General features: G+C 42.5%; 3 protein-coding genes across 3 annotated transcripts in view; 1 reads left to right on the top strand and 2 right to left on the bottom strand.

Moving 5' to 3' along the window:
- LOC109869941 (ubiquitin carboxyl-terminal hydrolase 31-like) overlaps positions 1 to 61,215 on the bottom strand; it is a 69,509-nt gene extending 8,294 nt beyond the window's left edge. The window contains exons 1-15 of the mRNA XM_031804568.1: positions 60,688 to 61,215; positions 25,886 to 26,023; positions 25,170 to 25,255; positions 24,869 to 24,961; positions 24,483 to 24,618; positions 23,386 to 23,486; positions 22,440 to 22,459; positions 21,651 to 21,812; positions 21,389 to 21,489; positions 19,629 to 19,723; positions 19,275 to 19,352; positions 17,770 to 17,899; positions 17,575 to 17,694; positions 5,187 to 5,412; positions 3,698 to 3,856 (exon numbers count right to left, since the gene is read on the bottom strand). Coding sequence (XP_031660428.1) covers positions 3,698 to 3,856; positions 5,187 to 5,412; positions 17,575 to 17,694; positions 17,770 to 17,899; positions 19,275 to 19,352; positions 19,629 to 19,723; positions 21,389 to 21,489; positions 21,651 to 21,812; positions 22,440 to 22,459; positions 23,386 to 23,486; positions 24,483 to 24,618; positions 24,869 to 24,961; positions 25,170 to 25,255; positions 25,886 to 26,023; positions 60,688 to 61,215 — 2,173 coding nt within the window. The remainder of the gene's footprint in view (positions 1 to 3,697; positions 3,857 to 5,186; positions 5,413 to 17,574; positions 17,695 to 17,769; positions 17,900 to 19,274; positions 19,353 to 19,628; positions 19,724 to 21,388; positions 21,490 to 21,650; positions 21,813 to 22,439; positions 22,460 to 23,385; positions 23,487 to 24,482; positions 24,619 to 24,868; positions 24,962 to 25,169; positions 25,256 to 25,885; positions 26,024 to 60,687) is intronic.
- A 7,150-nt stretch (positions 61,216 to 68,365) lies between these two features.
- LOC109876133 (conserved oligomeric Golgi complex subunit 7-like) lies at positions 68,366 to 102,857 on the bottom strand. Its single transcript, XM_031805101.1, has 20 exons — positions 102,522 to 102,857; positions 102,181 to 102,402; positions 96,598 to 96,746; positions 94,541 to 94,657; positions 93,288 to 93,456; positions 92,963 to 93,045; positions 91,962 to 92,084; positions 91,161 to 91,359; positions 90,478 to 90,605; positions 88,071 to 88,225; positions 84,540 to 84,656; positions 84,258 to 84,323; positions 83,878 to 83,947; positions 82,870 to 82,986; positions 82,498 to 82,638; positions 75,793 to 75,876; positions 73,719 to 73,833; positions 71,286 to 71,429; positions 68,935 to 69,122; positions 68,366 to 68,620 (listed from the first exon to the last, which is right to left on the bottom strand). Exons 2-19 carry the CDS (start codon positions 102,341 to 102,343, stop codon positions 68,956 to 68,958), a joined length of 2,307 nt encoding a protein of 768 aa, XP_031660961.1. The 5' UTR covers positions 102,344 to 102,402; positions 102,522 to 102,857; the 3' UTR covers positions 68,366 to 68,620; positions 68,935 to 68,955.
- Positions 102,858 to 115,538: 12,681 nt separating this feature from the next.
- On the top strand, positions 115,539 to 136,316 carry LOC109876131 (V-type proton ATPase 16 kDa proteolipid subunit). The gene is made up of 3 exons (XM_020468597.2): positions 115,539 to 115,893; positions 134,669 to 134,852; positions 135,149 to 136,316. Exons 1-3 carry the CDS (start codon positions 115,821 to 115,823, stop codon positions 135,351 to 135,353), a joined length of 462 nt encoding a protein of 153 aa, XP_020324186.1. The 5' UTR covers positions 115,539 to 115,820; the 3' UTR covers positions 135,354 to 136,316.
- The last annotated feature ends 7,863 nt before the right edge of the window (positions 136,317 to 144,179 follow it).

Below are 144,179 nucleotides of genomic sequence, written 5' to 3'. Positions count from 1 at the left end.
TATTGAAATTCTCAATTATGGTGGATTTATCAGTGGTGACAGTGTTTCCTATCTTCAGTACAGTGGGCAGCTGGGAGGAGGTGTTCTTATTCTCCATGGACTTTACAGTGTCCCAGAACTTTTTTGAGTTAGTGTTGCAGGAAGCAAATTTCTGCTTGAAAAAGCTAGCCTTGGCCTTTTTAACTGCCTGTGTATAATGGTTTCTAGCTTCCCTGAACAGCTGCATATCACGGGGGCTGTTCGATGCTAATGCAGAACGCCATAGGATGATTTTGTGTTGGTTAAGGGCAGTCAGGTCTGGGGAGAACCAAGGGCTATATCTGTTCCTGGTTCTAAATTTCTTAAATGGGGCATGTTTATTTAAGATGGTTAGGAAGGCATTTAAAAAAAATATCCAGGCATCCTCTACTGACGGGATGAGATCAATATCCTTCCACGATACCCCGGCCAGGTCGATTAGAAAGGCCTGCTCGCAGAAGTGTTTCAGGGAGCGTTTTACAGTGATGAGTGGAGGTCGTTTGACCGCTGACCCATTACGGATGCAGGCAATGAGGCAGTGATCGCTGGTTGAAGACAGCAGAGGTGTATTTAGAGGGCAAGTTGGTTAGGATGATATCTATGAGGGTGCCCGTGTTTAAGGCTTTGGGGAGGTACCTGGTAGGTTCATTGATAATTTGTGTGAGATTGAGGGCATCAAGTTTAGATTGTAGGATGGCTGGGGTGTTAAGCATGTTCCAGTTTAGGTCGCCTAGCAGCACGAACTCTGAAGATAGATGGGGGGCAATCAGTTCACATATGGTGTCCAGAGCACAGCTGGGGGCAGAGGGTGGTCTATAGCAGGCGGCAACGGTGAGAGACTTGTTTTTAGAGAGGTGGATTTTTAAAAGTAGAAGTTCAAATTGTTTGGGTACAGACCTGGATAGTAGGACAGAACTCTGCAGGCTATCTTTGCAGTAGATTGCAACACCGCCCCCTTTGGCAGTTCTATCTTGTCTGAAAATGTTGTAGTTTGGAATTAAAATGTCTGAATTTTTGGTGGTCTTCCTAAGCCAGGATTCAGACACAGCTAGAACATCCGGGTTAGCAGAGTGTGCTAAAGCAGTGAATGGAACAAACTTAGGGAGGAGGCTTCTAATGTTAACATGCATGAAACCAAGGCTATTACGGTTACAGAAGTCGTCAAAAGAGAGCGCCTGGGGAATAGGAGTGGAGCTAGGCACTGCAGGGCCTGGATTCACCTCTACATCGCCAGAGGAACATAGGAGGAGTAGAATAAGGGTACGGCTATGAGAATTTGTCGTCTAGAACGTCTGGAACATAGAGTAAAAGGAGGTTTCTGGGGGCGATAAAATAGCATCAAGGTATAATGTACAGACAAATGTATGGTAGGTTGTGAATACAGTGGAGGTAAACCTAGGTATTGAGTGATGAAGAGAGAGATATTGTCTCTAGAAACATCGTTGAAACCAGGAGATGTCACTGCATGTGTGGGTGGTGGAACTAATAGGTTGGATAAGGTATAGTGAGCAGGACTTGAGGCTCTACAGTGAAATAAGCCAATAAACACTAACCAGAACAGCAATGGACAAGACATATTGACATTAAGGAGAGGCATGCTTAGTCGAGTGATCAAAAGGGTCCGGTGAGTGGAGAGGTTGGTTGGTGATTTAGACAGCTAGCCAGGGCATCGGTAGCAAGCTAGCATAGGATGGAGGTCTGTTGTTAGCCACCTCTTGCGTTCCGTCAGTAGATTAGTGGGGTTCCGTGTGGTAGAGGGGATTAATCCAAATCACACAACAACAACAAAAATAAAAACATTCTACAGCGAGATTGGATGTTGGACGAAAACCAAATGAGACAGATATTCTACTACAGGGCTCCAGACTGCGACCATTTAGTCTCATTTTACGACACTGACTTGGCTGTGCGCGTTTTTCAGTAGTGTATTACACTTCTTAATAAAGCACTGTGAATTACCATATGTGAATCGTTTCAGGAAACTAGGTGCATGTCACACATCACTACTTCACAGGAGAGGCATTGGAACGTAAACATGTATTTTGTATCAAAAAGTGTTTTTGGCAGAAACGCTTACTGGAATGGAACATGTGAATTTCATGTTCCTTAATAACAAAAGTGTATTCCATCCATAAATGTGAAAAAAATGTTAAATTATGAGCCTAGTTGGTCTAGCCACGGAAAAAGTCAGCAACCTTCCCACTAGCCATGATTGGCTGAGATAATGGATGGGCTGGACATGCCGGGAGATGAGTTCGGATTGGTCTGCCACGTAGCATGCTTCTGTCTATAATGTGAGCTGTTCAGTATGTGTGGATAGTCCTTTCTACAGTGCCGTTTTTGAAAGATATAACGTTAGCCAGAACTACAAAAGTTTTGCAACTTTTCTCAACAACATTGATGCCCTGAATTTAGCAGTTGTAAAAAGTGATGGGCTACTTTCGGCATACGCCACGGTCAGTGTGAACCGGAGTGACTTGACACAATGCTGTCCAAACAAGATGTAGCTAAAAACAAAATGGAGTTAAATGGTTCCAGTCTGCCGTGAAGCATTCATCCAAGTATACGGGTAAGAGTCTAGCTACATTTTGAGATATAAGTCTCTAATTTGGTCAGAAAGTCATTTTTATTGCAAGTTAAAGCATACTGTTAGTTAGCTAGCGAATGTTAGCTTGCGGGCTCGCTAGCTAACGTCTGTGTAGTAATATTATTCGAATCAGAAATCCATTTGCACTGCTAGCTAACATTGAACCTAGTTTGTTAGCTTTAGCTTCCTGCAGATTCATACTACAGCTGACAATGTTTGTATTGGTAGTAGTATGAGTTGTGATTATGCCAGTTCATTGTTTAACTAGCTAGCTAAATGTCTAAACAATAGACTCCACTTTGACAGATGATTACATGAACGTGTGTACATGTCTCAACAATAGAGACGCATCCACTTTGCTAGATGTGGCTGGTGGGTGGTTATAGCATTTCCTTCACATGACCCATGAATTTAGACAAGTGTGTCTGGTAAGCATCTAATAATTATAAAATATTTAAACAATATTTTTATTTGGACACTTTCTGTTTTTGATATTGCTACTATACAAGCAACCATGTCAGTGTACCGTTAACACCTTCTGTATCCTGTGCATGTGACAAATAAACGTAGATATAATTTGATATAGCGTGTGTTTAGCACATGGCCTCACATGTGAATCCTTAAAGAGATGGGAGGGGCTAAGCCTTAAGAGGGTGTGAACGATCCTGAATGGTTGTAGAGAAAGAAAAGCTCTCCGGTAGGTGTACCAAAACATTCAAGGGCCATTTTCTCAAAAGTGAGGTTACAAGTTTATCAATTTTCAAAGCAGAATTTACTCTCCCATTGTTCCTCAACTGCAGTGTCTGATTTACCATTTTCTAGCTCGAAGTCTTTACTTTTATCCAATGTAAAACAAAAACAAATGCAAAGCTTGCTACATGAGACTGAATTGAGGATGCTTACAAATGTTTTCTATTGCGTGACGCCATATTTTTGGGAGGGTTCGACCATATCATGGGCTGTTGCCACCAGGGAAAAAGTTAGTCTGGGGCCATGTACAATCTATGACAATGTTGCATCTTGTTGTTTGTAAAACTTTGCAATCAATAGAATTGTGAATTCAATTGTTTTTTAACAAATGCATATTCTTACCTGCAACAGAGCTGTTAGCAGACCATGAAGGGATGGTGGCCCGTCTTTGATAAAACAGTATGTAGGCGTTCTGCTTGCAGACGTCATCGTCAGATATGGCTTGGACATCGCTGTCGTCAAAGCAGTACCACATTCCATCGATGGAGTTTTTACAGTGAGCTGCAGAATAAGGATGGGATAAAGAGGTCATTGATCATGTCACCTAGATAATTCAGTGGATTTGAATTATTTGAGTTTCTAAAAGGAGCAGGGGATATGGATTCCAATCACCTCCCTAATGCGTTTTTTTTTTTTATAGAAAAAGCACACGCATTGCTTCCATTTTTTTATGTATGGTGGACTGTATATTTAGCAATATGTGGAGAAAGTGACTTCCTCAAGGGCACAACAGCATTGTAACTAGGGCTAGGAATTGACATGGACCACACGGTATGATATTATCAGGATACTTAGGTGCCGATACGATATGTATTGTGATTCTCACAATTCTAAATGTATTGCGAATCAATACATTTAGAATTGCAATTTGATGTTCCAAACGCTCACTATAGGCCTGCTGCAGAGAGAGATGAGAGAGCAGGAGAAAATTACTTTTGATCAGTCACGGAAAGAAAAGTGCTAAAAACATGTCGGCTCACTATTTTTAAAAAGAAATTGGAGAACAAGCTATAGGATGATTACAGATCGATATAACTGTATTGTGTTATTGACTGTACGTTTGTTTATCCCATGTGTAGCTCTGTGTTGTTTTTGTCGCACTGCTTTGCTTTATCTTGGCCAGGTCGCAGTTGTAAATGAGAACTTGTTCTCAACCGGCCTACCTGGTTAAATAAAGGTGAATTTTTTATTTCATTTTAAATAACATTGTCAAACATTATATTGCGATGTGTAACTGTATACATTTTCTTCCCCATCAATGTTTTTATTTTACAAGGTAAGTTGACTGAGAACACATTCTCATTTACAGCAACAACCTAGGGAATAGATACAGGGGATATGAATGAGCCAACTGGAAGCTGGGGATGATTCGGTGGCCGTGATGGTATGATGGAATTTAGCCAGAACACCAGAGTTAACACCAGGGTTAACACTATGCTGACAATAAGTGCCATGGGATCTTTAGCGACCCCAGAGAGTCAGGACACCCATTTAACATCCCATCCGAAAGACAGTGCCATACACAGGGAAATGTCCCCAATCACTGCCCTGTGGAATTGGGATATCATTATTTTTGGGGGGGGACCAGAGAAGACTGCCTCCAACTGACCCTCCAATACCACTGCCAGCAGCATCTGGTCTCCCATCCAGGGACCAACCAGGACCAACCCTGCTTAGTTTCAGAGGCAAGCCAGTAGTGGGATGCAGGGTGGTATGCTGCTGGCTCACCTAATCCCATTGGGATTTGAGTCAGCAACCCTGTGAACTGCTATCCCTACTGCTGCCGGAACATATTAGAGTGTGTGTGCATATGTGAGTGTTGTTAGCTAACCTGTGTAATGACCTCCCGCCATTGTCCCGTGGTGGTTACACACAGCATACAGGTCATACAGGTAGTCCTCTGGGTCGCGGCCCATCCCGTAAGGTCGTCTCCATGGCGACCAGTGCGAGGGCAGGCTCCAGCTGCTCTGGCTCCGCTTGACCATATGGGGCGCCATGTCCATCCCGATCACAGGGAACTTCACCATGTTCTGCATCTTCATCCTCCGCTCCCCATCCTGAGAGGACGCCATACACACACAACAAATTGGATTATATTGGTTGAGTGTGGAATGGTAACTATGCTAATGCAGATTGGTTGAGTTTGCAATGCTGACTGATCTTGTAAGAATTAACAAAATTAGTGTTGACATACACTAGTAATAGGATTTATACAAGTGTACTTTGAATTAAAAACAGTTTTTACTTGACTCCTAAGGGAATATAATGCTAACTGCACTTATACTATACACTTTGATTAGGGCAGATTGACATTTACTAGGGGGTAGGAGCTGGTCCAACTCAAGGTGCCCCCCTCCACAAAGTTACAAATATTTACACATGACCCTCCCCTTGTTCTGTAAAAAATAAATTGAACACCCTCCCCCCTCATAGAATGAACTCAAAATAATGTTTATGACAACAAGTAACAATAGCTGTAGCAACCCTATGTTTATAAATGTGGATATTGACTTTGCCACTTGGCTTTTGGGCCAGATAGGGCTATGGGCCAGAAGGTTGAGGGTTCACAGACAAGCTCACTCCCTCTGCCTGTTTCATTATACAACGATCAGAGCCGGCTGCAGACAATGATCAGCTAGTGGGAAATCTGATTTTCAACATTTTGATGCCATATTTATGATTTCTGTGTCAGGTTTCTGTGTCAATGCACCACAAAACCAATCAAAAAAGCATACCGACTTCGGGCACTTCAATATCATGGTTTGCGTTTTCAACACCACAATAAATAGAAAATACATCCCTCCCTACCTTGTAGGCTTACCCAGTAACGAAGGCAATCTCTGAACGTCATTAAACTTTTTTGTAACATATCTCTTTCCATTCATCAATTGGCCGCTGCACAGTTTGGATAGATTGATTGATTTTCAGTTTAAAAAATAACATGTATATTACACAAGAATGTTGGTTAAGTGGTGGGGTTGCACACTATAGTCAAGGACTTATTTCCATTGTTGTCCCTATTTTTTTGTTTTTACACAATTACATAGATACATTACAGAGAGATAATGTTCTCAACCTCCAGATACCTATGAGGAGAGAGTTTAAGTACAATTCTTACCAATTTGGCTGGTAGTTTATTCTTTAGATGTTTGGGGCTGATGGTGAACCATGATGTGCAGCATAATCAAAGTGACACTGGACTAGCGCACTTGCCAGAGTCTTTAGGGTGTCTATAGCTAGGTTTCCATCCAATTGGCGACAGATTTTCATGTGAAAATTCTAAAATGTTCATGAAAACATTAAGCCATTTCACCAGACAAAATGACAGGGAAGATTATAATTTTAAAAGGTTTTTAGAGTTAGGTGTCCACCGTATTTTAATAAATATGCATTACCAGTCAAAAGTTTTAGAACACCTACTCATTCAAGGGTTTAGTTATTTTACTATTTTCTACATTGTACTGAAGAATAAAAGTGAAGACATCACAACTATGGAATTATGTAGTAACCAAAAAAATAAATGTTATATTTGAGATTCTTCAAATAGCCACTCTTTGCCTTGATGACAGCTTTGCACACTCTTGGCATTCTCTCAACCAGCTTCATGAGATAGTCACCTGGAATGCATTTCAATTAACAGGTATGCCTTCTTAAAAGTACATTTGTGGAATTTCTTTCCTTCTTAAAACCTCTTACGGCTATAGAGACGCTAGCGTCTCTCCTGGCCAATAACCTGCGGAAATGCGTAGCGCCAAATTCAAATAGTACGAGATAAAACTCAAACTTTCATTAAATCACACATACAGGGTACTCAATTAAAGCTGCACTCGTTGTGAATTGAGCCAACATGTCAGATTTTAAAAATGCTTTTCGGCGAAAGCATGAGAAGCTATTATCTGATAGCATGCACCCCCCCGAAATACCTGAACGAGACAAACAAAATAATTAGCGTAGCCGTTGCTACACAAAACGCAGAAATAAAATATAAAACATGCATTACCTTTGACGAGCTTCTTTGTTGGCACTCCAACATGTCCCATAAACATCACAATTGGTTCTTTTTTTCGATTAATTCCATCCATGTATACCCAAAATGTCCATTTATAAAGCCCGTCTGATCCTGAAAAAAACTGCTTTCCAAAACGCAACGTCATTTTTTTTTATTAAAAAAGTTGCCTATAAACTTTGCCAAAATACTTCAAACTACTTTTGTAATCCAACTTTAGGTATTTGTAAACGTTAATAATCGATCAAATTGATGACGGGGCGATCTGTATTCAATAGCAGCAAGTCAAGAAATCATGGACGATTTTCTCTCTTTCATAACTTTCCACCGTGTACCCTCTGACAGGAAGTGCCTATTCTTCATTTCACCAAAGATTAACTTCAACCCAATTCCCAAGACCGGCGACATCGTGTGGAAGCTGTAGGAACTGTAAACTGGGCGCTATATATATATATATATCGGAGGGATATATATATTTTTTTTTTTCACATACTAATCATATGCATATACTATATTGAATATTAAGTTGAAAAAAATGACCCTAACCTCTAAGAGGTTGTAATTAATGCATTTGAGCAAATCAGTTGTGTTGTGAGAAGGTAGGGGTGATATACAGAAGATAGCCCTATTTGGTAAAATACCAAGTTCATATTATGGCTCAAATAAGCAATGAGAAACCACAGTCCATCACTCCTTTAAGACATGAAGGTCAGTCTATATGGAACATTTCAAGAAGTGCAGTCGCAAAAACCATCAAGCTCTATGATGAAACTGGCTCTCATGAGGACCGTCAACAGGAAAGGAAGACCCAGAGTTACCTCTGCTGCAGAGGATACGTTCATTAGAGAGTTACCAGCCTCAGAAATTGCAGCCCAAATAAATGCTTCACAGACTTCACGTAACAGACACATCTCAGCATCAACTGTTCAGAGGAGACTGTGAATCTGGCCTTCATGGTCATATTGCTGCAAAGAAACCACTACAAAAGGAGACCAATAAAAAGAAGAGACTTGCTTTGGCCAAGAAATACGAACAATGGACCGGTGGAAATTTGTCCTTTGGTCTGGCGTCCAAATTGAGATTTTTGTCTTTGTGAGACACAGCGTGGGTGAACAGATGATCTCCACATGTGTGGTTCCCACTGTAGAGTATGGAGGAGGAAGTGTGATGGTGCTTTGCTGGTGACACTGTCTGGGATTTATTTAGAATTCAAGGCACACTTAACCAGCATTCTGCAGCAATACACCATCCCATCTGGTTTGGGCTTAGTGGGACTATTATTTGTTTTTCAACAGGGCAATGACCCAACACCCCTCCAGGCTGTGTAAGGGCTATTTGACCAAGAAGGAGAGTGATGGAGTGCTGCATCAGATGACCTGGCCACCACAATCCCCGACCTAAACCCAATTGAGATGGTTTGGGATGAGTCGGACTGCAGCTGGATTTTTCAGCAACTAGCTATCTAGCTAAACCGCAACCCCGGATTACTCCTGGCTAGCGTTTCCACCCACTTAGCTTGAAGCTAGCCCGGCCGTAGCACCTGTGTTACCACCGTAGCATACTCCTGAGCTACAATACCCGGGCCCACGACCGGTCTATCGATGTCATCGCATGAAGAGGAATAAACAGACTCACCCCATCGCGACGTCCCCCAAAGGCTAACTCTCTAGCCCTCACTATCTCCCTGCTTGCTAATTCGGCCTGCTAACTGCTAGCTTGTCCAGCTCCGGTCCGCTAACTGCTACCTGGTCTAGCCCGGGCCTACAAACTGTTAGCTTGTTAGCACCCGCCTGAATCGCCGCGTCCCAAACGCTCACCGGACCCATATTTACTTTCTATCTCTTTTGACTTTTAATTTGTTTATACCTTCCGGAAACCTGCCTCACCCAATGTGATACGGAATCGCTATTATTTTTTTTATTTTTAGAACACACTCAAGAACCTCCAGAAGCTAACCAGCTAACTAGCTACAAGCTATTTAGTCATTGTTCGTTTTTTTTAACCTGGATAACACTCGCCAGTCCAGCTTCCCTGCCCCATCCACCGCTGCCCCCTGGACACTGATCTCTTGGCTACATAGCTGATGCACGCTGGACTGTCCATTAATCACGGTACTCCTTTCTGCTTGTTTGTTTTATCTGTTGGCCCCGTTGCCTAGTCTACGCCATTTTACCTGCTGTTGTTGTGCTAGCTGATTAGCTGTTGTCTCACCTACTGTTTTAGCTAGCTTTCCCAATTCAACACCTGTGATTACTGTATGCCTCGCTGTATGTCTCTCTCAAATGTCAATATGCCTTGTATACTGTTGTTCAGGTTAGTTATCATTGTTTTAGTTCACAATGGAGCCCCTAGTTCCACTCTTCATGCCCCTGATAACTCCTTTGTCCCACCTCCCACACATGCGGTGACCTCACCCATTACTACCAGCATGTCCAGAGATACAACCTCTCTCATCATCACCCATTGCCTGGGCTTACCTCCGCTGTACCCGCACCCCACCATACCCGTCTGCGCATTATGCCCTGAATATATTCTACCATGCCCAGAAACCTGCTCCTCTTATTCTCTGTCCCCAACGCTCTAGGCGACCAGTTTTGATAGCCTTTAGCCGCACCCTCATACTACTCCTTCTCTGTTCCGCGGGTGATGTGGAGGTAAACCTAGGCCCTGCATGTCCCCAGGCACCCTCATTTGTTGACTTCTGTGATCGAAAAAGCCTTGGTTTCATGCATGTCAACATCAGAAGCCTCCTCCCTAAGTTTGTTTTACTCACTGCTTTAGCACACTCTGCTAACCCTGATGTCCTTGCTGTGTCTGAATCCTGGCTCAGGAAGGCCACCAAAAATTCAGAGATTTCCATACCCAACTATAACTTCTTCCGTCAAGATAGAACTGCCAAAGGGGGAGGAGTTAGCCTGCAAAGTAATGTCATACTTTCCAGGTCCATACCCAAACAGTTCGAACTACTAATTTTGAAAATTACTCTCTCCAGAAATAAGTCTCTCACGGTTGCCGCCTGCTACCGACCCCCCTCAGCTCCCAGCTGTGCCCTGGACACCATTTGTGAATTGATCGCCCCCCATCTAGCTTCAGAGTTTGTTCTGTTAGGTGACCTAAACTGGGATATGCTTAACACCCCGCCAGTCCTACAATCTAAGCTAGATGCCCTCAATCTCACACAAATCATCAAGGAACCCACCAGGTACAACCCTAACTCTGTAAACAAGGGCACCCTCATAGACGTCATCCTGACCAACTGGCCCTCCAAATACACCTCCGCTGTCTTCAACCAGGATCTCAGCGATCACTGCCTCATTGCCTGTATCCGCTACGGAGCCGCAGTCAAACGACCACCCCTCATCACTGTCAAACGCTCCCTAAAACACTTCTGTGAGCAGGCCTTTCTAATCGACCTGGCCCGGGTATCCTGGAAGGACATTGACCTCATCCCGTCAGTTGAGGATGCCTGGTCATTCTTTAAAAAGTAACTTCCTCACCATTTTAGATAAGCATGCTCCGTTCAAAAAATGCAGAACTAAGAACAGATACAGCCCTTGGTTCACCCCAGACCTGACTGCCCTCGACCAGCACAAAAACATCCTGTGGCGGACTGCAATAGCATCGAATAGTCCCCGTGATATGCAACTGTTCAGGGAAGTCCGGAACCAATACACGCAGTCAGTCAGGAAAGCTAAGGCCAGCTTCTTCAGGCAGAAGTTTGCATCCTGTAGCTCCAACTCCAAAAAGTTCTGGGACACCGTGAAGTCCATGGAGAACAAGAGCACCTCCTCCCAGCTGCCCACTGCACTGAGGCTAGGTAACACGGTCACCACTGATAAATCCATGATTATCGAAAACTTCAATAAGCATTTCTCAACGGCTGGCCATGCCTTCCGCCTGGCTACTTCAACCTCGGCCAACAGCTCCGCCCCCCCCGCAGCTCCTCGCCCAAGCCTCTCCAGGTTCTCCTTTAACCAAATCCAGATAGCAGATGTTCTGAAAGAGCTGCAAAACCTGGACCCGTACAAATCAGCTGGGCTTGACAATCTGGACCCTCTATTTCTGAAACTATCTGCCACCATTGTCGCAACCCCTATTACCAGCCTGTTCAACCTCTCTTTCATATCGTCTGAGATCCCCAAGGATTGGAAAGCTGCCGCAGTCATCCCCCTCTTCAAAGGGGGAGACACCCTGGACCCAAACTGTTACAGACCTATATCCATCCTGCCCTGCCTATCTAAGGTCTTCGAAAGCCAAGTCAACAAACAGGTCACTGACCATCTCGAATCCCACTGTACCTTCTCCGCTGTGCAATCTGGTTTCCGAGCCGGTCATGGGTGCACCTCAGCCACACTCAAGGTACTCAACGATATCATATCGTCTTTGGACACTGTGCTACCTCCAAACAAGCTTCAATGCCATACAACACTCCTTCCGTGGCCTCCAACTGCTCTTAAAACGCTAGTAAAACCAAATGCATGCTTTTCAACCGGTCGCTGCCTGCACCCGCATGCCCGACTAGCATCACCACCCTGGATGGTTCCGACCTAGAATATGTGGACGTCTATAAGTACCTAGGTCTCTGGCTAGACTGCAAACTCTCCTTCCAGACTCATATCAAACATCTCCAATCGAAAATGAAATCAAGAGTCGGCTTTCTATTCTATTCCACAACAAAGCCTCCTTCACTCACGCCGCCAAGCTTACCCTAGTAAAACTGACTATCCTACCGATCCTCGACTTCGGCGATGTCATCTACAAAATGGCTTCCAACACTCTACTCAGCAAACTGGATGCAGTTTATCACAGTGCCATCCGTTTTGTCACTAAAGCACCTTATACCACCCACCACTGCGACTTGTATGCTCTAGTCGGCTGGCCCTCGCTACATATTCGTCGCCAGACCCACTGGCTCCAGGTCATCTACAAGTCCATGCTAGGTAAAGCTGCGCCTTATCTCAGCTCACTGGTCACGATGGCAACACCCATCCGTAGCACGCGCTCCAGCAGGTGTATCTCACTGATCATCCCTAAAGCCAACACCTCATTTGGCCGCCTTTCGTTCCAGTACTCTGCTGCCTGTGACTGGAACGAATTGCAAAAATCACTGAAGTTGGAGACTTTTATCTCCCTCACCAACTTCAAACATCAGCTATCTGAGCAGCTAACCGATCGCTGCAGCTGTACATAGTCTATTGGTAAATAGCCCACCTTTTTTCACCTACCTCATCCCCATACTGTTTTTATTTATTTACTTTTCTGCTCTTTTGCACACCAATATCTCTACCTGTACATGACCATCTGATCATTCATCACTCCAGTGTTAATCTGCAAAATTGTAATTATTTGCCTACCTCCTCATGCCTTTTGCACACATTGTATATAGACTCCCCCTTTGTTTTCTACTGTGTTATTGACTTGTTAATTGTTTACTCCATGTGTAACTCTTTGTTGTCTGCTCACACTGCTATGCTTTATCTTGGCCAGGTCGCAGTTGCAAATGAGAACTTGTTCTCAACTGGCCTACCTGGTTAAATAAAGGTGTTCTCAACTAGCCTACCTGGTTAAATAAAGGTGTTCTCAACTAGCCTACCTGGTTAAATAAAGGTGTTCTCAACTAGCCTACCTGGTTAAATAAAGGTGTTCTCAACTAGCCTACCTGGTTAAATAAAGGTGTTCTCAACTAGCCTACCTGGTTAAATAAAGGTGTTCTCAACTAGCCTACCTGGTTAAATAAAGGTGAAATAAAAATAAATTTAAAAAAGAGCGAAGGAAAAGCAGCAAACAAGAGCTCAGCCTATGTCAAATCAAAATCAAATCAAATTTTAGTTGTCACATGCGCCTTACCGTGAAATGCTTACATACTTAACCAACAGTGTAGTTCAAGAAGTTTTGAAAATATTTACCAAATAAACTAAAGTAAAAAATATAAAAAATAGCACAATAAAATAACAATAACGAGGCTATATATAGGAGGTACCGGTACCGAATGTGCAGGGGTACAGGCTAGTGAAGGTCATTTCTACATGTAGGTAAGGGTGAAGTGTGACCATGCATAGATAGTAAACAACGAGTAGCAACAGTGTACAAAACAAATGGGGGGGGGGGGCTCATTGTAAATAGTATCCATTTGAATAATTGTTCAGCAGTCTTATGGCTTGGGGGTAGAAGCTGTTAAGGAGCCTTTTGGTCCTAGTCTTGGCGCTCTGGTACCGCTTGCCGTGTGGTAGCAGAGAGAACAGTCTATGACTTGGGTGACTGGAGTGTCTGACCATTTTTGGACCTTCCCTCTGACACCGCCTGGTATTGAGGTCCTGGATGGCAGAAAGCTTGGCCCCAGTGATGTACTGGGCCGTTCTCACTACCCTCTGTAGTGCCTTGCGCTCAGATGCCGAGCAGTTGCCATACCAGGCGGTGATGCAACTAGTCAGGATGCTCTCGATGCTGCAGCTGTAGAACTTTTTGAGGATCTGGGGACCCATGTTAAATCTTTTCAGTCTCCTGAGGGTGGAAAGGTGTTGTCGTGTCCTCTTCACAGCTGTCTTGGTGAGTTTGGACCATGATAATTCATTGGTGGTGGACACATGTCAATTTGAAACTCTCAACCCGCTCCACTACAGCAGTGTCGATGTTCGGCCTGCCTTTTCCTGTAGTCCACGCTCAGCTCCTTTGTCTTGCTCACATTGAGGGAGAGGTTGTTGTCCTGGACCCACACTGCCAGGTCTCTGACCTCCTCCCTGTAGGCTCCTCCCTGTAAGTTGTGTCATTAGGAAACTTAATGACGGTGTTGGAGTCGTGTTTCGCCATGCAGTCGTGGGTGAACAGGGAGTACAGTAGGTGACTAAGTACACACCCCTGAGGGGCCCCAGCGTTGAGGATGAGCGTGGCAGACATGTTGTTACCTACCCTTACCACCTGGGGGTGGCCCTTCAGGAAGTCCAGGATCCAGTTTCAGAGGGAGGTGTTTAATCCCAGGGTCCTTAGCTTAGTGATGAACTTGGTGAGCACTATGGTGTTGAACGCTGAGCTGTAGTCAATGAATAGCATTCTCACATAAGTGTTCCTTTTGTCCAGGTGGGAAAGGGCAGTTTGGAGTGCGATTGAGATTGCATCATCTGTGGATCTGTTGGGACAGTATGCAAATTGGAGTGGGTCTAGGATATCCGGGAGGATGCTGTTGATGTGAGCCATGACCAGCCTTTCAAAGCACTTCATGGCTACCGACGTGAGTGCTACGGGGCGGTAATAATTCTAGGCAGGTTACCTTCGCTTCCTTGGGCACAGGGACTATGGTGGTCTGCTTGAAACATGTAGGTATTACAGGTCAGTGAGAGGTTGAAAATGTCAGTGTAGACACTTGTCATTTGGTACGCGCATGCCTTGAGTGCACGTCATGGTAAGCCGTCTGGCCCTGCAGCTTTGTGAATGTTGACCTGTTTAAAGGTCTTGCTCACATCGGCTACCAAGAGCGTTATCACAAAGTCGTCCAGAACAACTGGTAGTCTCGTGCATGCTTCAGTGTTGCTTGCCTCGAAGCGAGCATTAAAAGGCATTTAGCTTGTCTGGTAGACTCACGTCACTGGGCAGCTCGAATCTGGGATGTGTGTGGAGTAAAGGTGGTCTAGAGTTTTTTCCCTCTGGTTGCACATGTGACATGCTGGTAAAAATTGGGTAAAACTGAATTTAAGTTTGCCTACATTAAGTCCCCGGCCACTAGGAGCGCCGCTTCTGGATGAGCATTTTCTTCTTTGCTTTTGGCCTTATAGAGTTGGTTGAGTGAGCTCTTAGTGCCAGCATCGGTCTGTGGTGGTAAATAGATGGCTACGAACAATATAGATGAGAACTCTCTTGGTAGGTAGTGTGGTCTATAGCTTATCATAAAGTAGAATACCTCAGGTGAGCAATACCTTGAGACTTCTTTAATATTAGACATTGTGCACCAGCTGATATTGACAAATACACACACACCCCCACCCCTCATCTTACCAGACGTAGCTTCTCTGTTCTGCCAGTGCATGGAAAATCCCACCAGCTCTGTATTTTCTGTGTCGTTGTTTAGCCATGACTCGGTGAAACATAAGATATATTACAGTTTTTAATGTCCTGTTGGTAGAATAATCTTGTTTTCCAATGATTGCACGTTAGCCAATAGAACGGATGGCAGTGGAAGCCTACGAATTCTCAGAAGGCAGCCCGACCTCCACCCCCTTTTTCTACATATTTTCATCACGCAAATGACGGGGATTTGGGCAGTATATCCTTCCCGTTAGACTCGTTAAAAAAATATTTATCTTCCAGGTCGAGCTAAGTAATCGCTGTTCTGATGTCCAGAAGTTACTTTCGGTCATAAGAGACGGTAGATGCAACATTATGTACAAAATAAGTTTAAAAAGTAGGTTACAAACAACGCAAAAGAATGAACAAAATAGCAGTTGGTTAGGAGCAAGTAAAACGTCAGCCATCCCCTCCGGCGCCATTATACGAAAAGCCTCCTTCAAGACGATTGGAAAAGCATTCCAGGTGAAGCCTGTTGAGAGAATGCAAAGCTGTCATCAGCTGTCATCAAGGCAAAGGGTGGCTATTTGTAGAATATAAAATATATTTGGATTTGTTTAACACTTTTTTGGTTACTATTTCATAGTTTTGATGTCTTCACTATTATTCAAAAATGTAGAAAATAGTAAAAATAAAGAAAAACCCTTGAATGAGTAGGTGTTCTAAAACTTTTGACCGGTAATGTATATGTATAAAGGAAGAGAAGCTTATGCCTAACCTCAGAGAGATATGATGGTGGCATGCTACGACACCAACATGCATTTCCTTGTTAGAGATCTACTGCGTCTGCTACAGAGGTTTATACAACGGGTGAGTCTAATCCTGAATGATAATTGGTTTAAACTGCATTCCAGCAGTGTCTATTCCACAAGTTACCACCAGCTAAATCTATGATGTTAAAATGCCTATTTACTCTGTTCCATCTGACTGCGCAATCCCCTGTCTCATCAGCTCAGCCAGGCAATTTATAAACTTGATCTCCACTATAAAAAGTGTCTCGACATTATCGCATATTTCTATTAGACTAACATTTTATTTTATTTTCAGCGGAGATTGTATAAACCTTGCTGTCTATTTCGCCGACATTTGCAACATTGTTTCAATATTCAAATTCGATCTCCAGATGTCCAATAGTAATGAATGTCTTGGGGCTTTTCCCAGCCAGTCGAAATCATGAATCAGCATAATTTGTATGGATATATACAAAGAACTATCAATAGAAAACAGGTCAAACGAAACAAAGTGCAGCTAGTTTGCAGTCTTTCCAGCTTCAATTTAAAGTGATTGGGTAAGCTGTGTTGTTGGCTAGTTCCTCTGAAACAGTGTCCTGACGAGAGAGCACATTTTCTACGCCAGACCAAATCGCTCATCATTAGCTCATTGTTATGGGTGTATTCAAATAAATGTCCCTAGAAAACAACTTAAACAAATGCAAACGCAGCTGCACTGTTTGACGTGACTGTAAGTTAGCCATAGTTGGCTAGGTAGCAAGCAAGGGATAAGAACGTTGCCAGCCAGTACGGCAATGGAACCTTTAGAACGAACGACTGGGTCGTGTTCATAGATACAGAACAAAAAGACTGAACCTCTGGCAACTCAACCAATAGAACGAATTACCATTTTGTGGAAGGATGAATTATGAATGAATTGAATTCATCAAAATAAAGTTTTAAATGAAAATATGTAAATCAATATTTGAATATTTTGGTAACCCGTTGTATAAAAGCAATAATGCCCTCGAAGCCGGTGTTTGGAGGATATATTGGCACAGTTTGACAACACCAATATATCTTCCAAACACCAGCTTCTCTGGCATTATCACATAATTAGACGTACAAAAGTAGGGTTATTCGTACATTTTCAACAAATATTTTGAATAAAGAGAAGCATTATATTGTTAGACTACAGGAATAACTCTGGTAGGCCTGAAACATTCTTCCATTCTAAAGTTCAACTGTCGGTGTCAGTTGGAGAGCCGTGGATCACTGCCTTCAAATCATAGGCCTGCAGTAGCTAAAGCTTAATAACGGTCATACCATACCAAACGTTTCTAAACCTAATTAGTGTACTATCCAAAGTAAGTCAAGCCATTGTTTATAGGGAAAATACGAGCAGTAGTTGTATGAATGATGTTGATGTATAGTGCAGTGCCCTGTACCTGTCTGAAGCGTTTGAGGTGGAGTATGAGGATGTCAGGCAGGGTCAAGAGGCTCAACTTGATGCTGCCCTGCTGTAGCTGCTTGCAGTGTGGACAGCGCCAGGCATCATCTGGAGCTAGCTGAAACACACAGAGCAGAGCTCTCAAACACACACACATAAATTAATGTGCACACGCGTGCACACACACACACACCTGTTCCTCTCTGGTGTAGAGCTGAAAGCACTGGGCGAGGGAGCATGACTGAGGCTGCAGGTGTCCGTCTTTCTGTTGGCGTACACTCTCAGCATCTGGGATGTACTCATCCTCAGTGCGCTTGAACAGACTGTAGTCAGACACAGCAAATAAACAGCACAAGTCAACACAGAGGTCACACAACAAGCTTCAAAGGAAAACCATGAAAGTCATATTAAATTGTATTGACAAACAGAAACAAGGAAAACTTCAGAGACCTGAGTCACAACAATGGCTTTGAATTTACATTCTCGTCAAACAGAAAAATATTTTTTCTTTAAGTATGAATGTCTGCTAGTCATTGCTGAATGTGTGCACTGTATCAAGGTGAAAGAGGTGAGCATCTTTCCCTCCCAGCATAGTGGGTTTTGCCCAGGGGTTGGAACCGGTTCAGGGAAGAGAACTGAGAACCGAAAAATGTACATTTTTGGAAGAACATAAACAGAACCTGGAACGAAAGTGATCTATACTGTTCAGAGCAGAGAAGAATGGATTAACTTTTCCAATGCTCGTTACAGATACTAAGTATCACATTTCACATTGGATTTATTAACTACAAAAAGGTAAGAAGTATTTTAAATGTTTTGTATTTTACCCCCTTTTTCTCCCCAATTTCGAACTTGCCTCATCGCTGCAACTCCCCAACAGGCTCGGGAGGCGAAGGTCGAGTCATGCGTCTTCCGAAACATGACCCGCCAAACCACGCTTCTTAATACCGCCTGCTTAACCCGGAAGGCAGCCGCACCAATGTGTTGGAGGAAACACCGTTCACCTGACGACCGAGGTCAGCCTGCAGGCGCCTGGCCCGCCATAAGGAGTCGCAAGAGCGCAATGAGCCAAGTAAAGCCCCCCCCGGCCCAACCCTCCCCTAACCCAGACGATGCTGGGCCAATTGTGCGCTGCCCAATGGGCCTCCCGATCACAGCCGGTTGTGATACAGCCCGGGATCGAACCATGGACTGTAGTGATGCCTCTAGCACTGCAATGCAATGCCTTTGACCGCTGTGGCACCCGGGAGGCCCTGGTACGCTGTATTTTTAATTCTGGTGCAGCACAAACATTCATAGTTCCTCCATAGAAGCCACTCCTCCGTAGGGAGCGTATAATTCAGATAATGCATGTCATAAGACGCACTGCGCTTCAAGCCAACTGTCCTCCGGCACCCTCTCTCGCACTCTCCCCACCCGCAAAATGTCTGTCACGTCTCTCGCCCTAGCTACACTTGTCTATCCATCGCACAAGTAAACTATTAGCCCTCTGCATAGCAAGCTGCTCTATTCGCACTGACTGGTGTAGTCATTAACTGAGCTAAATGTAAAAAATAAATACAAATGCTTTCACAGGTAAAAAAAAAACGAACTTTATTTTGATGTTTTTGTTGGGGGGGGGGGGGGGGGGGTCTGTTCAGAACAAAACGAGCGGGAAATTATTTTGGTTCCAACCTGTTTTTTCCCCATTACACTTACTAGTCTTTTGTCTCTTTGTCCCACTCAACCACAATCTTGACATGTGGGGGGCCTCCCGGACCACAAGATTTGTACGCTCTGCAGACAAACAGTGGATCAATAGGAAGTCAATGCAACATTACCTTTGAGCCCTATGACAGCTCAATGTGGAAAACAGGGCATGCCACGTATTGAACAACAACCCAGAAGGTTTAGAACATTTCAAAAATCATGGAAGGTTTGAACAAAAGGATAAACACACTGAAAGATTGAACACGTCATTGAATGTTTGACCACAAGGCTAACGGTAACATTTGCTAATAGTCCTCTATCTGTGAGAGACAAGGTCCCTCTGGTGGCAGTGGGTGACATTACCTCTCCACATAGGGGTGGCATAGTGGTTGCTCCTCTTGAGGTAAGAGATAAGTTATTCCAACCACCCCCACTACACGCAAGCTGAAGGGCCCAACCTGAAGGATGGCAATAAGTTTAGTTACACCTTTACATGTGTGTGTTGTGTTATGTCTGTGTGGATAGCCTGCACATACAGTGAGGGAAAAAATTATTTGATCCTCTGCTGATTTTGTACATTTGCCCACTGACGACAAAATGATCAGTCTATATTTTTAATGTTAGGTTTATTTGAACAGAGAGAGAGAATAACAACAAAAATCCAGAAAAACGCATGTCAAAAATGTTATAAATTGATTTGCATTTTAATGAGGGAAATAAGTATTTGACCCCCTGCAAATCATGACTTGGAAAAACCGTTGTTGGCAATCACAGTGGTCAGACGTTTCTTGTAGTTGGCCACCAGGTTTGCACACATCTCAGGAGGGATTTTGTCCCACTCCTCTTTGCAGATCTTCTCCAAGTCATTGAGGTTGAGGCTGACGTTTGGCAACTCGAACCCTCAGCTCCCTGCACAGATTTTCTATGGGGTTAAGGTCTGGAGACTGGCTAGGCCACTCCAGGACCTTAATGTGCTTCTTCTTGAGTCACTCCTTTGTTGCCTTGGCCGTGTGTTTTGGGTCATTGTCATGCTGGAATACCCATCCACGACCCATTTTCAATGCCCTGGCTGAAGGAAGGAGGTTCTCACCCAAGATTTGACGGTACATGGCCCCATCCATCGTCCCTTTTATGCGGTGAAGTTGTCCTGTCCCCTTAGCAGAAAAACACCCCCAAAGCATAATGTTTCCACCTCCATGTTTGACGGTGGGGATGGTGCTCTTGGGGTCATAGGCAGCATTCCTCCTCCTCCAAACACGGCGAGTTGATGCCAAAAAGCTCCATTTTGGTCTCATCTGACCACAACACCTTCACCCAGTTGTCCTCTGAATCATTCAGATGTTCATTGGCAAACATCAGACGGGCATGTATATGTGCTTTCTTGAGCAGGGGGACCTTGGGGGCGCTGCAGGATTTCAGTCCTTCACGGCGTAGTGTGTTACCAATTGTTTTCTTGGTGACTATGGTCCCAGCTGCCTTGAGATCATTGACAAGATCCTCCCGTGTAGTTCTGGGCTGATTCCTCACCGTTCTCATGATTATTGCAACTCCACGAGGTGAGATCTTGCATGGAGCCCCAGGCCGAGGGAGATTGACAGTTCTTTTGTGTTTCTTCCATTTGCGAATAATCGCACCAACTGTTGTCACCTTCTCACGAAGCTGCTTGGCGATGGTCTTGTAGCCCATTCCAGCCTTGTGTAGGTCTACAATATTGTCCCTGACATCCTAGGAGAGCTCTTGTGTCTTGGCCATGGTGGAGAGTTTGGAATCTGATTGATTGATTGCTTCTGTGGACAGGTGTCTTTTATACAGGTAACAAACTGAGATTAGGAGAACTCCCTTTAAGAGTGTGCTCCTAATCTCAGCTCGTTTCCTGTATAAAAGACACCTGGGAGCCAGAAATCTTTCTGATTGAGAGGGGGTCAAATACTTATTTCCCTCATTAAAATGCAAATCAATTTATAACATTTTTGACATGCGTTTTTCTGAATTTTGTTGTTGTTATTCTGTTTCTCACTGTTCAAATAAACCTGCCATTAAAATTATAGACTGATCATTTCTTTGTCAGTGGGCAAACGTACAGAATCAACAGGGGATCAAATACATTTTTCCCCTCACTGTACCTGGACAAAGACCTCAGGATGCAAAAGGTGGAGCATCTTCTCCAGGATCTCCTTCTGCAGAACGTCCCAGGTGACCGTCCTCTCTAGATACAGCACAAAGGTTGACCAAACCTGGAATCGTCATAGACAAGGTAAAGAACATGATTTTCCACATCTAACATAACTATATCAAATTAGTTTTAATCTACACTATATGAACATGCTCCGGAGATCTTATCATCCTGGTGCTATTTTTGAATGTTGAATTTTGAAATCTTGAGTTGTTTCGTGTACCTGCGTCCCTGCTGTCCAGCGCAAGCTCTATTACACACAAGCAAAATAATCTTGTCATCCCCGCTGTTCTTATTGGGGCTCGGAGGGGGAATCCTGTTGTTGTCTGTCCCATACTTTATGTTGTTCTGGTTCAGATTAGCATGGGGACTTCCTGAAACACATTACAGTATATAAATGTATACACAGCACTAGATGAACAAACTTTGAGTTCTATATCGAACATATCTAAGCCTGGGTTAAAGTAATTGAAAAGATACAAATTTGCTGTTAATCATTTGCAATATGTCTGATTCTGGAATACGGACGCATATCCATATACCCATTTTTTATTGATCTCATTGAACATTTTCCAAAAGACACTGCATACGAATCAGTGAGGGTGAACATTATATTTACAAAAGTATGTGGACACCCCTTCAAATGAGTGCATTTGGCTATTTCAGCCACAGCCGTTGCTGACAGGTGTATAGAATAGAGCACACAGCCATGCAATCTCCATAGACAAACATTGGCAGTAGAATGGCCTTACTGAAGAGCTCAGTGACTTTCAACGTGTCACCATCATAGGAGGCCACCTTTCCAACAAGTCAGTTCTTCAAATTTCTGCCCTGCTAGAGCTGCCCCAGTCAACTGTAAGTGCTGTTGTTGTGAAATGGAAAAGTATCGGAGCAACAACGTCTCAGCCGCGAAGTGATAGGCCACACAAGCTCACAGAACGGGACCGCAGAGTGCTGAAATGCATAGAACGTAAAAATCTGTCCTCGGTTTCAACCCTTACTACAGAGTTCCAAACTGCCTCTGGAAGCAACGTCCGCACAAGAACGGTTAGTCGGGAGCTTCATGAAATGGGTTTCTATGGCCGAGCAGCCACTCACAAGCCTAAGATCACCATGCGCAATGCCAATCATCGGTTCGAGTGGTGTAAAGCTTGCCGTCATTGGACTCTGGAGCAGTGGAAAAGCGTTCTCTGGAGTGATGAATCACACTTCACCATCTGGCAGTCCGACAGAAGAATCTGGCTTTGGCAGACGCCAAGAGAAAGCTATCTGCCCGAATGCATAGTGCCAACTGTAAAGTTTGGTGGAGGAATGATCCGGTGATGTTTTTCATGGTTTGGGCTAGGCCCCTTAGTTTCAGTGAAGGGAAATCTTAATGCTACAGCATACAAATGACATTCTGGATGATTCTGTGCTTCCAACTTTGTGGCAACAATTTGGGGAAGGCCCTTTCCTGTTTCAGCATGAACGTGCACAAAGCGAGGTCCATACAGAAATGGTTTGTCGAGATCTGTGTGGAAGAACATGACTGGCCTGCACAGAGCCCTGACCTCAACCCCATCAAACACCTTTGGGATGAATTGTAATGCTGACTGCGAGCCAGGCCTAATTGCCCAACATCAGTGCCCTACCTCAATAATGCTCTTGTGGCTGAATGGAAGCAAGACCCCGCAGGTTCCAACATCTAGTGGAAAGCCTTCCCAGAAGAGTGGAGGCTGTTATAGCAGCAAAGGGGAACCAACTCCATATTAATGCCCATGATTTTGGAATTAGATGATTTAGATTTTTGGTCATGTAGTATAGGTAATGACATCCGGATTAGACATGATTTCCAATGAAATCCTATGTTAATCTATTTGTAATCTAATCTACACTCTTAATACGGCCTGGAGCTAATACAACATACAGCTAAACTGATTTACGTGGAATCAAAACCTGAAGTCATACCTCGCAAATATGGAGTCACTCGCTTGAATGATCTCAAGGTCGTCATCGTCATCACAAAAGGAGTGGTGAAAGCCATCTGAGTACATTTCAGTAAGGACAATCTGCACACACATATGGATCATTAACAGGGATCTTATTCAATTCTACAAATACTTGGGCCTCTCGTAACTAAGTGAATAAATGTTTCGTTTGTTTTCTGTATTTTGCACACATGGCAGCTAAAACTGAATTGTGTATACAAAAGCACAGCAAACTACAACATATACAAAACAGCAACATTTTAACACAGTACGGAAGTTAGGGAATGGAAAGATGCATGATGGATCAAGGATAGAAGCAGTTATGAAGGCACTGAAAGCGGAGGAACTTCAGGCATAGATGGTCACAGAGCAGGGAGCCAATCAGAGTCAGACAGTCAGGTCAGAGGCCTCAGCAGCGCACCTCACTGTCCCCAACGTCTGTGCTCCGGACTTTTTTAACATGAGGTGTGTGTGGATGACGCATATTAAATTCATACGCATTGAAAAGTAAAAAGGTTATTACACAGTAACTCAGGATCTGTACACAGTAGTGGACCATATAAAATAGGATGAGCAAACAACATCACATGATCTGAGCCTCCCATGACACTGGAGGACACCTCAAACACAAACAGGGAATTGTTTAAAACTGAGACAATCGATTTCTCTGTAATGACAAGGGCCTTTAGTCCCATCATTGGCTGAACTTGCTTCAAACACAAACACACATCCGACTTCAATAACACATGAAACATGACTACAACTTCAATAACACATGAAACATGACTACAACTTCAATTGCTCAAGTTTGGAATTGAATAGTTTTGACATTTTATGTTTCAGTCTGAATAGGGGTGAAGGTTGCTTTTTAGAAGGGTGGGCATTTTCATTCATTGCAGACTTGTTTCCGATCAGTTAATCTGTATACAAAACAGTTTGAGCCTCAATTTCGAGGATATTGGACTTGGTACCTGCTCAGAGGGTATTTTGGTCTCCTGGGCCACAGCCTTTCTCAGTCTAGACACAGTGCTGGAGAGAGGCACCGCCACACCCACTGTCATACATTGGACTTGGTACCTGTTCAGAGGGTATTTTGGTCTCCTGGGCCACAGCCTTTCTCAGTCTAGACACAGTACTGGAGAGAGGCACCGCCACACCCACTGTCATACAGTGGGAACACTTCCCCTGGTACACTACCGTAACATACAGGGGCCTGGGAGGGACACACAGAACAATTGAGTGGTCTTCCTCAGGCTTTGAGGAACAACCATCTCATCCTGCATCTACATTTTTTAGCGGTTTGTCTGCGGCATCCTTCTGTCTATCACTGCCATGTTTGACACTCTTGTAAGTTGAGGTGAAATACAGCAGAACAAGATCCGGTCTTTCTCCAATTTGTATTGGGGTATACCGCTCTCTGTGTATAAGACATGGCCTTACCAAGATATTAGATATCTTCTTACCGAGTGGTTGGTACAGGGATGGGCAGTGAGATGCAGCGGAAAGGGTCAAAGGTGTTGCTCTGTTTCTGGCAGTGAGGGTAAGTCAGCGAGGATCTGTTTGTGTGGAGACTTGTCACTTAACTTCAAACCGCATTGTCTCAATGTAAAAGCTATATCAACAACAAGTCCAACGTTAGTGGTCAAATTAGCATTAGAAAATTGTCTAGCTCACTTGCAGTCTACTGTACGGGTCTATCTATAGTAACTGTATTCTGTAAGAGTGCAGTGGGGTGTCAATCAGAAGATAATTTTGGAGAGTCACCTGTATTGAGCCTGAAATAGCTCTTGTACGAAGGAGCCAGCAACTGGTAATGAGGATCCTTCGGGGACATTTTCATCCTCCAGAGGCTACAGAGACAGCAAGTCGACAGATGACACAGTCAGGAGAGACACAACATACATTAACACCGAAGTTAGTCAAGAGATAAATACCTAAGAGGCCACATTAACACCCAAACAGAGTAACTGGGGTGTAAACAATACAACAAAGTAAACACAATCAGGTAATTGACAGTTAAGGGAGATACAGCCCAGACAACACAGCTGTCTGTTCAGAACAAACAGGTACCAATCCACAGTCCACACTCTTGGTAAAAAAAAGGGGTCATCTAAAACCTAAAATGGGTCTTCTGTCCCCATAGGAGAACCCTTGAAGAATCTTTTTTGGATCTAGGTAGAACCCTTTTGGTTCCAAGTATAATTATTTTGGGTTCCACGAAGGACCCTTTCCACAGAGGGTTCTACCTGGAACAAAAAGAGTTATCCTATGGTGACAGATGAAGAAATCCTTTTGGAACCCTTTTTTCAAAGAGTAGAAGCTTCATAACCAAAACAGTCAGGACATGAAGGACAATAGGCAGCGATGCTACCAGACATGGCAATAGGCTATATCTAATATCATTCAACTGTCTGAGATCAAATCCTCAGCTTGTAACTGATGGAATGAACAAAAGTGTGCCCCAACGAAATTTGAGTTACCTTCCTGGGTGGTCTGCTGCCGGGCAGGACGATGTTGTTGAGGTCCTCGTGAACTCTGTCCAGCAGCCACAGGAGGAACTCCTGTGCATCGTGCTGGGCGTTGCCCCGGACCTGCAGGGCCCTCTTCGACACGACATTCTGGAGCACAAAAATTAAATGGTAAGAGTTAAGGGTTATAAGTTAATATCAGACTTTAAAAAAAAATAGCCATCTAAAATGATTTTAAGTCTTCAAATTTATAAATTTATTTTATTTAACTAGGCAAGTCAGTTAAGAACAAATTCTTATTTACAATGACGGCCTACCAAAAGGCCTCCTGCGGGGACGTGGGCTGGGTTAAAAATAAAAAGCACAATATAAATATAGGACAAAACACATCACAACAAGAGAGACAACACAACACTACATAAATAGAGACCTAAGACAACAACATAGCAAGGCAGCAACACATGACAACACAGCATGGTAGCAACACCACATGGTAGAAGCACAAAACAAGATAAACATTATTGGACACAGACAACAGCACAAAGGGCAAGAAGGTAGAGACAACAATACATCACACAAAGCAGCCACAACTGTCACTAAGAGTTTCCATGATTGAGTCTTTGAATGAAGACATGGAGGTCAAACGGACCAGTTTGAGTGTTTGTTGTAGCTCGTTCCAGTCGCTGGCTGCAACGAACTGAAAAGAGGAGCGACCCAGGGATGTGTGTGCTTTGGGGACCTTTAACAGAATGTGACTGGCAGAACGGGTGTTGTATGTGGAGGATGAGGGCTGCAGTAGATATCTCAGATGGGGAGGAGTGAGGAGTGAGCATCAACCAGTGAGTCGTGCGATGGGTATACAGAGATGACCAGTTCACAGAGGAGTATAGAGTTCAGTGATGTGTCCTTATAAGGAGCATTGGTGGCAAATCTGATGGCCGAATGGTAAAGAGGCACCCTTGGCACCCTTACCTGCCGATCTATAAATGATGTCTCCGTAATCTAGCATGGGTAGGATGGTCATCTGAATCAGGGTTAGTTTGGCAGCTGGGGTGAAAGCGGAGCGATTACAATAGAGGAAACCACTAGATTTAACTTTAGCCTGCAGCTTTGATATGTGCTGAGAGAAGTACAGTGCACTGTCGAGCCATACTCCCAAGTACTGGTATGAGGTGACTACCTCAAGCTCTAAACCCTCAGAGGTAGTAATAAACACATGTGGGGGAGAGGGGCTTTCTTCTTACTTCCGCATTACTTTTGTTTTGGAGGTGTTCAGAACAAGGTTATGGGTAGAGAAAGCTTGTTGGACAGTAAGAAATCTTTGTTGTAGAGCATTTAACACAAAATCAGGGGAGGGGCCAGCTTAGTATAAGACTGTATCATCTGCATATCGATGAGAGGGCTTCCTACTGCCTGAGCTATGTTGTTGATATAAATTGAGAAGAGCGTGGGGCCTGGGATCGAGCTTTGGTGTACTCCCTTTGTGGCAGGCAGTGGCGGAGATAGCAGATGTTCGGATACACTGTACTCTTTGATAGAAATAGTTAGCAAACCAGCCCAAAGACCCCTCAGAGACACCAATACTGCCTATCCGGCCCACAACAATGGAATGGTCTACCGTATCAAAAGCTTTGGCCATGTCAATAAAAATAGCTGTACAATATTGCTTAAAATCAAGGGCAATGGTGAGATCATTGAAGACCTTTAAGGTTGCAGTGAACACATCCTTAACCTGAGCGAAAACCATATTGCATACCCAAGAGAACACTATAGACATCAAGAAAGCCAGTCAGTTGATTATTTACAAGTTATTCCATGACTTTTGATAAACAGGGCAAAATAGAAATAGGCCTATAACAGTTAGGATCAGCTTGATCTCCCCCTTTAAATAAAGGGTGAACCGTGGCTGTCTTCCAAGCAATGGGAACCTCCTCAGAGAGTAGAGACAGGTTGAAAAGGTCAGAGATAGGCTTGGCGATGATAGGGGCAGCAAACTTAAAGAAGAAAGGATCTGAACCATCTGACCCAGATGTTTTTTTGGGGTCAAGTTTAAGGAGCTCCTTTAGCACCTCAGACTCAGTGACCGCCTGCAGGGAGAAACTTTATAGCGGTGCAGGGGGAAAAGAAGGAGAAGCATCGGGGATAGTCGCATTAGAAGGGGTTGTAGATTAGGAAATGTTGGATGGGCAAGGAGCCATGGCTGAGTCAAATAGGAATCCTGACTTAATGAAGTGGTGATTAAAGAGCTCAGCCATGTGCTTCTTGTCAGTAACAACCATATCATCAACTTTAAGGGACATCGGCAGCTGTGAGGAGGAGGGTTTATTCTCCAGGTCTTTAACCATTTTCCAGAACTTCTTGGGGTTAGACCCACATAGAGAACTGCTCCTTAAAGTAACTACCTTTGGCCTTCCGGATAGCCTGAGTGCACTTATTTCTCATTTGCCTGAACGAGAGCCAGTCTGCGTGTGCCGAGCCTTTAACCAAATGCAATTGAGTTTGAGTTTATTTTAATTTTTACAGGGACAGTGCACATTAATCAACATTTCAGTAAAAGTGCCGGTTTTAGCCAACCGGCTAATTTTCAACCGCAGTCCCTGGGCAGGTTATTAAAAACAATTACAATATAGACAATAGCAACATAGAACAAGCAAGACATAGCATACAGACAGAGCAACATAGGACAAGCAAGACGTAGCATACAGACAGAGCAGCATAAAACAAATTGCAGCAAGACAAAATTCATAAAAGCAACAAAGTGTTTCCACACCTCACAAGCTACAGACAACATGGAGTGGCAACACACAGCTAGGGACCATGTTCACAAATCTGATTGACCTTTAGCCATGTCTTCAAGCATTTTGTGAAAGTGTGATATGTGGTGCAGTTATGTGTGTCTGATGGCACCTCAATTCTTGAGGTGGAGTAACTCTGCAAGATCACGGTCAAACCAGGGGCTGAACCGGTTTTTAATTCTCACTTTCTTGATTGTTTATTAACAATACCACTGAAAATATTTAAAAAATAAAGTCCAAACGTCTTCGACAGAGGGGATCAAGCTGATTCTATACCATTTTACAGAGGCCAGTTCAAGTTTTTTTTGCAAGCGTCCTTGACAAATCAGGACAGGTCGTTTCACTGAGCAGCCATTATGAACACAGGCTGTAAAACAGTGATCACTAAGGTCATTACAGAAAACACCAGACTGATACCTATCAGGATATCAGTCTTTTCTAGGTGTTTGGAGTCAACCCTTGTGGGATTGGTAATAATCTGAGAAAGATTTAGGGAGTCCCATTGCATGTCCCTGTTTAGATCACCTAGCAGGACAAATTCAGATTTAGTGTAAGGGTCCAGGAGAGAGCTGAGGACAGGTAGGGTACAGGCCGGTGCTGATGGAGGACGATAACACCCAGCAACAGTCAACAAAGAGCTATTTGAAAGTTTAATGCTTAAAACCAGCAAAGAATTGGGGCTAGCAACAGTAGGCGGGCCAGGGTGTACATGCACATTTCCAGATATCATTAGCAGTAATACAATCAGGGCACAGCATAGGACAGTGCTGTGCTGATTTATGACATCTGAATGTGCATCAGATGGCAACAAGATCATATTGTACAGCAATTTCATCAGGTAACATGAATACAAAGCCGGCAAGAGGTGGTTAGAATAGGATGGGAGGCCAAAAGTCTGTGTAACCAATAGAGAGTCAGGAGTGTGGGAACAAACATAACCTGTCCCACGGTTGGGTAAAGAATGCTTGTAGTCAACAAAATATGCAGGAGTCATGAGGCAAATAGCAAAATGCACAAGAACAAATGTAACATATAATGACTTGGGGCTCGCCATTGTAAGTTCAGAGTCACTAGCATCAACAGTGCATGTGTGCTGGAGGCGGGCGAATGCTCGGGAAAGCAGGGGATGTGGGGGGGGTACCTGTACCAGACAGGGGGAGACAGACCAGAGTAGACGGTGAACAGATCGCCAGGTAGAATCCAAGCAGCAGTGCAGCAGACAGGGGGAGACAGACCAGAGTAGATGGTGAACAGATCGCCAGGTGGAATCCAAGCAGCAGTGCAGCAGACAGGGGGAGTAGGCGTCACACCCACTTGGGAGAAGCCTTTATTTCTGGAGGCAGATTTCCTGTAGAAAATGCCAGTGGATGGTCTTTGAACAGCTGGAGGGGGCTTCAAAGACTCCTGCCACATTACTCTACACCTTAGTGCTAATTGAATTTGTATCTGGTCTGTTCTTGCAAGCCTGGGAGCCTTAACTAAGCATTCAGTCCCCATAAAATAAATCATTGTAATGTACTTTATTTTAATTTTTGTATTTTTTTTCTTGGCTTTCAAAATAGCATCAGATCAAACACTACTCACTCAGTTCCAGGTTGGGATGGTGTCCTCAGGTCTCTGCTGTTTGTTTGCTAGAGCGCCCTCTGTATAGCTTGGAACAATAAAACCTTGGAAGTAGTAATCTCTCCAGTTAATTTTGATCAAAATTGCTGTAGAGTTGAAGCAAACCAAAATGCTGGTTGGAAAAGGCAGTATCGCAACATTGTGACGAGAGAAAAAAAGAACTCTGAAAAGACATTCAGAAAATGACACTTTAATAGCTGGGTGAGTGACAGGTTTAGTCATTGGAGGACACCCCAGTGCATAGTGACAAAGCCATCATTCCAGGCCAATCAAATGTGACACAAGGTCAATGATGCAACCAGAAGACTGAGCACTGTTCCTCCCAGTAAATCCCAGGGGGAAACTCTTCTCATGTTCAAACCATGAGCACTGTTCCTCCCAGTAAATCCCAGGGGGAAACTCTTCTCATGTTCAAACCATTAGCACTGTTCCTCCCAGTAAATCCCAGGGGGAAACTCTTCTCATGGTCAAACCATGAGCACTGTTCCTCCCAATAAATCCCAGAGGGAAACTCTTCTCATGTTCAAACCATGAGCACTGTTCCTCCCAGTAAATCCCAGAGGGAAACTCTTCATGGTCAAACCATGAGCACTGGAGCCCCCAGCAGTGAAATGCAATAAAAGAGCAAGCAGTCAACCCAAAGCCTCTGTGTTCATATTAAAGGGGAAATGTACAGTAGGTCTAAGATGTGCACTGTATCATTGTATGCCACAGTAAATATTTATTCAGAAAAATAACTTTAGTAAAATGGAGGTTGAGTGCTATTGAGTTCTGGTAAGCTTGTTTAACACATCTGCATAATCTGCCTATGGTATTTAAGTGTAGTGCAGTATATACAGTGTTGTCTATCCTTGACCAGCAGATGGTGGTGTCATGGTGTTGGAGCCACGGGAGGCCGAGGATTACTTTGTGTACAGGTGCCTGGATGATGAGGAAGGGAAGGCTTTCTTGGTGCTGTGATGTGTGTGTGATTGTCCCAGATCCCAGTTGTCGGTTGTCCAGCGCTTGAACCAGAAATGGAGAGGAGAGCGGGTATGATGTTCAGGGAGGCGGCAAGGCCCTGGGGTCAATAGAATTCCCCACTGCACCGGAGTCCACTAGAGTTATAGATATACCAAGGGACAGCCAGCAAGTGAAATCGGTTCTTAAAAAGGGTTTGGTGTAGAGTGATGGAATACTCACACATAATCCAGGAGACGGATGATCATATTGCCTTCCCTCTGCTCTAGTGGCTCCTGGGTTGGGACATAGTGGACACCGCTGGATGCTGCCACTGTACGGAAGGTGAGGGTGTATTCAGCAGCGGTCTGGTCCTCCTGCCTTAGTTGAAGTAGGCGCTCAACCCCCTCTCTGCCCTCCGGTGGATGATCGAAGACTCCTCTGAACAGAGCCATGAACCTACCATAGGAACCCAGCTCCTCCCCTCTCCCAGATGGCCGTTGCCCATTCCAACGCCAACCTGGTCAGCAGGGAAATAACTGTGGCAACTTTGGACCTGTTGGTGGTGGGGGCTCCCATCTGATGAGTAAAATAGAGGAAGCACTGGAGGAGGAAGCTACGGCATTTCTCTGAGAGGGGAAAATGGGCATCGCTGACCTGGGTGGACTGCTGAATGGGCTGTGGTGCTAGCTCGCTGGGTTGACTCATGGTAGAGGATTCTCCGCTCATTGGCGGTGACGCTCCTTGAAGAAGATCTAGACATTGAAACACCTCATCCATCGCCATCCCCAGTTGCACCAACTGGTCGTGGCGTTGGCCAAGTAGGTCTCTCTGTTCGTAGTCCATCTGGAAGATGTCTCGGTTGGCCGCTGCTTCCATTTCATGAATAGGTAGTATTCTGTAACGGCGACGCAGGGAGTCAGGAAGCAGGTGTAGTCGGTGAGTTTAACAGGAGTAAAAACAAAAACAGGAGTAGCATCTAAACATGAAAACAGGAAACAATACTATCTAATGGGTGATACAATGGAGTGCTAGATAAAGGGGAAGTAATCAGGGAGCGATGAAGTCCAGGTGTGCCTCATGATGGGGCGCAGGTGTGTTGAATGATGGGTTGCCAGGATTGGTGGTTAAGTAGACCAGCAACGTCAGGCGCTGGTGCGGGGGAGCGGGAGTCGATGTGACAGATCCAGTAATCGCTGTAATGGAAAATAGATAGGGTTATCCCCTTGTGTATCTACTGTATTGTTAATGTCTCGTTAATGAGTTGTGAGTGATATCAAGTTTGGTTCTCAGGGGCGTGGCCTCAGACAGTAACTATATCCTGTCTGCCTCATATTCAACATAGCTGTGATAAGAAAAGGGTGTATACTCTATACCTTCTTCTGTCAATGGTGGGAACTCAAGTTAGCTCCAATACAATATGGCTATTGACTATCAGGCAATTTGATGATGCAACCTGGGAAAAGCATGAAGAAAATAGGTTTAAGAGTAGCCTAAACACGATATATTTTACATTTTAGCCCAGCTCAGAGATATTGTGACAAGGCCAACCGTCACCTTGTGCACTTACAGGCTTAAAAGGTACACTGAGAATACAACTGTAAATTTATTGTGCGAAATAAGTAAGAATCCAATTTTTCACTTTAAAGTGGATGCCAAACCAAAAACTTTGATTTCAGAGTCTAACAAACCAAAAAAACTCTATGCACAATGACTACTTTTAACAATTTACACAGAACATGTAGCAAAAACACATTTACTGGAAGAACTGCGCAGATACAAAGTTGGGTAAAAGAATTTTGGTAAAATCTCCCTGGTTTTTGTGTGACTACATTTTCCAAAAACTCTTAAATACCTGCTCCAAATTTAAACTCAAAGATATCTGCAGAAAGACTGGGGTGTCATCTATGATTTAAAATGGTTCTTGAACTCTAGTAAGTGAAGTGGATTTACAACCAGTAACAGATTTACAGTAATGTAATTACATCACAAGCTAAAACACTCGTCTCCCTCTACATCGGTCAGCTACATTGGTAACCAGGGTGGGATCCTTTCGATTTCCCTATGGGGCCTGGTCACACGAATGGTCATATAGAGAAGGGTGAATACTGAAGCATGCATTGATACCAGTTCTACAGTCTCTATCAGAGGACCAGGCTTTTGGCATATATACTAAAGCTCTCATTTCTGGACTGCAACATGGTAAGATTGTGCCCTCCTGGCACTTGATATACATTGATTGGTAGGTTACACTATATTTAGATACCTAAAATCAGGACAAAATAGGGTTTTTCTTTATATTTTACAATTTTCTATATTGTAGAATAATAGTGAAGACATAAAAACTATGAAATAACATATGGAATCATGTGGTAACCAAAAAAGTGTAAAATAAATTCTTCAAAGTAGCCACCCTTTGCCTTGATGACAGCTTTGCACAGGAGATTAGCTTAAATGGTTGACTTTGGGCACAAAAATGGTCGAACTGTTCCTCTTTCTCAATTTTAAACAGAAATGGGTTGTGTCTTTAGTGGTTCATCTGTGTGTCATTCTGGTCATGCACGCTGCAACCGACAAAGCTAGTTGTTAGCTAAGCTAGTTACTGTAACTAGCCAGTATGTGTTGACGTCATTTTTGGAATGAAGCTGTAGAGATCGGTAAGAAACTTCTGTAGCCAAATATCTTATTCATCCATTTTCTTTTGTTTTTAAGCATTACAGTGCGTTCGGAAAGTATTCAGACCCCTTGACTTTTCCACATTGTGTTACGTAACAACAATATTCAAAAATGTATTAAATTCATATTTTTCCTCATCAATCTACACACACAATGACACCCATAATGACAAAGTGAAAACAGGTATTTAGAAATGTTTGCAAATGTATTACAAATAAAAAAGAAATATATTTACATAAGTATTCAGACCCTTTTCTATGAGACTCGAATTTTAGATCACGTGCATCCTGTTTCCATTGATCATCCTTGAGATGTTTCTACAACTTGATTGGAGTCCACCCGTGGTAAATTCAACTGATTGGACATGATTTGGAAAGGTTCACACCTGTCTGTATAAGGTCCCACAGTTGACAGTGTATGTCAGAGCAAAAACCAAGCCATGGAGGTAGAAGGAATTGTCTGTAGAGCTCCGAGACAGGATTGTGTCGAGGCACAGATCTGGGGAAGGGTACCAAAAATGTTATGCAGCATTGAAGGTCCCCATCATTTTCAAATGGAAGAAGTTTGGAACCAACAATACTCTTCCTAGAGCTGGCTGCCCAGCCAAACAGAGAAATCAGTGGAGAAGGGTCTTGGTCAGGGAGGTGAGCTGAGCAGCAACACTTCCCATCCAACCTGACAGAGCTAGTGAGGATCTGCAAAGAATGGGAGAACCTCACCAAACACAGGTGTGCTAAACTTGTGTCATACCCAAGAGGACTTGAGGCTGTATTCACTGCCAAAGGTGCTTATACAAAGTACTGAGTAAAGGGTCTGAATACTTGTGTTATTTCATGTTTAATTTTTTGCAACAAAAAAAATAAAGAACAGTTTTAGCTTTGTCATTGTGGGTAATTGTGTGTAGATTGATGGGGGGCGGAAACAATTGAAACCATTTTAGAATAAGGATGTAATGTAACAACATGTGGAAAGAGTCAAGGGGTCTGAAAACTTTCCAAATGCACTGTAAATGACCTGGTAGGGTGATGAATTGATCAGTTATATTGTTTAAAGCTGTTATTGACCAAAGTCGACCTTTATAGTAACTGTCCAGTGTTTCCAGATATTTATGAAAAATTTATGAAAAATTACCAAAAATGATTTACAATGTGAGTGAAATTGTTTCATCTCCCAAAAAAACGTAATTAAGTACAGCACCAGTCAAAGGTTTGGACACACCTACTCATTCCAGGGTTTTTCTTTATTTTTACTATTTTCTACATTGTAGAGTAATAGTGAAGACATAAAATATGAAATAACAAATACTTGCCTAGTAAAATAAAGGTAAAATAAAAAAATATATTAAAAAAATACCTAACCTTAACCTTTTGAGTTGTTTCTGTTTTCACCCTGTAACCACACAGAATTAACACCTCTAACCATGCAGAATGAATGTGTCAAAAATCTACATTCATCCATAATAAGGGAAATTCTGAAGTGTAACTGAGATCAGGTTGGTAGGTGTACCACAACAACAATTTTTTAAGTGTTTTTTCTCCAATTTATGCTTTGGCAACAAATATAAGTATAGGATGATTCAACAACATGATTTGGGTACATAGTATGTGAGCGGAGATGAAGTGGAGAATGCCGAATTTGACTGGAGCGAGATTCCCAAAGGCTGGAGTGTCTGCCTTCTTGTCCGCTCCAATATAACTCCAGTAGTGTTCCAGTAGAGCTCACTTCACGAGCTCAGGGCATGCTCAGGCCAGCATGCATTTATAGTCTACTTGTGTGCTGCTATAGCCCCTTGCTTTAGCTACTGTGAGGGAGTTTGCAAAATATTTTCACAGGTGCTAAATCAAGGTGACTTACAAAGATGAGGCACAAGAGAGGGAGTGTGGTGAATCAAGTGTGGAGAGGATGTCCTTCGCTGCTGGATGGCTCACCATCGCTGGAGTCTGAAGCCAGAAGAGCCCAACTCATGTTTCTAAAAACAAATTCTAATAATGAATTCAAAAGCACTAAGTCATTTTTCATTTAATTTGGATTTAATTCTAAGTAAGTCACAGTCTTTATGCGCAATTTATAGACTATAATGATTTCATACAACAAAATGTTGTTTAAATGCTGAGAGCTTTATGTCCCTACCAGCCTATTGTGTTGTACTCGCAAATGCTTCACAATGTATTTCTTTGTAGGCTATAGCCTTGAAATAATTTAAATACTATAGCCTAAAAAATGTATTTTTGTTAGGCTCCCTTGTCTGTCTTCTGACCTATTTAGAGTGTCTTTATGCTGTTTAATTTGACATTTGTTTGCTTCTTACATTCACCTTTTCATGTTTATTCAAATAGTTTTCATTAATCTTCTACATGGTTTGGTTTTAATACTTAAAAAACAATTGATAGGTCCAGGTAGTCACAACAATAGATGTGTTGGTTAAATTGTGATTTTAATGAATGGAGCGAACAAGGAGCGCCGGAGAGGTGAGAGAGATTAAAGTAGATGTGACGTGTCAAAATTTTGATTGATGACCCTATGTGAACCTATGTGAACTCTATGTGAACCCTATGTAGTGATGACGTGTGCATGTCTTCTGGTCAGGCAAGCCTGGTTAGGTGGGGGCTATGGGGTGAGTAAGGGTCCATTTGACAGGCCGTTAATGATTGATGACCCAAGCCTGATTTATGACCCTATGTAATGATTTATGACCCTATGTCATGTAGAAGGGTGCATGCCCAGGGGGGGTTGGTGGGGTTGAGTAAGTGACCATGTGTCAGGTCAACCTGTTACTGTTTCTCACGGTTTGGGGTGGTTAATGCCCCTTATAAAGCGCCTGAACAATACCTGTTTAAGACTGTACATGATAACCCCCCTGAATATTAAACAAAAATGACACCTATGCCAATTTTAGGGATGTTATGCTCGGCTTGTCATGAACCCAGTGACCAAAGCCTTGAAGAAGTTCTGTGTGAAGCTCCAGAATGTTTTAAAGGATTTTTGGGTACGAGTGAGGGCCACATGTCTTACATATTCCACCCGGAGGATTCTACGGTAAAGATATTCACAGACCGTGGACCCAAACCCCTTTATCCTGCAAAACCTGGGAGTTTTCCCCCGGCTCTGGGGATGAGAGAATGGCTAAACATCAGGCTGGCTCTTTGTAAAATTGAACAGGTCCTAAGTGTTACAAATGTGCCAGGATATGAGTTGGAAGAACAGGTCTGCGGCCGCAGTGATCTCAAGGCTCTAAGAATTGCTTCAATGGACTATAGCCCTGACAACAAAGTGACAATTTTAGCCTGTGACCTTTATGATAAGTATAATGCTACAAAGTCTGTCAATTCTCCTGTAGCTTCCAGAGCACGCAAACATGTAAACTTTTTTATTCCTGTGTTTAGTTTTAAATGGGTGGATTATCCAATTTTCATAACACTTATGAATAAGCTGGACATTCTCTTCCAAAATGGGGAACAGTTAAAGCGCTGGGCGAGGCTTTCCTTGAGACAGAGTCAAGACCAAAAGGCCCGACGGAGGATCTACCCCTGGAGTGAAAACTTACCAAGTGTTGATGGACCTAGCAAGAGAGCCTTGCCTTTTGAGGGTGAACTCGACACGGACAATGGCGGTTGGTTGCATAAGCTCCCAGGATCTGTAAGAAAGGCATCGTAAAATACCTTAAGAATGTAAGGATATAAAATGTATGTACTAAATATTTGAATGAAATAAATGGTTTTAAAATCAGAATCTCACCACGTTATGAACTCTCGCGTTTGTTCACTCTTAGCGCAGTCTGTCCCTGAGAAAAAACTTGCGGAAAAAGCCATGTGCGCGCGTATGTGCGTGAGGGAGTTTTCTGTAGTGGCTGTGTGTGTGTGTGTTTCAAAAACAGAAAAAGGGGGGGCGGGTTGTTTGTTAAAAAAAAATACCCTTGCATCTGCGCTCAAGGCGCTCTCTCTCTCTCTCTCTCTCTCTCTCTCTCTCTCTCTCTCTCTCTCTCTCTCTCTCTCTCTCTCTCTCTCTCTCTCTCTCTCTCTCTCTCTCTCTCTCTCTCTCTCTCTCTCTCTCTCTCTCTCTCTCTCTCTCTCTCTCTCTCTCTCTCTCTCTCTCTCTCTCTCTCTCTCTCTCTCTCTCTCTCTCTCTCTCTCTCTCTCTCTCTCTCTCTCTCTCTCTCTCTCTCTCTCTCTCTCTCTCTCTCTCTCTCTCTCTCTCTCTCTCTCTCTCTCTCTCTCTCTCTCTCTCTCTCTCTCTCTCTCTCTCTCTCTCTCTCTCTCTCTCTCTCTCTCTCTCTCTCTCTCTCTCTCTCTCTCTCTCTCTCTCTCTCTCTCTCTCTCTCTCTCTCTCTCTCTCTCTCTCTCTCTCTCTCTCTCTCTCTCTCTCTCTCTCTCTCTCTCTCTCTCTCTCTCTCTCTCTCTCTCTCTCTCTCTCTCTCTCTCTCTCTCTCTCTCTCTCTCTCTCTCTCTCTCTCTCTCTCTGCCTGGTGGGTCGTTTGAAACCAAGGTTTACACTAGCCTGCAAAACAGATGCCTACCCCCCAACAATAATATTGTGTCTTACGACTCCTAATCTTAAAGGCCTTTCATAAAACTATTTTTTAGGTGGGCTAAAAAGTCATTCATCCCAGCGATGTCGAGACCAACCCACCCCCTGCATCTAGGTGCTAGCACCCCGGAGATTTTAGAAGATCCAAAAGGATCCTAATGTTTAGACACACCCAATACCATGTGTTTGAAATGTGTCAAATATACCATGGGCGGGGGTATAGCCCGAAAAAAACGACAAACCCCAAATGCTATGTAAAAATCATTCAGGGGTTTTTCTCTAGGTCGTAGGGTACAAAAGCGCTAGAAACCAGGGGCAATGTTAGCAGCGTTTTAGTTCCGATGCAAACAGCACCTCCAGAAACTCCAAGAATCGTTATCGGACTGAAGCGTTAAAAAAGATAATCGGGGAAAACAGTCTAATGGATCTATCGCAAGGTGAGTTCTTGAAATAAATCTTTATTAGATTTGGTTGTTGTGGGGAATTGTTTGAAAAGCGTGGGATGTTATAGAAATATTAAACAATCATTAGGATCAGTATGCTTACCGTATAACAAGGCAATATTAGCTAAAGTGATTATAGCTTTAATATTGTCGAATGTTTTATAGATTCTGAAGCATTCACGCAGATACTCCGAGGTATAACTGAGCTCGAACCATCCAATGGGGCTCCGGAACAAAGTGCAGACAAACAAACGCCTACCCTGAATTGTAAACGTAAGTAAGCTCCAAGAATTCCATACATAAAAATATTTATACCTTAAAAACAAAAAGTGTGGGCATCTTATATTAAAAGTTATTTTATATGTTTACAGAGGACCTAAAGCCTAGAAGGTTAAACGAGGCCCTATGGAGCCTGAACGGTTTCTGCGAAGCATATGACTACGAGACAATTCTGCCCTACTCCCAGGATGTATTTACACAAAAGCAGCGAACAGAGACTTTAAACGGCAGGTCAACTCCCCTTGGCCAGGACAACGTTGTCCCCCATATTTCTAAACACCAAAGGATAATTAGTGCTCAGATCCACAGTTCCGCTTCACCCGAACAATTCTACTTGGCCGATATTCACGAGACGTCGTTCCAAGGACAAGGTATGAATCAATTATATATTATTATTTATATATATTATTATTTTAATATTTATATATATATATATTTTTTTTTATGCCGGAATATGTTAAAACAAGGCCTAATGCTGTTTTTTTTTTTTTTTATTTTTTTTTTCAGGCTCACCATCTACCGAACCTGCAGATGCTGTAATACAGGTTGAACAAAGACATCAGCCCCTGGTTTCAGAGCTTCTTCAGAACAGCCCTCGTCAAAAAAGCCGAGGTATTTAATTAATGTATTGTTAATATATAGGCTTATATCTGAAATGTATTTGGCATTTTTAACATATTTTAGGGTTAATAACCTATTTTTGTATGTATTATTTTTATTTCAGACTCCTCACCGGCTTATAAAGACAACGCACAAACATCGGAGGATGCCCAGACAAGCATCCCCGAGGAGGCTCCAAAGACACCAGTCAAGAAAACAGCGAAACCTGATGATTTCAAAGATTTAAATGACATTTCTGAGGTAGACGATTTGATGTTCTGTGAAGCTGCCAACCTTCTTGAATCGGCCCAATTCTGTGGGGGAAACAGCAGATTCTGAAATAGACCAAGAACGTTTTTTCAAAGCGTTTACCCTGGGTTTAAAATCACGAAAGGCTCTACTCCAGAGGCGCATGTGTATTCTACTCGAGCATCAATACAATCAGGATGTGTCATTCTGGCGTAGCGAGCTACCCCGTATGTTAAAAAACATTAGGGCTAAAACAAGCAAATACCGCCGTTAAAAAACACACATGTAAACACACACACACACACATCCTTAATTAGACAGATGGCGCCCCCTATAGACCAAAGTGAGACAATTGAAACCCTCTTAGCCATGATCCCTACAGAGCTCCAAGATATAGTTAACCATATGAATGATTCGGGGGTAATTGACATAATGACAATAGATGAAAATCTATTATCACAGATTCCCTCCGAACTCATAGACATTATTACACGTATGAATGAGTCAGGGCCTTCCGAGGAAAACATGTTAACACAGATTCCCGAAACCATCATATCTCTAATTACCCAGCTTAACGCGAGCCCTAGGTTTAATTCGGCCCCACAGACACCTCTAAGACAGCCTTTAACAACATTGTCCGAAGAGTCTGAAAGTCAATATGATGTTTTTGAACAGTTGGACAAATGTCTAGCAAATCTGGAGGGGGGCGGTCTTGAGATCAGTGTACAGAACGAGAGCGCTAGGTTTAATACGGCACCCCAGACACCTATAAATCAGCCTTTAACACCAATGTCCGAAGAGTCTGAAACCCAATACGATGTTTTTGAACAGTTGGACAATTGCCTAGCAAATCTGGAGGGGGGAGGTCTTGATCGAAGTGTACATGTTTTGCGTCGAAATAAATTCAGCAATATTGAGGTTCGCCAGTTTTTCAATTTCGCATGGGGGGGTCAGATTCGGGAATATGCTGTGTTTTACGTAATGCTTATGGACACTTTGAATGAACTGTTAGCTAGGATTAGAGATTATAGCGAACCTAGGGATCTCTTACAGTTGGAAATTTGTGGAGACAGTCTACAGAGCAAGGTATCGCTTATTTTACAGAATGGTGAAGCAGAGCTTGAACAATTTGTTAAACTGCTAGAACGCCTTGTTCAGTCAAATTTAAACGTGCTAGCAGATAGGACCCTCGAACTTGTAGTACAATTAGTACGACAACCACAAGGGGGCGGGGGTCAGAGACGAAAGCTCGAGAGTTTAATGCAGTCCGAAATCATAAGCAATAAAAGGGCCTATCTCATAAACGTTCCCAATCCAGGTAATAAGCTATGTTTTGCCATAGGTTTGGCCCACTTACTCAGCCCAGGATGTACTGATCAAGCCGCGTTACAAAAAGCTCGAGAGCTACAAACTGCGGTGGGTCTCGGTATACAGGATGCTGTGGCTTTCTCAGACATAGTCAAATTTGAAAACTTTCTGAACATCAAGATTGTGGTTTTGTACCACAGTAGGGCTAATGACGCTCTCCTCAAGTTCCAAAATATACCCGAACCACATCCTAAGACTATGTACTTTTATGTGCAAAATGAGCATTACTATGCCGTAACTAACATCACAGCCTTTTTAGGCGCTCCATATGTCTGTCCAGCCTGTCATACCGGCTACACACGCATGGGGGGGCACTCGTGCCGTTACAACTGTTCAGTATGTCTGGATAAACATTGCCCTATGCAGCCGCTAAACTTGACCCCCTGTGCGGATTGTCACCGCACATGTCGTTCGGCCTACTGTTACGAAAAACACAAAACTGAAACATGGCATCCCAAGGCATGTAAATCTGTAAGCAGTTGTGACATTAACAAGAAATGTCCAAAATGTCATTGCAATTACAACCTTAAAATAGATAGCCCTAAACCTCATGTTTGTGGAATTATACACTGCCCAATCTGTAAAGGTCCTTTGAAAAGCAGAGACGCGGAAGCGGTTCAAGAAGTAACACATGAGTGTTACATTCAGCCCTTGGCTGAAGATGAACATACAGAGAAATATGTGTTTTATGATTTTGAGACAAATCAGCAATCAGGGGTTCATTTGCCTATTTTTGTGTCAACCATGACTTTCAAGGGTGAAAAATGGTCGGCCGAGGGACCCAATTGTGCCCGGCTCTTTCTAAAACATTTTAGAAAAGCCCAGTACAGAAACTTCACGTTTATAGCTCACAATGCTAGGGCCTATGACGCCTATCTGCTTCTGAACCCTTTGATACAGCAAGGCGTGGCCCCCAGTGTCATAGCTCAAGGGAGTAAAATATTATGCTTTGTTGACCCCGCCTTCAAACAGAGATACATTGACAGCTTAAGCTTCTTACCCATGAGATTGGCTCAAATGCCAGAGGCCTTGGGTTTTGAAAACTCTGTCAAAGGCTATTTCCCTCATTTCTTCACATCTGAGGAGAATCTACATTATATAGGATCTTATCCAGCCCCCGAAATGTACGGGTGTGATCAAATGTCTCCCAAAGAGCGTGAGAGATTCATGACATGGTACGAGACCGTAAGACATGGCACTTTTGATTTCCATAAAGAGATGGAATCATACTGTGACAATGACGTTGTTATACTTCGTGAAGGATGCCTCAGATTCAGAGAAGAGGTAATCAAAGATGCGGGCATTGACCCCTGGAGCTGTACAACTATTGCATCAGCGTGCATGAAAACCTATCGTACACACTATCTAACTCCTGAATCTATAGCTATCCCATCGCCAGACAACTACCGACGCCAATTCAAGGCCTACTCTAGTGGTTCCATTCAATGGTTGGAGTACTTGGCCCAGGATAAAGATATTTTTATCCAACATGCTTTGAATCGGGGGGAGAAGGCTTTTGGGCCTTACCATGTAGATGGATACACACAGATTGACGGGGTTGAGACAGTGTATGAGTACAACGGTTGTTTCTTCCACGGTTGTAAATTATGCTTTGTCCCCCAGGCCTTGTGTGTCCTAACCCAAAAGACTTTTGGGGAAATGTACCAAGAGTTTCAAGACAAACTGAATTCTTTAAAGGCTACTTACGGGTTAAAAGTTGTGGTTTTGTGGGAGCACGAATGGACAGCCCTCAAAAAGGCAGATCCTAGTGTTAAGGCCTTCCTTACCCATTATGACCCTCCAGAGCCCCTGGAACCGCGACAGGCCTTGTTTGGAGGCCGGACCAATGCTTTGACATTGCGTTATGTAGCTCAACCCGACGAGACAATAGGCTATGTAGATTTTACATCCCTATATCCTCATGTAATGAGTTCCTCATTCTATCCTATAGGGCATCCTGAAATTATTCACAGCGACTTTGACGAACCCCAAAATTATTTTGGTTTAATCAAAGCGACTGTCTACCCTCCTAGGGGGCTGTTTATACCTGTGTTGCCTTACAAGGGTCCTAAAGGAAAACTTTTCTTTCCCCTTTGTCGCACATGCTGTGAAAACCACAACCAGGAAAACCCCTGTGATCACACAGATCAAGAAAGAGCCCTGACCGGTGTATGGGTCACTGTAGAATTCTCTAAGGCTTTAGAGAAGGGGTATCGTGTGGCCAAAATCTTTGAAGTGTGGAACTTTTCCAGGAAATCAGACACACTTTTTAAAGAGTACATCAAAACCTTCTTGAGATGCAAGCAGATGGCTTCAGGCTATCCTGCATCGGTCACAGATCAAGAAAGTAAAGACCAGTACATTCAAGACTACCATGACAGAGAAGGCATACTTCTTGACCCTGACAGAATAGAGGTCAACAAAACCAAAAGAAATGTGTCGAAATTGTACTTGAACTCCCTTTGGGGGAAATTAGCGCAGAGATGCAATATGCTAACAACTTCGATCATTAAAGACCCCGAAGAATTTTTGGAATTTGTTTTTTCGGACCAATACGAAATTTCACATTTTTCCTTCTTGAGTCAAGACATTGCCTTGGTGCAATGGAGGCGCCACCAAAAGTGGGTTCTACCCCCGGGTAATGTAAATGTGTTTCTTGCAGCATTTACCACAGCCTATGGCCGCCTTGAACTGTACACCCTCATGGAACAGCTTCAGAGGCGGGTTCTTTACCACGACACAGACTCTGTGGTCTATGTAAGCAAACCGGGGGATTGGACCCCCCCACTTAGCAACTATCTTGGGGGTTTAACGAGTGAACTCGAAGAGGGTGACCATATTACAGAATGGTCCTCATGTGGTCCAAAAAGCTATGCTTTTAGGACTAAAGCCAATCACGTGGTGTTGAAAGCCAAAGGCGTGACTCAAAACTATGAAAATGCACCGCGTGTAAACTTGGAATCAATCACGCGCTTGGTCGAGGGGTTCGTAAAGGACAAGAATAGTGACTTGGAGATTTTGAGCTCCTACAACAAAATAGTGAGGGATAAAAAGGGGTTCCATCTAAGAAACGCACCACTCACTAAAAGATTCAGGGTAGTCTATGACAAGAGACAGCTATTGCCTGACGGTACCACATTGCCCTTTGGCTACTGACTTATGCTACAAGCCCCAGTGTGTCTTAAAGCTTAAGATATTATGACTGCTGTCGAGGGTTTTGACCCCCGTCTACAATTGCCTTTTTCAGCATTAATTGCAGGCCCTTCAAACAGTGGTAAAACTTTTTTTGTAAAAAGTATTTTAGAGAATTCTGAACATGTGTTATCTCAAAAGCCTGACAATATTGTATGGTGTTATACATGTTACCAACCTCTGTATGATGAATTATTGAAGACAATAAAAATCAAGTTTGTTGAAGGAATACCCGATTCTCTGTCTGATGATGAACTTCTCCCCCCACATGTAAATAATCTGCTGGTTTTGGACGATATGCTATTTGCTGGTAGCGAACACCCTGAAATTGCACGAGCTTTTACCCAATATACTCATCATAGAAACCTGTCCGTGCTTTACTTGGTCCAGAATGTGTTTCACCAAGGTAAAAATAGTCGGACCATTAGCTTGAATGCCAACTACATGGTATTGTTTAAAAATCCTAGAGACAAACTGCAAATTAGCACTCTAGCTCAGCAGATGTACCCTGGACGGAAATCATACTTTATGGAGAGCTATGAGGACGCTACCAAAGAGCCATTTTCTTATTTAATCGTGGATTTAAAAGCAAATACTCCAGAACACCTTAGGCTACGTACAGGGCTGTTTCCGGGGGAGAGGCCTGCTGCATACCTTCCTAAAAAGTAAACGCTATGTCTCTGCGTTTAAAAAGAAACCTCCCCCTCTTGAGAAGGCTAGTGGGTTCTACAGCTAAAGAACGGAAGGCCATCTTGGGTCGCTGTTCTTCAGATCTCATATTAGCCCTATGTGAGATTGCTTTGAATCTTCTCAAAGGACGCATTCCACTCACCCTGAACCAATTGAAAAAATTAAGGAGACAAAAGACAGCGATCAAACTCTTTGCCAATAAAAGGGCCAGTCTTCAAAAGAAAAGACATAGTATACAACAGTCTGGGGGTTTTCTTCTACCTTTACTCAGTATAGCCGTGCCCTTCATCACCAGCCTTATTGCGGCCAGACGTGGGGGTTGAACACGTGGTGTGATGGCCACTAAAATGTACTTGGTGCCTCAACAAGAGTTGGATAGACTTAAAAAACAAATGCAGGGTCCTGAAGATATCAGACAAACAGCGGAAAATCATTTGGATACGGCCATGAAGGATGTTTTGAACCGAAAAGGATTGAACCCCTATGATAAGATTCAAAAATACACAAACCTAATGCAAAGGTATTTGACTCGGGTAAAGCAAGGGGAGAGAGAGACTAACCATTTAACCCTTTCCCTACCGGACCCTTTAACAGATGTCGAACCTAACGATAGCCATGCCCCTGTAAGGCCTGTACCGTCGATCTTACCTAGTGGAGATAATATGTCGGGTGAAGCTCAAATGCCATTTGAAGATAAAGTTATGCATGACCTACTGACACATGTGCCTTTACGTAACAGGAAGAATGTTAAATACATTATGAACAAGATAAAAGACTCAAAGGGGATAGCTGCTTGGAACGACTCTGGAGAGTTTATCCTTCAGGGCTCTGTGGTTAGGGGGTCCCATATGCAGGACTTGCTTAAAAGTACCACGGCTGCCCACAAGGTTGCTGATGACCGAAGGCCTCCCGGCTGGCGTCAGTTTCTTGAGGCCCTGGCAATCCTCAACATCCCCCTCTCCGGTGTACCCAACCATAAGCTTCGTCAACAGATTCAAGCTTTAAAACAAAAGCCTTCAACGAGATACAGCACCCCTAAAGATGCCCCAACGACACCGTCCCCCTATGAAAGCGATGATGCTAACTCATTTACTCCCATGAACGTCTCAGGACCTTTTCCTAAACCCGATCTCTCGGCGTGGTTAGACTTTTGAAAATGACTTTTGAATGACTATGATTAAATTCAATAAATTTTTTATTTGAAAAATAAGCAAGTTAACATTTGTGGCATTCTTGAAACATATGACGTGAGCATACGCCTTGATTACGCGTTCTTAAAGGACACACATTTGAACACTTTTGATATTTTCTAATAAAACAAGATACAAGGTTATCATTACTTCTTAAATCATCCTTATAAAGAGACATAACATCTTCAAAAGAAACTCCCCGGGCTCTTTGGCACAGGTAAAATACACAGTGGTGACCGCATGTAGTGGAAAGGTTATCTTGCACTTGTTTGATGTTGTAGTAGATCTTTGTACCGTTTAGGGTCAAAAAATCTTTAATAGATTTAGGGAAATGTGAAAAACCGGGGGGAAAGCCATAGGAATCAAAAAAGTTGAGATTTTTCGTCCACCTTCCTGTTCTAATGTCATAGCTAGCCAATGTTCACCAGGCATGTGTTTAGGATGGGTATTGACAATAAACATTGCAGGCCTCTCAGGCCATATCTCAATAGGTAATTCATCACAAGCCAACACTCCACAAAATTGTTTTCCAATCAAGCGGCTCATGAGCCCGTCCAACTCTTGGGTATTCATGTCTTTGTTCAAAGGTCCTTAATAATAATCCACTAAGACCTGTCTTCGGGCATTCACTTCCAAGATTGAATCAGAGCATGCGTAAACAATCATGCTAACTGTACAGGCTAAAGGTGTACGGAAACGCATTTCCAGCCTGAGGTTACCTTGGGACACCACAGACAGATTTCCTGAGGTGTCATCATCAGGTGATAAATTGAAAGCATACAATGTGTAACCCTCTGCAAAATCATTTCTGTCAATAGGTAAAGAGAGATCTTTTAGATGTCGCCCTGTAGCCAGGAATAGATTGTAAAATTCTCGCACAGATATGTTGTTATTAAATTGTGGTTGGAAAGCCTTCGCCGGAACCTGACGTCCGTCCTGACAGAGCGCTACATACTCTGCATTGAAGTGCTGAAAATTAAAGGGGTTTTTATCTAAACTGCCCGTATTAGAGGCGTGATCAACCAGACCTATAACCACATATCTAGGTAAAGGGCCTAGAAATAGGTTTTCTTGACTGCAGATTCTACTGCCCACAGGTATGCTAAAGGTTTTCATGGTAATTCTTTGGAGAGGGTAAAGGGCATTTCCTTTCATCAAAGCATGTGAGTGACCCAGGCGCACGGCCGGAGATACAGATACTTTTTTAATAAAAAGGGTTGCCTCCAACACTTTCAAACTAAAATCCCCGTCTTGGGGAGACATCAGGCAAAAATCATCCTTGGCCCTGGTTAATTTTAATCTTAAATCAACCGAATTTAAGAGTAACCGTTCTTGAAAGAAAATGTCAGAGTGTATAGGGCCTAGCAAATGAAACTCTCGAGATTCGGCGCAGTAGCGAGCTCGTGCCGCTAGTCCTTTGTTTGCACCGGTGGAAGGGTCTGTCGATTCCATAGAGGCTCCTGCAGTATCCTTGCTAAACAGCCCGGCGCTAAATTGGGTTTTGAGAGTGTCTTCGGAGTAGTTTAGTAAACACTCCATGATGGCTCTATAAGGGTATGTAGCGCTGCTTTGACTGATTAGGCGTTCACCCAAAGTCACATCAACTTGGGAGAAAATGGTGGCCAAGGGGTAATTAATGAGACTCACTTGGGCATCGTCTGCAATATTAGACCCATCTCTTTTGGTCACTTTTAGACGTAAATGCACCAAGGTGTTGTTGAGGTCCAGATAGTTGTCACCATGGCCTGGTATGAAAAATTCGATAGGCCCGTTATCGGTAATAGCAGAGAGAGGGGCTATCTCCACATAACTGGATCTATCTATTGAATGCTGCGTTAACGGTGCCGTGAAAAGATCAAGTTCTGTCTTTATAGCTTCAGAGGACATTCGATGTAAAAGAGCCATGTCACTTATTCTTTTAGAAAATACTTCCTAGTATTCTTTTAGCCTGTTTTGGTACAGACCTCCTCACTTTACCCCGTCTTTGACTTACTGAGGTTCTTTTAACAGTTAACCGCCGCTTTTTAGGTGCCGGCCTACGCCTTAAACCAGGGGGTCTCTTTTTTGGCCTTCGAGACAATATCATAAGCCCCGAGCCTTCTTGATGCTCCACCTCTGGTGACGCCCTTCGGGTCATAGCATTGGCTACAACCTCACTTACTATATTTTTAGCCGCTGATTTTAAATGTGGTTTGGCTATGCTGAAGCCTCTCTTCATAAACGGTAAAACCATCCTGAAGAGGTTACGGAATATACCTCCTATCCCCGAACCATACATTGTCGGCGCTCCATGATATCCTGGTAGTCCATTACCCACTTGATCCACATAGTATGAAACATAACGGTTAGGGTCGAGCTGATGGTGCTCCATAACACTTTTATTTGTATTATGTTTATAAATATAATACAGCTATTATATATGTAGAGAGGTTTTGGTGGGTCTAAAGTGGAGTTTTACAATCGTTTTACCATAAGTAAATTCTATGTTTTCGTTCTGATCCGTTTTAAGCTCAACCAGAATGTTTTCAATATAGTTCTTGCTGACATGTACGTAGTGCGGCTTGTCATAATTGACAGTGACGATGTCCCCATCCTTGCCGTCTATATGAACTGTTCGCAGGAGGGGCACACAGCTGTCTCCGACCCTTTGATAGGTTATGATGTCGGTATAGACAAATATGTTGTAAAAGCCTGCATGTATATCCGCAGGGAATGGGAATAATTTATCGTTCACATACGTCCATTTATTGGGACCCATCCCCAACATGTAGGATAAATTACCGCTGGTCTTTATACCTCCGTTAGCAGGCCCTGAGATTTGTATCCTTTTATGGATTGGATTGTAGAATAGGAATATTTCCATCTTGTTCAGGGTTAGGTGTTCATTCAACTCTGAGACGATCCTGTCGACGGTTCTATAGAAACCTTTTTTAAGCTTAATAAGTTTCGCAGGTTCCGAGAACCTTTTGCAATAAAAATCACGGTCCTTAGCTTTGATATTATACCAACTATGGGGGTATGTAATCTCGCTGAGACCTACTTCCCAAGCCTCTGATAACTCTATAGGCTTTGGAAAATTGGTTGTATACTTCGAACTCTGATTATTACGATATATCTGTGCCGACGCATTACTGGGGAGAGTCAGGTAGAAGCCGCTGTGTTCCATGATGCCCAACTGTGTACACGCGAATGATGCGCTAGTTATCATGACTAGGGGTTTAAATTAAGCCCCGTTGCCTCCACCACATCCTGCTCCAATACCCAACTGTTGAACTTTTGAGGCCAGTTTTTCCAGCGGACCAGTAACCATTTTTTACCCTTTTCTCTCTTCTGATCTAGAATCTCCTCCACGTGAAAGACTTTGTCTTTACCCAACTGGACCTTCTGTAATTCCTTCTCATAAAAAGATCCCTCTATAAGATCCCCGTCATAATCTTTTAATTTGTAGACCGGCGGAATGCGTGGCAGACATTCGGTAACGGTAAACAACTCCGAGCTAAAGCCTTGTTCGTATTTTTTGTCGAAAACACCCCTCAACTTTGATATACGCACCAAGTCACCCACTACGGCGAAGTGGGAACAAACCATACATATTTTTAAAGACTTGAAAAGAGTTTTCCGAAGAGACCTCCGAGGGCTTCATACGTATAGTCTTATGGTAGCTGTGGTTGTACCCGTTTACTAAATCCTGAACTATGTCTGTATATCGGTTGGTGTTGTGAGCTGTAAAATAGCGCCACATCCGCTCTTTCAAAGTCCTATTAAAGCGTTCCACAACCGAAGCTTTCAAATCAGAGCCTGTAGCAAAATGTACTATATTATACTTATTCATTAGCTTCTGAAATGTTTTATTAAAAAATTATTTTCCGCCATCCGTCTGCACTTTCTTGGGTGCGCCTCCTGCCTTCAAGATCGATTCAAAGGCCCTGGTCACCTCTGCCCCGCTCTTATTTTTTAACACCCTTACATAGGCTAATTTAGAGAAAATATCTATAACCGTTAGCATGTAGCGATTTCCATCATTTTTATCGGCAAGGGACTGCATGTCACATAGATCCGCCTGAAATTGGGATAATGGATGCGTAGAAAAAACTATATTTCTTGGAAAATGTTTTCTTACAGGTTTATGTAGAGTGTAGGCATCTTGCTCTGATAACCATTCATTCACTTTAGCATCGCTTAACAGACTACCTGTTTCTTCGACTATAGCTCTCTGTAAACGCTCTTTACCCCCATAAGACCCGGGGTTAGAGGGATTATAATATATGTTTTTCAACAGCTGCTCAGCCATCCTTCTTGCCTCTCTGAGGTACAATAACTGTAATGAGCCACTTTCATATAACGACAACATTTCAGTTTGTGAATTTTTATTTTAAGAATGCAACAATTATTACGTATACAGACAATTCAGGATTTGTTGCAAGATACAAGTCCCCGTTTTCTCAACAATCACAGCATGCAACACCCTGTATATATTGTTTAGATTTACAGGTTTGTTTCGCTGAATTTTTAAAACACACACGTCTGATATATAAGTATATAAACAACAAATATGATACACATTCACATTAAAGGGTGGTTCAAACAAATAATGTAAAATCTTAGCCAAAGTTATTTCTAGTTCTTCAGAATCCTCAACAAGCCTTGATACCATATGTGACCATTGTAAACTCTCGCCCGTATGTCGGACATGTTTCATGATTTGCTCCATTTTTAACACACGCTCTACAATAACCCCTGTATTGTGGGTTGTGTAGAACTTTACATTGTTCACTTTATTTTCAATAATCTGATGCATAACATTTGTAAGGTCTCTCAAAAGAAAAAATGTATTTATTCGCTCAAACATCGTAGACACATAGTTACCCATAGCTCTAAATAAACAAAATGTCACTCGGTCTCTTGGGATTTATTGAGCCAGAAAAGCATCACATCAGCCACCACAGCTTCCCTGTATTTGTTGTCGTCCACCAGGGTGTGTCGGATTTCTTTGAGTTTCTCATGGATGAAGATGGCCTCCTTCAGTTCATGTAGGAAGGCTTCGGTTACCCCGTAAACTCTAGGGATAGACGGCACAATACCCATAGACTCCAGGGCGATGACCAGCGCTGGTATAAAACGGCAGGACCACAGTCTTTTCACCAGCTCCTCAAAATGATTGAAAAAGTAGTATCTAGGAGGGTCGTAGAGGCAAGGATGACGACGCTGGCTGGGATGATTGATCTCACAGCCGATGCATTTTTCTCGTATATATTCGCCAATCACCACGTTTAAAAGTGTAGCTACAGAGGCCTTGATTGTATCCACAAAAATAGTACTGGCCACCCCATCAAACACATCCTCAGGCTGGGTAAATGTCGGGGGTGTCCCGGGTCTTGCCAGGGGTGCGTAGAGTGTAGGGCTTCGTGGCATAGAGTCTTTAGTGTCGGGCCCCCATGACGTAGTGGCTTCCTCGTAGATGGTCTGGAGATCCATGGTGTATGCTGAAATGAAGAACTGGCTGCTTTTTTCTTTTTATTGTAGAACAAGGCCATTGGGTATCTGGGGGGGCGGGGTTAAAGCATCCGCTTACTTAGTTTTCTTCTGACGCTGTATCTTCTTGAGGCTCTTTTGCATCGTAATCTTTACGATTCGTATATATTATGCACTTCTTTAAATGAACAAGGCTCTGACGCTGTTGGCTCTGTACAAAGAGAGCATCCAACGGTTGCAACATTTTCAATTCCAGTACATCCCAACTCTTAAAAGGAATAAGCAGACGCAGTCGGGTATCCCCAGTCAGGCCACCACCCCTAAGGTTGTGGTTTCGGATTGCCTCGGTGCCGATATAGAACTCCACGCTGCCGCACGGTCGGCCATTCTGTCTTTGTATTTTCACCCTGTGAAATATTTGTCCTGAGGAGTCAGGGGTACCTTCCCAACGGGTCTCGTGGCCCGTGAACACACTATACCCCTTGGTGATAAGGCTCAGTTCAGGACACACAACCTTGCGAAAAACCGACCAGTCTTCAACACCATATTCCAAGCCTACAGTCTGGTCTGTATATTCTTCTCCTTCATCTACCGTATAGAGGGTCACTCTACAGGCCAGGTAATCAAACCGATACCCCAACTGCTGGCCATTAGACATCAACACTTGATCTGTCAGAGCATTTGCTGGCGGTATTTGGGTTCTATACACATTTAAAAAACGTTTTTTTGGCGCATCATATATTGCTGGTTGATACTTTGCCCTTGCTCTATGGGCAACCCGAAGGCCTGCTTCAGTTGTTACCGTCATCACTTCTTTGGTACCGATCCCAAATTCCATGGTTATTCTTAAGATCTTGTGCACTCTTAAACAGGAATTGTTCAGCGGCTTTATAAGGGGCCTTAACCAACCCAAACCGTGAGAAACAGTAACAGGTTGACCTGACACATGGTCACTTACTCAACCCCACCAACCCCCCCTGGGCATGCACCCTTCTACATGACATAGGGTCATAAATCATTACATAGGGTCATAAATCAGGCTTGGGTCATCAATCATTAACGGCCTGTCAAATGGACCCTTACTCACCCCATAGCCCCCACCTAACCAGGCTTGCCTGACCAGAAGACATGCACACGTCATCACTACATAGGGTTCACATAGAGTTCACATAGGTTCACATAGGGTCATCAATCAAAATTTTGACACGTCACATCTACTTTAATCTCTCTGAGGTGCGCAAGCACTGCTCCGTGAGCGATGAACGGCTCACATGCTCTGTTTGGGTATGAGTTAACATAATATGAACTTTTAAAAGTGACATTTTCACTGGACAATTCATTTAAAACTGCAACATTTTCTCTTAGCCTCATTGCAAAATGTGTAGAGTAACAGGCCATTTCCTTTAAAACTGCACGATTTCCTCATCTTCATGGCAAAACATGAAAAATAGCATGAGATGAGCTATAAAACAGCAAATTTTTTCTCTTTGCCCCGTAGCAAAATATGTAGAATTGCAGGAAATGTGCTTTGAAACTGCAACAAAAAAAATCTGACTCATATCAAAATGTATAGAACAGCATTTTAAACGGCACATCTTTCTCTCTGTCCCAAAATGTGTTGAAATGCAGGAAGTTAGCCACTTCCCCCGAACACACACAATTCTCATCCCTCCACTTATTTCTATTTTGCTCTGTTTATCAAAAGTGTTGGAAACATTTGTCAATAATCAACTGACTGGCTTTCTCGATGTCTATAGTATTCTCTCTGGTATGCAATCTGGTTTCTGCTCAGGTTATGGATGTGTCATTGCAACCTTAAAGGTCCTCAATGATGTCACCATTGCCCTTGATTCTAAGCAATATTGTGCAGCTATTTTTATTGACTTGGCCAAAGCTTTTGATATGGTAGATCATTCCATTCTTGTGGGCCAGATAAGGAGTATTGGTGTTTCTGAGGGGTTTTTGGCCTGGTTTGCTAACTACCTCTATCAAAGAGTGCAGTGTATCAGAACATCTGCTATCTCCGCCACTGCCCGTCACCAAGGGTGTACCCCAAGGCCCGATCCCAGGCCCCACGCTGTTCTCAATTTAGATCAACAACATAGCTCAGGCAGTAGGAAGCCCTCTCATCGATTTATATGCAGATGATACAGTCTTATACTCAGCTGGCCCCTCCCCGGATTTTGTGTTAAATACTCTACAACAAAGCTTTCTCTACCCTAATCTTGTTCTGAACACCTCCAAAACAAAGGTCATGTGGTTTGGTAAGAAGAATGCCCCTCTCCCCACCAGTGTGATTACCAACTCTGAGATTTAGAGCTTGAGGTAGTCACCTCATACCAGTACTTGGGAGCATGCCTTGACGGTACACTGTCCTTCTCTCAGTACATATCAAAGCTGCAGGCTAAAGTTAAATCTAGACTTGATTTCCTCTATCATAATCGCTCCTCTTTCACCCCAGCTGCCAAACTAACCTGGATTCAGATGACCATCCTACCCATGCTAGATTACAGAGACATCATTTATAGAGCGGCAGGTAAGGGTGCTCTCGAGGGGCTAGATGTTCTTTACCATTCGGCCATCAGATTTGCCACCAATGCTCCTTATAGGACACATCACTGCACTCTATACTCTTCTGTAAACTGGTCATCTCTGTATACCCGTCACAAGACCCACTGGTTGATGCTTATTTATAAAACCCTCTTAGGCCACACTCCACCCTATCTGAGATATCTATTGCAGCCCTCATCCTCTACATACAACACCCGTTCTGCCAGTCACATTCTGTTAAAGGTCCCAAAGCACACACATCCCTGGGTCGCTCGTCTTTTCAGTTAGCTGCAGCTAGCGACTGGAACGAGCTACAACAAATACTCAAACTGGACAGTTTCATCTCAATCTTTTCATTCAAAGATTCAATCATGGACACTCTTACTGACAGTTGTGGCTGTTTTACATGATGTATTGTTGTCTCTACCTTCTTGCCCTTTGTGCGGTTGTCTGTGCCCAATGTTTGTACCATGTTTTGTGTTGCTACCACGTTGTTGTCATGTTGTCTTAGGTCTTTCTTTAGTATTGTGTGTTTTGTTCTGTATTTTTATTCTATTTATTTTACATTTTAATCCCCCCGTCCCCGCAGGAGGCCTTTTGCCTTTTGGTAGTTCGTCATTGTAAATAAGAATTTGTTCTTAATTGACTTGCCAAGTTAAATAAATAAAATCAATAAAATATACTGCGTTTTCAGAATACCCCTCCATATACTCTTCAAAATTCCCTGCGGAACCACGTCTACTGTCGCCCCCCACCCAATGTCTACATCACAAGTTCGCCCTTGCTTCAAATACTGCCTGAGACACCTTTGCTATGTACCTCCGTACTCATTAAAAGGTGTATACTCGAATGTATACTGAACAAAAATATAAACGCAACATGTAAAGTGTTGGTCCCATGTTTCATGAGCTGAAATAAAAGATCCCATACATTTTCCATATGCACAAAAAGTTTATTTCTATAAAATGTTGTGCACAAATTAGTTTATATCCTTGTTAGTGAGCATTTCTTCATTGCCAAGGTAACCCATCCACCTGATAGGTGTGGCATATCAAGAAGCTGATAAAACAGCATTAACATAACACATGTGCACCTTGTCCTGGGGATAATAAAAGGCCACTCTAAATGTGCAGTTTTGTCACACAATGCCAAAGTTTTGAGGGAGCGTACAATTGCCATGCTGACTGCAGCAATGTCCACTGGAGCTGTTGCCAGACACTTTAATGTTAATTTCTCTACCATAAACTGCCTCCGACGTAATTGTTGAGAATTTGGTAGAACATCCAACCAGCCTCACAACCGCAGACCACATGTAATCCCAGGACCTCCACATCCGGCTTCTTTCACCTGCGGGATCGTGTGAGACCAGCCCCCTGTACAGCTGATGAAACTGTGGGTTTGCACAACCTAAGAATTTCTGCATAAACTGTCAGAAACCGTCTCAGGGAAGCTCATCTACGTGCTCGTCGTCCTCACCAGGGTCTTAACCTGACTGTAATCCGGCGTTTTAACCGACTTCAGTGGGCAAATGCTCCCCTTTGATGACCACTGGCACGCTGGAGAAGTGTGCTCTTCACGAATGAATCCCGGATTCAACTGAACGGTACAGTTGAATGGCGTTGTGTGGGCGAGCGGTTTGCTGATGTCAACGTTGTGAACAGAGGGCCCCATGGTGGCGGTGGGGTTATGGTATGGGCAGACATAAGCTAATGACAAAGGACACAATTGCATTTTATCGATGGCAATTTGAATGCACAGAGATACCGTGACGAGATCCTGAGGCCCATTGTCATGCCATTCATCTGCAACCATCACCTTATGCTTCCACATGATAATGCATGGCCCCGTCTCGCATGGATCTGTAAATAATTCCTGGAAGCTGAAAATGTCCCTGTTATTCCATGGCCTGCATACTCACCAGACTTGTCACACATTGAGCATGTTTGGGATGCTCTGGATTGACGTGTACTATAGCGTGTTCCAGTTTCCATCAACTTCACACAGCCATTGAAGAGGAGTGAGACAACATTCCACAGTCTAATATCAACAGTCTGATAAACTCTATGCAAAGGAGATGCGTTGCGCTGCATGAGGCAAACGGTGGTCAGACCATATACGGTTTTCTGATCCATGCCCCTACCTTTTTTTAAGGTATCTGTGACCAGCTTATGCATATCTGTACTCCCAGTCATGTGAAATCCATAGATTAGGGCCTAATTAATTTATTTCCTTAGATTAACTGTAACTTAGATGCACTGTAGCGTTTATCTTTTTGTTCAGTCTAAACGCATGAAACTTGCATTATGGAAACATGTCTCACACTAATGAAAGAATTGTCAACTTTTACAAGGTTAGGAGGAAAGTTAATCATTTAAACCACCTATTGTAAATACACTCACATTCACTTAACATTCAGTATTTGAAACTCAAACATTAATTTACCGTTCTTTAAAAAAGATCTTTCTCCATACCTTATATTCCAATGCATCCAACATTATGGCTGACCACCATGGTATTGGGCAGCTGCTATTTGAGAACTCATCTGCTTTAGAAATCAAACTCTGATGAACTTATTGCAGTGCACATTGTATAACTGTTTGTAGAGAAAATTATCTTGCAAGGTATGCCATATGTATTGGCTAATATGCATATGCAGCTTCCTGATAATGTTACACCCTGATCTGTTTCACCCGCCTTTGTGCTTGCCTCCACCCCCCTCCAGGTGTTGCCCATCTTCCCATTATCCCCTGTGTATTTATACTTGTGTTCTCTGTTTGTCCGTTGCCAGTTCGTATCGTCTTACCAGCGGTGTCTCCCGCCATCCTGTTGCTCTAGTTTGGTTTCTTAGTTTTTCCTGGTTCTGACCATTCTGCCTGCCCTGACCCCGAGCCTACCTGCCGTCCTGTACCTGCCTGACTCTGACCTGATTATGAACCTCTGCCTGCCCTGACCCCACGTTTCTAATAAATCATCTGAGAACTGTACTCTCCGTCTCCCATGTCGTGATAGATAAGGCACATTGATATTTACAGTATTAGCTGGTTAGGCTAGTCACCTGTAACATTGGCTATCTTTCAATAAATTGGCTAAAATGGCCAATGGCGTTCTCTATATATGATCAAGACGATTCGTATTGCATGATATTTCAAGTCCCCTCAAAAAGATATTTAGTCAGTCTTTGGAAGCGAATATTAGTTCCTCTTAAAGCTAACATGTGGAATTATTTTAAGATGGTCATACCAAGGATAACTGAGATATTTCATTTAGAATTTTTGGACCCCTTTAGGTATAAAAATCTATATATATATATATTTGATGAAACATTGAATTTGGTCTTACTGCTATTAGCCCATAGAAATGCACTGAATAATATTATTATCATTAGTATTACCATAATATTCATACATGGTAATACTGATGAAAAAAATAAAACAACCTTTGTTTTGAAGTTTCTGTCCAATATCTGAGAGATATAAGAATGATCAGGAAAAAACATTTACCCATATTGAACCCCTTTTTTTGGAACTAAACTACTTCTATATATACACCTCAATAACTGGTTTTAACTGGTACCGGCTGTCACGTTCACTCCCTCTCCAATGCTCGCCTTCGCCAGTTGTCTCATCATTATGCACACATGCCACCCTCGTTACGCGAGTTTACCCTCGTTACAAAACTTTTACAATCAAGTGCATTTACAATATAGGTATGAAAAAGTGTTTGTACACCAAAATAACATTAGCTATGCAGCTGTAAACAAAAAATAACATTAGCTATGCAGCTGTAATTACATTCAAAAAACACACTGAATTATTATTATTATTATTAACATTCCCTCTTGACCTGGCCTATTTGAACTGGTCCTTGTGTGCAACTTGGTGCATAATCTAGGGGAACAACATCACACTGTTACACAAGCTTGTAGCGTCAGACCCAAGAAGACTCGAGGCCGTTATCGCTGCCAAAGGTGATTCAACAAAGTCCTGAGTAAAGGGTCTTGTCAATATAAAAGACCATCTTTGATGGAAATACCCATTGGCAGTTCAAAGGTGCTAAAAACAACCTCTCCCATGACATGGCTCTCAAACATTCTGAACACCTGTTTTATACTGTGGCTTAAGCAATTAACTAATCAGGTAGACCTGTGAAGTGACCTGCGATGCAAAACTGGCAAAAATTGGCAATATCAATGATGACAAGATAAAATATTATGGAGTTACGGAGATAAAATGTCAATCAATCAATCAATACAAAACATATAAACACGCTTGCTTTTCATAAATAGCTTGCATATTTTAAAAGAGTCCAATGTCTCTAGTGAAGGAGCCTCTCCTTCACAGACATGACCATGCCCCCACACTCCAGAGTGAATCAAGATTGAATAAGACAATTTCTTCTCTGGCTGGCAACCAAGGGAGAAAAATTGACAGAAATAGAAACAGTGTCAGGAATAAGCGGTGTGCTGCTGGATGGGCCTGTTCAATTCAATTCCCCTCCAATGTTTACTTTGAACCGGTAAAGCAGGACATGTAGTTATAAGACTGAAATAGACAAAAAAAATAACATCCCGGGTGCAAAGAAAGAGAGGTTCACAGAGAAATCTTTAGTTGTGTGACTGACAGGCATGGTGGTATAGAAAGCTGACCAGGCTTGCTGCTGGGACACAATCTGGTTGGTTCAGATGCTTCTACACCTTTCAATGTCCATCAAACACTCTAAAGGAATACAATCTCTCTGCTTTTCAGAAAGTCAGAAAACTGAAGAAGCTTGACTTGACTGGGTGTGTTACCTTGGTTTGCTACCTTGTTCCAAACCTGCTGTTTGTTCACTTTGAAACTTTAATTGCCTGACTATGAAAAGCCAGCTGACATTGACTCCTGAGGTGCTGAACTGTTGCCCCCTTCATAGCCACCATGGTTATTATTTGACCCTGCATCTATGGACGTCTGAAGTCTTGAAAGCCACGTGTACTCTTAAAATCTCCACCCGTTACAGCCAGAAGAGGACTGGCCACCCCTCGGAGCCTGGCTCCTCTCTAGGGGAGTTTTTCCTAGCCACTGTGCTTCTGAATCTGTATTTCCCTCGGAGCCTGGCTCCTCTCTAGGGGAGTTTTTCCTAGCCACTGTGCTTCTGAATCTGTATTTCCCTCGGAGCCTGGCTCCTCTCTAGGGGAGTTTTTCCAAGCCACTGTGCTTCTGAATCTGTATTTCCCTCGGAGCCTGGCTCCTCTCTAGGGGAGTTTTTCCTAGCCACTGTGCTTCTGAATCTGTATTTCCTGCTCTTTGGGGTGTTAGGCTGGGTATGTAATATTTACATTTGACTGATCGATTGAGTGGCAAAAGTGTTTACGTCATTCTCAACTGAACTCTGTAAGTCTGTCTGATTTAAAGAGATCCAACAGAGAGGCAAGAGAGATTCAGATCAGAGATTCATCACTGCTGCTGAATCCATTCATCAAATCTGCCACTGCTAGGCTACTTGGTGGTTGTTGCTCATTTATTTGATTAATCAAGATAGTGGTACAGGATATAGGCTTACATGTATCTAGTGATGAATCATATTTTGGGTGGATTTTTCCTCTTTCATTCATCTTGTTGGTTAGACCCTGTGGCTCTGATGGGACATGTATCTACTTGACTCCTGAGTGGTTGGATACACTATGTCAGGACTGCCCTGAATGTGTGCTCTCAATTAGAGCATTCAGATAGCCAGTAGAAGGAAATAGTGTGTATATCTCCTGAACTGCACAGCACTCAAGGCCAAGCACTAAATCAGGATTGGCCAACCACGTGCAACCATTTTTTCTCCCGCCCTGCTCTAACACACCTACTTGCAGTTGCCATTATGTTTCTAATAATGTCACTTCGAATGCATCAATGGTAGACCTACAGTAGTTTTGTTGGCACATTCAATCCCCACAGACACCCAATAGGGCTGGGCCTACAGTAAACTGGCACGAGTTTCTGCAACAAAGTAAGACCATGAAACAGACACATCAGTTGCTGTTTTGCGGTTATATTGTAATGGTTGGCAGGTGCATATTAGTCACGTGGCTGCATTGCAACAACCCATGCATGACAACTCTTTGATTGACTTTCCAGTGTGAGCTCTTTGCAGAGTTTATAATCCTGTCGGAGTTCATTCTTAATCCCATTTCTATCAACAGGAAACGACCAAAAACAAATGCAAACGATTCATAGTTGGCCGCGCATGTATCCACATACCTTGAATTCTTGACTGTGTTGTGGGGTGTTCTCGAACGTCCACAGAGCACGGACGAGACCAGACAGTTGCTCTGTGACTTCAGACTCCTGCTGGTGTCCCTTTCTTTGTATACAAACACCGTTTGCTGAATTCGGTTTATTCGATTCAGTCGATTTGTCATTGGTGCTATGACAGCTGTCCTCTCCACGGTATTGTTCCAATGCAAGATATTCAGCAAAGAGTTCCGTGTTGCTCAGACATTGCAAGATAGCGTTCATGAAACAGGTGTTGCCATGGTTCTTGAGTCCGGCAACTCCGGGGACCTTGTCCCCAAATAGGAACCCGCTACATTCACTGCCGTCAGAGGGAACAGAGCCGCATGTAGTAACCTGGATGAAACTTGCATCGTTCTTCTCTTCATCTCCATGCTCCTCGTTGCTGAAATGGGACAGAGTCCTGAGAACTCTGTTCATAAAGCTCCCCACAGAGCCCCTTCGGAAGAGCTTCTTGCTGAAGGATTTCTTCTCTTTAGTGTTAGCTTTCGACATGGTTGAAGGGCTGGTGTTTCTCAATATTTAAATCATATTAGAAAGAGAGAGCATCTGGACAACAATTGGATCAATCTGTCGATTCCATTGACAAAAGCCAAACAGTGATAATTTGTGTTCCTCATTGATGAGGACAGGCTATAAAACATTATTTGAGGAAAAAGTGGCGCATTTGGGGGTCTTATCACCAGTAGCCAAAAACATTATTATCCCATGGATAATAAATATTATCCATGGGAAGATGCTATCATGCCTAATGCCACTTTAAATAAAGGTAGCCTAGAGAAGGTCTCCATGCACGAGTTAATTTTCATAATCTCGTAGGCTATCAATTTTGTGTCATGTCATGCAGGTAACATTTTGGATGCCCAGAATGATGCGCGTCATTAGAGCATCAGCGGGTCATGATCCTCGAACATCAACAGCAATAAATCAAGCCATAATTTGGGACCACAGTGTACCGTGCGGTGCTCCTCATGTTTAATTAAATAAACCGCAGCTCCACCCATATAGCCTTGTCCTATTCTCGCATCTTCAGATAAAAAAAAATATTCCCCGATATTGCTGATGTTTATAGACCCCTGGATGTCCAATATATCGCCCGTACCATGGAAGAGTTTACAGAAGCTCTCGCAAACTGAGAAGCCCCCAGAAAGAAGCCCGAAGGGAAGTATAGTCCGCCGCTCCCTCCAGTCAGGATAATACTATCCATCGTATATACGCCGTAAAATGAACACATCCTGTGATGTCTTATTTTTCTCCTAATTCATCGCAAGGCCGCTTCTCCTGTCTTCATCATGTGGAGTCATCGATACTGCAGGCAGAGCGGTGACGACCGATGTCACTGCCAAACACTGATCCATATTGGAGGAGAGGAGAGCATGTGACGCTGGCGAATTCTACTCACTGGGTGAGACACCCGGCTCTCCTGCTGTAGGCCAGAATGTTCCGCTAAAAATCAGACAGGAGAACGGGGATATCTAGTGAGTTGTGCACAAAAATCTTATTTCGCTCAAAATTTTGTGCACAAATTTGTTTACATCCCAGTTAGTGAGCATTTCTCCTTTGCCAAGATAACCTATCCACCTGACAGTTGTGGCATATCAATAAGCTGATTAAACAGCATGATCATCACACAGGTGCACCTTGTGCTGGGTAAAATAAAAGGAAACTCTAAAATGTGCAGTTCTGTCACACAACACAATGCCACATATGTCTCACGTGTTGAGGGAGAGTGCAATTGGCATGCTGACTGTAGGAATGTTCACCAGAGCTGTTGCCAGAGAATTGTATGTTTATTTCTTGACCATAAGCCGAGGCTTAGAGAATTTGGCAGTACATCCAACGGGCCTCACAACCACGTGTAACCATGCAAGCCCAGGACCTCCACATCTGGATTTTTCACCTGCATGATCATCCGAAACTAGCCACCCGGATAGCTGATGAAACTGGGTTTGCACAACTGAAGAATTTCTGCTGTCAGAAGCTCATCTGTGTGCACGTCATCCTCACCAGGGTCTTGACCTGACTGCATTTTGGCGTCGTAACTGACTTCTGTGGGCAAATGCTCACCTTCGATGGCCGCAGGCACCCTGGAGAAGTGTGCTCTTCACAGACAAATCCCGGTTTCAACTGTACCGGGCAGATGGCGTCGTGTGGGCGAGCGGTTTTCTATTGTCAGCGTTGTGAACAGAGTGTCCCATGGTAGCGGTGGGGTTATGGTATGGGCAGCCATAAGCTACAGACAATGAGCACGATTGCGTTTTGATGGCAATTTTATCGCACAAAAATACCGTGATGAGATCCTGAGGCCCATTGTCGTGCCATTCATACACCGCCATCACCTCATGTTTCAACATGATAATGCACGGCCCGTGTCGCAAGAACTGTACACAATTCTTGGAAGCTGAAAATGTCCCAGTTCTTCCATGGCCTGCATACTCACCAGCAATGTCACCCATTGAGCCAGTTTGGGATGCTCTGTATCAAGATGTACAACAGTGTGTTCCAGTTCCCGCCAATATTCAGCAACTTCGCACAGCCATTGAGGAGGAGTGGGACAACATTCCACATACCACAATCAACAGCCTGATCAACTCTATGCGAAGGAGATGTCGGCTGCATGAGGCAAATGGTGGTCACACCAGATACTGACTATTTTTCTGATCCCCGTTTTGAGTACATTGCTGGAAAGGACAAAAGCAAATGTATTGTAGTGTCAGAAGATGATAACGTGTGGAAAACCCAACCAACCTCAACGTTCATCTGAACAGAGCCCACAAAGAATCATACAAACAATTGCAGGATAAAGACAAGGTGAGACAGCCAACCAGTATTAGTAGCTGCATGTCAACGGCAACCAGTAGCTTCAAGTCAGGACAACCAACTTTAGCAGTTTGCATGAAAAGAGCAGAAACATGAAAACCTAATTCAAATGAGTTTATCAAGAGAAGAAGCACTGGTAAATTCATTCATCCAGTTTGGCAAGTCCACGAGACTGCGCTGAGCCAGTCTTCAGAAAATTCAACCGAACTCTTGATCCCAAATTTAAAACTCATGGCTATGCTAGAGTACAATAGTTGACTGCTTTGCAAATGGATAAAGCAACCCAGAAAGTTAAGGAGATTCTGAGATGCATGGAAAATAACCCTGTTTGTTTACGGATGGATTGACTGCTTCATTTATGGAGATATCCACTTGGTTCTATCACCCCCTCCTCCAGCAAGGTGCAGCATGCATTGCACAACCTCCATCCGATTAAGCGCCCACACACCATAGAGGTATATATACACCATGGAAACAATCCTACTCGTCGTAACTGGCAACAGGGCGAACATTGTCAAGACTATCAACCTATTACAGAACAGGGATGAGAATACCTATGTGATCAACAACTATGAGAACTGGCCATTGCTTTGATCTGCGTGGAAGAAATGTCTGAATCTGAGTCGAACACCGACAATGAACTTTTCAGATTCATGTCACATTAAGATTCATTTATAACTTAAAACCGAACCAAATCTATTACCTGACCTTATGTATTACTCCCATGCATAAGACTACTTTCTGTCCCTAACACCCTAACACAAACGAAAACTGAAACTAAATCATATAAACACAAAATAGAGATGATTTTACAAAACTCAAACTTGAAAACTAGCTGAAAATAAATGTCAAAATAAAATCTAAAAACTAATAGAAATAAAAACGAGTAGAAAATCAAATAAATATAATAACCTTGCATAAGCCTAATTGAAATGTTTCTTACAGAAGAAATATGAAAAGCATATGCTTAACCATGGTAGCAATTGAAAGGGAACAGTTTGTAGATAATGGAAAAAGTATTAGTCAAAGGTGAATATTCAACAGGTTACCTGACAAGACTGAAACCAAAACATTACACTATTGATGTTATGTGCATTTTACATTTACTGTATTTTCCGCCACATTTGTTGATAACGAAATCTGAAAATAGTCTGGATGCATTCAGTAACATAAGACTATTCCTGGAAAATGTGGTGTAGGTACAACGTAAGACAAAATATGAAAAGACAATTGCAAGGGATTGAGTGAGAGGACTAAGCAATTTCAATACACTTTTATGAAGAAAAACATTTTCCATTATAATTCACAATCTGAGTCAGTTGGTTATGATTTGAAAGCTTGTTCTATTGCCAACATGACTAGCAGTTATAAAATACGACATTACAGTGTTAGGCTTTCACAAGGCAATTCAGAGAAACAGATCGTAATTTTGGTGCACGTAGAAAGGAGTCATGAGTGCATTCAGGTGCCTGTGCCACGGCAGACTTTCTTCACAATAAACAAACAAGGTCGTTCTGTGCTGAACAACCTAGGGTATGACACCACATAATCTTGTACATAGTGATCATAAACGTTGACACTGTATATGACCTGAGTTTTATGAATTGGAAATGTGGAATACAGATTTGTACTCATGTTTGTTTGGCTTGCTTTTATGACTTTAGCACCGCGCGCAACAAGAGGTTTTGCACATTTTTTGTTGCCTGAGTGAGGGAAACGCTGTAAATTAATAAGACTCGGTGTATTTTGAAAGATGAGTGTGGAGCGATTTCAGTGTCAACATCAATTGTATTGACCCTGGGTTTATAAGTGCGGATATCGACTGCCGCTTGAGCACGCTTTTGCGGCACAGTCGATAGTGCGCTGGACTTCGGGCTAGAAGGTGGGATCGGACCTTGCATCCACGACAGTGCGTGTGGTTGGCCGGTGAGCGCTTTCCTATAAGAGTCGCAAGCTATCGCGAGGAAGCGCTCTTTGATTGGAGGGGGTAGTGTAACGACCATTGGTTTATAACCGCGGATATCAGCTCCTCCGCTTTGAGCATGCTTTTGCGGCACAGTCGATAGCGCCCTAGACATCGGACTGGAAGGTCGAGGGTTCGAGACCTGCTCCCTGACTGTTTCATTACAGTATTTTATCATTTTGAATGTAATATTTTTCATTCAAGTTTAATGCACACATTGAATCACTAAATTCATAAATAAAACTGAATGAATGTTGCATTCACTTTTAATAAAACAATTTAAATGTACTTGAATATTCAAATTCAATATTTATATATTCCGTTTCAATAGGGTAGGTATTGCATTTATCCTGTGGGATCAAAGTTAACATCACTTCAAGTTAATCAAAGTTTCATATATTAATTTTTCAGATGTATTCAGATTCAGTTCTCTAAATTCCAGATTAAAAACCAGAGACAACACCCTGGTACTGTTCTATCTGTTCTCTTTTACCTTTCCTGGCTGGCAAAGTACCAGGATGTTATCTCTGGTTTTGAATCTGAATTTAGAGAATTGAATTTGAAAACTGAATCTGAGAAGTTTAATATATTAAACTTTGATTAACTTGAAGTGATAGTTTGTAAACGTTGATACATAGATGCAATATCTACCATATTGAAACTGAATATATAAAATCAAATGTTATTTGTCACATGCGCCGAATACAACAGGTGTACGTACACCTTACAGTGAAATGCTTACTTACAAGCCCTTAACTAAAAATGTAGTTTTAAGAAAATACCCCCCCAAAAAAAGTAAGAGATAAGAATAAAAATTTTTTTTTAAGAGCAGCAGTAAATAACAATAGCGGGGCTATATGCAGGGTGTACCGGTACAGAGTAAATGTAAATGTGCGGGGACACCGGTGTCGAGGTACTATGTACTTGCAGGTAGAGTTAAAGTGAATACACATAGATAATAACAGAGTAGCAGCAGCATTCCGGAGGGAGGGGCAATGCAAATAGCCTGGGTAGCCTTTTAATTAGCTGTTCAGGAGTCTTATGGCTTGGGGGTAGAAGCTATTTAGGAGCCTTTTGGACCTAGACTTGGCGCTCCGGTACCGCTTGCCATGCAGTAGCAGAGAGAATAGTCTATGACTAGAGTGGCTGGAGTCTGACAATTTTTAGGGCCTTCCTCTGACACCGCCTGGTAGAGAGGTCCTGGATGGCTGGAAGCTTGCGGGGGGTGATGTACTGGGCCGTATGCGCTACCCTCTGTAGTGCCTTGCGGTCAGAGGACGAGTAGTTGCCATACCAGGCAGTGATGCAACCCGTCAAGATGCTCTCGATGGTGCAGCTGTAAAACCTTTTGAGGATGTGAGGACCCATGCCAAATCTTTTCAGTCTCCTGAGGGGGAGTAGGTTTTGTCTTGCCCTCTTCACGGCTGCCATGGTGTGCTTGGACCATGTTAGTTTGTTGGTGATGTGGACACCAAGGGACTTGAAGCTCTCAACCTGATCCACTACAGCCCCGTCGATGAGAATGGGGGCGTGCTCAGCCCTCCTGTTCCTGTAGTCCACAATCATCTCCTTTGTCTTGATCACATTGAGGGAGAGGTTGTTGTCCTTGCACCACACGGTCAGGTCTCTGACCTCCTCCCTAGAGGCAGTCTCATCGTTGTCATTGATCAGGCCTACCACCGTTATCGTCAAACTTAATGATGGTGTTGGGAGTCGTGCTTGGCCATGCAGTCGTGGATGAACAGGGAGTACAGGAGGTGACTAAGCACGCACCCGAGGGATCAGCGTGGCAGATGGAGGTGTTTAGTCCCAGGGTCCTTAGCTTAGTGATGAGCTTTGTGGGCACTATGGTGTTGAACGCAGCATTCTCGCATAGACAAAAGGAACACCTATGTGGGAAAGGGCAGTGTGGAGTGAGATTGAGATCTTCGGATCTGTTGGGGCGGTATGCAAATTGGAGCGGGTCTAGTGTTTCCGGGATGATGTTATTGCTGTGAGCCATGACCAGCCTTTCAAAGCACTTCGTAGCTACCGACGTGAGTGCTATGGGGCGGTAGTCATTTAAGCAGGTTATCTTCGCTTTCTTGGGCACAGGGACTATGGTTGTCTCCTTGAAACATGTTGGTATTACAGACTCGGTCAGGGAGGAGTTGAAAATGTCAGTGAATACACTTGCCAGTTGGTCTGCGCATGCTCCGAGTACACGTCCCGGTAATCCGTCTGGCCCCGCGGCCTTGTGAATGTCACATTGGCTACAGAGTGCGAGATCACACAGTCGTCCAGAACAGCTGGTGCTCTCATGCATGTTTCAGTGTTGCTTGCCTCAAAGCGAGCATAAAAGGCATTTAGTCGGTCTGGTAGGCTTGCGTCACTGGGCAGCTCATTTCCCTTTGTAGTCCGTAATAGTTTTGAAGCCTGCCACTTGCGATGAGCGTCACAGCTGGTGACTGTCACTCAGTAAAATCTTTGAAATTGTTGCATGTTGCATTTATATTTTTGTTCAGTCTACTTTGTACCTCTTACTCAAGTGTTTCCTTCACATTGGAATGGACAGAGGTATTGCTCGAGTCGCAAAAAAATTGAATAGAATGTTGCGGATAAAGTTTCATGTGTACAACATCTAACAACCTGCATCACAAAACAGAGCTTTGCCGTTTTGAAAAGGATATTTTGGGGTCTTTTTTTGTTGTTGCCTTTGTTCATGTTTTTTCAGGGCTACACAAGTTAAATCACAAAAGAGATGTTTGAACCATTCTACAACATTACATTTACATCACACAGAGATTTGGTTCTAAAAATAAAATGTCTCCTTTAAAATCAGACATTTAATTTGAATCTTCAATTAACTTCATTATCAAAGAGTTGAAGACAGAGGCCAGATGTTTATTAAATTAGTGGACAGATTCCAGTACATTACAAATAAGCAAAACCATTTCTACCCTGATTTCCAGAAATGAGCCATAATAAATATAAAAGATGACATAAAGAGTACGATGCCAAAGCAGTTTAAATATTTGATAACCAGACGTTGCTTATAGCCATTTCATGATGGGAATATCCCTAAATGGAGACTTCAGGTTTCTGCCACACCAGGGGTCCAGACTCCAGTTATCATATCTACAGAAAGGGAAACAGATTGTTTGTGATTCTTACATTACATAAATCCATATTTATACATCGTATGTTTGTCATTTGATTGTTTTTCATCTACATTCTTTGACACAGGATTCGTTTTTTTAGTCAGGTGTAAACACAAGATACGTCTGAAACAATGTATTTGTGTTAGGGTGAGAGAACTCTGGGCCCGATATTTCTAATGTTTGACTTATGGGACAGGGACAGTGCACATTAAATCAACATTTCAGTGTTCATATAAAATGTCAATGTGCCAGAGTTAGCAAAAGAGCTCATTTTTGTCCATAGTCCATTACCTATTTAGAGTGCGACCGTGGTCAGTGGTCCAGCCCCCTCAGGGCAGCGATGGTGGACACCAGTCTACGGGGTAGCAGTTTGGCTGTCAGTCTGTACTCCTCTGGCTTGGCCCTCAGCAGGGTCACTATCTGCTGCAGGGTCCTGGAGGGCTGCAAGCCCAAAGCATCCATCACGTTGCTCAGATAGTCTGTGGGGAGTTAGAAGACACAGTATGGACATACTAGTGCCTTCAGAAAGTATTAATAGAAACTGTAGTGTAGATTTGGCCTTGTGTTTTAGGTGTCCTGTTGAAAGGTGAATTCATCGCAGAGTGTCTGGTGGAAAACAAACTGAACCAGGTTCTCTTCTAGGATTGTGCCTGTGCTTAGTGCCATTCCCTTTCTTTTTTATACTGAAAAACTCCTCCGTCCTTAACGATTACAAGCAAACCCCTAACATGATGCAACCACCACTATGCTTGAAAATAAGTTGAGTGGTACACAGTAATGCGTTTTATTGGGTTTGCCCCAAACAATTGTATTCAGGACAAAAATGTTTAGGTTTCACTTTAATGCCTTGTTGCAAACAGGATGCATGTTTTTGAATATTTGTATTCTGTACAGGTTTCCTTATTTTCACTCTTGTCAATTAGATTAGTATTTTGGAATAACTACAAAGTTGTTGAACCATCCTCAGTTTCCTCTTATCACAGCCATTAAACTAACTATTCTAAAGTCAGCATTGGCCTCATTAGGTGCCCTTCTTTGTGAAGCATTGGAAAACCTCCCTGGTCTTTGGGGTTGAATCTGTGTTTGAAATTCTCTGCATGACTGAGGAACCTTACATACCTTGTGTTGGGTACAGGAAAAAATTATGTTAATCACTATGATCCCACAAAAAAATGAGTCCATGCAACTTATGTGACTTATTAAAAAGATCGGACCCTTTTTTTCCATTTTCACCTAAAATGACATGCCCAAATCTAACTGCCTGTAGCTCAGGACCTGAGGCAAAGGATATGCATATTCTTGATACCGTTTAAAAGAAAACACTTTGAAGTTTGTGGAAATGCGAAATGAATGTAAATTAGGTAAAAGAAAATACAAATAAAAAAACATGTTTTTTTGTTTTACTTTATCATCTTATATGACTTAGGAATCTAGGTGCAATTTATATTTTGGCCACCAGATGGCAGCAGTGTATGTGCAAAGTTTTAGACTGCATTTATGTTCAAAATGTATCAAGACTGCCCAAATGTGTCAAATTGGTTTATTAATACATTTTCAAGTTCATAACTGTGCACTTTCCTCAAACAACAGCATGGTATTCCTTCACTGCAATAGCTACTGTAAATTGGACAGCACAGTTAGATTAACAATAATTAAAGCTTTCTGAGAATATAAGATATGTCATTGTCCTGGGAAATGTTCACACCGATCTTAAGCATATTTTTACTCCTGAACTTATTTAGGTTTGCCATAACAAAGGGGTTGAATTCTTATTGATTCAAGACATTTCAGATTGTAATTTTTTATTAATTTGTAGAAATGTCCCAAAACATAATTCCACTGACATTACGGGGCATTGTGTGTAGGCCACTGACAAACAAAATCTCAATTTAATCTATTTAAAAATTCAGGCTGTAACAACAAAATGTGGGAAAAATAAAGGTGTGACCACTTTGAAGGCACTATATTATTACCTATTAATTACTACATTACTACTATATATTTACCAATTCATCTCTTGTGGAGACATAACATAAATGGTATTGTAGCGTCTGTCAACAGATGATTGTGGGATGTGACGACAACGAGGAACGGTTTGCAGATTTATTTTCCGGAGCTCGCATCTTTCGAATTTCTGAAAGGGAGGGGGAACATCCTATAGACTTGAAGGGGGGTGGAGACTTCACATGTCACATTTGTACCTTTCTCTAACATCTCCCCCCTGAACTTAATCGAGCATACGATGCAATTACGCAACATTTTAGTTGTGAGTTTCCGAGATTACAAATAGATGTAGAGTGTACCAGCAAAGCTTAATGATGCTTTGGCAAGTAGGACTTTGGAATACTTGACAATGCTCTATTACTAGCAACATCAATGTAGTTACAAATAACTTCATACTTACAACCAATGTGTGTATAAGTATGTATTGCTTCTTGGTTTATGTTAAATCGTCTGAAAATGTTATGAGTCTGTAGATAAAAACCCACAGTAGATTTAGATTTTTTCCTGAACAACCAACTCCAGATGATCAAACAGTAAACAGGAAGCAATGACTTATAAACATGTTTAATGTCCAACATAGTTCCCTAGGTCTAGATCTATCAAGCACATTTTGTAGGTAAGTGATGGTGGTCAGGTACCAATGTCGGTGGCCAGCTGTTTGGTAGAGTGGGCCGTGAGCTCTGGGATGAGCAGGATGGCGTCACAGTACGTCTGCATCGTCGCCCTGGCGATAGAGCCCAGCCAGTAGTCTGCCGTGTTGTCCAGCTCCGGAAGGTCATCACCTCAAATAAAATGTTATTTGTCACATGAGTCGAATGCAACAGGTTTACAGTGAAATGCTTACTGGAGGATCAAGTTTTGAAAATCAGTGGAATTTGAGTATGATAGCTAAAGAGATTGAGGAAACACCAGTCTCCGGATTACATATTCAAACTAAGGGCAACCGTGGTATGGCATTCCTGACAGGGAGACACAGGGAGACTGAAGAGGGGAGGTGGAGGAAGACGCCTTCCGTCCCGACAAAAGCTAGCTAGCTACAGATGTTACACGTTTCTATTTTGACCGGAAGTGGTTTTTATTTCAATCTGAAGTGTACTGTTAGCTAGCTAGTGTTGGCTGGCTGGCTCCCTAGCTGACATTATTCGTATCCCAGAGCCGTTTACTTTTCTAGTTAGAGCCTAATGTTAGCTTGTTAACATTGAACATGGTTGGTTAGCTTCCAGCAGTGTGGCATCGTTGACACTGTGTCCATTGTTGTTTCAATAGCTAACGTTAGCTGGTTGGCTCGTTATGTGATGTGTACAGCACCCGTTGGATATGGCCGGTGTCAGTAAACATCTGCAAAAAAGCAGAATTAAATTGTTGCCAGCAGAGCTGGTTAGGCTCTTTTCATATGTTATCCATAGGTAAACAAATAATCGTCCAGAGCGTCAAGTGTGTGCTCTGAACGCTCCGAAAGCGAAACGAGATGGGTGGGGCTAAAGCTTAAGAGGGTGTGAACGATGCTGAATGGGTGTAGATAAAGAAGAGCTCTTCACTAGATACCAAAACATTTAAATGCAATTTTCTCAAAAGTGAGTTTACAAGTTGATCAACTTTCAGAGAGTTAAGAAGAGTTACTTTCCTGATTTCAAGGTTTTACTGCTAACCTACAAAGCATTACATGGGCTTGCTCCTACCTACAAAGCATTACATGGGCTTGCTCCTACCTACAAAGCATTACATGGGCTTGCTCCTACCCATCTCTCTGATTTGGTCCTGCCGTACATACCTACACGTACGCTACGGTCACAAGACGCAGGCCTCCTAATTGTCCCTAGAATTTCAAAGTTAACAGCTGGAGGCAGGGCTTTCTCCTATAGAGCTCAATTTTTATGGAACGGTCTGCCTACCCATGTGAGACAGACAAACTCGGTCTCAACATTTAAGTCTTTACTGAAGACTCATCTCTTCAGTGGGTCATATGATTGAGTGTAGTCTGGCCCAGGAGTGGGAAGGTGAACGGAAAGGCTCTGGAGCAACGAACCGCCCTTGCTGTCTCTGCCTGGCCGGTTCCCCTCTTTCCACTGGGATTCTCTGCCTCTAACCCTATTACAGGGGCTGAGTCACTGGCTTACTGGTGCTCTTTCATGCCATCCCTAGGAGGGGTGCGTCACTTGAGTGGGTTGAGTCACTGATGTGATCTTCCTGTCTGGGTTGGCGCCCCCCCCTTGGGTTGTGCCGTGGAAGAGATCTTTGTGGGCTATACTCGGCCTTGTCTCAGGATGGTAAGTTGGTGGTTGAAGCTATCCCTCTAGTGGTGTGGGGGCTGTGCTTTGGCAAAGTGGGTGGGGTTTTATCCTTCCTGTTTGGCCCTGTCTGGGGGTATCATCGGATGGGGCCACAGTCTCCTGACCCCTCCTGTCTCAGCCTCCAGTATTTATGCTGCAGTAGTTTGTGTCGGGGGGCTAGGGTCAGTTTGTTATATCTGGAGTATTTCTCCTGTCCTGTCCGGTGTCCTGTGTGAATTTAAGTATGCCCTCTCTAATTCTCTTTCTTTCTCTCTCTCGGAGGACCTGAGCACTAGGACCATGCCTCAGGACTACCTGGCATGATGACTCCTTGCTGTCCCCAGTCCACCTGGCTGTGCTGCTGCTCCAGTTTCAACTGTTCTGCCTGTGATTATTATTATTTGACCATGCTGGTCATTTATGAACATTTGAACATCTTGGCCATGTTCTGTTATAATCTCCACCCAGCACAGCCAGAAGAGGACAGGCCACCCCACATAGCCTGGTTCCTCTCTAGGTTTCTTCCTATCGTCCGTTCTAGTTTTCCCTAGCCACCGTGCTTCTACACCTGCATTGCTTGCTGTTTGGGGTTTTAGGCTGGGTTTCTGTACAGCACTTTGAGATAGCAGCTGATGTACGAAGGGCTATATAAATACATTTGATTTGACTTTCCCCATTGTTCCTCAAATGCAGTGTATGATATGCCATTTTGTAGCTCTGAGTTTCTACTTTTATCCTATGTAAAAAAAAAAACATTTCAAAGACAGATGGAGGGAGGGAGAGAAGAGGAGAGACAGTCACCTTGCTCAGGAGGGAAGGGCAGTTTGCCTGCATGCAGAGCCAATTCCAGTGCCGGGTCCTCTTGCGCCACAAAGGGCTCCAAGTGGAGCGGCAGAGACATGATGTACTGTCCTATCTGTCAGGGAGAAACACAGGCAGTTAGCCACCTTAACACACTCATGTCTGCTAGCCTGAACATTCATGGTACTATAGTAACACTAACTGTGAACATTTCCAATAGAAAACCCCACTATTGTTTTCTAAAGTCAGGCTATGTATTACATAATACTGTAGTGGCATCACAATCTTTAATCTGATAACTTATTTATTGTATCAACTAACTATGTTTAATTGTTAAAATAATCATGTAACAATTAACTAATTAGGAATTTGGGGCACCACGGGAAAAGTTGTTTAACGAGTTACTATCTCCCGACAAACTAAAGATGTATAGATCTCTTTTACATCAATAACAGTCACTTAATCATTATTACCTGTCTCATTCTGAACAGCGCATAATCCTTGGATCCGCAAGAACCCTAGCCCTTCTGAATATCCAGTACTACACATTGATTTAAATCATTTATTTATTAACTAACCAAATAACAACAGAATACACATACACACTTAGATGAGATAAAAGTCCCTAGTGGACTGACAAGATATGACAGCTTGTTACACATATGGAGAGGGAGGGGTACAACACTTGGATACATTTGGAAGCTACACTCACGGAAATATTTATACTTAGCACCCTAACCACCGCTCATTCGGATTAGAAATGCAATATATATTTACACAAAGCTGTCCCTGATCGTCATCTATCCACTGAAACCAATCAATCCGTCTATGGGTAATGGCTATATGTAAGGCTATGGTGGTCCACCAGAGGTCACAATGTCCATCTTTGTAGAGCTTCTCTGGTAGTGGTGGTTGTTAGACAGATACTTCAGATGTACCAATGGTCTGTGGGGATTCTCCTTCCCAACTTGTGTCTTTAGTCAAAGTTCTTGGTGAACTTTTACATGCACAGCTGCAGACTGTGAATGCGTCTGGTCTCCTAGGTGAGGTTATCTTCTCTTCTAGTGTTGAAGTGGAGAGCTCCAGATTCTCACCATTTCATCTTGTAGACTAACGTCTCACGTCTTTTGGTATCAATGGTTGATTATTCAGGGTACAGCGCCCAACCACTTTACACGGCAGTAGTAACCCTGCAATGTACGGGTCTCACCATTTTCGGCCGTGTAGCCACCGCTCCACACGGTCTGGTCTTGTAGTTTTAACCATTAGTAACGCTCAGCTTACGCTCTGTCAGGCTGGTCTCCTAGTGGTCTCAAGGTTGATTATTCAGGTTCAGGCTCCCGACCACTTTACACGGCAGCAGCAACCCGGCATGTTTTGGTCTGATATGTTAATTCTTAGTGAGTCCTTTTAATCACTCTGGTCGGAAAGGCTGTTCATTCACACTGACATGCTCTTCTGACCTCATTAGGGGCATGGCTTAGTGTGCAACGGACATGAAAACCATTATCTCATTAGAAGTTTAAAATCACATGTCTATCTTTTCAAAAATAGTTTTATCGTTCTTAGTTTTGTATTAACATCCTATTGGATGGAAATTTTACAGCTAGAATGTGTTTACTTCCCAATTACAGTATTTCCGTTGTATAGTTTTTATTGACATCACAAAAGGAGAAGCAACATGACAGGATTATTCTTTAAATCCCCACAGACCATTCTTAATATTCATATCTTATGAATATTGTTCCAAAGTACATTCTCTTGGAGAAAAAAGGTTTTGGCGGCAAAAGTCTCTGGAACAAAGAGATTTTTGCCTTCCCATACTAGAGAGCCAGAGGGCGAGTTTGTGCCAACTATTTATGACTGGCTATTAAGTCATAAAACTGGCTCAACTCCCCCCTCTACTATCCTGTGGGAGGGGGGGGGGGGGGTCTAGCTATCTGTCAGCCATGTGCAAGGCTGATCTGATCCTCATAAAGGCTAGAGAGTCATGACAATACATATAAAACATAATATTTTACTCTTTGATTTGAATTAGCCTGTAGATGTTGAGCTCATAGCAGGAAAAACTTACATTGGTGATGTACTCCTGTGGGGACAAGCTGAAGGTAGGCAGGTCTTCAGCATAGCTCTCTCCAAAACCTCCTGCATCTCGGCTCTGATAACAGCCATGGTACAATATGGAACATACAGTGGCAAGAAAAAGTACGTGAACCCTGGAGTTCTGCACAAATATTATCTGATCTAAGTCACAACAATAGACAAACACAGTGTTCTTAAACTAATAACACAAATTATTGTATTTTTCTTGTCTATATTGAATAGATCATTTAAACATTCACAGTTTAGGTTGGAATGAACCCCTACGCTAATAATTTCTCCAAAAGATAATTGGAGTCAGGAGTCAACTAACCTGGAGTCGAATCAATGAGACGAGATTGGAGATTTTGGTTAGAGCTGCCCTGCCCCATAAAAAAACTCACAAAATTTAAGTTTGCTATTCACAAGAAGCATTGCCTGATGTGAACGCCTCGCCTTGAACAAAAGATCTCAGAAGACCTAAGGTTAAGAATGGTTGCCTTGCATGAAGCTAGAAAGGGTAACTAAAGTATCTCTAAAAGTCAGCTCATGGTAAGACAAATTGTCCATAAATGGAGAAATTTCAGCACTGTTGCTACTCTCCCTAGGAGTGGCCATCCTGCAAAGATGACTGCTCAATGAGGTTACGAAGAATCCTAGAGTGTCAGCTAAAGATGTACAGAAATCTCTGGAACATGCTAACATCTGACGAGTGTACAATACGTAAAACACTACACAAGAATGGTGTTCATGGGAGGACACCATGGAAGAAGCCACTGCTGTCAAAAAAACAAACATTGCAAGTCTGAAGTTTGCAAAAGAGCACCTGGATGTTCCAAAATATTCTGTGGATAGATGAAACTAAAGTTGTGTTGTTTGGAAGGTACATAGAACACTGTGTGTGGAGAAGGCACAACACACCAACATCAAAACCTCATCCCAAATGTAAACTATGGTGGAGGGAGCACCATGGTTTAGGGATGCTTTGCTGCCTCAGGGCCTAGACAGCTTGCGATGGAAAAATGAATTGCCAAGTTTATCACAACATTTTGCAGGAGAATGTAAGGCTGTCTGCCAGCCAATTGATGCGCAACAGAAGTTGGGTGATGCAACAGGACAACAACCCAAAAGACAGAAGTAACTCAACAACAGAATGGCTTGAACAGAAGAAAATACATTTTCTGGAGTGGTCCAGTCAGTCCTGACCTCAACCCGATTGAGATGCTGTGGCATGACTTCGAGCGGTTCACACCAGACATCCCAAGAATATTGTGGAACTGAAACAGTTTTGTAAAGAGGAATGGTCCAAAATTTCTCCTGACCGTTGTGCAGGTCTGATCTGCAACTACAGAAAACATTTGGTTGAGGTTATTGCTGCTAAATCCAAGGGTTCCCATACTTTTTCCAACTTTTCACTGTGAATGTTTACACGGTGTGTTCAATAAAGACATGAACAATTCTAATTGTTTGTGTTTTATTAGTTTAAGCAGACTGTGTTTGTGTCTATTGTTGTGACTTCGATGAAGATCAGATAAAATGTTATGACCAATTTATGCAGAAATCCAAGTCATTCTAAAGGGTTCACATACTTTTTCTTCCAAACGTTTACATACAGAAACACTGTCACTGTTGCGCACATACAGTACACACTAGAGAACGACCGATAATCGTCTGAGCCGATTCTATCTTTGCCGATAGTCCCTCTACATAGCAAAGCTGCTGCTGCTATGCCAGCCACCACTCATTGCTTGAGCAAGCCACAAGCCACAATGCCAAGGAAAATCAGCAACGGTAAGCTAGCTCATTCTCCAACAGAAAGATGCAGTATTGAGAAATGGATGAATTGACCAAAATCAAACTCCTGTTGCAAATATTAGTTTAGTTATTTCACTAATAATAAGGCTTGTGTCGATGTGCACGGAAATGCATGCAATAAGCAAGCTAGCTAAGCAGATAGTTTTGGTAAAGTAGTATAGCTATGTGGACACCTGCTGGTTGAACATCTCATTCCAAAATCATGGGCATTAATATGGAGTTACCCCCCCCCCCCTCCTTTGCAGCAACAACAGCCTCCACTCTTCTGGGAAGCCTTTCCACTAGCTGTTGGAACACTGCTGCAGTGACTTGCGTCCAGTTAGCCATAAGGGCATTATTGAGGCACTGATGTTGGGTGATTAGGCCTGGCTCGCAGTCGGCGTACCAATTCATCCCAAAGGTGTTCCATGGGGTTTAGGTCAGGGATCTGTGCAGGCCAGTCAAGTTCTTCCATACTGATCTCAACAAACACTTTCTGTATGGACCTCGCTTTGTGCATGGGGGCATTGTCATGCTGAAAAAAAGAGTCTTCTCCCAAACTGTTGCCACAAAGTTGGAAGCACAGAATTGTCTCGAATGTCATGCTGTAGCATTAAGATTTCCCTTCACTGAAACGAAGGGGCCTAGCCCGAACAATGAAAACACAGCGCCAGAGCATTATTCCTCCCCTAACAAATTTTGCAGTTAGCACTTTTAGGGCTGTGGCGGTCACAAAATTTTATCAGCCGGTGATTGTCAAGCAAATAACTGCCGGTCTCACAGTAGTTGAAAGTTAATTAACGAACATATTTAGCATCTCCTGGCTTCCACACATAGCCTACAAGCCATTTAAAAATAAATCCATGTAATATAGCCTACACCATAATAAATAAATACATTCTTTATTTTATTTTAGACAGGTCTAAAGAAGCATGATATGAAGAAAATGTAGACTATTTCAGAAGAACAGAAAAGCACACTCAGTTGTGCTTATGTTAGGGCCTGATGTGGCTATGCCAAATGGCTGTCGGATATACTAGTTTATTTAGCAGACAAGATTTGTTTATAATTCCGTGGCATTATTTTATAGTATGAAGAATTCAAATGAACAAAACTGAGTAAAATATTTTTTGAAATTCTTCAAACGATTGGAGGGAGGGCGCACATGTGTCTCTACTCGGTGTTGAGCGGTTAAAAAGAAATAGGTACTGCTATATGCTTATTTAGAGTTATTATTAATGTAACTTTAGTTGTTCTACAAACATTGGGCTATATGTTTTGAGATTTAATACATTGTAAGGCTGCATGAGACTAATGAGGATTTGAAAAAAAGTTGCATGAACTCTGCTTGTTTTTTTTTTTCGCAGGCTGTACACACTATCAGTCTCTCATTCACAATTTGACAAGCACTTGATAATACCTCGAATTTCACTGCGGCATCCCCTTTGTGGCTATAATGCACCCTAAAAAAATCCATGCTTTTTGTGGCCCGGAGTTCTGCGTTGTGCCCTTCTCTATGAGTGTGCTGCGCAATCTGAATTGTCTCGGCTCTGTCACTGGTCAGGTCTTTCTCACAGGCTACAAGTTAAGACAGACACATCCGTGATGCAACTGCGCGTGTCCTTATCCAATTCAGAGGTGCATATTGAAGATATTCATCTATAAGTCTTTGCTAGGTAAAGCTCCGCCTTATCTCAGCTCACTGGTCACCATAACAACACCCACCAACTGTAGAATGCGCTCCAGCAGGTATATCTAACTGGTCATCCCCAAAGCCAACACCTCATTTGGCCACCTTTCCTTCCAGTTCTCTGCTGCCAATGACTGGAACAAATTGCAAAAATCACTCAAATAGGAGACATATAACTCTCACTAACTTTAAGCATCAGCTATCTGAGCAGCTTACCAATAGCTGCAGCTGTACACAGCCCAACTGTAAATAGTCCATCCAACACCTACATCATCCCCATATTGTTTTTAATTTACTTTTTTTGCTCTTTTGCACACCCGTATTTCTTCTTGCACATCATCTGCACATCTATCACTCCAGTGTTAATTTGCTAAATTGTAATTACTTCACTACTAGGGCCTATTTATTGCCTTACCTCCTCACGCCATTTGCACACACTGTATATAAATTTTTTATATTGTGTTATTGACTGTACGTTTGTTTATCCAAGTGCAACTCTGTGTTATTTGCTTTATCTTGGCCACGCCGCAGTTGTAAATGAGAACTTGTTCTCAACTGGCCTACCTGGTTAAATAAAGGTGAAATAATAAATATTGGAAGAACTGCCAATCACTTTTACTTTTCATCAGCCAACAAGATGAGTAGGCCTAACGAACAGCAAAAGCACTAGCCTATGTCAATCTACTATCCTCCATAGTACGAAAGTCGACCTATTCTATGCAAGAATGAAATATTCCAAACATAGATCCCAAATTAATACAACCACTAGCATAAAAAAAACTTTTTATGCAATGTGGCTGACACAACAGATCAGAATGTTTAGCTTAAAATGTTGATTAGGCTATTTCTTCACATTAAAAGTACATCAGTGCACACATGGTAGTTAGTAGGTTATAAGCGCAAATGTTCCATTAGTAGGAAACACCATTATCAAAAGTGACCGCAAATGCAATTATGCATGTAATGCTTTTATTCTAAAAGGTGCATTTTTAATGGTGAAAATTAATCTTCCCCGAACTTGAATCTCACATGCTGCTTATATATGCCAGCTACATGCAGACCAGACCGCTCGTGCGCACGTTGATTTTGTCCACCCATACCAGACGTGATCAGGACACGCAGGTTGAAATATCAAAACGAACTCTGAACCAACTATATCACAGGTCGAAAAGCATTAAACATTTGTGGCAATTTAGCTAGCTAGCTTTCTGTTGCGAGCTAATTTGTCCTGGGATACAAACATTGAGTTGTTATTTTACCTGAAATGCACAAGGTCCTCTACTCCGACAATTAATCCACAGATAAAAGGGTAAACCGAGTTTGTTTCTAGTAATCTCTCCTCCTCCTTCTTTGGACTTTATATGGGGCTTGGCTACCAACTTCAAGGTGCATTATCACTACCAACTGGACTGGAGTGTGGACCTCAGTTCACCTTTCAATCACTTACATGGTTATATGCTCCTACAAACCAATGAGGAGATGGGAGAGGCGGGACTTGCAGCACGTCAAGTGTCACAAATAGAACCAATTTCTATTTTAGCACCTGGCTACACAGACGCTGGTTGACGTGCGCGAGCAGAGTGTGTGCAATGATTGAATAACATGTATGTGTACATTTATTTAGCGATGCGAGCGGATTATGCACATGTTGATTTTGTCCCCCCACACCAGACGTGATCAGGACAGGCAGGTTGAAATATCAAAACGAACTGTGAACCAAATATATTAATTTGGGGACAGGTCGATAAGTAAACATTTATGGCAATTTAGCTAGCTAGCTTGCTGTTGCGAGCTAATGTGTCCTAGGATATAAACATTGGGTTGTTATTTTACCTGAAATGCACAAGGTCCTCTCTGTGTACATTTATTTTGCAACGCACGCGTCGTGAGAAATGTGGTCAGCATGTTCGGCTCTACACCCCTTGTAAAGCGGATTAATGTGCTTAATTTTAAGAAGTTATTTGGCCACTTTAGTTGTGATACAAACCTTATTAAAACATATAGGCCTATGGGCTAGGCAACACGAGGTGTGCGACTATGATTCATACAAGTCGCAAAAAAAAGGCATTGTTTATTATGCTGGCCATCATTCACAAGTGATAGGCTAATATTGTCACCCATTAGACGTTACATATACTACTAAATAATATGCATGTGTGAAATTCGTTTTGATTTAGAATGGACCATTATCATGCACCTGTATTGAAACAGAGGCAATGTCATCTATGCACTTGAATAGTGAATGGAGAACACCTTTTCCCGTGGTTTATTTTCATGCCAGCCAGGTAGGCTATTCTCCTGTTGTAAACATATATTTTTTTGCCATCCCTCTCTCTCCTTGTTAGATATTAAAACACATTTATGGCTTGGTAGCAAATGTCATGGCCATTGAGCTAGTTCTCATAGTAGCAGTAAACAGGACAAAGTGAATTGAGTGATGGAGAGAGATGTGAGGAGAAGTTAAGGCCTCGCACGATCCAATCGTAGCAGTAGAAACAAGTTACAACCCGCCCATTTGTTGACATAGTTGAACTAGCCAATTGAGTTGTTTAAAATGTAGTCCTGGCAGCAGAGTTGTTTAGACAGCTGAACATTTTTTTTCTTCCAAATCACGGAAAATCAAAAATAGTTTCATAAGCATCCGTGATCACAAATCATGACGTTACGTTGGGCCTATTTGCATTGAATAGATGTTATTTCATATTGTCAAACTAACAGCAGTGCATATATGATGTCCTTCCCTATAGGCGTGACATGCTGGAGTGATCAGTAGGCCAATATAAGCCCCAAGTGGAAGGCAAACACATAGTCTGTCATCTGTAGCACCATAGACTTCACTGATCAGCCAAAACAAGCTCAATAACTCAATGCATGCACACACTCCTATTGAATATGCATTCATCTGTATTGTGAATAGTCCTATGCAATCTTAATTTACCTAGTTGATAAAGCGATTTACCATTCAAATACAATTACTACCATTATATTGTTATGTAGTTAGATTGGTAAAAACAGTCACATTTATAGTTTGATTTTTTAAAAATGTATGCATTTATGCATCTCATGGAAATTTGTCCAACATTTTTTCAAATGTAATGATATTGAATATCAGCCATCGGCCTCCTTGACCCCCAAAGATTGGCATCGGTCCTAATGAAATTCCACTGGTCATTCTTTAATAAATACACACTACAACACACACACGCACACACTCACCTCCATTGTGGAGACCAGGCAGAGTTGATGTTTGATCTGCAGGAAGACCGAGTCGAAAGCCAGCTGATTGGCCTGCTGGTTGAGACGGGTCAGAGCCACTCGGGGCTCAGCCAGAAGACTGGAGTTACCTGTCCCCTTCTCCTACAACGCAATGGCAACTTGAACATGCCAGACCTCACAACAGACCTAACTCCCTAAAAATATACTCACACTTAATTGCATTACAAGGCTTTAATGAAGCAAAAATAAAGTAATTAATCTCAAAACTATATTTTCTCCCTGATTGTACCCATTCTAAAAAACTAAACGCAGACAAATTAAAGTTAACAGTGCCAAGTCATTTCCATTTTCCATCAGCATCACCATCCATACCTTGAGGGAGTAGAGGACCTCCATCAGGCTGTTGTACTCTGCCATGTTGCCCCGCTGCAGGTAGTTGTACTCCTGCCAGGGGTTCCTGCCGCTGGTCTTCCTCTCCGTGTAGCTGGCCTCCTGGATGCCCGCCAGGCTCAGAGTCATGAGGGAGTAGAGGACCTCCATCAGGCTGTTGTACTCTGCCATGTTGCCCCGCTGCAGGTAGTTGTACTCCTGCCAGGGGTTCCTGCCGCTGGTCTTCCTCTCCGTGGAGCTGGCCTCCTGGATGCCCGCCAGGCTCAGAGTCATGAGGGAGTAGAGGACCTCCATCAGGCTGTTGTACTCTGCCATGTTGCCCCGCTGCAGGTAGTTGTACTCCTGCCAGGGGTTCCTCTCCGTGGAGCTGGCCTCCTGGATGCCCGCCAGGCTCAGAGTCATGAGGGAGTAGAGGACCTCCATCAGGCTGTTGTACTCTGCCATGTTGCCCCGCTGCAGGTAGTTGTACTCCTGCCAGGGGTTCCTCTCCGTGGAGCTGGCCTCCTGGATGCCCGCCAGGCTCAGAGTCATGAGGGAGTAGAGGACCTCCATCAGGCTGTTGTACTCTGCCATGTTGCCCCGCTGCAGGTAGTTGTACTCCTGCCGCTGGTCTTCCTCTCCGTGGAGCTGGCCTCCTGGATGCCCGCCAGGCTCAGAGGGCTGTATGACTCAGACAGGTACTTCCCTGCCGTGGCCAGGATCCTATAGGATCATAATGTAAGGTGTGTTGAGACCCATGTACTATATAATGCAGGTAGTTGTACTCCTGCCAGGGGTTCCTGCCGCTGGTCTTCCTCTCCGTGGAGCTGGCCTCCTGGATGCCCGCCAGGCTCAGAGGGCTGTATGACTCAGACAGGTACTTCCCTGCCGTGGCCAGGATCCTATAGGATCATAATGTAAGGTGTGTTGAGACCCATGTACTATATAATGCAGGTAGTTGTACTCCTGCCAGGGGTTCCTGCCGCTGGTCTTCCTCTCCGTGGAGCTGGCCTCCTGGATGCCCGCCAGGCTCAGAGGGCTGTATGACTCAGACAGGTACTTCCCTGCCGTGGCCAGGATCCTATAGGATCATAATGTAAGGTGTGTTGAGACCCATGTACTATATAATGCACTTTAGTAAACCTATAAGGATGGATATCAGTCAGGGAGTCAGGTAGCTATGGAGTAGGGCTGTATGACTCAGACAGGTACTTCCCTGCCGTGGCCAGGATCCTATAGGATCATAATGTAAGGTGTGTTGAGACCCATGTACTATATAATGCACTTTAGTAAACCTATCAGGATGGATATCAGTCAGGGAGTCAGGTAGCTACGGAGTAGGGGCTGGGGGTTGATTTGGAATTCAGCTATTGTGATGGTGTTGGTCTTACTTGTTTGACAGCTGCTGCTCATAGGCACCACATTGTCTCAGCAACTCCCCACAGGTGGCAATGATTCTGCAATGCAAAGGAAACACGGGGAATCCAAAAAAGTTCAATACAGTTCATGCACAACTATATCCTTTTCATACTACTGAGCCAAGCCCAGCCGAGCTGTACTGCACTGGCCTGGTGACGCATTAACCATGGTTGTTGGAACCGTTCTGAAATTACAATGGGCAAAGGAAAATATCAGAGACAGCAGAGCTTGGTTTCGGTTTGCACAAAACCCACCTGACAGAGTTCTGGAAGGCGGTCCAATCCTCTTGGAACACAGCAGCACTGGGCTTGTCCTCCAACCTGCACTTCTTCCTGATTGACTGCAGAGTGGTGGAGAAGTCTGACACATACCTGTGGAAAATATGGCCAAGACACATAAGTGAGGGCAATGGGCAAAAGTTAACAGGAATATTCACATCTACTATGTAGTATATACAGTGGGGTCCGAAATTATTAACACCGTTGATGAAGACGAGCAATAATGACTGAATAAAACAAATAATATGAGTTATTCTATGCAACATTTTTTGGGGGGGGGGGATTATATATTATTTTATACTAATACAATTAATCACCTTTACTCCACACACAGAAACGCATACAATACGCTCCCTCGCCCTCCCTTTGACCATAACTCTACCCTCCTGATTCCTGCTGACTAGCAAAAACTCAAAACAGGAAGTACCAGTGTAAGGGAAATGTGTGCTTTTCTTAAACTAATTTCTGTGTTCTAGTCATGTGCTGTTCTATAAAACAATTGCTGTGTTCATGCAAGTGGTTGACAAATCCTCTTCTTATCAGTAGCTGCAATTTGGCAGTATGCCCAGACCTTGTTTTGAGAACAAACTAAATATATCTCAGTTGCAAGGTCTCAGCTTAGAGAGGAGAAGCCTTGTGAGGTGTTGGTCTGTCACGTTATGAAACAGTATTGGTCGGTCACATGAATGAAACAAAAACAGTAATGATGAATGAATCATGCTAAATCTCTCAAATATAATCTGTCTGTGTATAGCCGTATATAAGACAACTGCTGGGACTGCCCAGAGAGCTCCTGATTGATGTGTACTATGGTGCATCGAGTTGGTTGGAACCTCTCCAGCTCGCTGACAATAAACATTCATTTAAGATTGACTGAGTGTCCCTGTGTAAGAATTTCCACGACAATTTGGCATCAACGAACAGCATGATTGATTCTGCCTGGGAGAGCTTTCCAGTAGGGGTCTGTGAGGAAAACCGGTGGCGCATTTTATGAAGTGTGAGGGAAATTCCCGTCTGACCAAAACACGATGAGGACCCGCCCCGACCAGACCCTTACAGTGAGCTGCCCAGGAGGAGACACATCATCCATGAACAATTGAGTGACAGCAACTGATTTCAGTAAGTCAATTTAAATGAATCTGTATAAAAATATATATTTTTAATAAAAACACCAGCGCGCTGACAATAAACAATGATTCATTAAGATTGACTTTGAGTGTCCGTGTGTAAACATTTCCACGACACACTCAAATAGGAAGTGGTCTAATGAAGCGGATGCTAAGCTCCCGGACTGTTTCGTTAGCACATACTGGAATATGTTCCGGGATTAATCTGATAACATACACTACATGGCCATGCAATCTCCATAGACAAACAATTCCAGGGTGACTTTCAACGTGGCACCGCCATAGGATGCCACCTTCCCAACAAGTCAGTTGGTCAAATTTCTGCCCTGCACTGTAAGTGTAAGTGTTGTTATTGAGAAGTGGTAACAACGGCTCAGCCACAAAGCTAACAGAACGTGACCGCCGAGTGCTGAAGCGTGTAACTCATTAAAAAAATGGTCTGTCCTCAGTTGCAACACTCACTGCCGAGTTACAAACTGCCTCTGAAAGCAATGTCCGCACAATAACTGTTTGTCGGTAGCTTCATGAAATGGGTTTCCAGGGCCAAGCCTAAGAACACCATGCGCTAGGAGTGGTGTAAAGCTCACCGCCATTGGACTCTGGCAGTCCAACGGATGAACTGGACATCTGGCAGTCCAATGGACAAATCTGGGCTTGGCGAATGCCAAGAGAACACTACTTGCCCGAATACATAGTGCCAACTGTAAAGTTTGGTGGAAGAAGAATAATGGTATGGGGTTGTTTTTCATGGTTAGAGCTAGGCCCCTTAGTTCCAAGGAAGGGAAATCTTAATGCTACAGCATACAATGACATACTAGACAATTATGTGCTTCCAACTTCGTGGCAACGGTTTGGGGAATGCCATTTCCTGTTTCAGCATGTCAATACCCCTGTGCACAAAGCGAGGTCCATTCAGAAAGGGTTATCGAGATCAGTTTGGAAGAACTTGACTGGCTTGCACAGAGCCCTGACCTCAACCCCATCGAACGCCAACTGCGAGCCAGGCCTAATCGCCCAGCATCAGTGCCCGACCTCGCTAATGCTCTTGTGGTTGAATGGAAGAAAGCCCTTGCAGCAATATTCCTACATCTGGCGCAAAGCCTTCCCAGAAGACTGGGGACTGTTTCAGTCATTGGCTTCATTAATAAGTGCATCAATGACGTCGTCCCCACAGTGCCCTGTGGACGGCTCTGATGCTCATCAGATATGGCAGAGCTTGCAAACTATCATGGAATACAAAAAGAAACCCAGCCAAGAGCTGCCCAGTGATATGAGCCTACCACACGAGCCAAATTACTTCTATGCATGCTTCAAGGCAAGTAACACTGAACCATGTGTGAGAGCACCAGCTGTTATGGATGACTGTATGATAACTCTCCGTTTCCAATCTAAGTAAGACCTTTAATCAGATTAACATTCTAAAGGCTGCAGACCAGACGGATTACCAGGACACGTACTCAGAGCATACGCTGACCAGCTGGCAAGTATCTTCACTGACATTTTCATAGTTTAGTTTGTTAGTGATGTGGACACCAAGGAACTTGAATCTCTCGACCTGCTCCACTACAGCCCCGTTGATGTTAATGGGGGCCCGTTCGGTCCTCCTTTTCCTGTGTCCACAATCATCTCCTTTGTCTTGCTCATGTTGAGAGGGAGGATGTTGTCCTGACACCATACTGCCTCCCTATAGGCTGTCTTATCATTGTCAGTTATCAGGCCTACCACTGCTGTGTCATCAGCAAACAATGATGTGTTGGAGTCGTGCTTGGCCATGCAGTCGTGGGTGAACAGGGAGTACAGGAAGGGTCAAAGCACACACCCAAGTGGCCCCGGTGTTGAGGATCAGCGTGGCAGATGTGTTGTTGCCTACCCTTACCACCTGGGGGCAGCCCATCAGGAAGTCCAGGATCCAGTTGCGTCACACACTTACTGTTGTTCTTTACGCAATCCAGAAACGGTCCATTATAAATCACAATCTGGGTCAGGTGGGCATGATTTGAAAGCTTATTATACTGCCAACATAACTAGCTAAGTTTTAAAATACAATCTTACAGTGTTAGGCTTTGACAAGGCAATTCATACAGCGCTGTGCAGAGCATGTCTGTCGTCATGTATAGCATGCAACTGTACAGCCACTGCTTTATAATTTAGACATTTATCAGTGTCCAAATCTGCCATTTTCAACTCATGTGTATGAGTGTAAAACAAAATATCTTTCACTGAGCAATTGTATTAGTATGAAATCATTTCTGAATTTGTTAAAGCATACAACAAAAGCTCAGTAATTAAATGATGTTGGTTATACAGTCATTATTACTCATCTTTATCAAGGTGTCAATAACTCAGACTAAGTGTTTGTACTTTGTAGCTGTGTAATTACTTGGTGAAGAGGGCTTTGAGGGCCTTGAGGAGGCCACACACGGCCAGGCCGTCGGTCAATTTGGCACAGCGGTCCACAGCAACACTGGCCAGGCCAAACAGCTTCCCCACTGAGTGACTCAGCTCCTCCACACAGTCTATCACCTCCCCACGTTCCTGATAGAGGGAGGGTGATAAGGAGAGAAAGTGTAATGAAGAGAGAAGGAAAGAGGTACACAGTCAAACGGTCACATGGTCCTTTCCACCTGCCTACCCAGGTATGACACTAAAATAGGAAATTACCATTGTATCAGGGTTGGGGTGTGTGTGTGTATAGGTTTGGGTGGTATCCAGATTTTCATACCACCCTTGTGCCATACCGGGGTATATGGTATTACCAGCACTACACACAAAAAAATCCTAATGAACATTATCAGAATGCAAACTAAACACTAACAAGTACATGCATCACCGCCTGATATGGCAACTGCTCTGCATCCGACAGTAAGACGCTACAAAGGGGATGGTACATCACTGAACTGAGCCTCCTGCCATCCAGGACGTCTATACACTAGGTGGTGTCAGAGGAAGGCCCCAACTCGTACACTGTTGTCTCTGCTGCCGCACGGTAAGCTGTACTGGAGCGCCAAGTCTAGGACCAAAAGGCTCCTTAACAGCTTCTACCCCCAAGCCATAAGACTGCTGAACAATTATTTGCATTGACACCCCTCCCTTTGTTTTTACACTGCTGCTACTCGCTATTTAATAGTCACTTTACCCCTACCTAAATTACCTTGACTAACCTGTACCCCTGCACACAGTATATAGCCTCATTATTATGTTTTAAAAATATATATATATAATAATTACTTTTGTTTATTTTGTAAATATTTTCTTAACTCTATTTTCTTAAAAAAATGGATTGTTGGTTAAGGGCTTGAAAGCAAGCATTTCACGGTAAGGTCTATACCGGTTGTATTCGGCAAATGTGACAAATAATATTTGATTTGAAATTCCCATTGCGGTTGCTAGCTAAATGCTAACGAGCGAAAGCGAACTAATTCATTGCAAGGAGAGACAACCCAGCTCATAAAGTAATACCTCAAAACACAAAGCAAATATGAAACACCAGGGTCTTGATCCAGGAGGGGATTCTCTGCTGAGATAACTAGCAAGTTAGCAAAGAATACACAGCTGGAGAGTATTAAGCACATCTAACTTATTAATATAAGATACTGTATCTAGCTGGGAAACATTTAGTAGTGTGTAAACTTGATCACCTCCACCATGCTGCACAGTAACTCTCGTTGTGCACTAGCTGTAAAAAACACATTTGTTTTGGGAAATTACCAGCACAATTATGTTACAGGTGAAATGAAGAACGCAATCTTCTTTATCTTGTAACCTAATGCACAAGTTGACTGCAGGTATTTACAGTTAAGAAAATACGTTTCTACGGTATTGAAAATCATACTGTGGGTATTTCAAAATACCACAGCATACGGTAGATACCGTCCAACCCTATGTTCGTATGTACAGTAAGGTCCCAAATTATTGGCACCCTTCATAAATACTGCATAAAACCTAGGTGGGACCAAGTCACCATTATTTGAGTCACAAGCATGTTTCTGGAAATCAGCTCTCCCTGTTCTCTAGCTTACCCGACCTGTGCTGATTGGCAGCTTGCTAGTCCAATCAGAGGGCCGAGTGTGCGTTTCACTAGCCAATCTGTTCCACTGTTTATTTTTTTGCAAGTGCGATGCCTAAAATATGGTAGTGGATCTTTGATGTTACGGGGCTATTATGCATCCACTGGACCTGGGGCCCTTATTAAGGTCAACGGCATCATGAACTTGACCCAGTACCAGGACATTTTAGATAAAAACCTGGTTGCCTCTGCCAGGAGGCTGAAACTTGGCCGCAATAACCTCAAGCACAAAATACAAAGAAATATTTAATTAACCACAAAATAAACAGTTCGCAATGGCCATGTCAATTTCCTGGACTTGAACCCTATTAAAAAAACGTGTGGTTTGAATTGAAGAGGGCAGCCCATAAGCGCAGACGAAGGATATCAAGGATCTGGAAAGATTATGTATGGAGGAAATGTCTAAGATTCGTCCCAATGGGTTCTCCAATCTCATAAAACATTTTACAAAAAGGCTCAGTGCCATTATCCTGCCAAGGTGAGGTATTGAAAACAAGGGGGCCAATAATTTGATCCCCATCTTTTTGAAGGAAAAAAATATATTACTTGTTAAACAAAATATATATTTTTTCAATTGTATCAGTATAAAATACAAATGTTCAAATTGTTTTGAGCATACAATATATCTCATTAATTGTATTATTTATTTTATAGGTCTTTTTTGCTCATCTTTATCAAGGGTGCCAATCATTTTGGACCTGACTGTACGTGTGTCTCTCACCAGGGGCATGGCGCTGATCTGGATGAGGAGGTGGGACTTCTCCAGGTCTCCATACTGCAGCTGGTAGGGTTTGTAGGGGTCGTACAGGGAACTGACCAGCTCATTCACCTTCAGCAAGTTGTTCTCACCTGAGAGGTACAACCACAACGTAAGTCTACAGTACCTTGACGTCTGAACAGTGAGCACTGAACTTACCCCCCCCAAATCGCTCCTTTAACATCAATCCTAAGGAAAAGTTTGAATTTCGTGGGTGTCAGGATTCATCCTGAGGATTCAGTCAGGATTCATCCTTATACATCACTACAATTTATTAGTCATTATACACATGTAATGAGCAGATCTTGCAAATACTTGAGCTGCATTTACTTTAGTTTCCCTACTATAATTATCTTACCTATGGAATAGTCCCAAAAGTGCAAACGTCAAGCCAAATCAAGGGCATCTTAAATACTTTCAAGTATTTGACATGTATTTAACCCAGGTCTTATATCAATACAATATTAACATCTATATCATCACTCTCACTGTTGACAACTGATTAAGGATGAAAATAAGCTGTCTAGCTAAATCCAGCACTATTTCACACCTCAGCATTGACTGACTTGTTGATGAATAAGCACTGTCCCTATTACATACAAATGATAGGCCTAAAACTACATAGGAGTGGTAGCAGGTGAACAGACCCAGGTGTGGCAGCATAGCTTGCTCCAGGCTCCTGCCGAAGGTGGCAGCGGTGTGGTGGAGCTCCAGCAAGGTGTCCAACCTCTGCTCCAGGGGCGTGAGCTCCATGGCTGTGCTCAGACACACAGGGATGGAAGGCACCAGGGCTCCCAGGGTCTGGATCAGCAGCACCGTCACCACCTCGTACGGGTTCTTAAATACCTGGTGGGGGAGAGGGCAGATGATAGTCAGGGACATGGGGTTAGGCTGTAGAATGCAAAATATACATGGAAGATAGTGTATCCTTGAAGCTCTGCAGACATGTTCTTTAAAGCAAAAGGCAAATGTGTGTTATTGTACAGCCTACCAGCGGAAATTATGCTATGAAAATAGTGTGTCATTTATGGTATGAGTGTGTGAGGATACCTAGGGTGTATGTTGCTGTACTTAGTGCGAGGATACTTAGCTGTGTTTTACAGTGAGACGAAGTGTGAGAAAGATGCCTAGTTGTGCGCGTTGCTGTATGAGCCAACGTGTGTGAAAGATGCCTAGTTGTGCGCGTTACGGTATGAGCCAGCGTGTGTGAAAGATGCCTAGCTGTGCGCATTGCGGTATGAGCCAGCGTGTGTGTGTGTGTGTGTGTGTGTGTGTGAAAGATGCCTAGTTGTGCGCGTTACGGTATGAGCCAGCGTGTGTGTGTGTGTGTGTGTGTGTGTGTGTGAGAAAGATGCCTAGTTGTGCGCGTTACGGTATGAGCCAGCATGTGTGTGAAAGATGCCTAGTTGTGCGCGTTACAGTATGAGCCAACGTGTGTGAGAGTATACCTGGCTGCTCCACTGTAGCTGTGAGTGCCAGGTGGAGAGCAGGGTGTCGTAGAGTTCAGCCAGCTGCTGGTTCAGACTCAGCTCACTCTGAGACAGATCCTGCCACACACTCACCAGCTGACCCTGGAAACAAACACACACTCCTACAGATAAACCCTGTAAGACCCTAGCAATTACAGTCCCTCCAGAATTATGCAATCGTATAATTCATGCAAAAACCAACCAAACCGTGCAAAATATGAAAGAGCTCGTAGTTTTGACCAATCACGCACTTTTACTGCATAAAAGGTCCAATCAAAAGAGTTTGCAATTTTGACCACTGTTAGCGCAGAAAACAGCCCAATCAAAAGCACTCCTTACTTTTTTCCCTGCCAGTGTGTGAATCTGATAACTGACAGATTATGACTGACAGGCAGAACAATGAACAGGAATCCATTTAATTTATCAACAAAAGTCACAGCTAAAGTAGGGGCAAATTGTTTTGCACTCCATGCAACGTTGTGTTGGAACACAAGAGAAAGTCATGCAAAGCATGTGAAAACTACGTCTGAACAGCCACCACAGCAGCGGCAGATCACTATGACTGAAACCAAAACAGAGACATTTCTGACAGTGATGTGCAGCTTGCGATTTAGTCATTATTTTTGAATGACCCGTTTTACTGACTCGAGAATCATTATTCGTTTTGTTTGTACTGCTGGCCGCAACGAAGGATGGATTGATTTACACTCCTCTGGCTCAGCGGCTCCAGAACTGTCTATCATGTGTTCACGCAAGAAAATCGATCATGCAGCAGGCAGCATAGAGACGGAGACTATTCAGCTTAAAATACTAGAACTGAGCACATAAGACTTATTAATTCATTTATATGAAATGAACATGATCAAAACAAAAATCTGTAAAGCCGACGTAAAAGTAAGCATTTTTGGCCGCAGATATCACAACATTGAGAAGTCTTGGGGGGGCTGATTAAATGAATCAGTGATAAATGCAATACATACCTTATGACACTTGAAGTAGTAGGCAAGGAGCTGTGGCATTCTGTCTATCTCTGTGAAGACATTCACAAACAGCTTGGCTTGGTCTACAGGGAAGAAAACCATGAAGAGGAGAAATAGGAGTTTAGAAATAATATATATACTGGATTCAAGTTAAGCCAAACACTTGATTTCAACAGTATTCAGTCAACAGTTTAATCAGCAATTACTTAGGAGACCAATGTATATGAAAACCACCATAGACCTTGGAATGGTCTGAACCGTATGTCTAAACTAAAGCGAATTCAATATTCAAACTCTCAATTCCATCCTTTACAAAACAGTATACCTACAGACATGGAATTGAAGGTGGCTACTATCTGGGGGCTGGCCAGGGCCTCCAGCCTGTTCTTCAGAGCCTCCAGGTAGACACATTTCTCAGAGTAGTCTGGCGTATCCACCAGCATGGCTAGGCTGTTCTGCATGGTGGTGAGCTTAGAGGAGATCACTGTCAAATCCTAGAGAACGAGGGAGCGCTGGAGGTTTAGGTTCAAACAAAATGGAGGTTTGGTTGAATCAAAATGACTAAGCACACGCACAAGACCACACAAAGTCTACAAAACATTAAGAACACCTTCCTAATAGTGTCGTTCCCCCCTCCCCCCGCCCTCAGAATCAGAACAGCCTCAATTCGTCAGGGCATGTACTCTACAAGGTGTGGAAAGCGTTCCATAGGGATGCTGGCCCATGTTGACTCCAATGCTTCACGCAGTTGTGTCAAGTTGGCTGGATGTTCTTTGGGTGGTGGACCATTCTTGATACACACGGGAAACTGTTGAGCATGAAGAACCCAGCGGCATTGCAGTTCGAGACACAAACCGGTGCGCCTGGCACCTACTACCACTTCCCCCGTTCAAAGGCACTTAAATCTTTTGTCTTGCCCATTCACCATGTGAACAGCACACATACTCAATTGCCTCGAGGCTTAAAAATCCTTATTTAACCCATATCCTCTGCTTCATCTACACAGATTGAAGTGGATTTAACGAGTGACATCAATAAGGGATCAGAGCTTTTACCTGGATTCACCTGGTCAGTCTATGTCATGGAAAGAGCAGATGTCCCTCACACACACACACTACACTGGCACAAAACCCAGTTCCATTCACATATGCACGCACATAACACACACGACAACACAAACACACCGACACAAGTCCACACCCACTATTCGGTGCATTGCGACAAATACCATTTTATTTTATTTGAAATTAAAAATCAGTAGACCCTATGGCTTCCCATAAATGTGGGCTCTCTACCCTGACTCTATACCTCAAACATAAATATGTAGTTCTGCCTTTTGAGGAGTTAGAATTTTGGGATCTCTCAATACTATTAAAGAACACCAAAAAGGCAGGATGTGTAGTGCTCTTTGTAGAACAAGAATAATATTGTCATAAATAAAATGTGCCCAATTCTTTTATTGTGCCCAATAAAATAATTTGGAATCCTAAATGTATAAAATCTGTACAAAAAGCGAATCGCCAGCGTTCTATATCCCAGGATAGGAGCGCAAACGTTTTAGAGGTAGATTGACGTCACCTGTGTCTTGAAGGTCTCCTCAATGTCTGCACTGAGCGTGCTCCATTTGTCTGCTTCCTGCAGTGCATCGGCAGCCAGTTGCATGCGAGACTTGACCTGATCAAGCTCCACCAAGACCTGCAGCACAGAATCAAGAACAGGTAAACATACAATTCATATTTGGCACATTGTGAGCTTGTTATACTATTTGGATAGTATGATATCCTGTCCAGGTGCTAGATCGTAGAGTAGTATGCGCCTGTGTATGTGGCCATGAGCGGACTGTGCAGCATCTGTGTTGTGGGGCTTTGCTTAGTACAAGTCACTTCACTCAGTCTGTCTGTGTAATATACAGTGGGAAGAAAAAGTATGTGAACCCTTTAGAATTACTTGGATTTCTGCATAAATTGGTCATAACATTTTCTCTGGTCACAACAATAGACAAACACAGTCTGCTTAAACTAATAACAAACTATTATAATTGTTCATGTCTTTATTGAACACACCGTGTAAACATTCACAGTGCAGATTGGAAAGTACGTGAACCCTTGGATTTAATAACAGGTTGACCCTCCTTTGGCAGCAATAACCTCAACCAAATGTTTTCTGTAGTTGCAGATCAGACCTGCACAACGGTCAGGAGGAATTTTGGACCATTCCTGTTTACAAAACTGTTTCAGTTCCACAATATTCTTGGGATGTCTGGTGTGAACCGCTCGAAGTCATGCCACAGCATCTCAATCGGGTTGAGGTCAGGACTGACTGGACCACTCCAGAAAATGTATTTTCTTCTGTTCAAGCCATTCTGTTGTTGAGTTACTTCTGTCTTTTGGGTTGTTGTCCTGTTGCATCACCCAACTTCTGTTGCGCATCAATTGGCTGGCAGACATCCTTACATTCTCCTGCAAAATGTTGTGATACACTTGGCAATTCATTTTTCCATCACAAGCTGTCTAGGCCCTGAGGCAGCAAAGCAGCCCTAAACCATGATGGTCTCTCCACCATAGTTTACAGTGGGATTTTTATTTTATATTTTACTAGGCAAGTCACTTAAGAACAAATTCTTATTTTCAATGACGGCCTAGGAACAGTGGGTTAACGGTCTTGTTCAGGGGCAGAACGACAGATTTTTACCTTGTCAGCTCGAGGATTCGATCTTGCAACCATCCGGTTACTAGTCCAACACTCTAACCACTAGGCTACCGGGATGAGGTTTTGATGTTGGTGTGCTGTGCATTTTTTCCTCTCCACACAGTGTTGCGTTGTGTGTTCCTTCCAAACTCCACAACTTTAGGTTAATCTGTCCACAGAATATTTTGCCAGTAGCGCTGTGTAACATCCAGGTGCTCCTTTGTTTGGACAGCAGTGGCTTCTTCCGTGGTGTCCTCCCATGAACACCATTCTTGTTCAGTGTTTTACGTATTGTAGATTCGAGAAGTTAGCATCTTCTGTAAGTCTTTAGCTGACATTCTAGGATTCTTCTTAACCTCATTGAACATTCTGCGCTGTGCTCTTGCAGTCATCTTTGCAGGACGGCCACTCCTAGGGAGAGTAGCAACAGTGCTGAAATTTCTCCATTTATAGACAATTTCTCTTACCGTGAACTGACCTTTAGAGATACTTAAGATACCCTTTCCAGCTTCATGCAAGGCAACAACTCTTAATCTTAGGTCTTCTGAGATCCCTTTTGTTCAAGGCATGGTTCACATCAGGCAATGCTTCTTGTGAATAGCAAACTCAAATTTTGTGAGTGTTTTTATGGGGCAGGGCAGCTCTAACCAACATCTCCAATCTTGTCTCATTGATTCGACTGCAGGTTAGTTGACTCGACTCCAATTACCTTTTGAAGAAGTCATTAGCCTAGGGGTTCACATTCTTTTTCCAACCTACACTGTGAATGTTTAAATTCTGTATTTTCGTCTATATTGAATAAAATCATTTGTGTGTTATTAGTTTAACCACACTGCATTTGTCTATTGTGGCGACATAAATGAAGATCAGATCAAATATCGGCAGAACTCCAGGTAATTCCAAAGGGATCACATATTTTTTCTTGCCACTGTAAATAACCTCTGTACCTGCATGGACTGTACAGTGTCCTGCTCAAACTTCCTAATATCCTCCTTGACCAGGACCATCTGCTCCTTCAGGAACGACGCCTCCTGCTTCAGAGCCTCCACATCCCGCAGCACTCTGGGCATGTTCTGCAGGGCCTGGTTACTGCTATCTGAAATAGAATTCAAAAACTAAATTAATATGTGCCACGGACTGGGCCCTGGTCAAATGTTTCTGTTGTGTCCGTAAATAGTCAGAAGCTGGCGACATGGCATTGGTACCACAACACAACTGCCAACTCAGATGGAAGAGGTAGATCTGCTCTGACTGCGATATAGGAATTACATTTAATTAGTTAGGAATATGTATCCTATGACTCTTGGTTCTTCCAGTTCAGTTAACAATTGAACCTGGACTACTTTACTTCCTTTGTGGAACAGGCAGCAATATAATAACACAAAACACAAGAATTAGAGTATGTCTAGGCAGGGCCAACACGTTTTGTTGATATCTAGTATGTCATCAAAATAAATCAATCACTGCACGTTTTTGGACTCACACAGCAGTTTTTACCTGATGAAGTACAATACCATTGGAAATGAATGTTGAAAGTTCCATTTCAATTCCTAAAGTTGAAAATGGTGTCGCTGCTTCCTGTTGACAAGACACACTAAAAAAATTGCCCAGTCATAGTTTTAAAATGTCCAAATCAATATGTAAAAACAGTTTGTGATATTGAAAACCTAAAAATAAAATGTACTATCTAGACACACACAACCGTTCAAAAGTTTGGGGCCACCATCCTGTTCAAAAGAAGGCCAGCATCCCGGAGTCGCCTCTTCACTGTTGACGTTGAGACTGGTGTTTTGCAGGTACTATTTAATGAAGCTTGAAAATAAAATAAGAGCCGCACACTCTAGGAGCTCAGATGCAAACATTTAATTACCAACGTTTCGACAGGCAAGCGGTCTTCATCAGGGTATAATCACAAACACTATAGGATGACTCGTTTATATAGTGTCAAAAGACACAGGTGTCTGTAATCATGGCCAAGAGTGGCCTAATATCATTGGTTAATTATCAAATATTAAAATGTCATACAAAGAACAGCCTACAAACAACACATGGATAGCATACGATCATAGATTAATTTGACTACACAAGCTTACAAACAATTACAATGGCAAAATCACAATAATCACCAGAATTATTCAGGCTTCAGATCAAAGTCTACATTGAGACCGAAGGGCGCAAGGGTCTTTAAGTTACAGATCCAGGCAGCCTCTCGTTTTAACAATAAATTATCAAGGTCACCCCCTCTCCTAGGGAGGGTGACATGTTCGATGCCAATATAACGCAGAGACGAAATCGAGTGGCCTGCCTCCAAGAAGTGGGCCGCAACTGGATAAGTAAAGTTTTTACGCCTAATGGTGCTACGATGCTCTGAGATACGTACTTTTAATTTGCGCTGTTTTACATCATTTTTACCACAAGGACAAGTTATAAGATAAATAACTGCCTTAGTGGAGCACGTGATAACACCTTTGATTGGGATCGATTTCCCTGTTTGTGGGTGTTTGAAGGTTCTACATTTATAAGTGCCATTGCATTGAGCACAGCCATTACACTTCCATCCAGTAGGGGCACAAATAGACGTTGTGCAGGGATATCTTGGGGTGGTAAATCAGTGTACCAATTGGTCTCTGAGATTTCTGCCCCGCGAGAATACGACCAAGGGAAGGTCCGAAAACACATTACCGAGACTATCATCGGATTTTAGGATGTGCCAATGTTTGTGAACAATTCCCTTAATTTGTTCAGAGCACTTTGAATAGCGGGTAGTTAGAACACAAGAATGCGTCTTTTTGCGAGACTGACCTTGAAAAAGGTCATGTCTAGTTTTGTTTTGAATTTTCTCAATGGCAATATTAATCTGGTCATTCTTGCAGCCCCTCTCCTTGAACTTTCTTTGCGTCTCAGCCATATTTCTGTCGAAATCGGATTGTTTTTTGCATATTCTTTTGATTCGACAGAATTGGCTGTAGGGCAAAATATTTTTCAAGGGAAGTGGGTGACAACTATCAGCCCTCAACAAACTGTTACGATCAGTGTATAGAACATTATGTTCACACAAGATCAGAAGATCAAGAAAACTAATTTGACATGTATCAGATTGCATAGTAAATCTCAGATGCTCAGAACAGGAGTTAAGAAAAGCATGGAACGCCTGGAGCTGTTTTGCATCACCCCTCCATAGAACAAAAATATCATCAATATACCGTTTCCACATAATGATGTGAGGCAAGAAAACATTTGAGAGGATTGAAAATAGACTGTTTCTCCATGTAACCCACATACAAATTAGCATAGTTAGGAGCCATGGGGGATCCCATTGCAGTATCTTTCATCTGAATAAAGAAATCATTTAGAAACATTAAATAGTTATGCGTGAGTACTATTTCAGCCAATGTTATAATGCATGCACTGACCCTAAGTTCATTAGGGTCAGGTTGCAGAAGAAAATGTTCCACGGCTACAATACCGCCCTCATGTGGAATATTATTGTATAACGACTCAACGTCAAAAGTAAATAACAAGGTATTCTCAGGGAGAGGATCAAGAGATTCAATGATAGAGATCATACTGCTGGTGTCCTTTACAAAAGGAGGGGAGCTGTTCTGTGAGTGGTCTAATAAAAGTCAACAAAAGTAGATAGAGGGGCCATTACTGCATCAATGTCCGCTACAATAGGGCGCCCTGGAGGTTGTGTAACATTCTTGTATAATTTCGGCAAAGTGTATAAAGTGGCAATTTTAGGGTGTTGAATAACCAAAAAATAACATGATTTTTTGGGCTAACTTAAATACCCATCTAGGACAGTAAAGATAGTATTCTGAAATTGGGAAGTATGGTCACTTCTAACTATTTAATGAAGCTGCCAGTTGAGGACTTGTGAGGCGTCGGTTTCTCAAACCGGGGCCTCCCACTCCTCTTTCTATTCTGGTTAGAGCCACGAGGTTCAGAAGGAAGTTCTTTGTGTCTGGCCATTTTGAGCCTGTAATCAGACCCACAAATGCTGATGCTCCAGATACTCAACTAGCCTAAAGAAGGCCAGTTTTATTGCTTCTTTAATCAGAACAACAGTTTTCAGCTGTGCTAACATAATTGCAAATGGGTTTTCTAATGATCAATTAGCCTTTTAAAATTATAAACTTGAATTAGCTAACACAACGTGTCATTGGAACACAGGAGTGATGGTTGCTGATAATGGGCCTCTGTACGCCTATGCAGATATTCCATTTTTAAAAATAGTTTCCAACTAGAATAGTTATTTACAACATTAACAATGTCTACACTGTATTTATGATCAATTGATGTTATTTTAAATGGACAAACATTTCTAAGAGACCCCAAACTTTTGAATGGTAGTGTACATGCGCAACAACAGTAATCATATTACTTTAATGGCAGCGCCTTAAACTGATCCTGCACAAATGGCAATAAATCACACAATCGGTTGGGGGGGATATGCACTGTTGAAACTACCACAACTCAAAAAACACATTGCAAGTGGAGATATTTTCACATCACTGGTTAGAGGACAACCTGCAGGACACAGTCAGCTCCATTTTGGAATGTGGATTTTGATATGTGAGAAACACAACACTTTTGTAAACCAGTCATTGATTGTCACATTGAAATCAATTGCGCGAGAGGGGGAGATCAGGGTGCACGTCCTGTTAAAACTAACACAGCTCAAAAACCACATGGAATCTGGGAGTAATGTGTGCACCACTGATTAGAGAACAATTTGTAGAAGACAGCTAACTGTCAACATGTTGAAGAGTTGCATTTTGATTTAAGTGGGTTGCTAACATAACGTAAGTGTAACGCAACACTTTTAGTGTTATATCATGCTGAAATCAATAGAACAGGGAGGTAAACGATTGAACAGTGCTACACCCAAAAGGCCACATGGAAGAACCTCTACATGGTTAGATGAATGGCAGATGTTGATTTCAGAAGGCTGCCACCACGGAAAAGGTAAGAAACCACTTTCAGTAAGTTATCCTCAACGAATCACGACCCGCCAAAAGATATCAACAGTGACAACAGCTGGCTGCTATTTAAGTCATAGTTGACTGTCAAATCAGTTTATTGGTGTGGCCAGTGACTTTTTACAGAGAGACCATCCTGAATTATCCATGCCATTTCAGAAAGAAAATTATACCTGCGTTCTAAGTCCTGCGACCCCAGCGCGTATGACAAAAATCAAGAGTACAAAAGATATTGATCGGTTTTAAGCAACCGATTGTGTAATTTTGTTGACTTTTAAAACATCACCAATCTGAGGTAAAAACTACTTACAATTCTCCCCAATTTGATGTGGTGAAAACGTCTGCTTGTGATGTTACCGAGTTACAGTTCATATAAGGAAATCAGTCAATTGAAATAAATGAATTAGGCCCTAATCTATGGATTTCACATGACTGGGAATACAGATACCTTAAAAAAAAGGTTGGGGCGTGGACTGTTGATTGTGGCCTGTGGAATGTTGTCCCACTCCTCTTCAATGGCTGTGTGAAGTTGCTGGATATTGGCGGGAACTGGAACACGCTGTTGTACAAGTTGATCCAGTTCATCCCAAACATGCTCAATGGGTGACAAGTCTAGTGAGTATGCAGGCCATGGAAGAACTGGGACATTATCAGCTTCCAGGAATTGTGTGCAGATCCTTGCGACACGGGGCCGTGCATTATCATGCTAAAACATCAGGTGATGGCTGCAGATGAATGGCACAACAATGGGACTCAGGATCTCGTCACGGTATCTCTGTGCATTCAAATTGCCATTGATAAAATGCAATCGTGCTCATTGTCTGTAGCTTATGCCTGCTCATACCATAACCCAGGGATGTAAACAAATGTGTGCACAACATTTGAGAGAAATAAGATTTACATGTAGCTTTATTAATTTTGTTCAGTATACACAGGGCCGGTCCTGGCCGACATAGGAGAGACAAACATTCCATATTGTCCATTTGACTTGTTTATTAACATGTCAGCACATTTTTGATTTGACTGGACACCATTTAGGTTAGGCTATTCGATCTGATTAATCAACATGATGTAAAAAGTTTCCATCTCATTACATTCTATACAGAAAAGGACACATACTCTTTCTACCATATGCTATATCAGCTACATGACTTATGTTAGATGTCTGTTTCCCTGCCTTTGGGCTCTAGTTATCACATGGCGGTATCAGCGCTCACCAAAAATGTGCAAATGCCACTGGTTGAGAGAAATTGTCCTTGTTTTTGGGCAGAATTATGAGAGGTTGCATGTGTTGTTGGAGGTGCATCTTGTTCAGTTTCTCTGCCGCCCTCATCAATCTGCTGCCATAGATGGCCGCCTAATCCTGCCTAATGAGCGGTCCAACCCAGAGTATATGTCCCGTCACGGTGTGAAACACTCTTTAACGAAAATGCATCGTTAACCTGCTACGAAAATCACTTCCGGTCGTAGATGTATCGAAGTGGCATGAAAGGAGTATGTCCCATGTCACAGTTAACCCATAGGTTAGTTAAACAAATCTTTGGTTACCCTCGATTGCATTGTTGACTTCCTGGATGAACACCTGCAGTTTCATGACCAGCGTTGCCGCGTGCGCATCTGCCTTCCCAGGCGCATCCTTCTGCATCTTGAAGGCCCCGTTCACCCAGTCCTTCACATCGAAATCATCGTCCAGAAATTTGGAGAAGTCCATTTTGCTGTCCGAAAAAACTTCAGATAGCCGGTGAATGGAGGTCAAGAGAACCCAACGCTCTGTGTGTGGATTAAAACAAATTGGACACTGACAGCTTCGATAACTACCAATAACATTAACTATATGGCTCATATATTTATCAAATAGTAGCTACATGTATATTACAAGTAACACTCACCCTTTCACTCCTGAATCTGACATGCACAAAGACTTCAAATGCAGGTTAACGTTAGCCAAGTCCGGGTGATGTAGATCTGCTTCTTTTCATTTGAAACAATCTAATATCTCCCCATTACAGGTTTAGAAACGAACAGAAAATAAACAGCCCATGAGAAGGAAATGACCATAATAACTAAATAGAGTTCGAGCAAAGCAACTGCCTCCTCCAGAGTTAATTTGAATGGACTAAAACATGAAAAAAATAAATCGGAGTTTCAGTTTCGAACAGTAAATTCCGGTTTGAGCTCACTCGATGACCTTCCCCTAGAAGCAAATGAGGATAAATGGTTCCTATATCGCGTACCCATTGCAATTATCTCTGCTCGACAATGTATCAAGGTTATATAAAATCTTTTATTAAATATTAATTCAAAGCATCCATGAGGTTAACCTTCACCATCAATTAAACATGTGTAAATAAACAAACAAAATACTGGGGAACGAATTTATTTGTGTTACACTCGAAGTCCCTTAAAAACCTAATCCTGCTTCGTGGTGGCCTTTTTTGATGAGGTTAAAAGGCAGCCGCCATCCAACTAGACTGGAGTATAATTCCCTTATACTTTGCCTGAAAAAAGGAAAATAAATAAACAAATACCCTACCATTTTACCCTAAATGTGTTTAAAAAAAAACACCACCCTACTCTAATATTTAAACCTGTCTTGTCCTACTTCAAATCAAATCAAATCAATTTTTATTTGTCACATACACATGGTTAGCAGATGTTAATGCGAGTGTAGCGAAATGCTTGTGCTTCTAGTTCCGACAATGCAGTAATAACGAACAAGTAATCTAACTAACAATTCCAAAAAACGACTGTCTTATACACAGTGTAAGGGGATAAAGAATATGTACATAAGGATATATGAATGAGTGATGGTACAGAGCAGCATAGGCAAGATACAGTAGATGATATCGAGTACAGTATATACATATGAGATGAGTATGTAAACCAAGTGGCATAGTTAAAGTGGCTAGTGATACATGTATTACATAAGGATGCAGTCGATGATATAGAGTACAGTATCTACGTATGCATATGAGATGAATAATGTAGGGTAAGTAACATTATATAAGGTAGCATTGTTTAAAGTGGCTAGTGATATATTTACATCATTTCCCATCAATTCCCATTATTAAAGTGGCTGGAGTAGAGTCAGTGTCATAGACAGTGTGTTGGCAGTAGCCACTCAATGTTAGTGGTGGCTGTTTAACAGTCTGATGGCCTTGAGATAGAAGCTGTTTTTCAGTCTCTCGGTCCCAGCTTTGATGCACCTGTACTGACCTCGCCTTCTGGATGACAGCGGGGTGAACAGGCAGTGGCTCGGGTGGTTGATGTCCTTGATGATCTTTATGGCCTTCCTGTAGCATCGGGTGGTGTAGGTGTCCTGGAGGGCAGGTAGTTTGCCCCCGGTGATGCGTTGTGCAGACCTCACTACCCTCTGGAGAGCCTTACGGTTGAGGGCGGTGCAGTTGCCATACCAGGCGGTGATACAGCCCGCCAGGATGCTCTCGATTGTGCATCTGTAGAAGTTTGTGAGTGCTTTTGGTGACAAGCCAAATTTCTTCAGCCTCCTGAGGTTGAAGAGGCGCTGCTGCGCCTTCCTCACGATGCTGTCTGTGTGAGTGGACCAATTCAGTTTGTCTGTGATGTGTATGCCGAGGAACTTAAAACTTGCTACCCTCTCCACTACTGTTCCATCGATGTGGATGGGGGGGTGTTCCCTCTGCTGTTTCCTGAAGTCCACAATCATCTCCTTAGTTTTGTTGACGTTGAGTGTGAGGTTATTTTCCTGACACCACACTCCGAGGGCCCTCACCTCCTCCCTGTAGGCCGTCTCGTCGTTGTTGGTAATCAAGCCTACCACTGTTGTGTCGTCCGCAAACTTGATGATTGAGTTGGCCTTTCAGGCCAAAAGCCTGAAAGGACGGGACACCATCACTCAAGACACCCTGTAACTCTTCTGATGTCAAATATTGTACACCCAAATACTTATCTGCAGCTGCCACCACAACCTCTATTTTCTGCAACTTACGTTCCATCCCTGCAGATAACCATTGCAATGAATGGTAAAAGTCCAATATGACTGAAGCACATATCACTCGTTGGCCTATCCCTCTGTGTTGATACAGATCTACGTATCCTCTCAGGATCCCTCCACCATGGTGCCGGAGGGGATGGCTGCCGTTTTTCGGGCTCCTAACCAATTGTGCTATTTAGTGTGTTTTTTCACATTGTTTGTAATACATTTTTTCCATAATGTTGATTCTACCGTCTCTTATGACCGAAAAGAGCTTCTGGATATCAGAACTGCGATTACTCACCTCGAACTGGACAAAAAAAATATATTTGAGTCGAACACAAAGGATATAATGTTGCTCCCAGACAAGGCCCAAATCCCCGTCATTCACATTAAGAAAATAAGGAAATACAGGGGGCGGAGATCGGGGTGACTTGTGAGAATTTGTTGGCGATTGGGTAACCCGCCTCTACCATCCGTTTTATTAGCCAACGTGCAATCACTGGAGAAAAAACTGGAAGAGCTTTGTTTGAGACTATCCTGCAAATGGGACATAAAAAACAGTAATATCTTATGTTTCACCGAGTCTTGGCTGAACGACGACACTGATAATGTACAGATGGCTCGGATTTACGTGCATCGGCAGGATAGATCAGCTACATCTGGTAAAAAGAGGAGTGTGTGTCTGTTTGCCAATAACAGCTGTTGCGCTATGTCTAAAATTAAGGTAGTCACGAGGTATTGCTTGCCCGAAGTAGAGTTCCTCATGATAAGCTGTGGACCACACTATCTACCAAGATATTTACTACCACAAACTGACGCTGGCACTAAGACTGCGCTCAACTAGCTATAAGCAAACAAGAAAACGCTCATCCAGAAGTGGCGCTCCAAGTGGTCGGAGACTTTAATGCAGGCAAACTTAAACCCATTTTACCTCATTTCTACCAGCATGTAACATGTGCAACTTGAGACCACCTTTACTCCAAGGATTACAGGCAACATCCGCACCGAGCTAAAGGCTGGAGCTGCTGCTTTCACGGAGCAGGACACTAATCAGTACTCTTATAAGAAATCTATGCCCTCAGATGAACCATCAAACAGGCAAAGCGTCAATACAGGAAGGACTAAGATTGAATCCTACTACACCGGCTCTGATGCTCGTCGGATGTGGCAGGGCTTGCAAACTATTACGGACTACAAAGTGAATCCCAGCTGCGAGCTGCTCAGTGACGCGAGCCTACCAGACAGGCTAAATGCCTTTTATGCTTGTTTCAAGACAAGCAACACTGAAACATGCATGAGAGTTCCAGCTGTTCTGGACAACTGTGTGATCATGCTCTCCGTAGCCGATGGGAGCAAGACCTTTAAACAGGTAAATCATCTCAAGGCTGCGGGGCCAGACAGATGACCAGGACATGTACTCAGAGCATGCGGGGACCAGCTGGCAAGTGTCTTCACTGACATTTTCAACATCTCCCTAACCAAATCTGTAATACCTACATGTTTCAAGCAGACCATCATAGTCCCTGTCCCCAAGAAAGCGAAGGTAACTTGCTTAAATGACTAGCACTTACGTCGGTCGTCATGAAGTGCTTTGTAAGGCTGGTCTTTGCTCACATCAACACCATCATCCTGTAAACCCTAGACCCACTCCAATTTGCATACCGCCCCAACAGATCCACAGATGACGCAATCTCCATCGCACTCCCCAACTGACTGCCCGCGGGCCAAATCTGGCACACCAGCAATATTATTTTGCCACTCAAAGCCCCCAAAATGAATTATGAATATTTTTGTTCATCCCCCCCAAAAATGCATATATATATATATATATATATATATATATATATATATATATATATATATATATATATATAATGTTTTATCTTGGACCTGAGATGCAAAAAGTCCCAAATGCAATATCCCAAGAGGGAAGTGACCCTACCTAAATAATGCAAAAGTTACAATTGCCCTTTATTCACGAGGAGAGAGAATGCAGGAGACTGTCAACTAATAAAGCAGGCAGCGGACCATTTTTTTTAGGAGCTGAGATGTAAAGCTGCAACCACAGTGCAATCAAAAGGAGGTGAACAGCGCCTGGTGCTGAAAATATAGCTAACTTATTATGCAAGTGGCGCCAAGCAACAGATGGAGAAAAACTACACCAGTCTATTAATTCATTTCAACAATAATCTTCATTTTAATTTGAGTTTACAAACAACAAGAGGGCTTAATTGAAGTCAATTTTTTCAGAGCGAAGGCCCATATAAAATAACTTAACTGGCTGAGGTAAGCTATGTGGCTTAACAGCATCTTTCACAAGAAAAACAAATTGGTCTAATAGAAGAGTCTCGGGACAACCTGCTCCTGTAACGATGAAACAAACAGAAAATACCGTCAACATGAGACCTAAAAAAAGCCATGGATACGCACTAATAATAATAATCATCACAATAATGTTATTAGCCTATTTGACTATTTCTTAAATACTAAGTTACTGACTTAATGGGAAAAGTTGTATTTCCCCTGGACACGATCTTGTGGATTTCCGGTGGCGGTTCTAGCTTGTATGGCTCCCTGGGCGAACCCCACCTTCAGCGACCCCCCACCCCAAAAAAGCACCATTCTGCACTATCTGACATTTGGAACAACACAAATAAATAATCAATCATTACATTTAAAACTATATAAATATATACAAAAATAAGACTCATAAATATCAAAAAGAAATAACAAAGACAAAGAAACAAATTGTAGTATATAAATAAAAAATTGAATAGAATTATTACACTATTACCCGATTGCTAACAAAAAACACAAATACATTTTACAAATCCTATACCACACAAATAGAATAAGACACTTATAAAGAGGAGAACCTGATTATTACACTATTGCACTTCAAACAAGAAACACACAAACTAAATTTCACAACTAATTGCCTTACTAATTGCATTGGTACTGTACAAAGTTAGAGGTGCACTATTTGAAAGATTCCCCCGCTCCGCCTACCTCAGACATCTAGGTGGGAGACCATCCCAAGCAGTAGCCTGCCTAGCTCAAACTAGAATCAGGGCTCCCACTCCGACAAGGTTAATTGACCCACAGTCCCACGCGGTGACATATCATTGACCGATCGCACAAATGAAAAACCGATCGCACAAATGTCACCATTTCGAATATTATTATATATATTTTTTAATGCTTATCATTGTTTTTTTAAGTTTATGTAAAAAAAAAAAATATATATATATATATATATATATATGTTTGTAATCTTTTTATTTTTTTGTTTATGTAAAAAAAACACACATGTTTATGTAATTTTTTAAAACAAATTATGTTTATGTAATATTTTTTTAAATGTTTATGTAAAACATTTATTTAAATGTTTATGTAGTTATTTAGATTTTTTCATGTTTATGTAAAAAAATATATGTTTATGTAAATATTCTAATTGTTTATGTTTATGTTTATGTAATCATTTAGATTTTTTTCATGTTTATGTAAATAGTATAATTTTTAAATTATTTAGATTTTTTAATGTTCATGTAATAATTATATTTTTACGTAATGTTTTTTTTATTTTTCATGTTTATGTAATTATTTATTTTTTATGTTATTATTAATATTTTTATGTTTATGTAATAATTATATTTTTACGTAATATTTTTTTATTTTTTTATGTTTATTCAATTATTTATTTTTATGTCATTATTAATATTTTTTATGTTTTTTTTAAAATGTAATTATATATATTTTTTTATGTAATTATTATAATTGTTTTTATGTTTATGATGTTATTATTTTTATGTTTGTAAAAAAAATGTTTTATGTTTATATAATATTTTTATGTTTATGTAATTACTATAATTTTTTGTGTGGGCACCTCATGTCGCCCCCGGCAAGATGCCGCACTGGGCGGCTGCCCATGTCGCCTATGCCTAAATCCGCCACTGGGTGAGAGGGATGGGATTTTGATGCACAGGCAGGATGGGATTTTGATGCACATGACTTATGTGGAAGCCGGTTCCTGTTGTGAATCTTCATTGCGTTCACAGAGGAGGACTCGCAGGTGTAAGTCGATCCAAACTTTGTTAGCACGTTAATTTCGCTCTGGAATTCAATCAGCTCAGTTTGAATTGCTGCCTCATCCAGCAAGGGTATCGTTGTCTTAGCGAGGGAGGAGAATTCCTCACCTGGGCGGACTGAAAGAGGATCACGTACAAACGCAATTATATCCTTGGGCATGCTGTAGTCTTCTAATCTGGTGCAGAAGTTGTGCCTCAGCTGCTTGATGAAATCTTCCATCACCTCGGGGACAATGCTGCGGCCTGGTCCCTCTGCCTGTCATTTCTTCAGTGTGCTGAAGTTCAGTTAGTTAGTTCCAGAGGAAGTACAAATCGAACAACTCAAGCTTCCTAGTAAAGCTTTTTCCACCATGTCCACGACTCTTTTCCCTCTTCCTTGTAACTGCCGATTTAACCCGTTTAAGTGACAGAATATGTCAGCCAAGAAAGCTAAATTAGAGAGGAATTCCTCAATTTCCAGAATACGAAGGTGGTCAGCTGCTGCCCTCATTTAGCTTTTTCTGACACAATCCACAACCTGGTCATGCAGCTCACAGAATTGCTCTAGAGTTTTTCCTTTACTCAGCCAGCACATGTTGTTGTGAAGCAGGAGCTCATGGTGGATAGCCTCCTCTGATTCTGTCACAAGCTTACGGAAAAGACGGTGTTGTGTGCTTGATGTCCCCCTGACAAGTTTGATTATGCACACTACTTTATCCATCACATCTTTCAGCTCACCGTTTAGTCTGGCACACAGCACACTCTGATGGATGAGACAATGCACGCCATTCATTTGTGGGGCGATTTCCTTCATCCTGCTGACCAAGCCCCTGTGTCTGCCCACCAAAGCAGGAGCCCCGTCAGTGACCACAAAGTTGACTTTTCGAATGATAAGCCATGCTGCGTAAACAATTCTTCCAGCTTTGTGAATAGTATGTCCCAGTGGTGTGTCCTTCGAGGGGAATATGTGCCAATAGCTCTTCTTTAAAGACATTTCCATGAACATAACAGACATATACACATGACTGTGCTACATCGGTGTTAGTCAGTACTCTCGTCAATAGCCTGGGAAAATTGCTCAGCCTGACTGAGCCCCTCCAGAACAATCCTATGCACTATTTAAATACCTCCGCGTCTGTGAAGGGCATGCTGTGTTTGGTTAGAACCCAGGACGCTTTTAGGGAGGCACTTGTGACTTTCTGTTGTTGGGTCAGGCCACGAAGGAGGATTCTGCTGCTGTGTTTGTAGCTTGTAGTTAATGCTTCAATTCTCCTGCGTTGGGCCTCGAAGGCCAGCATCCCGGAGTCGCCTCTTCACTGTTGACGTTGAGACTGGTGTTTTGCGGGTACTATTTAATTAATCTGCCAGTTGAGGACTTGTGAGGTGTCTGTTTCTCAAACTAGACACACTAATGTACTTGTCCTCTTGCTCAGTTGTGCACCGGGGCCTCCCACTCCTCTTTCTATTCTGGTTAGAGACAGTTTGCGCTGTTCTCTGAAGGGAGTAGTACACAGCGTTGTACAAGATCTTCAGTTTCTTGGTAATTTCTCACATGGAATAGCCTTCATTTCTTAGAACAAGAATAGACGGACGAGTTTCAGAAGAAAGTTCTTTGTGTCTGGCCATTTTGAGCCTGCAATCGAACCCACAAATGCTGATGCTCCAGATACTCAACTAGTCTGAGATTGCTTCTTTAATCAGGACAACAGTTTTCAGCTGTGCTAACATAATTGCAAAAGGGTTTTCTAATGATAAATTAGCCTTTTAAAAATCTGCTGTTTCCAGCTACAATAGTCATTTACAACATTAACAGTGTCTACACTGTATTTCTGATTAATTTTATGTTTTAATGTACAAAAAATTGCTTTTATTTCCAAAACAAGGACATTTCTATGTGACACAAACTTTTGAACAGTAGTGTATATATATATATTTTTAATTCAATTTATTTAGTAAATATTTAACTGCATTGTTGTTTATTAAGGGCTTGTAAGTGAGCATTTCACGGTAAGGTTCACGGTAAGGTTGTATTTGGCGTGTGACAAATAAAATTTGATTTGTCCCGTCTTCCTCAACTTTCTTCACTGCCTCCGCATAGAACACCCTCTGCTCTACTCTAACCCTGGTAACCTCAACCTGCTTCTCTCATACTGGACATTTTTTATCCCCATCCGCATGGGCACCCCTAAATGCTACATGTTCCTTTGTCTCATACCCTTCTGCACACCTAGAAACCTCCCTCCTACACACTGCTGCCACAAGCCCATCAGCTTGACACCTGTAACAACGTAATGTATTCGGCACATAAGCTCGTATAGGATAACTGAAATATCCTAACATCACTTTGTTGGGCAGAGACTCAACATCAAAACTCAAGTGAACAGACTGACCACCTCGGGTAACCTTCAGCGATTCCACAGCACCCAACTTATTTTTCACCCACCCCGAAACCACAAATGGAACAGCCAAAAGGCAGGTGTCCAATTTCTCCAAAAATGTCACTCCTACCGTCACAGACTCATCTTTATCCTGACCATTGGTGCAAGCCTCAGGCTCCGAGGACTTCACCACACCTGCCATCTCCGATAATACGTCCTCACTCGCTTCCATTTCTTCTCCAGATCTCGATCTGAGGTACGGCTCACTCTGCTTACACTTACACACCCTTTTTACCCGACTCAAGCTTACCCTTGTCCTCCTCCGCCCTCTTCGACCTCTCTTTTCCCCTCCATTCCTCCTCTATATTCCATGTATATGTCTCCTTCTGATAATGTTTTACTTCTCCTAACAATGTACATCTCGTTCTTGTCCTCTCAAGGGCCACCATTTTACGTCTTCCCGTTCTCCTCATGGGATGGTCATCCTCAACAATGTGGGACTGTCTCCACTGGGTGGCACTATATAGGTCCTTCATGGTGACCAACTTGCAAAACAACTCAAGTATGGGTAGCCCAATATGGCGACCGCAGTATGGGTGAGTGGGTTTATCGAATGAAGCAAATCAGCTAATTAGGATTTGACGATTTTGCATGGCTGATTGGGCTGCACCATGACGAGTAGATCAACCGACGACCTGTGCACCCTACTGGGTATCATGGTTGTGTCGCCGGCGGTAGCTACGTGGCAATTATTTTCTCTCACATGATTTTATTTCATGTAGGACAGCAGCCTACACAAGAAATAACTAATATTGATAACCATCTAGATGTCACCTTGACACATACATGTTGTCTACTGCTCAATGGGGAGGGCACTTTCTACACACCCACTCCTTTCCACATGCATACTACTTTCCTTTCTACACACCCACTCCTTTCCACGTGCCTACTACTTTCCTTTCTACACACCCACTCCTTTCCACATGCCTACTACTTTCCTTTCTACACACCCACTCCTTTCCACATGTCTACTATTTTCCTTTCTACACACCCACTCCTTTCCACATGCATACTACTTTCCTTTCTACACACCCACTCCTTTCCACATGCCTACTACTTTCCTTTCTACACACCCACTCCTTTCCACATGCATACTACTTTCCTTTCTACACACCCACTCCTTTCCACATGCATACTACTTTCCTTTCTACACACCCACTCCTTTCCACATGCCTACTACTTTCCTTTCTACACACCCACTCCTTTCCACATGCCTACTACTTTCCTTTCCACACACCCACTCCTTTCCACATGCCTACTACTTTCCTTTCTACACACCCACTCCTTTCCACATGTCTACTACTTTCCTTTCTACACACCCACTCCTTTCCACATGCCTACTACTTTCCTTTCTACACACCCACTCCTTTCCACATGCCTACTACTTTCCTTTCTACACACCCACTCCTTTCCACGTGTCTACTACTTTCCTTTTGACACACCTACTACTATCCTTTTGACACACCCACTCGCCCTTAGTCTGGTCGCCATAGTGGGATGCAACTAACCCCTATTTCACAACTAGCGATATAGAATTCTACAAACAAGGTGACAGTAAACATGTGGTCCCCAACGAATGATGCAATTGGGCCAATTATTCAAATGTATGTTGCGTGGATTAATGAGAGAGAAAAAAACAACCAAGTATTTTTTCCCCCTCACTGGAAATCTAAACTTAATAGCTCACAATGGACAGGAAGTCAGAACTGACTCCACTGCTTCATAGGGAGATGCAGTTACGTTTTACTATAGCACCCCCTTTGGGCCAATCAGTATAATTTTGTAAATATCTAATCTCCATGGCAAGATGTATCATTGACCCAAGTTTCATAAACAATAGGACCAGTGGTGTCTGAGATATTGCGCGCGTCACACATACTTACGGAAACATAATCATAGTCCCCCTCCCCCCCATTTCATCGTGGGAGAAAATAAATGTGATTATTCCTCTTTTTTTCTATAAAGAAAAATAAACACATGCCAACATTATTAATTGTCAACTGTATCAGTATGGAATGTATGGAGGATGAAAAAAAGACAGGGAAAAGAGGAATCGCATTTTGATGGCTCCGACGCAAGACGCGTTTGGACTACAAATCATTCGATTACAAGGAGAAAACTAGCGGCGCAACAAACAGAGAAGCCTCTCTCCCAGACAAGCTAAAAAAATCAACGCTGATCCTCCTACGAGGGCCCTCACTGCTGTAGAGGACTCTGAGCTCTCATTCTCTGTGGCCGACGGGAGTAGGACCTTCAAGGGTGTGAACACTCGCTTGAAGGGGACGCGGCCTACACTGCATCCCTGGCCGCATCCTCAGAGTAGTGCAGTTGTGCAGTTGCAAGCCGTAGTCTGGCTTTTTTATGGCATTTTTGAGTAGTGGCTTCTTCCTTGCTGAGTGGCCTTTAAGGTTATGTCGATATAGGACTCGTTTTTACTGTGGATATAGATACTTTTGTACCCGTTTCCTCCAGCATCTTCATAAGGTCCTTTGCTGTTGTTCTGGGATTGATTTGCACTTCTCGCACCAAAGTACGCTCATCTCTAGGAGACAGAACACGCCTCCTTCCTGAGTGGTATGACGGCTGCATGGTCCTATGGTGTTTATACTTGCGTACTATTGTTTGTACAGATAAACGTGGTACCGTCAGCCGTTTGTACATTGCTTGTGTCATGCACAAAGTAGATGTCCTAACCGACTTGCCAAAACTATAGTTTGTTAACAAAGAATTTGTGGAGTGGTTGAAAAACGAGTTTTAATGACTCCAACCTAAGTACATGTAAACTTCCCACTTCATCTGTATATTCTGTATTCCACTCTATTTTAGTCAATGCCACTCCGACATTGCTCATCCTAACATTTATATATTTCTTAATTCCATTATTTTAGATTTGTGCGTATTCTTGTGAATTGTTAGATACTACTACACTGTTGGAGTAAGGAACACAAAGCATTTCGCTACACTCGCAATTACATCTTCTAAATATATGTATGTGACCAATAACATTTGATTTGGTACAGTTCTACTACTCACACCACTCCTCTCAGGATCCCTCCCCCTTGACCCATCTACTTTCTTCACTGCCTCAGCATACAACACCCTCTGCTCTACTCTAACCATGGTAACCTCAAACTGCCTCTCTCTCACTGGACATTTCTGATCCGTGCAAGTTAATCTACCCAATCAAAAGTCATAAGCAACAAACCCTATGAGTGCATCATGAGAGATCCGCACGGCTCAGAAACAATCGCTAGCCCCTAACCACACAATTGTATAGAGCTGAAGGGATAAGATAAATAAATGATTATGGCTGTAGCTCCTCCTTGCCCTCTGATAGACTTGCCATATTGCTTGATCCTATCCAATCCTTTCAGATCTAGCCATTCCTGCGGGGCACCTGGAATCATGCCATTGTGACAATGTTTCACATGGTTCCCTATTCATAAAACAGATGCACAGTGGAGGTCCATGGCTTTTCTCTGATTAACCTCTACTGCCAAGAGACCGTGGCTTGATCGGTGAACATGGATCCACCTATCTTGACATTAACCAAGACACACACGTATATATGACATCATGTGACAAAATGTTCAGGCAGGGAGCCTGCTGAGTATGCATCACAGGATATTGTGATCACGAGAGCCTCCTCTCTATTGTGGCAGATTAATCCCAAGCTGCCTCCTCAAACATCACAGTAATAAAATTACTGGATCAACAGCCATTCAGCCACCATAGAGAAAGAATGATCTCCATTCAACTGTGACTTTTATATCCATATTACAAAATCATGTATTTAATTATCATTGTGAGTGTCAAATTTGACAGGTAGAAGGGCCTATGGAACGCTAGCTATGGAAAAGGTAGACTACTAAATTACCTGTGATTACATCACGGATGAAGGGGCTTTGCCGTGGCGTGGTTGGGGTTCGCTCTCACCGCCTGCCTGCCTGCTTATAAAAAGATGTAGAGGGGGAGGGTGGAGAAAGGAGGGGTGGGAGTACTCTGCACAATCTCTCTCTGACTCACACACTCATCGTTACTCCCATACTGTCCCTGGCTCTTTGAGCCAGCGCTTGCTGGGAGCGATACAGTGGGGATTCTCGGCTCCTCGACCACACAATCACTCACGCTCCACTGCTGCATATCACATTTTACTGTAAATTACCCTCTCATGCATGGTATCCCAGTGCCAAATGCAGAAATAAATTTCAATGATTTCATAACGGCATTGTACAGTTTAGCCACTCAATGGGGAATTTAGTCACTGAATGCCTAGCTAGATTTCAAAGGGAAACCCTGCAGCGGAGCACACCAAAATAGACTACAATAGGGGATTACCTTAAAAAAGAATGGACATAATCTAAAAATAAAGCATTTACTTTGGATGGGTTAAATCAAAAATATATACAATAGTGTATTTGTTATTTAAATCCAATTTGATGTGCTGCAGTAAATCATTATTAGAGGTACTTGTGAGCGCCTCCCCTGCATATAGTAGTTGAAGGGGTTTGGCCAGTCAGGTGATATTTTCCGCTTCACCATTTTGTGCTGCTGCTCCGCGGTGTATTTAGCAGAAGATTCGTGACTAGTCCAATTACATCTCTAGTTAGCTACATAGGTTTCTCAGTTTACATTTAAGGAGCGTGTGGCCTTCGATAGGTGTAGTCGATAAGCCATTAAGGGGAACCGCAATATCCGTTTGGTATTCCGTGTTTTTTTAAACAGAGAATGTCGTCCGAAAGCCCCGAATACTCTCCGTTCTTCGCAGTGATGGGTGCCTCTGCAGCTATGGTTTTCAGCGGTAATTATCACACAATTCAATTACTATCTTTACCATAGCTACATTTAAATTGGTATGTGTCCATTCAAACCGCATGTCTAATGCCTGAAACCAGCACAGAAACGGTTAGCTACGTAGCAAGCTAACCCAGTTGACTAGCTGCATAGCTAACTTAGCGTATACGCACTTGAGTCATGTATCTGCGTAGTGAATGTAAGTTAGCTTTTATCGAAACTCGTTCTCATAACTACCCAGTTCAGTAAAAATACTGCCTTGCTATCTAATACATATCCTAGTTAGCCAGGTAAAGCTAACGTCAGTCGGACAGGTAACCAAGGGATGGAGTTGGACGAGAGTCCATGAATTGTCATTGGCGTATGTCACGTTAGTAGGCTGGACAATAGGAGTCTAAATTCACCCAAGGCTGGAAATGTCAGAAGGTTGTCTGAGCTGGAACACTAGCCCGATCCCATAGCAAATTACCTCCGCAGAGCCTGTTAACTGGAGTGACGCTTACAGTTCAATTGAGCCTTAATGGCACCCAAAGATGTATCCCTGTATTTTACCACTACAATATGTTCTTAGGACGAAACGGAAAAATAACAACTCGTGTAGAAAGTTAACATCCCCACTTCAATGGTGCCAAGTGTGCATATGTCTGCATAAACAGCAAACATTTGCTGTTTCTGATTTAGCGATCGACGAAAGCAGAGTACGCTGCCCACCCTTATGTAATTAGAAAGAGGATATTATCCTGATTAAAATGGTGTCCGACTTGACAAAATCTAAATATACACATTGCGAAATGTACCAGCATGCCTCTCCATAGGAAAACAGTGGGGGGGCTCAGCGTTACAAGGACAAAAGGTATTTTGGGGCTAGCAATTGATGATGACAGAGTATGCTGCCCAGCCTTACATAATTCGAAAGAGAAGATTGAAATTGATTCAAAGATATACAACTTGTGAGATATTTGGCTAAATGATAGGTATGTCTGTCTATTTCCCTATAGTAAACAATGGGATGACCTCAGTTCCACAAGTAGTTTTATGTTAACATTTTAACTACCAGCAACGTGGGCAGGTGTCATTTCCAACAATAACAAAGCAGGCATTGTAAGGTAGAACAAACTGGGACTAGGTGAAAAATGCCCTTAAATAAGACAACAACTAGCTAATCAAGTTGCCCAGTATTTTGTTAAACTTTGTCTTTACCAGTAACCACACCTCCAAAATAACGTTTGATAAATATGTGCGTCGATAGGTCATTTCTCAATTGTTTGCGACATACCACAATTCAATCAGCTTGTTTACAGCTTTACTAGGGTCAAACAACATTCCTTTGACACCCAAGGAGCTGGCAAGAGATATGGCCCTGAAACTGTACCTCAATCCAGGGATGTACTCCGATTTATCCCAACTTTTTACCTTAGCTGTCCCTTACGAAGAGCATAAGCCACAGCAGCCATTTTGGGTTGGCAGTGTCAGCCCATCAGCTATTTTGTTGCTCAATGCAACTTGGGCTGTTGCTACTGCTAGCTAGCATGAAGACAAACTGCAGTTTAAGTAAACTTTCAATGTCTTTCAATGTTCTTGGTGTAACAGTTTGGGGTACACACCTTAATTGAGGTATGTTTTCTGAGCCATATCCACGGTGTCGAAATATACACAGGAATGTTGTCTGACTTTAGTGCAGCTGTTAGCAAGTGGGTTGGATCTTCTGGCTACACCAGCTTTGTGTATAGTGCTACTAGTTGTACAACTGAATGCCTTCAACTGAAATGTGTCTTCTGCATTTAACCCAGAGAGGTGCGGGGGCTGCGTTAATAGACATGCACAGTGCCCGGGGAACAGTGGGTTAACTGCCTTGCTCAGGGGCAGTACGACAGATTTTTGCCTTGTCAGCTCGGCGATTCGATCTCATTTGGGTCCCAGGCTGAAAAAGTTTAAGAACACCTGTTCTAGACGATTCTGTGCTTCCGACTTTGTGGCAACAGTTTGGAGAACTGTTTCCGCATGATAATGCCCCCGTGCACAAGGCGAGAGACAAACCATTTTGGTGTGGAAGAACTTGACTGGCCTGTACAGAGCCCTGACCTCAACCCCATCAAACACCTTTGGGATGAATTAGAACGCAGACAGCGAGCCAGGCCCTATCACCCAACATCAGTGGCTGACCTGACTAATGCTCTTGTGGCTGAATGGAAGCAAGTCTCTGCAGCAATGTTTCAGCATCTAGTGGAAAGCCTTCCCAGAAGAGTGGAGGCTGTTATAGCAGCAATGGGGGGGGACCAACTCCATTTTAATACTCATGCCTTTGAAATTAGATGTTCCACGAGCAGGTGTCTACCTACTTTTGAATATGTAGTGTAAATCGGCTTGAGCCCAAACTGTACCATGTAGTAGGGAGTTGTAGTTTCCAACAACCAATATTCTACATAGTTTAGCTCAGAAAACATAATTAACTACAATGACCAGCATCCATTGCGCACCTACTTGTCCAGACTGAGACGAGAGACAGTAGAACGTGATCGGGAGAGAGCGAGCAGTTTCTTTGTTTAATTTTCAGGTAGCGATACCGCAAAGATTGATAGTTGGTGTTCAGCAGTCAAAAGTATACCTTACTTTGAAGAACTACTAAAATCGTGTTTGTCAGACCGCATAGGCAGCAGCTCTATAGTGATGAGCTGATGACTTGGACTGAAATAAATAGTTGTCAAATAAGCCTGAAACAAATGTAATATAAACAAGTGAAATGTTTTATCGATGTGATGGTTAAGTGATGAGCAGTTGCTAACATCCGTAGGACTTTAATTGTTTTCTGTTACAGCATTCAAACAACATTATTAAAAATATATTTAAATAATCAAACCCGAAACAACCTCAAAGCACCAATCGCTCAGCAATACCAATCAACTGCCTTTGATTGAAAGAGACATGTTTTGGACCATCACTAAGCTGGAATTGATTCCTTATGGTTAATTTGACATTTTTGTACTGAGTACTGTTTTGCCTTATTTAATAATTGTTGAAGTGGCTTTTATCAATAGCCCCCGTAGTATTGTAGTATAGCTTAGGCTACATGTGGCAAAGCTGGTTGTGTGATGCAGCATGTAGTAGGAAATTTACATGCTACTAAGTTATGTTATAGAGCAGGATTTCCCAAACAGTCCGAAGGCCTCTCCCTGGGTGTATGCGTTTTGGTTTTTGCCGTAGCGCTACACAGCTGATTACATTTATCAAAGCTTCATGTTGAGTTGGCTAACTCATCATGAAGCTTTGATTAATTGAATCTGCAGTGTAGGCCTAGGGCAAAAACCAAAACATACACCTATGGAGTTTGCAACCCTAATATAGAGGGCTTGACCTACTGGGGATATTGACTCGTGCAGCTACTGCTAGGAGCTGGAGGGTATGTGACACTATTTTCTCCTTTACTGTGCTGTGTGGTGGCGGCATGCCGCCTGTCTATTGTAGTTAATTCAACTCTGTAATGACTTGTGGTGGAAGGGTGATCCCAGTTGTCCGTTTGCGTTAAGTATTCCCAAATGTACTCCTCTTCAAAGCTGTTGCTGGGTGTGTGACCCTCTCACCTAGAGGTTCCTGTCAGGTGAAATTATTGCAAGTAATATGAGAACTATTGATTGCACTAAAATGCATTCATCATTTATACCCAATGTATAGTTACGGTATGTAGGAAACATACTAGCAAGAGGCTAACCTAGCATGAGCCCTATATGTGTTTAGTGCTGACCCAGAGCTCCTATGGGTAGCGATAGCACAGGCCAGCGTGGGTAGCCCCTGTGACTGGGAGTGATCTGGAGGGGGGACACCGGTGATTTCAGGCCCAGGAGCATTAAGTTTCCTTACAGGAAACGTGAGCCTGCCATCATGCGACGTCACTACAACACCACCACTACCATGATTGAGAAACAAACTGGTAATTTACACATTATCTACTGATTTGTGTATGCATTTGTAAACCATTGCCTATATTGTGCTTCATGATAATTTAAAAGGTAATAATTGTAGACTGGAGTTGATTTTTCTTTGAGAACGTGGTTAAGCACACCCACTGAAACATATGTGAACTGTGCATTATACAGCAGCCTGTGAAGACAGTCTCACTAATTTCATATTACTGCAGTTCCTAGTTAATTATAGTCTTTCATGTCTTGACTCGAAGTGGGAGGTATCAACTCTTGCAAGGTGGAGGCACCGTAATGGAATCACAAATGTTGGTTAGTCTCACTTGTAGTAGAGGCATCATGAATAGCCTTGGAACTAGGGCAGTCTCTGACAACAAATAAAATACAAATCTTGGTCGACCGGGAGTAGTCTGTTCTTTCGACCAATTGTCTACATTTTACAATGTGTTTAAATAACTATGTAGGCTACTTAGCTTGTCTGATGCTTTAAGCACTGATTAAATACACACATTTTTGACCGATATCGTCCTTGCCAAAACAATACCGATATAAACATTTTTACCGACCTTTTAAGCGTTCTAGTACAGTTAAATAGTTAACACACATGGACGCAGCGGTCTAAGGCACTGCATCTCAGTGCAAGAGGCGTCACCACAGTCCAGGCTGTATCACGTCCGGCTGTGATTGGGAGTCCCATAGGGCGGTGCACAATTGGGCCAGTGTCGTCCGGGCCATCATTGTAAATAAGAATTTGTTTTTAACTGACTTGCCTAGTTAAATAAAGGTAACACACACCACACTGACAGTTTTGTTGACATTTACGTATGTCCCCATTACCAGTAAAACAATCAACCTATTTTTTTTTTCACGTACTTGCTGTTTTGTTCAATCGTTTCATTCTCGACCAGGATTTATATGGAATGCCGTTTTGGTTCTTTGTGTCAAAAAAGAGACGTCAAATAACACGACATAATGTTTCAGTAGCTATAGTTAACTATATAGCTAGGTGTCATCTAAAATAACCCTACTTTATAAAACAGTTCTTATTTGATTAATGGTTGGACCCATCTATGTGAAGCAAGCCACAATAGTTAGCCTTCAAAATAAAAGTAATCATTTGTATTCATTTGCATCACTGTCTATGACACTTTTATTTTGAAGGATAACCGCAAATTCTACTTGTGCCTAATCCTTAGTGTGGCTAGCTTCACAACCCAGTCCGGTCTTGCATCACTAGCCAGATGAAGCTAGCTGAAGGTAAATTTCAATAGGTGAACAACAAGTGGCAACCTAGCTAATACCTACTCACAAGGTTTCTTAAATCATTGCTAAGAATAATGAAAATTACTGCAGTTTCAACTGGTCATTGTTTTCAGGCTGGTTGTGTTGGTGCTAGCTACCCCAGTTGTTGCGGTCGAACAAATGAGTGCTTTATTACCAATGCTGTATTGTAAACGCATCGTTCGTGGCCAGCGTTTGCTTGTTTGCAGACGTTTTTTGTTGTTGTACAGCTTTGACAGTGCTACTGTATCTTTTAATTGCAAAGATCCAAACGGCGTTCCATAGTATGTATGTGGTGAAGCTAATAGCAGTGACGCTATTACTGTGTGACTGAAATCTGAAAAATAGCTCACTTGGTAGTGTGTACCGGTGCTCGACCAGGTGGCGATGCCAACATTACCCACGACAGAGACCGGTTGATTGTCAAGGGCAATGAATTCCATTAGCTTGGCTTTAATGGATTTCGCCTTTGATTTGTCTCACTGAAATTCTGTATTGTCTGTAGGAACTGTATTGTCATTCTCAATGGATGTAAAAACAGACTTTGTTTACTTGCTGTTTTGAGGTGAAGAAAATGTTTATTTGAGAAGCTCAACAATGGTGGTGAAGACAATCAGAAATATTATCAGATCCCCCAAATTTATAGGCCTACATTTGCACGCAGGCCAGGTAGCCTTGGTCTACTTCTATGCATAATCAGGTGCGCGTCCTTACTCAACATTGATTGACATGAGTGCTACAATCAAAAGACTTGTAAATGGAATGAAATAAGCTAAAATGTGTTCCTCACAAGCGTAGCCTAGGTTGTGCGGCCAGCAAACAACTTGTCTACTCCGACAATGAGAACAGTAAAAGACTAAAATAATATATTGAATGCATTAACAAATGATCCTAACCAAACTAACATTGTAGATTAGAATAGTAAATGTACTATTGGTGATACTGGTGTGCCATCCCTGCGGCTTACGCAATGGATGAGTCCACTGAGACAGGTGTGAGTCAGTGTGCCAAACAATATATGTATGAGACCAAACAGTCGACTAAATGGGGTCAGCCCTACTTGGAATACTACCATGGGTTTTAATTTAGCTTTAAAGCAAAATCAATGACCTAATCATTTGATAACAGGTTAGATTTCATTGGGCGCGGTGGCGATGGCTGCTCCGAGTTGTTGGTCATCAGTTGAGCCTGCGTCGTATTGGCCTGATATGTCTGCAGCCTCATCTGTGTCAGGCCCCTGCTCTTGGTTGGTAGTTGGTCCAGGCGCTGACTGGCTGTGACGAGCAACAGTCGAATCTCTAACCCTGGCAATTTGACTGGTAAACTCACGGGTACACTCTCAATGGCTGCCTGGAATTTCCATAGTAATGTGGCTCATGCATGCAATGGAATGTAGTTTTTTGCAGTCAGTTGAATTAACCAACCACTGCACATATTGATGTACACGCTTCCTACTTTTTCTTCCTGCTTTCCTCCTATGGGCATCAAATGTTATGTCACATGCGTTGGAAACAACCAGTGTAGAATAACGGTGAAATGCTTCCTTTACGTGCCATTCCCAACAACGCAGAGGAGGAATTAATACACTGAGTAATGATAGACAACTATTTCCATTGAGTGGTAATTCCCCATTGACCTCTTATCTGTTGTGTATTATCTTAAAGTATTCTTACAGTAGCTTGGTTATGTTCCAGTGTGGAGTTCAATAGAGATTGCATCATCTCTGGATCTGTTGGGGCAGTATGCTAATTAGAGTGGGTCCAGGGTTTCTGGGATGATGTTGTGAGCCATGACCACCCTTTTTAAAGCATTTCATGGCTACAGATGTAAGTGCTATGGGGCAATAGTCATTTAGACAGGTTACGTTGGCGTTCTTGGGCACAGGGACTATGGTGGTCTGCTTGAAGCATGTAGGTATTAGACTGGGAGAGGTTCAAAATGTTAGTGAAGACTCTTGCCAACTGGTCAGCGCATGTACTTGTCCTGGTAATCCGTCTGGCCACGTGGTCTTGAGAATGTTAACCTGTTTAACGTCTTCTGTCTACGGAGAGCAAGATCACACAGTCGTCGGTACTGCAGGTGCTGTCCCGCATGGATCAGTGTTTCTTGCCTGAAAGCGAGCCCTGCAACATCTTGGAAAACTTACTGTTTGAACAGTTATTATGGCGACAGCGGTCATTTGGCTGTCCAATTAATCATCCAAAATTCCGTGACCATCACAGCCCTACTGCACATTTATATCCGTGTTGCCCATCCAATCCCTCCTTGATCAACTACTATAAATGCCACTGGAGGAGATGCTTGACTTGAGATTGTACATTGTAAGGGCATAAGCATACTTTTTTTGTTTGCAGCCATATTATTTATTTAAATTGTACCTTTTATTTAACTACGTAAGTCTGTTAACCTGTCTAGGACTAGCGGAACCCCTCGCCAACAGCCAATGAAATTGCAGGGTGCCAAATACAAATCAACAAATCTCATAAATCAAATTTCTCAAACATACAAGTATTAGGCACCATTTTAAAGATACAATTCTTGTTAATCCAGCCACAGTGTCCGATTTCAAATATGCTTTACAGCGAAAGCTCCGCAAACGATTGTTAGGTCACCACCAACTCACAGAAAAACTCAGCCATTTTTCCAGCCAAAGAGAGGAGTCACAAGCACAAATGGAGAGAATTAATCATAAACCTTTGATCTTCATCAGATGACGCTCATAGGACTTCATGTTGCACAATACATATATGTTTTGTTCGGTAAAGTTCATATTTATATCCAAATCTTCTTTTACATTGCCATGTTACGTTCAGTAGTTCCAAAACTTGCAGAGAGCCATATGAATTAACAGAAATACTCATAAATGTTGATAGACTTCTCCTTAATGCAAACACTGCCAGATTTCCCAAAAACTAGATGGAAAAAGCATAATCTGAGAACGTCGCTCAGAGCCCAAACCAGCCAGAGAAATATCTGCCGTGTCGGGTAGTCAACATGGGTCAAAAATAGCATTATAAAGCATTCACTTTGCTCTTCATCAGAATGCACTCCCAGGAATCGCAGTTCCACAATAAATGCTTGTTTTGTTCGATAATGTTAATTTCTGTCCAATAGCTTCTTTTGTTAGGGCGTTTGGTAAACAAATCCAAAAGCGCAATCTGGTCCAGTCGGACGAACATTCAAAAAGTTCTATTACAGTTTGAAGAAACTTGTCTAAGTATAGAATCACATGATGCTGCCACCCATGCTTCACCGTAGGGATGGTGCTAGGTTTCATCCAAACGTGACGCTTGGCATTCAGGCCAAAGAGTTCAATCTTGGTTTCATCAGATCAATCTTGTTTCTCATGGTCAGTCCTTTTTAGGTGCCTTTTGGCAAACTCCAAGCGGGCTGTCATGTGCCTTTTATTTTTACTGAGTTGCTTCCGTCTGGCCACTCTACAATAAATGCCTGATTTGGTGGAGTGCTGCATAGATGGTTCTCCTTCTGGAAGGTTCCATCTCCACAGAGCAACTTTGGCGCTCTGTCAGTGACCATCGGGTTCTTGGTCACCTCTCTGACCAAGTCTCTTCTCCCCCGATTGCTCAGTTTGGCCAGGCGGCCAGCTCTAGGAAGAGTGTTGGTGGTTCCAAACTTCTTCCATTTAAGATTGATGGAGGTTACTGTGTTCTTGGACCTTCAATGCTGCAGAAATATTTTGGTACCCTTCCCCAGATCTGTGCCTCCACACGATCGTGTCTCGGAGCTCTACTGACAATTTGAGTTCATGACTTGGTTTTTGCTCTGACTTGAACTGTCAACGGTGAGATCTGTAATATAGACAGGTGTGTGTGTGTGCCTTTTCAGATCATGTCCAATCAATTGAATTTACCACAGGTGGACTCCAAGTTGTAGAAACATCTCATGAATGTTCAACGGAAACAGGATGCACCTGAACTCAATTTCGAGTCTCATAGCAAAGTGTCTGAATAGTTATGTAAGTACGGTGTTTTTAGTTTTTTTTACATTTTCAGAAATGTCAACCTGTTTTCACTTTGTTATTATGGGGTATTGTGTGTTTGAGAAACAATTAATTCAAACTTAGAATATTGTTGTAACATAACAAAATGTGGAAAAAGTCCAGGGGTCTGAATACTTTCTGAATATTTCCTAATACACTATGGTTGGTCTTGGTTTATGAATGAGAGTGCATGAGGGCAGCTTTTTGGTGAGGGTCATTCATTGTGTTTCAACATGGAAGTAATTGCATGAACAAAATACCACCTCGGGTCAGAGTGGAAGCTGCAAGCTATCACTTTAGGGGTTGTGGCATGATAAGTATTGTGAACAGCTATATTACTATCTGGATATTCTTTTTTTTTTTAATACAAAGTAGTCTTGGTCTCCTGAGGTGTTGCTGTAGCTAGGGCTGTTGCGGTCATGAAATTTCATTAGCTGGTGATTGTCAAGCAAATAACTGCCGGTCTCACGGTAGTTGAAAGTTACTTAATATACACATTTAGCATCTCCTGGCTTCCACGCATAGCCTACAAGCCACTGATGCAGACCTTTTGAAACATATTTTTAAAAGTCTAGTAAATGCATGTAATATAGCCTACATGTAACAATAAATCCATTTATTTTAGATGGGTCTAAAGAAACATGATATGAAGAAAATATAGAATGCTGCTATTTTCTTCTAAAACAGTCACAGTTGCCCTGATATGGCTATGGCTACACTAGTAGACAAAATTTGCTTAGAATTCTGTGGCAATATTTTATAGTATGAAGAATACAATTAAACATAGCTGAGTAAAATGGCAAGGATATGTTCTCCGAATTATTTGAGGGAGTGTGCACATGCGGCTTTTCTATGTTGAGTGGTTAACAAAGAAATAGGTACTCCTCTATGCTTCTTTATTTGTAACTTTAGTTGTGATCCAAACATTGGGCGGTGTTTTGGTTTTTAATTAATTCTAAGTCTGCATGAAAGCTCTGCTTTGTTTCTTGTGCAGGCTGTACACTTCATCAGTCTCTCATTCACAATTTTACAAGCACTTGATAATGCGTAGAATTTCCCTTTGTTTGGCCGTAATGCCCCCTAAAAAAATCCATGCCTTTTTTGGGGGGGGTGGTGTCCATTGTGCCATTGGGCTGACTATAACAATTAAAATTCCCTTCTCCCAACTGCAACCTCGCATTCAAATGGCTCCCCGTCATGTGATCTGGTTTTTCTTAAAGGCTACAAGTGAAGACCGACATCAGGGACGCAAATGCGCAGGTTCTTGTCCTATTCCGAGGTGCATATTGACGATATTGGAAGAACTGTCCACATTTACTTTGTCAGCCAACAAGATGAGTAGGCCTAACGATCAGCGAAAGCACTAGCATATGTCAATTTACCTTTCCCCCATGGTACAAAAGTTGACCTATTCTGTGCAAGAGTAATATTCCAAACATAGTCTGGGACAGTTGTGGGATGGAATATATAGGTTTATGAGCTAGGCTGTGTGTGTGACTGATTTGAAGAAGGCATGCGTTTTTTGCCCTACTGCACACACGCTGGGCATCATTCATAGGCAAATATTGTCACCATCACACTATTCTTGATTAAATCCTGTCTTTACATATACTAAATAATATGTGAATTTGTTTTGATTTTGAATAAACTATCATGCACCAGTAGGAGCAGGGGAAGAAAACAACATGTATTTTCTATGCACTTAGCGAATGGAGGACGATTTTTCCGGGTCATTTTTATGCCAGCCAGGTAGGCTATACTCCTGTTGTAAAGATGGGAAATGTGTTTTAATATTAGGAAAGTTGAGAAATAAATATAGTATGCCTAGCCTATAGGGAGCTGATGTGCTCCTATTTTTAATAAAGGCCATCGCTCTGTTTTTTCACAATTGCATAGCCTATAGAAAAATTGCTCAACATGAGCTCATGGGCTCTCATGTAGTGTTTGGATTACATTCACATTGATGTCAGAGCGATTGGCGGGACAGTGCTGAGTACCAGTTAGCAAGTTTGTTGGTTTCTAATGACCATCCACAGCATCAGAGCTTGGAGAAGCCTAATTACCATGACTAAACGGTCACGTGGAATTTGTCTGCCATCATGACTTGTGACTGCTGGTGTTGCCGTAGTATGGTCACAGTAATGGCCCTAGCTGTAACATCAACCCTTCTGTGGATAGACTTCTCTACCATGAGGGATTGAGAAAGGTGCTAGGCTATTACACCAGTCTTCAGTAAATGCATCAGGTCTAAATAGGGATATATTCCAACTTCATTCATCTCCTCACCAACCAACATCAACATATGTGAACATAGCACGTTTCTGTTGTGTAGTAAAAAAGAGGAATTTAAGTGTTTACAATGACATTAGTAGACTATTGTTAGGCAATGCCTACTCATAATTGGTTAAAATTGCACTCTGATGTCATTGGAAACAACTTCATATTTATGTGAAAGAGGTAAGTTTTAATGCCTCATTTGATATTACTTTGTCTTAAATGAACTAGTGTGTGAATCTGTTAAATGGTCTGACAAGGTTGGAGCAGATCAACTTAACCTTGTATAGATGGCATCAGTCTTGTCACAAATAAGTCCGTGTAGGGGTCTGGTGGGTGGCTGGCTGCGATGTGCATATTTTAAGGATTTGCCAGCCACTTCCTCTAGTGTAGAGCCACCATTACACAAAGCTCCAGAGACACTGCCTTGCTTAACTAGTATTTCCTGGTTTGATGCAGTCAAGACTTAATATGTAATCATATTAGATAAATAACCTAGAAATGGCAGCTATTAGTTTACTATAGCGCGAGTCTGCTTAGTTAGTTGCTGTCTACCTCCCTTGTCACGGAGGCTGACCATAGACATTCACAAAGGAGCATCATTGATCCACCACACATTCCATATTCCCTGGGTTTTGTGGTCAGTCTGCAGTGCAAGAGACCTGTTTAGAGAGATTTAAAGGTCTAGGGAGTCAAACTCTGTTTTAATATTTACACAGTGAATGCAAATCTCCACATGTAACACAGCGAACTGGATAATTCACTCCTTTTGGGCATAATTTCTCCTAGGCTATTTGAAGTCACATTCACGTACTGTTATATCCTGGAGCTTCTTAGCACTCCTTGCTGGGTTGAGGCAAACATAATATGTATCTTGTCCAGTGTCGTCCTTCTTGCACAATGCTAAGGGAAGAGTGGCTCAGGCAGTAGCTGCAACTTAGGTTGCATATTAGACGCTCTGGTCAGTCGTAGCCACCTCAGGGCTTTCAGTTTAGTGTGATCTCACTGCGGGTGATGCATGGCTGACGTGGGAGAAATCTCGTCAGCCCATTCTGCATGATTCACGACCACGGCGGCCTGTCCCCCCCCCCCCCCCCCCCCCCCACACTCCCCCAACCGAGCACATCCATTTTTGGAGGCCCATGAGAGTATTGATTTTTCACAACACTGTTCTGCCTCTCCTGCAGATGTTGGCACTCTGGCTGTCTGCATCCTGGTCTCTGTCGTTTTGAGCCTCCTGTCGGCGTGCTGACTCTGCATTCTGCTGGGCCTCTATTACATTAGTGCCCTGCTGCCACTTGTTGTGTAAAAATGTTCCCAGCTAAAAGTGTTCCCAATTAAATGTCCTATTAATTTTCATGTTCTGATTGTTCTCGGTTCCAACTTCAGATGAAGCTTGTGGGCATAGAGCAAAATGGACAATGCTTTTGTGAGTCTCAGCTTTTTAAACCTGGCTCCAAATAGTTTCTGGTGTTAGACCTTTTCGTGAGTAAAAAATATTATTGGCACGCCGAGGGGTCCGACTTCGGACTAGTCGACTGAATTTTGTGGGTGTTGTAGCGCAAAAAGGGAAACCCGTTCATGTTGGAGTCGCAGCTTTTTAGAACTGGGTCCAATACTTTCTAGCTCAAACGGTTTAGATACGTCACATACGTTTTCAAACATAACGTCACAATTGCTCAGAAAGTGAACATTTTCCAAGCTGGGAATGTTTTTACACGACACAGGTAACGCTGTCATAGATTACATTTCTATTTTATTGAGTGCTGCCAATGTGACATCAGATTGTTTCTGTGGCGACTGGTGCTGGTTTGTGTCCTTTCTGAGCTTCTGCAGGGATGTGACATTCTGCTTGTCTGAAGTCAGCAGCTTCCTGTATGGAGAACCTAATGAGTCTATACTTCAGGGAGTTGGAGTGATTTAGATATCTGCCGCTCTTGCACAGGATGAAAACCTTTAAAAAATATATATATATAATAATAATTTAAAGCCATTGAATGGACAGGGTTAACCTCAGCTCTCCGTTCCCTGATGGTATCTATGGGTTGAAGTGTAGAGAATTTGCCCTGAACCGTAACTGTTAAATGGAGTGACTGGTTTGAGATCTGCAGTCAAGCTCATTTTCAGTGTGGGAGAACATGATGCTGGTCATTTCCTCATACACAAGAATTTCCCAGCTGTAGCTACGTTGCTCTTGTACAGGGAACATAAACTATGGAGTTGTGAATTTGTTACCTAATCGATTTCAGTTCCTCCATATTGCTCAACTCTGTATTCTACTCTATTTGTACATTTCTCTAATCACAGAATTAAATGGTACATAATTATATCATGGTATTGTTGCGTACTCCCGATTTTGCTTGAAGGGCATTCTAGAGCGTATATTATTTCCCTATAAGTTACGGTATATTTGCACGGTAGAATTCAATGGCTATAGTACTTTTTTTATTTTATTTTAAGCTGCTTTTTAAAGCAAAAGTCTAATTGAAAACAGTGTTGGTATTGTTGAATTCAATTTTCATAATTCGATGGGGTTGAGGTCAGGGCTCTGCATGCCAGTCAAGTTCTTCCGCACAGATCTCGAAACAAACTTTTTTTTTTATGTATGCGCGCACATTTTTAGCAGATGTTATTGTGGGTGTAGCGAAATGCTTGTGCTTCTAGTTCCGACACTGCAGCAATAGCTAACAATTTCTCACAACATATACTCTACACACATCCAAGTAAAGAAATGGAATTAAGAATATATAAATATGGATGAGTAGTGTAGAATACAGTATAAACATATGAGATGAGTAATGCAAGATATGTTAACATTATTAAAGTGTCCAATGACTTCAAATCTGTGTATATAGGCTTCTACCTATCTGTGCTAGAGATGGCTATTTAAGCCTGATGTACTTGAGAAGCTATTTTTCAGTCTCTCGGTCCCAGCTTTGATGCACCTGTACTGACCTCGCCTTCTGGATAATAGCGGGGTGACCAGGCAGTAGCTTGGGTGGTTGTCCTTGATGGTCTTTTTGACCTTCCTGTGACATTGGGTGCTGTAGGTGTCCTGGAGGGCATGTAATTTGCCCCCAGTGATGCCTTGTGCCGCCAGCACCACCCTCTGGAGAGCCCTGAGGTTGTGGGCCATGCAGTTGCCGTACCAGGTGGTGATACAGCCAGCCCGACAGGATGCTCTCAATTGTGCATCTGTAAAAGCTTTAGGTGACAAGACATTTCTTCAGTCACGTGAGGTTGAAGAGGTGCTATTGCGCCTTCACCACACTGCCTGTGTGGGTGGACTGTTTCAGTGATGTGTACGCAGAGGAACTTAACTTTCTACCTTCTCCACTGCTGTCCCGTCAATGTGGATAGGGGGGTACTCCCTCTGCTGTTTCCCGAAGTCCACGATCATCTTTTTGTTAATCTCCAGCTACAATAAATGCAGCCTCAGGATTAGAGGTTGACTGATTTTTAATCAGAATGGCGGATTTTTAATTAGGGCAGATTTGAAGTTTTCATAACAATTGGTAATCTGCATTTATGGCCGATTTACATTGCACTCCATGAGACTGCATGGCAGGCTGACTACCTCTTATGCGAGTGCAGCAAGGAGCCAAGGTAAGGTGCTAGCATTAAACTTATCTTATAAAAACAAAAATCAATCTTAACATAATCACTAGTTAACTACACATGGTTGAGGATATTACTAGTTTATCTAGCTTGTCCTGCGTTGCATATAATCGATGCAGTGCCTGTTAATTTATCATTGAATCACAGCCTACTTAACAAGCGCATTTGTGAAAAAAGCACAATCGTTGCATGAATGTACCTAACCATAAACATCAATGCCTTTCTTAAAATAAGTACACAGAAGTAAACATCTTTTAAACCTGCATATTTAGTTAAAAGAAATTCATGTTAGCAGGCAATATTATTAACTTCTTATGGATCAGTGGGACGCGAGCGTCTGGTGAAATTGCAGAGCGCCAAATTAAATGACAAAATATTTAACTTCCATGAAATCACAAGTGCAATACATCAAAATAAATCTTAACTTGTTGTTAATCCAGCTGCCGTGTCAGATTTCAAAAAGGCTTTATGGCGAAAGCAAACCATGCGACTATCTGAGGACAGCGCTCGGCACACATTACAAACCGTAACCAGCCAAGTAGATTAGTCACACAAGTCAGAAATAGTAATAAAATGAATCACTTACCTTTGCTCTTCATATGGTTGCACTCACAACTCCCAGTTACACACATCTTTGTTGTTCGATAAAGTCCCTCTTTATTTCCGAAAACCTCCATTTTTGTTGGTGCGTTTTGTACAGTAATCCAATGGCTGAAATGCAGACAAATTCCAAATAATATCTCTAAAGTTCGTAGAAACATTTCAAACTATGTTTATAATCAATGCTCAGGTTTAGTCTAAATAATCAATATTTCAACTGGACAATAGCGTTGGCAATATTAAAGAGAAACAAAGACGCGCTCTTGGGATTGCGCACCAAACAGGTTGAGGATTTTCCATTGGCCTCATTGAAACTGCTCATTCTTCAGAATAAAGACCTGAAACAATGTCTAAAGACTGTTCACAGCTAGTGGAAGCCATAGGGTACAGAATCTGGGTTCTATCGCTTTAAATGGTGGATAGTCTTTCAATGGAGAAACACCCATTTCAAAATAATAGCACATCCTGGATGGCTTTTCCTCAGGTTTTCGCCTGCCATTTTTGCCTGCCAGTTCTGTTATACTCGGGCATTATTTTAACAGTTTTGGAAACGTTAGAATTTTCTATCCAAATCTACCAATTATATGCATATTATAGCTTCTGGGCCTGAGTATTAGGCAGTTTACTTTGGACATACTCTTCATCCAAAATTCCAAATGCTTCCCCCTAGCCCAAAAAAGATAAGTAGGCAAATTGTGTCTTCTCGAGTTCATTGCACGCAGAGTCAGGGAATATGCAACAATTTGGGCCGCCTGGCTCGTTGCAAACGAATTTGCCAGAATTTTACATAATTATGACAACATTGAAGGTTGTGCAATGTAACAGCAATATTTAGACTTACGGATGCCACGTGTTAAATAAAATACGGAACGGTTCTGTATTTCACTGCAAGAATAAACATTTTGTTTTTGAAATGATAGCTTCCGGATTTGACCATATTAATGACCCAAGGTATGTATTTCTGTGTTATTATATGATAATTAAGTCTGATTTGATAGTGCAGTCTGACTGAGCGGTGGTAGGCAGCAGCAGGCTCGTAAGCATTCATTCAAACAGCACTTTCCTGCATTTGCCAGCAGCTCTTCGCTGTGCTTCAAGCATTGCACTGTTTATGACTTCAGCCTATCATCTCCCGAGATTAGGCTGGCAACACTAAAGTACCTATTAGAACATCCAATAGTCAAATATATATGAAATACAAATGGTATACGAGAGAAATAGTCCTATAATAACTACAACCTAAAACTTCTTACCTGGGAATATTGAAGACTCATGTTAAAAGGAACCACTAGGTTTCATATGTTCTCACGTTCTGAGCAAGGAACTTAAATGTTAGCTTTTTTACATGGCACATTGCACTTCTCCAACACTTTGTTTTTGCATTATTTCAACAAAATTGAACATCTTTATTTGGGTCTAAATTGAATTTGATGTGTTGTATTAAGTTTAAAGTGTTCATTCATTATTGTTGTAATTGTCATTATTACAAATATATAACAATCACGTGTCTGCTTTTTTGGTACTACAATCGGTATCGGCGTTGAAAAATCTGAATCGGTAGACCTCAACTCAGGATATGGTTTCCAGTGAGGGCGGTCGTGGTATCGGCTTGAGGGATATACACGGCCTTGACTATAACCAGAGATAATACGGTTGGCATTTGAGGAATTCTAGGTCAGGTGAACAAAAGGACTTGAGTTCCTGTATGTTACAATTTCACCACGAGTTGTTAATCATGAAACGTACACCCCCGTCCTTCATCCCGGAGAGCTGTTCATTCCTGTCGGTGCGATGAACTGCAAATCCAGATTGCTGGACCAACTCCGACAGTATATCCCGAGAGAGCCGTGTTTCTGTGAAACAGAGTATGTTACAATCCCTGATGTCTCTCTGGAAAGAAACTCTTGCCCTGAGCTCGGCAACTTTATTATCCAGGAACTGAACATTAGCGAGTAATATACTCGAAAGCGGTGGATGGTGTGTGTGCCGCCTAAGTCGGACTAGAAGACCGCTCCAAGCACCTCTCCTTGACCGGCCTTGTTTTGGGTCGGCCTCTATCAGTTCAATTGCCCTGGGTGACGCGAACAAAGGATCTGCCCTGGTAAGTCATATTCCTTGTCAGTTACCGCCACTCTGATATTCAATAGTTCTTCCCGGCTGTATCTAGTAACATTTTCTGGGCAAACAATGTAAGAGAACATAAATGTATGCGCAGTTTCCTAAGAACTAGAAGTGAGGCAACCCTCTCTGTTAGTGCCATTTTCACAGGGATCACGTGGGGGAGGGGTGGTGTGTAATTGTCATGCTGAAACAGGAAAGAGCCTCCCAAAGCACAGAATTGTCTAGATTGACATTGTATGGCATTGCGAATGGTGATCTTAGGCTTGTGTGCTGCTGCTCAGCCATGGAAACCCATTTCATGACGCTCCCGCTGAACAGTTCTTATGCTGACATTGCTTCCAGAGGCAGTGTGGAACTCTGTAGTGAGTGCTGCAACCGAGTATTTTTACACGCTCCAGTACTCGCCTTTCCTGTTCTGTGAGCTTGTGGCCTACAACTTCGCGGCTGAGACGTTGTTGCTTCTAGACGTTTCCACTTCACAATGTCACTTAGTTTACCGGGGCAGCTCTGAAGCAGAAATCTGACCGACTAATTTGTTGGAAAGGTGGCATCTTATGATGGTGCCATGTTGAAAGTCACTGAGCTCTTCAGTAAGGCCATTCTACTGCAAATGTTTGTCTATGGAGACTGCATGGCAGTGGCTGAAATACCCGAATCCACAATTTTGAAGGTGTCCATACTTTTGTGTATATATATGTTAAACATTTCTGTCAATTTAACACAATTTTAGTGGCAAATGTGTTAAATTATAGCCAATGTATGAAGGGGATAATCAACTCAGGGCTCAGCGTTCTTTGGTAAATGTAACTCCTTGGAAGGTCAGTTGCACTCAGCGTGTTGTGGAACACGCCTTCCACATCGCTCATTGTTTTCCATAGAACGCATAGCCCCTTGTTGATTATTCCTTACGTGTTTAAATATTTACTATAGTATTATATCAATGGATCTAATTTTCTTCTTCTCCCCCCCCCCAGCCTTGGGAGCAGCCTATGGCACGGCTAAGAGTGGAACAGGGATTGCTGCCATGTCAGTGATGAGGCCAGAGCTCATCATGAAGTCCATCATTCCAGTGGTCATGGCGGGTATTATAGCCATCTACGGCCTGGTGGTAGCGGTGCTCATCGCCAACAACATCTCCGAGAAGGTCACACTCTACAAGTCAGTCTGACATCTCCCACCTCCATTTATTTCTACAAATTGTCTCCATTTGCATTTCCCCTCAATTCCTAATACTTCTAACAGGCAACTGGTCCCTCAATCCATTACACCTGACATTAATATTAGATTAAATCTATATACCATTAAAAAAAAAATGTTTTGTTGCCCAATATTTTGTTGGTCTTTAATTGAAAACATCTCATCTTACTATTGTCATTTCTTCATTCGGTATCACATAGTAACCCTATCCACTGTATTGATACTATGGTAATCCCCTGTCCCCCTCTGTGTTGTAGGAGTTTCCTTCATCTTGGTGCTGGGCTGAGTGTGGGCTTGAGCGGGTTGGCAGCTGGCTTTGCAATTGGTATTGTAGGTGATGCGGGGGTTCGGGGCACGGCGCAGCAGCCCCGGCTCTTCGTGGGCATGATCCTCATCTTAATCTTTGCCGAGGTCCTCGGGCTCTACGGTCTCATCGTGGCCCTCATCCTGTCCACGAAATAAACCACCAACCTCTCCACCAATCTGTCTTATGTTGCTGAAGGAGGAAAAAAATAAACGGAATACTGGATAAAAAAATTAATGAATGACATAAAAAAATGGCTCCATAAATATAGTCTTATCTCTACAATGTGTACAGTCGTCCCAATTTGATAGTCAAATGCAATGTAGTGATTTGTCTGTCCTGTGTGTTGCAAAAATGTATGAAGACCCCCCCCCCCCCCCCCTCCAACTGGTTTACAGCCTCCATGCTTGCCAGGTTTCTTGCTGATTTCTGCCTCTGGTCTTAGAGCTGACCAAAGGGCCCCACTGCTGTTTCTCCTCCTGCATTGATCTGGCTGTTTACATGATTTCTGCATTTAATGTCTGAGGATCTATTTGTAAAGGAATATATGTATGGACTTAACGTTTTATTTATAAATGTTTAAATGGGGCAAACCTCTTTTAATTCCCCAATTCTATAGCTTTAATGCACTGTGATGTGGTTGGAGTTCCTCTGGATGTATATTTGGGTTAAGATTGCCTTTAGTGTGTGGCTGGTGGAGTGGGCGTTGTAACTGTATTTAAATCGGGATGAAAACATTGCAGTGTTTGAATGTGTTCATGTAGTACCGCTGTTTGATTGCATTAAAGGTTGTTGGGTCTCACAAGTGTAATTTTCAAAACATCTCTCCAGCTACTTCATCCCTGCTCGTCTGTAGTTTGTTCACCACACATCGCTTCCAGTAAACATGCGTGGAGTTAGATTTTGGTTAAATTCCTTGTACTGTGCCATACTTACTGTACCATAGTGTAATTCAAATGGGTAGCCAGGTGATGTGTTGGGGTAGGAATGTTTCACAGGTAATATGCCTAAGATATGGGTTATTTTCAAGGTGATGTTGGTAGAAATAAAGGGTACTATTTTAGCTCAATTCATTGTTTTAGAAATCTTCAATTTTTATTAAATTTCCTTTTCAAATTAAATACATCTCACATTGTGATCACTTTTACGTAAGACAATTCATTAAAGGATGTGGCGGTTTTATTGTACGTTAGTTATAAATCCTGCTTAACGTTCAGCATCCAGAGAAAGTCATTCTTCATACAATGGCTAATGCCTCTGTCATCAAATATTCACCTCTAGAGAGGACACCAGAGCAGCTGAGAACTTTAAAACGGCGGGTGGCCGTCCTCTTGCCTCTGACCACAAGTTCGGTGGTCATTTAATTTCCCAACGATTCTACATGTTGAAACGCCACCGATCGACATAACGAGTCATTATTTGGTGGCTCAGCTGCTCAACTGGGTGAAATCAAATCAGAAGTCTAAAGTGGAATTGTAAAATGATTTGCAGCTGCATAGATACTGTTCATACAATGGCTGTCAGTCATTCCAGGGAGCCTTTCAACTAACATCTAGACGACCAGGTGAGGGGAGTTCCTTAATCTATCACGTATAAGGGAGGAGCGAAAAGCCACAGAAACTCGGCCCTCCATAGAATGAGTTTTACACCTGGTTTATACATTAACATAATCTAAACGTGCTGGCAGTTGGATTGTACTGACAGTTCTGCTCTCAATTCAATATCAGCACACTTTCTCAGACTTGAAGTGTTACGTGGGTAGATTTCTGAAGTACATATCAGTCGTGTGACTAGATCCAATGTAAAAATGTATTGTGAAGTTGTACAAAGGCTCAATGCTACAATGTATTGCTATTGAATATGCAATGTCCATTGCATGCTCAGGGATTCTGTATGCTTGTCAGGAGAGTCTGTGTAATGCTGTTGATGGTACTGAAGATGGCACTGTCTGGATTAACTCTTTCCTTTATACTGGTACTGAGCAGAGGGTCCAGGGGAACCTGAGGCCTCCCAACCACATGGCAAACAAACACACATTAGCAGCGAACACACTGGCCTACTTTATAAAACACACTAAGGTATGTCTTCGAAGTCAGCACCTGAAAATATTAAGCACTTCTAATGTTGCATGAATAGTCTACTACATACGCCTACCCAGTAGTCTTCACACAGTCAACATTAGCCAGTCAATAGTACACCGTTCTCTTAACCTCTCCATCAACAGTCATATAAATGCTGTAGTTGGCTGGGAACAAGGCTGCTGCAGAAGATATGGTTTACCGCTCGGGAATTAGGTAAATTAGCAGCTTTTTTACTCGGTGATAGCTTTCAACTCGTATATAAAGCAGGTGATCATTGAGTTTTAATGATGAAATGGTCAATAATCTGCTTGCTTTGACTGAAATGTATCATCTCTTCCCCTGGGGCGGCAGTTAGCCTAGTGGTTAGAGTGTTGGACGAGTAACTGAAAGGTTGCAAGATTGAATCCCCGAGCTGGTCAAAATATTTTGTTCTGAACAGGGCAGTTAACCCACTGTTCCTAGGCTGTCATTGAAATTAAGAATTTGTTCTTAACTGACTTGCCTAGTAAAATAAGATCTTACAAGCACTCCACTGCAATGAAGACCAAACATTTTATCAGTGCAGCTCTACTGTAAAATGCCTGCTAAATGATGACAAGGGCCAGAGTCGGTTGGATTAGAGCAAGGTTCTCAAACTGGTCACATGCAGGATGAATTTGGCCCACGGGTGATTTTCTAACCAAGGCCCTTCTCCCCCAGTTGCTCAGTTTGGCCGGGTGGCCAGCTCTAGGAAGAGTCTTGGTGGTTCCAAACTTCTTCCATTTAAGATTGGTGGAGGCCACTGTGTTCTTGGGGACCTTCAATGATGCAGACATTTTTTTGTACCCTTTCCCAGATCTGTGCCTCGACACAATCCTGTCTCGGAGGATAATTCCTTCGACCTCTTGGCGTGGTTTGTGTGGGACCTTATATAGACAGGTATGTGCCTTTCCAAATCATGTCCAATCAATTGAGTTTACCACAGGTAGACTCCAATCTAGTGTAGAAATATCTCAAGGATGATTATTGGAAACAGGACGCACCTGAGCTCAATTTCGAGTCTTATAGCAAAGGGTCTGAATACTCATATATAAATAAGCAATACAAAAAACATTTTCAAAGATTTCTTACAACCTGTTTCCATCGATCATCCTTGAGATGTTTCTAGATGAGTCCACTTGTGGTAAATTCAATTGATTGGACATGATTTGGAAAGGCGCATTGTATTATAACAAGTCAAATAAAGATTTGTGTAAACTGGAAGTGTGACTTCTTTCCCCAATGAATTGTTTAGGCTGAACTATGTTTTCAGTTATCATTTATTCTATACCAAGGCTAGATGAGGCTGAATGACAACACCACCACACACAACTGCAACGCAAGTAATTCATATCATTAGTACATGACTGCTATCAATTAAAATATGGATTTCTTGGCTGAATGAAGGTTTTATTAAACCTTCAAAAAGGGACACACCTTCACAATAAAGGAAGTTTATCAAATAAAGTAATTGACAGCCTCTCCCCTTCATTTGCTTAACTCGGGAATGGGATGGAGAAATGGTTTACAATAGGCAGTGTGCATCCATAAGGGAACCCTATTACCTATAACTTTTCCCTAAATAATGTACTACTTTTGACCAGAGCTCTATGGATATCCCTCTCCTCATGGATATATCCCTCTCCTCATGGATATATCCCTCTCCTCATGGATATATCCCTCTCCTCGTGGATATTCCTCTCCTCATGGATATCCATCTCTTCATGGATATCCCTCTCCTCATGGATATCCCTCTCTTCATGGCTATCCCTCTCCTCATAGATATCCCTCTCCTCATGGATATATCCCTCTCCTCATGGATATCCCTCTCCTCGTGGATATTCCTCTCCTCATGGATATCCATCTCTTCATGGATATCCATCTCTTCATGGATATCCCTCTCTTCATGGATATATCCCTCTCCTCATGGATATATCCCTCTCCTCATGGATATATCCCTCTCCTCATGGATATCCCTCTCCTCATGGATATCCATCTCTTCATGGATATCCCTCTCCTCATGGATATCCCTCTCTTCATGGCTATCCCTCTCCTCATAGATATCCCTCTCCTCATGGATATATCCCTCTCCTCATGGATATCCCTCTCTTCATGGATATCTCTCTCTTCATGGATATCCCTCTCCTCATGGATATCCCTCTCTTCATGGCTATCCCTCTCCTCATGGATATCCCTCTCCTCATGGATATATCCCTCTCCTCATGGATATCCCTCTCCTCATGGATATATCCCTCTCCTCATGGATATCCCTCTCTTCATGGATATATCCCTCTCCTCATGGATATTCCTCTCCTCATGGATATCCCTCTCCTCATGGATATATCCCTCTCCTCATGGATATATCCCTCTCCTCATGGATATCCCTCTCTTCATAGATATCTCTCTCTTCATGGATATCCATCTCTTCATGGATATCCCTCTCCTCATGGATATCCCTCTCCTCATGGATATATCCCTCTCCTCATGGATATATCCCTCTCCTCATGGATATCCCTCTCTTCATGGATATCCCTCTCTTCATGGATATCTCTCTCTTCATGGATATCCCTCTCCTCATGGATATATCCCTCTCCTCATGGATATCCCTCTCCTCATGGATATTCCTCTCCTCATGGATATCCCTCTCTTCATGGATATCCCTCTCTTCATGGATATCCCTCTCCTCATGGATATCCCTCTCTTCATGGATATCTCTCTCTTCATGGATATCCCTCTCCTCATGGATATATCCCTCACCTCATGGATATCCAAGTATTGAATAGGTGTAAGAATTGGCTTGAGCTAAATCTCTAAGATGAGAAAAAAATGTGCAAGTCCACACTTTGGGAGAAGGACAATGTATATGCAGCCAATGTTAATAGTTACACACGATTGAGGGGCAAATCATTGACAAGTTGTTGCAGTAGTAGGTAAGACAATGGAGCCAGAGTACAGGTTTATTATGGATATTTCCAGAAAATTGCAGTAAACAGTGACACACTCAGGCAGGAAGCCAGGCTCATCTTTTCAAAGAAAACACAATTTAATTATACCTCTATTTGTATTTCTAATGTATTCCATACACAGGTGGTAACCAGATGGCCCCAATAATATAGGTAGGCTAGTAAACGATGTCCCCCTCTGCTATGTTCTATTGTGAACGGTCTGGGACTCATCGTTTGGGCCTACTACTCACAGATCTGAAGTAAAAGACTAAATTAGCTGCAATAGACTGGTCTCAAATAAACTTAAATCAATTTTTATTTGTCACATACACATGGTTAGCAGATGTTAATGCCAGTGTAGCGAAATGCTTGTGCTTCTAGTTCCGACAATGCAGTAATTACCAACGAGTAATCTAACCTAACAATTCCAAAACTACTACCGTATACACACGTGTAAATGGATAAAGAATATATACATAAAGATATATGAATGAGTGATGGTACAGAACGGCATAGGCAAGATGCAGTAGATGGTATCGAGTACAGTATATACATATGATATGAGTAATGTACGGTATGTAAACATAAAAGTGGCATAGTTTAAGAATCTAGGGGGCACTATTTCCATTTTTGGAAAAATAACGTCCCCAAAGTAAACGTCTATTTTGTCAGGACAAGATGCTAGAATATGCATATAATTGACAGCTTAGGATAGAAAACACTCTAAAGTTTCCAAAACTGTACATTTTTTGTCTGTGAGTATAACAGAACTGATATTGCAGGCGAAAGCCTGAGAAAAATCCAATCAGGAAGTGGCTCTTATTTTGAAAGCTCTGCATTCCTATGCGTCCCTATTGAGCAGTGAATGAGATATCAACCAGATTCCTTTTTCTATGGCTTCCCTAATGTGTCTAGTGTCATAATACATCGTTTCAGGCTTTTATTTTGAAAAATGAGCCTGAACTTCAACATTGCGTCAGTGGTCAGCTGAAGTCTCTCAGAGTGTTTTGTGCGTAAAGGACAAATGTGGCCATTGCTTCTCTCTATCCTACTAAGAAGCCACCAGTCCCGGTTTATATATTATCGAATAGATATTTGAAAAACACCTTGAGGATTGATTATAAACAACGTTTGTCATGTTTCTGTCGATATTATGGAGCTAATTTGGAATATTTTTCGACATTGTTAGTGACCGCAATTTCCGGTCGATTTCTCAGCCAAACTTGAAGAACAAACGCCTACACAAATAATATTTTTGGAAAAAAGGAACATTTGCTATCTAACTGGGAGTCTCATGAGTGAAAACATCCGAAGCTCATCAAAGGTAAACGATTTAATTTGATTGCTTTTCTGATTTTCGTGATCAGGTTACCTGCTGCTAGCTAGTCATAATGCTATGCTAGGCTCTCGATAAACGTACACAAATGCTTGTCTTGCTTTGGCTGTAAAGCATATTTTCAAAATCTGAGATGACAGGGTGATTAACAAAAGGCTAAACTGTGTTTCAATATATTTCACTTGTGATTTCATGAATAGGAATATTTTCTAGTAATATTTATGTCCGTTGCGTTATGCTAATTAGTGTCAGTTGATGATTACGCTCCCGGACCCGGGATGGGTAGTATCAAGAGGAGTGGCTAGTGATACATGTATTACATAAAGATGACAAGATGCAGTTTATGATATAGAGTACAGTATATACATATACAGTGGGGAGAACAAGTATTTGATACACTGCCGATTTAGCAGGTTTTCCTACTTACAAAGCATGTAGAGGTCTGTAATTTTTATCACTTCAACTGTGAGAGACGGAATCTAAAACAAAAATCCAGAAAATCACATTGTATGATTTTTAAGTCATTAATTTGCATGAATTGAGATGAGTAATGTAGGGTATGTAAATAGTATATTAAGTGGCATTGTTTAAAGTGGCTAGTGATACATTTTTTACATCATTTTCCATTATTAAAGTGAGCTGGAGTTGAGTCAGTATGTTGGCAGCAGCCACTCAATGTTAGTGGTGGCTGTTTAACAGTCTGATAGCCTTGAGATAGAAGCTGTTTTTCAGTCTCTCGGTCCCTGCTTTGATGCACCTGTACTGACCTCGCCTTCTGGATGATAGCGGGTTGAACGGGCAGTGGCTCGGGTGGTTGTTGTCCTTGATGATCTTTATGGCCTTTCTGTGACATCGGGTGGTGTAGGTGTCCTGGAGGGCAGGTAGTTTGCCCCCAGTGATGCGTTGTGCAGACCTCACGACCCTCTGGAGAGCCTTACGGTTGTGGGCGGAGCAGTTGCCGTACCAGGCTGTGATACAGCCCGACAGGATGCTCTCGATTGTGCATCTGTAGAGGTTTGTGAGTGCTTTTGGTGACAAGACAAATTTCTTCAGCCTCCTGAGGTTGAAGAGGCGCTGCTGCGCCTTCTTCACAACGCTGTCTGTGTGGGTGGACCATTTCAGTTTGGCCGTGATGTGTACTCCGAGGAACTTAACTTACTTCCCTCTCCACTATTGTCCCGTCGATGTGGATAGGGGGGTGTTCCCTCTGCTGTTTCCTGAAGTCCACGATCACCTCCTTTGTTTTGTTGACGTTGAGTGTAAGGTTATTTTCCTGACACCACACTCCGAGGGCCCTCACCTCCTCCCTGTAGGCCGTCTGGCCTCTCACTAAAGAGGCCTTTCTACTGACTCTGTAAAACACCAAAAGAAAGATTCCCAGGGTCCCTGCTCATCTGCGTGAACATGACTTAGGCAGGACTGCAGATGTGGCCTGGGCAATAAATTGTAATGTCCATACTGTGAGACTCCTAAGACAGTGCTACAGGGAGACAGGACGGACAGCTGATCATCCTCGCAGTGGCAGACCACGTGTAACAACACCTGCACAGGATCGGTACGTCCGAACATCACACCTGCGGGACAGGTACAGGATGGCAACAACCACTGCCCGAGTTACACCAGGAACGCACAATCGCTCCATCAGTGCTCAGACTGTCCGCAATAGGCTGAGAGAGGCTGGACTGGGGGCTTGTAGGCCTGTTGTAAGGCAGATCTTCACCAGACATTACCGGCATCAACGTCACCTATGGGCACAAACCCACTGTCGCTGGACCAGACAGGACTGGCAAAAAGTGCTCTTCACTGAAGAGTCATGGTTTTGTCTCACCAGGGATGATGGTCCGATTTGCGTTTATCGTCAAAGGAATGAGCGTTACAACTAGGCCTGTACTCAGGAGCGGGATCGATTTGGAGGTCGAGGGTTCGTCATGGTCTGGGTCGGTGTGTCACAGCATCATCGGACTGAGCTTGTTGTCATTGCAGGCAATCTCAAAGCTGTGCGTTACAGGGAACACATCCTCCTCCCTCATGTGGTACCCTTCCTGCAGGCTGATCCTGACATGACCCTCCAGAATGACAATGCCACCAGCCATACTGATCGTTCTGTGCGTGATTTCCTGCAAGACAGGAATGTCAGTGTTCTGCCATGGCCAGCGAAGAGCCCGGATCTCAATCCCATTGAGCACGTCTGGGACCTGTTGGATCGGAGGGTGAGGGCTAGGGCCATTACCCCAGAAATGTCCGGAACTTGTAGGTGTCTTGGTGGAAGAGTGGGGTAACATCTCACAGCAAGAACTAGCAAATCTGCTACAGTCCATGAGGAGGAGATGCAATGCAGTACTTAATGCAGCTGGTGGCCACACCAGATACTGACTTTTACTTTTGATTTTGACACCCCCTTGTTCAGGGACACATTATTCCACTTCTGTTAGTCACATGTCTGTGGAACTAGTTCATGTTAATGTCTCAGTTGTTGAATCTTGTTATGTTCATACAAATATTTACACATGATAAGTTTGCTGAAAATAAACGCATGTTACGCCCTGACCTTAGAGAGCCTTTTTTATGTCTCTTTTTGGTTTGGTCAGGGTGTGATTTGGGGTG

The sequence above is a fragment of the Oncorhynchus kisutch genome, linkage group LG25, assembly GCF_002021735.2.
Source record: "Oncorhynchus kisutch isolate 150728-3 linkage group LG25, Okis_V2, whole genome shotgun sequence".
NCBI lineage: Eukaryota > Metazoa > Chordata > Actinopteri > Salmoniformes > Salmonidae > Oncorhynchus > Oncorhynchus kisutch.
The sequence above is the reverse complement of the archived record's forward strand: the minus strand, read 5'-3'. Positions and strand labels throughout refer to the sequence as shown.

What these genes read in the sequence shown, in the direction of transcription:
- LOC109876131 (XM_020468597.2), top strand. Translation starts at nt 115,821, where the DNA reads ATGTCGTCCGAAAGCCCCGAATACTCTCCGTTCTTCGCAGTGATGGGT. An exon ending in TGCAGCTATGGTTTTCAGCG is followed by an intron (nt 115,894 to 134,668) that starts GTAATTATCACA and finishes CCCCCCCCCCAG; the next exon opens with CCTTGGGAGCAGCCTATGGC. An exon ending in GAGAAGGTCACACTCTACAA is followed by an intron (nt 134,853 to 135,148) that starts GTCAGTCTGACA and finishes TCTGTGTTGTAG; the next exon opens with GAGTTTCCTTCATCTTGGTG.
- LOC109876133 (XM_031805101.1), bottom strand. Translation starts at nt 102,343, where the DNA reads ATGGACTTCTCCAAATTTCTGGACGATGATTTCGATGTGAAGGACTGG. An exon ending in AGTCAACAATGCAATCGAGG is followed by an intron (nt 96,747 to 102,180) that starts GTAACCAAAGAT and finishes ATTCTATTTCAG; the next exon opens with ATAGCAGTAACCAGGCCCTG. An exon ending in GCCTGGCGGGCATCCAGGAG is followed by an intron (nt 82,987 to 83,877) that starts GCCAGCTCCACG and finishes GGCATCCAGGAG; the next exon opens with GCCAGCTACACGGAGAGGAA.